Source organism: Chroicocephalus ridibundus, chromosome 1 (genome assembly GCF_963924245.1).
Source record: "Chroicocephalus ridibundus chromosome 1, bChrRid1.1, whole genome shotgun sequence".
Taxonomy (NCBI): domain Eukaryota; kingdom Metazoa; phylum Chordata; class Aves; order Charadriiformes; family Laridae; genus Chroicocephalus; species Chroicocephalus ridibundus.
Genome location: NC_086284.1, coordinates 136,272,667 through 136,416,845, shown reverse-complemented (window position 1 = coordinate 136,416,845; position 144,179 = coordinate 136,272,667). Strand labels below are relative to the sequence as shown.

The window sequence follows — 144,179 nt, the reverse complement described above, 5'->3', positions numbered from 1 at the left end:
ATAGCTGCTGGGAGAGGGATGCAATAGGTAATATTAGAATTTCAGCTATGCTGGTACAAGTTTCTCTGCAGTCAATAGATTTAAACCTACAGCCCTGTAAAGGGAGATAAAAATGCAAGGAGTAAATGCAATTATATTTATCATAAAAAGATCATATGAAAAAAGTAAGCATTGCTGTGACAATGTCTAAATGGGGAAACTGATGCCTGGTAAAGTGCAATGACTTGACCGGAGTGTTACGGTAATAAAGAAAGCCCACATCTCAACTCTCATGACACCTAGTCCAGCATCTAACGGACTGAGCTGACTCTATTGTAAACTTATTTCAGGGGACTTCACGAATAGATATTTTTACTTAACCTGGTAGGCAGAAACTTGTTTGTTCTTATATAAAGCTATTTAAACCTTCTCTTTCTCCTCTCAATACACTTTTACTGGGACTCAGTGAGAGATATTTTGTTGAAATCTGTTTTCTAAGCAGCTTCAGTTCCAATCTTATCCTTGTCTCCAGCCTGCCTACCACTGCAGTGCACTTGGCTCTGCTCTCGGTTGTTAGTTACTTGCTTAAGGAAGAGTTGTTTTGTGATTAGGACCTCGGATGATGATGCAAAAGATTATGCATAGTTAGTGGCTTCCTCTGAAAGCAACCTATTTAATTGCTGTTTTTCAGCTGCCCACTTGTAAAATAGGAATAAAAATTATTCAGCTTTTGGTGTTTTCTATTCAGACTATGTGTGTTTGGGGAAAGATTATTCTTTATTAACTACATAGGTGTATTGGTTATTTTAGCCTTTAAAAGAAGAATTGTGTAATACAATTCACTGGTCAATTTTGGGCAGACATAGAATACAACCCTCAAACTCACTTTCAATTTCCAAGCATTCATGCACAGAACCTCTGGAAAGAGAGTCCTCACTATAGAGCTTGCCATATGTACAAGCTGTTGAATTGATTTAAATACATTTGGCTTCCAAGAGTGAATTTCATATGAACACAGTCTAAACAGATATTCCTGCTCAGGAGCTGAGACCCAGCTGTGTGTTTTATCATACACACAGCATTTTGTTGCATGACAGGGCTTGATTCTTGAGCAATTTGTTTGCAGTATCAGCACATTCCAAGGGCTTAAACTCTGAAACTCAAAGTTTAAGCTATGTGTATATGGATATGCACATCCTCATAGTCAAGCTGATGAGGACCAGACCAGATAAGTAGACAGCAAGGTGGACTGAATAGCTGGGCTGAGAGATTTGTGATCGGCAGCACCAAGTCCAGCTGGAGGCCAGTCAGTAATGGGGTACCCCAGGAGCCAATACTAGGATCAATACTGTCTAACATCTGCGTTAATGACCTAGGTGGTGGACCAGAGTGCACCCTAAGGAATTTTGCAGATGATAAAAAACTGGGAGGCATGGCTGATACACCAGAGACTTGTGCTGCCATTCAGAGGGACCTGGGCACGGTGGAGAATGGACCAACCAGAATCTGATGAAGTTGAACAAAGGTAAATGCAAAGTCCTGCACCTAGGAAGGAATAAACTTATAGACCAGTACACAATGGGGCCAGCTGGCTGGAAAGCAGCTTTACAGAAGAGGAGCTGGGCTCCTGGTGAACAAAATGTTAACCAGGAGCCAACAATGTGCCCTTGCGGCAAAGGCAGCCAACAGGACACAGGGCTGCATGAAGATCATTGCCAGCAGGTCGAGGAAGGTGATTCATCCCCCCTGTTCAGCCCTGGTGAGACCACAATTGGAGTGCTGTGTTCAGTTCTGGGGTCCCCAGTATAGGAGAGAGATGGACCTACTGGCACTGCTTCAGGAAAGGGCAACTAAGATGAATAAAGGATTGGAGCACCTGACATAATAAAGCAGTGGGGTTTTTAGCCTTGAAAAGGGAAAGTTCAGAGGGGACCTAATCAATGCATGTAAATACCTGATGGGAGGGAGCCTGTAACAAGAAGGTAGCCAAAGAAAGAAGCACACGGAAAAACAGGACCAAATGGAGTTACTGGACTCTGTATAAAGGGATGCCCATTAGCAGTATAAACTAATTAAGCAGTATAAACTAATTAAGAAGAAAAGGCTTTCTGTAAAAGTCATTCAAATGATTTAGAAATGTTTTGTCAGGAAGGCTACAATGCAGCATGATGTGAATTTATTTTTAAGTATACTGCAGTCAGGATAATCAAACAAGGCTGATTAGAAAATACCAATGTGAAGCTATGTGAGCCAAAAACTGCTGTAATCTAGACCAGAGACCAAGCAGACTACCTGATTCATAAAATCATCAATAGAGCATGGACAATTTTATTTGAGAATACATCTTTGCTCCTCTTTGTCCCTCCTGCGAAGACAAGAATGAAGGCAGATTCTTTGTGATCCTTTTGGTGATAAAACAAAAGCAGATGAATTCTGCACCTCATTTGCTATGCTGGTTTTGTGATTAACAGCAAACATGCAAACGCAGTGCCTGCTAAAGCATATAATTGGTGCAAAAGTCCTGAAAAAGAGAATGAAAAGGTTTTAAATAGACTTTGTCAAACACAGAAGAGCTTTTCACCCTCTTTCAGTCTAGCTGTAATTCTTGTTCTACCAGACAGGCCAGAATGGTTCATTGCTGTTTTCTGCGTTTTACATTTTTAAGATATTTTCCCCTGTCTGTTGTTAAACATTCAAGAGAAAAGCACAGGTACAAGAGGACATTCCTGTTTGGTGGAATTACTAAATTTCAGCAGAGGTAATTCTAGACGTCCAACATCCCAGGTCATTATAAACATTAAGGAATGATGTGGTATTCCAGCCTCAAATATTCTTAAAACCGGGAATGAAATAGACCCAACCGGTAAGTTTCTGTGATTTACCAGCTTCCAGCTTGTCAGCTGAGCCATGTTAGCTGGATGTATGTGATCTCCAAGGCCTTTGCAATTGTGGAGTAAAATGAGTTAACTTAAACCACTTAACCTGTCATGTTTCATTACACAGCTGCAGCAGTGTAAGAGCACATTACACTGCCAATTACTGTGTATGATTTGATGAATAGTAGAGCATTAAAATGGGGAAATTTGATCATTTGCAACTATCTATACATATGGATCACACATCAATCCCACAGGTTGCCTGAAGTAAAAAGTTTGAGCAAACTTAGTTCATTTCCTAGTTCTTCTAGCTTAAAAAAGGATTACATTTAGTTTAGCACTCATCCAACCTGACAACTTCCTATCAATATTTCAGTGCCCTGTCTAGTAGTGGCAAGACTTAGGCAGCTACAAAAAAAACGAAGAAAAGCTCCAAACTTGTACTCAGATCTCGATCAGGCAAAGCTTAATTTATGTCCTGATGCTTATCTCACATGGCAATCCTTTTATTTGCTCACCTACTAGAGGGCTGCATTTTGGCTGCTGTTATTTACACATTTTTTGCTCTACGTTCCATTAATCTCAATAGTTCTGTTAACAAAGAATTGTACATGCCAAGGAAGATTGCTTATTATAGATCTTTATTCCATCAAGTTTTCTGTAAGTGCATTTACAGCTCCCGTAGGCCTAAAGTCTCCTCTTTAGAATCAGTTCCCCTAAATACAATGGATGTATGGGACACAATATAGATATTTAATGAGAACCACCCAGCAGCTCAGGTATTTACAGCTGCATTACAGCCATAGTCTTGCTTGGTCAAAGCAATTTTTCTGCTAAAAGCTGACTAGCGATATTGACACTGACATGCCGGAATTTGGAGAACATTTGTAACACAGGCCTAATGTTATCATGCGTGGCTTTCTACATTAAATAGTAAAGTACCTCACTAATCAGGGCAGCAAAAATACATTTTAAAGTGTACAATCTATCCATTTTTATAACAAGTCATTGCCACCATCCCAGCTGCACTATCACATAGCAATACACATCTATCATCCAGGAGGATAGCATCATAAATCCAACATCATTTATGCAAATTTCACTTACAAAGCCAAAATGAGCTGAACCCAATGGAGCTACATAGATTTATACCAAGTATTATATCTGTAGTCTCCTCCAAGCAGTAATCCCTCTTAATTGTAGTCTCTCTTAAGTGTTCTGCAAACAATGAGAGGGAAAGACACAGGGAAGGGGAAGGCAAAGCTGTATTTCCTCTAAGGAGAAAGGCTTGATGGAAGACATGATACAGCACATGAGGGAGACAGATTTCTCAGCCTGCATAATAGAATTCTATGAAAACTAACGATAGTCAGAAAATGAACCTCCTTCCATCCAAGAACACAGCATATATAGCATCATAATATATGAAATGCAAGCAAAGCCTCCTGAAATAAAGCTTTACTCTGCATGCACAAACCTTTCCTTGGGGAAAGGGTGAAAAAGTGAGTGAACTGCACATGCCAGATGCTGCACATATTCCTTGAGCTGTCAGGAATTCTTTAAAAAGGGCTGTTGAATAGGAGAGGAGAGTTGCTGAAGAGAACTGGATGGAACAAAGATTTTGAAAACACAAAGATGAGACCCAAAGCAAAAAGCTCCATGATGTTAAAAGCAAAAGAGAGACAAAGCTCTCCATGACCAACATGAAAAGAAAGCCAGCACATACCAAGTCAAACAGTTTTTCTCTACCGATTTTTCAGCAAAGTACCTTACACACCCCAAACACAGGGACTTGCTCCTGAAGCAACAAGTAGAAAACAGAAGAGCAGCAGAGACCTCCTGAGCCACATGCCTGTTCCCCCGTGTCCCTTTCTACTGTCAGGGATCAGACAGCGGGTAACACTAGAGCAGTGCTGAGCCTTTAGCCAGGCTGTGGGAACGTGACACATCTCGGGTGGTGTTAAATAAAAACAGTGCTGCTGTAGGAAGCATTTCAAACTTACAAGCTGGTAAGATCGTAAAGGAGAAAGGGCTTTCTTGAAAAAGAAAAAAAAAAAAACAGGAGAAAGTCAGAGTGGTAATCCACACAGAAGTACTGAGTTATAGAAAATATTCCATCTCACAGCAAAGCAAGTTGTAAGTGCATTCGTAGCCAAGGACAAGAGTTTGGAATTGCATAAACTTTTAGCTTGAAAGCACCATCAGTAATAGAATGGAAACAAAAATCTTAAAAGTTGTTGGGAATTTTATTCTCTGTGCAGTGTTCCCAAATGTTGTACGTCATCCAGAGACATTGTCTGCCCCCTCCATCTGCCACACAGTTCAGAGATGACTTCTAGGTGCCTCACAGCTATCCCCTCAGCCATCTGCCTGTCCTCACAGCATCTCGGCTTTTACCCACCAGCTGCCACTACAAGTCTGAAGCTCAGGTGTGTCCAAAGGCTTCAGTAGGAATGCACTGGAGGTAGGGCAAGGACAATGCTCATGCTTCTTGCCAAGTCCTCAGCTTTCAGATTGGCTTTGGTTCATTTTAAGTGGAGTAATTTGTGAAACAAGTAATCAATTTTCCAGAGAAAAATCTAGGGTTAAAATGGGTTAAAAAAGCACTGATCTCTGTCTTAAGTACAAATGGTGGCAGCATCCCATAATGGTGACAGGAGGGAATGGAACAGTCTTTTCTGCTGGCTGCAAACGATGTTACAATGAATATGTAACGATAGGGAATTCAAACTATGTTGTTAATAGTTGAGAAGTGATACTACACAATGCTTAACAGAATAGTTTGCTAATGATGAGTAAGTGCTTTGTGGGTGCTATTTATCGTTACTATTATAGATCCAGAACTTTTTTCCCCCCAACTTAATCTTACCACAAGCTAAACTACAGTTGACTTCAGGGAGACATTTTTTTGAGCAAAAGCTAAGGAAGAACGGAGGGCTCTGTTGTGTTGTCCATCTGTTAAGCAACGCTTCCCTTATTCCACACAATACGCATAGAGACATTAAGATGTGCTAATAAAACATATTCAAAGTAATATTAAATCCTAAGGCAGCGTGCAATAATTTAAATTTTTATTCCAACACCTAAATAATTTCATGGAATAATGAGTGCTATACAAATTATTTCATTACATTAGAGATCACTTAAATGTCAAGAAAAAGCGTCTAGCAATATTACTCTAATGAGTTGCATTACATTATCTGTAAACAGAATTCAACTGGCTTTGAATATCTTTATAAAATTATTTCCTCTCCAGCCATCCCCACCCCCCTTGCCTTTATGGCTGTTTGGGAATGCTGGGTTAGATGCATGTGTTTAAGAACTACAAGTTATCTGAAATAGGGTATTGGTTTGTAGCTCTTAAATTCATCATCTTTTGAAATGAACCCGCAGAAATCCACAGGTCATCAGAATGTCTTCTGAAGTCTAGTTTTTATGTATAGCTTAGTTTGCCTAGTTTCCCTAACAGTTCCCCAAAGAGTCTTGCATTATATGTCTTTGTGACTTTGTATTGCTGTTCTTCGCTGACATTTGTACATGAATGTACCGAGCTCTGGGGTCCAGTGATCTGAGCAGCAGTCTGAAAGTCAGGATTTAGAGAGAATCTCTTTGACATTATTTAGCTGATAACCAAAGAATATAATTTTTAGGCAGTTTGTACTTACAGTTTCATCAGTGTAAGGGTGAATTCAACATTGTCAGGAATGTAAACATACATTTTGAGAAGGTATATATCAAAATTTGACCTTTTGCTTCCGCATCGCAGTCTGCTGAGAAATGGCCCTTGTTTGATACTCTTCCGTCTTACAGGCATCAAGGGATATAAAACTAATGAAGCATTTCACGTTGGAATTTACTGTACACTGTAGCTGCAGAGTGGGATAGCATCTCCCAGGAAAAAGCACATATTTTCTTCCAAAAGTCTTTTTTTTGGTTGAAGTAGTGACATCTGATCCAAAGCCTGCTAAAATGAAGAGTCATGCATCTTTAAAGAGATTAAAGTCTATAATGATTTGAAAAAGTGTACTATAAAAGGTGAACTGTAATTCATTTTACCAGCATTACAAAAAGCCTCATCTAAAGAAAAAAATAGTCCAAGGAAGCATATATTTTTTGTTTTTATAGAGCATTTTAGCTGCACTGACCCTTCTTTAAACATTTTTTCATCTACTGAAATATTTATGAGTGAAGTTAACATCTCCATTAACATTTAATGTTCTTTTTCCCCCCTTGCACCAAAATGGTGGATGATAGATTAAGTGATAGTTGAGGCCTGAAGACACAGGGCTTAGTGATAGCAATCTCTCACCTTTATAGAGCACTTTCTCATCCAGATGAAACTGGGCACTAAAGCCAGTTTGCTTTACAAGCTAGTTCAGAGCTTGTGAAAGTGGTCAAGGTTACAATGACAAAGCGAATGGTTTCTGTCAGTCCTAATTTAAGTGCATATTTGTGTGTGATCAGGTGTACACACACTTATTTGCTCTTATAATTCAACCTGACCTGCAAGAACAGATTTTTACTGGGTGGCTGTCTAGCTCCTTTCAATCTTCCAGCTCTTTGACTGAGACCTAAAGTCATTGAAACCTGGGCTTCTAAATCTGTATTTACACTATTTAAATGAAATATAATTATAATGTTTGCACCGTGACTTAAATGGGTAAAATAATTCACTTCACATATAAGGCTTAGTTATCTAAGCCAGAGAATTTTTAACCTGTCTTTACTAGAATTCTATTTTGGACGTTGAATGAGAGTCAGACAAGCCTTGAATTTTAGGATTAAAGTCTTCCTGGAATGAAATAGTGTTTGTGATATAGACATATGGCACAGAACACACATACCCCCCAAGTAATGTGGAGGCAAAACCCACACATTGAATAAAATAAACTGCATGCACTTCTCCACTGTGTATATTTACCTTTCTATTCTATTTCAGATGGACATAGAAATCCCAGGAGAGATGCTGTCTTCACTGTGCAAGTCTCTATGCAAAGACAGAAGAACAGCCTCTACCTTGAAAATCTTGCAGTATAAACAGGTAAGTGAGGAAGGAGAGGGACATGCACAGAGTGTAGTTGCTACCAACAAGAATGTCGTTCTTTTAAATACCGCTGTCCTATTAATGACATTACCAGAAAAGCCCTGGATGTCACAACATGAAATTTGTTTTCCAGATGACCCCTCAAATTTATAATTTGCGTTACATACTGATTTCTGAACAGTTTGACCCCATGCTCCTCCTTCCCCATAGTAGTATGTTCTGTGTCTGTGGGAGAACTACGCAAGCAGCATGCTTCTCCTTTCATGCAGTCCAACTGCATTATGCCCCATGGGAAGACAAGGTATTTTCTCCTTTTCCCTGGAAATGCTTTCACTCCAGCTCAAGCTTATGAGTTACTCGGATTAGCAAAGAATGGCTTTACACCATGCATGGAGAGAAACATGCAGGGTTCATAATCTCCTTTTTATGCACAAGAAAGCTATTTTCTTGATCCAACCTCCAATTTTAGGCCTGACCTTATTAATCTCTGTCTTCCTGAGGACCCATCTCTCCTGTCCTTCTGAATAAACCTTGCATATGGCAAAGATCAAGCTTAAAAGGTAGTACTTGCAATTGCTGTTATTGCCAAGATAAAAAACAAGCAGCAGAGGAGATTAATTACGGTGCCAGGATTCTGAGAACTGGTGTTTCTAAATTGTCATTTTTCTGTCAGTAGTGTCCTTTCAGTCCACAGGTGCGTACTTAAAGCCATACACAGTGACTATGCGGTCACAGCTAATGAATGGTCTGCTTGTTAAAGTTGCAGTTGTGGAAAGAAAGCACTTCAAGCTTCTTAGTGTTCCTTACAGAGTTTCAGACATAATACATTTGAGATCTGGAGCAAAAACGTGGAAGGGGAATTGTCTTCAGATAATGAATATCTATTTAAAAGCTAGAAAGTGGGGTGCTAAAAAACATAAATCAGAAGATCCTAACAACCAGGGATGTTTCAGCATTGCCTGATCACTGCTCTTAAATGTCTTATAGTTCTGTCTCTAACTAAATGTAAGTCCTGATATAGTACTATCTTACTAATTATTATTCTGCTGTAACTACTGTTATATCTGTGCAATATTTTGTATTATATGATTTATGCCCACTGAAGTCAATGTGTAATTTTTCCATGGCTGATTGATTTGGCCTATGTAAACATCTTTCAAGATACCATACAGGGAAAAAAAAAAAAAGCCATTGAACTTACTTATGGTTAAAGGGAAGTGAGAAATGCAGCACATGCTCACTCACCAGGTCAGAGAGCTGGGAGTGCAACCAATAAAATGTTTACTGACATTATAAGCACTTTGCGAGCAGGATGTCCATAACAATAATAGCACTAGCAATTCTAGAAAGGGAGGACTAAAAATTTATCTAGTGAAGATAAAGAAGAAATATAGATAAGGAGCACTGTTACTACCCAAGAATGAACCCATCTTTCTCTGGCTTAGATTTAATCTAGCATGGGATGCCTACCTGTACTGTATTTGCACTTCTAAATTGCAATGCCATTGCTGAGTCCATGGTAAAGGAAGCTGACGTTTTACAGTGGGGTTAGGAATGGTTGGCTAAATAAACATTGTGTACAGATCCACATCTGAAAAGGAGATTTTGGCACACAGTTTCCAGTATCACTCATGGAAAGAACCCAGCTGCTGATACACTCAGCTACACAGTCCGCAGACAATATTGCCTGGAATTCCCAGAGCCAGGGGTGGGTTTGTACCCCAGCTGTCTGAGGCTGAGAAGTGCTGTTCCCATTTTACAGCTGTAGAGCTGGAGCAAAGTAAGTTGACAGGTGTATGGGATGAACAGGAAGGAGGGGGATGGCACAGGAACTGAACACGACTCTCTTCCGTCCTTCATCAGTTGTGCATTGAGAAGGCTGACAGCTTGGTGAGGGTGACATGCCAGAGTGTATCTTTCTGCCTTGGATAAGTGGCTGGCATGCTGCGAGAAGCCCAGAGGGGCTCTGAGATGCTCCCAAGCTGTGCGGATGAGAGGTGACAGCTTGCCTCTGTAGCAGGCAGTAACTTCAGCAGAGTTGGAAACTCAAGGGGAAGCAGGAGGTCGCACCCACTAACTTGCACTGGTACCTCTTTCAAGACATTGCAGGTACCTGGTCCTAGGCCTGCAATGTACACGTTGTGACATCCAAAAGTCACCCATGTGCCAAGTTTGGCATTGAGGCCAGAGGATCCCAAGCCCTTCACCAGAAAGGTGGCACCCTTTCCTGGTTTGAATCTGCATAACTGAGACAGCTGGAGAGAAGGCTGTAAGGTCCATGAGAGAGCTGATGTTTGGAGCAGACTGCCATCAGCAGCAGATTTCAAAGGGACTTCTGCCCCTCATCTCTGCCTGCTCAACAGGGGCAGGATGAGTTGCAACTTGCATAGAGGCTGTGGGTACTCCCACACCCAACTACCTTTTCTCACTTGCTTTCACAGCAGCAAACTTTGCGCTGTCTCTAACTCCAGACCTCACACCAGGGCACAGCCCAGGCCACCTGCTCCCTTGGGTCAGAAGCCAAAGGGGTGCCACAGCCAGCAAGGCAGGGTCCTCATCGGGCAGGGCCCATCTCGTAGCCCCAGGTGAGCATGGCAGGCCTGTGGGAGCAGGGGAAGCAGCCAGGGCCCAGGCCATTGGGCAAGGTTGTAGTGATGAAGCAGGTCCAGCACCAGGACAGGAAATTGATCCACAAGTCAGGATCAGGTCCGGTGATGGTAACCAGGGTCAGACAGATCCCAGTGACCACCAGGCAGACCCATGACGAAAAGACAGGCTCAAGGTCAGGCCAGAACATCAGCCCCCAGGCCCAGATCAACAGGGTCCATAGTTGACAAGGGCACAGCTACAGCTAGGCTAAAGATCAGCACTCCTACCACACCACTCAGGCAGAGGCCATAGCATAAGGCTGGGCTTAAATAGACCGCTTGGCCCCAGGTGCCCTCGGGGCTTTGACACCTCAGTAGAGTTGCCTCCACTTACAAGGAAATGAAAAAGCAGGCTTACTTTAGAGGTTTACATAGCAGAAGAGAAAACCCATACATGTTAACTGAAAGAAAAATTATACATTTTAATTGTGTGCCACTTTGTTTACTGGCTTAAAGCTGCCATTACTCTAGGAGAACAAGGGAAGAGAAAGCCCATGTCTCCTTTGGAAACCCATATTCAGTAAAGTGGGAACATTTCAACACATGTAATTGATTTACACTTCAAGAAAATGAATTATTTTTTTTCCTCGCCACTCCTAAGCTGCTTGACTGGAAAGTAATTGCTCTGCTTTCAGGAGGCAAAGAGAGTTACAGATCCAAGGCTTACGTCAAAGCTGGTAGCCTCAATGCCACATCAAAGCCACACAAAGGTGGCTATGAGTGAAACCAGATAAATGCGGCGATAGTCAGTCAGCGTGAGTACTGGCCAACTGAGACAAGATTTATACATATGCAGGGAGAGTATTTTATTTAGTGTTTAGAAGGTGGTCATTTGAGTTTCTTTGGTGGGGAAGAAGGGGCGGGGGGGCTGTGAAGGTCCAACCAGATGTTCTGGTTGAAGACTCTACGGCCGATTTCTTACTCTGTGTTGCCACCTAGTGAATTCAAAGGTGATTTCACACCTGCTCTGCATTTGGAATTGGGGTGGTGGTGGTGTTTGTTTGTTGTTTGTTTTCCTCGTTTGAGATTTTTGGTTATTTTGTTTTCTGAGGCAAAAAGAAAATAAAAGGGAAGCCCAGAAAATATAACCGTTGCAGGGAAGGAGTGAAGAGAGCCTTTTCTAGCACATTTTCGGAACTGATATTCTGCTATATGGCCAAACACAGGCAAACTCGGGAAAGCTCTCATAAGCTCCCAGCTCATAGATTCCTACTCATGTTCCTCTAAGTCCAGATTGGTTGCCTGGTACTTCACAATTACAGTAGGATATGTTGTTGCTTCTTATTCTTCCACTGCAACAAGAAGCTTCTCCCTCATCAGCCCCTGCCCCTTGCTCATTTTGGCTTCTTTCTTCTTCCTTTCTGCTTCTATTCCCCCTGTCCTCGCAAATCTTGGTTTTCATGCTGCTTCCCTCCCACTATCCCTTACTATGAGCAAGATACCTTCTCCATGTTGTGTTTGGGAAGTAAATATCTCCTTCAGTTGCTGCCATAAGTTTTGGCAGTAAAAATTAAATTCTCTTCTGATTGGTTCTAATTCTGGCCCCTGTCCTGGCCCCTGAAACATCATAAAAGGGGTGATACAAGAGGAACGTCTGACTAAGATGCTAAATTGGGCCTTGGAAACTCCAATTCCTTAATATCTTTTAGCTTTTTCTGTGACTTTGGCAAGTCACTTAATTGTCATGTGCCTCAACTGCTCTACCCTGAGAATGCCCCTGGTCTTTATGCTTTGCATTGTGAGTCTGATTTTATTATTAAAAATGTGGCAACATGACAGAGACATCACAGAACTTGTCAACAGATAGAGAGTATCATAGTATCTGATATATAACATTCACCCCTCTGCACTAAAACAGAGCTTGGTTGATTTCTCTGTGTCTTTGTTGCCACCTGGCTGGCCCTCCCTCAAGGGAATATTGCCCTCAAGGGCAATGTGGAGTACTGGGTAAGTAAAAAACCCTGCATTTCTGCTCCGTAGTAAAATAAGACTTAATAGACTCATCATAGTTTGACAACATTGCTGTTGTAAATAGAAACCTTATTGATTTGCATCAGGCCCTAGGAGATTATTTGAGAGACATTGCATTTTACACATTAGTAATCTGATAAACAAAAGAAAGATCTCAACAAGGTAATGCCTCAAATAAACGTCTCTTGTTCGATTTAATACTAAATGAAGCAATAAATTACAGGAGTGAAACACCTGAAAATCCCAGAAGCAGAAATAATCAGCCCTTGGAAACGGCAAACATTGATTTAACTGTATATTTGGAGGGGAAAGGTTTGGCTGCAGAGGTCCTTAATTTATAAATTGCAAAAGAACTGCTGATTAGAAAAGTTGGTAGAATTAAAAGATCATTTTCCTCCAAGAAACTACACATTTATTTTTGGAGTATAGACTTTCTGGAATAGCATCTTAAAACCAAGAGAATTTATTAGCTGAGGTCAGAAAATTAATAGGTGTTTTCATACTTTGCAGTTCCAAGGCCTTTTAAAGCTAAAGATTTCCATACTCAATACTTATGGTTGAGTTGCTGCTACATATAAAAACATCCTAGAACATATTCAGCTTCCAAAAAAGGTCTGTAAGATAAGAACTTAATGTATCTTTGAGGCACACCAAGGACATCCTATATATAGGCGCATTCCGGTTATGTGTAGGCAGTTATTATCAAGAAGTATATAACAATTCTGTAATTTCTTTTGTACATAAGAATTTCTTCCCCAGTGGCACCTAAGTACTGCTGACAGTAGCAAAAATGAAAGTAGCAGAAAACTGTCATTTGTGACAGGGAATGGACACTGATGATAAAATTGCAGCTGACATTAAAATTGGCAAAAAAGGTGTATAATGGTAGAGGTAAAGCAACATAAACTGACCTTGAGAGCCTAGCAAAGTGCATAGCCAGATGCAAATATGACACATCTGGACAAGGAAGGTAAACCTTCTTTATGGACAGGGAAACACTAAGCTTCTAACCAGTCACTCTGAGAAGGACTGAAAAATCACAAGGAGGAACGAACTGAGAAAACTGCCATTGGGATGCCAAGATAAAAATTACTCATGTCATTCTTTGTGAGTGGAAATTGGGAGATATTTTTACTAAAACGCGAAGACAACATGATGAAGATCACTAGAAGAAATGACATCTGTGCAAAATTACATAATTTTTTAATGACAAAGATTTCAGTTTATCCAAAAATAATGCATGAACAGAGAACTTGGATACAGTACATAAGAGCCCCTGCAGAAAGAAAAGACGAGGTACTCTAATCTCCTACTTTCATCTAAGGGAAAGGCAGGAAGAAGCAAGGAAGGAAAATGAAGCCTGGCAAACACAAAGCCTGGCAAAGCCTTGTCCATGAAAAACTGAGAGTAACTTTTTAAACATAAACATGAACTAACTGAACAAGCCATGACAAATGATCCACCAATGACTCGTTGGTGAATTCAAATCATTATTGGGTAACTGTAAGGCAGAAAGCAGAAGTTACACAGATAATGCAGCAGCAGTTCAAAAGGCATGTTCCGTGACATGGAGGCATGAGACTGAATCATTTAGTGCTTCCTTTAAATTGCACATTCTGAACAAGAATAATTTTCAGATTTCCTGAGAACAGTAGCATCTAAACCAATGTCATCTCTTTTCCAGCCATTTCCCTGTTGGAAAGAGTTGTTGGAAGAGTTACAAAAGTAGACTTTATACTAGTATAGATATTATTCTTCAGGCTTTAAACTTTAATATTCAGAATTTATTCTCTCATAATACAGGATCTGATTCTGGGTTTACTTAGGAGATTTATTTCACTTTATTTCACGTCATTACTATAACTGGGTTACTTCTGAGGTAGGAAATAGTTGCCCTTTAACTACAGTCATTTTTATTTTCCATTAATTAAGAATTTTTGGAGGTTTATATATTGCCTAACAAAATAAATTAAGATTCATCTCAGTTTTCAAGAGATACCACCTTTGACCGTAGGAGAGTTCTTCTAGACAAGTTTGTAATGTATTTTTTATAGGAAGAAAGGGAATACTCTGCATCTTGAATGCATTACATGTAAAAATGGACTTAATTAGATGGAAAGAGAATAAAAGAGTCAAAGTCTCAAACGGGAGTGAGGTGAACAATGTAATTACAGAAGAGCCTAGATCTTACTCTTGTATCCAGTTTTCAACTGACTGCTGGCCTCTCAGAAAAACTTTCTGCCTTTTATCCTAACTTTCTTTCAAAAGCAGAGCAACTTTATCACATGTAGAAGAAAATCCATGACTGGGAGGACATCAGAAGACAGCTAGTATTCTGTTCTGAAATTTTCTGTCTCCTCTACGTGGTTTTGGTGAAGGAACTGATAACTGATACGAAATGACAATGGCTCCCTCTAGTGAATTGCACTCCCACAGACACGCAGGTGTGCAACCATTGGGACTCACGTTTTTTCTACCAGAACATTCTCAAAACCCTTTTTCAGATTCAGTACTATCACATACTAATTGCAAAACAAAACACTCGGATTTAAACCACTGGGATTTTAGAAAAGCTTAAAATGCATCTGTATCTAACTGTATGAAGCCATAGTCCATACTCTGTGCCAGGACAGTCAACCAAGCTGTTCTCCTACCGCCAAGATGAGAAACCATCCGGCTTCTTAGACTTACACTGATAAGAACGGGCTTGAGAAGGAGTCTGCAGGTGCTCCAGTTAAGCTCCTATTTTGCCCTCCCTCACAAACAACAGAGGCTCAGGCCCAAGGGGCCCCAGTTTCCATTTCTCCTTCTCTGGCAAGAAGATGGAGAAACAGGAGTTCTAAGAAGTGTGGAGGAAAAGGTTTTCAGCAGAGGCTGTCAAACTGTCATGCGTAACCATCAGCATCTTAAATACTCCTCTGCCTTCAAGATTGCTCATTTCAAGTGCAAAACCTGTTCTCTTTTCTGATGCCAAATAACATCGCATCTTTTTTCCCCCCCGCTTTCCAAGTCCTGAGCCTCACCTCTCTCCTTTCACTCCATTTCTGTAAGTGAGAGGTACAACAGTAACAAAAGAGAACTGGTGTTTCTGTTTGTCCTTCAAGATAAAACAAACTCCAGAAAGGAATCACCAGTTATTCTGAACATCAAGATATGAACTGTGTCTTCATGGCTATTGCTACTTGTGCTGCATAAACCCCTTGCAAAAGCTTCTAGTGCAGCTATAAATACAGAAATGCTTTCTTGTCACCTAGTAATTTTATTGCTTTTCCCTTATGAATTGATATTAATTAATCAAGTTTGCAGCCTGAAAGGGGCTAAATGACACACTCCACGTAAAGCAGTCATGGAAAACAAGTTTTCCCTGACTGTGGAACAGAATGAGACAGTAGCTGAACTGGAAACTATTCCTCCAACTTAATCCCTGTAATGTCTTCATTTAACAATGTAATTCTGAGCTTCCTCCAAAAGAGAGGTACCAATGTCTTTACTGGCAACAAGCACTGTTCAACCAATGATTTTACAGCCATCTTTCATAAGTGTTGCACAATTTGGAGTGTGAATGTGACTACGGGCACATAGCAAGATTCACATATCCTTCCTGTGTGGCATTGGATAGAATTATGCAGCCTGAAAATTAGTTTCCTGGCCTGCCTTATCCACTGTGGGATGGGGAAGACATCTGGGAGTGGTGGAAGGGAGTCTGAGAGCTGATATTCCAGACAGTGTTGGTCTAGATCACATAGTTAATGCTAAAGTCGGAGTGAATTAAATCCACCATAAGCTTGGTCACATTCTTAGTGCATGTACAAAGCAACATCTTTTCCCTCAAATTGGTTAATAAACTAGCTTGCATTAAAGCTAGTGAGGAAGGAAATAAATCATTTTACGAGCAGGCAAAGCAAGGGGTGCTGTCATCAACTTCAAAAAGACTAAAGTCTGCAAAGGAAAAAACGTATTATAAATCTTCAACTCAGATGTTATTTTGCCCTTTATCTTTGTCTATGAAACCTGGAAATACACCAATGTTCTGAAAAATCTCAGAATGCTTTTTGAAGGCAAGTACCTCAGGAAAACATTTGTTAATGTATATAATGAATTCTTAGTAGGTGTTGAGATTGTCACATAACCTTTCAGCTTTATCCAGAGAAGATGGATAACTACATGAGACACAAAGGATGTGAAACCAAAGTATCTACTGTGACAAACATGCCTTTGGGCAGACCAAGAATAAAAGGAAAGGGGTCAATCAAGAGAATCCCTCTGCTGAACAATACTGAGGAAGGGAAAGTGTATTGTTTTTAATCTAGAAAATATGTAAAGCATGGCCCAGGATTAACATGGATAGAAGAACCTTGTTCATGACCTCAGCAATGTTCATCAGGCTGGAAAGAAGTGAACTAGTAACATTCTAGTTTTACTGGCCACATTTCAACAAGTGGAGATCTTCAATAGCTTTGATTTTGAATTAAGGCAGCGTTATCTGGGGAAATTATTTCTGGTAGGAATGATTAGAGGTTACATTGTTTGAGAGAAACTCCTTCGTCATTCAGATTCAGATTCAAAGTAATTTTGAATGCTTTCTGTAGAGCTTCCTGTAGTAGTCCATCCTGCCTCCAGCAGTATCTCAAACCATTTCCACAACTGGCAATACAAGAGGAAATTCATAATGGCTATTCTTGTTTTCACAAATAGCCAGGCACAGCAAAATTGCTCCTGGATGTTTAGTTATGGATATGGGTGCTTTGCAAATCATAACAACTTCACATATATTCTTCTTATGCAACCTAATCAGTTAGTAGTTTTTGACTGGTACTTTAGCTTATATTTCTATATTGTCAACTTTTACACCTTAAAATTGTGTGTAATATGGATGAGTTATAAGGGAAACCATCTTGAAAAGAGTGAGTTTGTAGTCATTGCTGTATTACTTTACCTTTTATTTGTGATTTAAAAAAAAATCAAGTATTTTTTTTTTTTTAGTTTTCTTCCTGTCCTGCTTTATTTTTATCCCTTTGTTTTCACATGTTCTTACTCAGCTCTGACGCTTCCCAAGCTGTTGCTCCCAGAAGTCACTTGATAACGTGAAGCATCTGGGTTAGGACAAATCATCCATTTTACTGTAATTTGTCCTATTAAAATGATCAGGAGTGTTTCAGGGAAACGCAAAAGGATTTTGTAACAGAAGTCTGAAGAGCAGCAGTCTGATTTCTGCCATGGAGAAATCTTTTAATAGCAAAACACAGAAGGAACTAGCAGAAATTAATATGGTGTCCAGATTTTCCAAAGGACAAGCAAATTTATTAATGCAAGTCAAACTTCATTGGATTGCCAAATAAAATTAAACCATCTATTTCTACATGCCTCAGGACCCTGTGAGGGGGGGAAGAAGGAACAGAGTAGTCAGATTTCATATGGTGGTGTTGTGTAGTACTGGTTGCATTCTGCTGTCTTTCAGTGTATGTAAAGCATGCAAAGGTCTTTTTTGCTCATCACTTATTGAGGACCTATTTTCAATCATCATGTATGCACAGATTAAGAGTCTGTTTTAACGTACAGTCTGAGCTGAGATCACAGAGAAAAGGTGTGAAAAGAAGGTGACTCAGAAAGACCTAAAAAAGAAAAATAACCCAACAGACAAAGGAAGTCAGTAGAAGAGTCAGACACCAGTTTCAGGACTACAAGCCCTCCAGCAAAGTGTTCTCTGCACTGCACTGGATATCTCTTCAAAACGGGATATTTTATCCTTAATAGAGAAAGTAAACGTAATTAAATGAAAAAACAGGAAATGGCTTTTGATAAGGGATTTGCTTTAGGGAATAGTACTCTGGCAGACAGAGGGAAACTTCATCTTACATTTTGTACCTGACACTTGATAGTTTAAAGAGAATTTAGGAAGATACACTGGAGAAAAATCAGATAACATAGAATGAAAGGTACTTGATATATGTTTGATAGTATTGGGCAATACCACAGGGATATTGCTCATGGATTTGAAACCTCGAAACGAATACATAAATGAATATGTAAATGAAAATATCAGCAGTAATATAATAGCTAGTGCTTTGCACGTTTCCAAAAAATGATATATATAATTCTTAAAATAGCTCTAACAGCGTCTATAGCAAGCAGACCATTGCCACAGCATGACACGATTTCAGATGAGTGAAGATAGCTGTTGAGGAATTGAACAATAAATTAACGTATGGCACCTTTAATTATTTCTCAAAGCTTAATCAGGCTGTATACCAATAAACATGAAATATTTCTCAACCATAATGGCACATTCGAAAGATTCAGTTCATTTCTATAAAACATTGATTGGTTGAAAAAGTAAACACAGATGCTAACCACAGGAAGATGTCAAAGATATTACTGAGAACACAATACATGTTCTCTTAACGTACAAACCATCTGTAGTAAGCAGTTAAGGGATATTTTGAAGAGAAGAAGTTTTATTATTTTAAGTATAAAGAGACTGTTTTGTCAGCCTGCAAATTTTATTCTTTTTTTCCCCTCTTTGCCTATAAACTGCTCAATGAAACAGCAGCAACTGAATTGGGAGGTGAAAGACACAAAGCAGTCACTAACTAGTTGGTCTGTGTTCTGACAGACAGATTATTTTGTCATGTTTCTCAATGGGATTTTTCCCCTTTTCTTCAGACTGGTTCTATAAAGCCAGACTAAATGACTACGGAGACTAGTGATACGAGCTGAGTGCACAATTCCTGCTCTGTGTGCTGACTGTCTGAGGTGCTCCAAGTGCCTCACACTCAAATGTAAAGAGTGGGAAATATTGTGTTCAGAACAAGGATATTGCCTGTGTTCAACAAATGACTAATATCCAAAGAAGTTTCTGTTAATGCAGTGCTGAGTTTAAGGTTTTGCAGAGAACCAGGCAGATGAGCTCAGGCACAGTGTCATGTTAATGCCGTGAATTGGCTGCCAGACAGGAGCTGGCTCATCTTCTGGGTGACTTGGAGAGGTTAAAAAACACACAGCTATATACATTCACAACCACAGGGAGCTGGCTACACAAACTAGAAGAGAGGCCACATGCCTAGATTTCTCGTACCCTACCAAAATGAAAATAAAAAGGGTTTGCTATTGGTATATAAGAGATTTATATATCTTTATGTGTGTTAATGGTAGCTAGTCAGTGCTTTGATGGGTATATCACTGTAAATTCTCAACACAAAAATGATTGACTCAATAGAGAGCAGCCAAAATAGAAATCAAATGATGTGTGTCAACCAGCTCTTGATAAGCTTCACTGGATGCATCTTCTGAATTGGTTCATCCTCAGGCTGTCACGATCGCGTGGCTGAGAACATGCTTGAAATGATTACTATTCTGGCTTTTAAATTTAAAGACGGCTGATTGAATCAGCTTAAGTATTAACCAATTTTATCCCCATTTTATCTAATTGGAATCTGAGTAATGGAACATCCCAGCCCTTTCACATCTTGTTATGGAGACACGTTTTTCTGGCACAGCTGGATGACTGAACTGTTGCTCAAAACAGCCGTTATGATATTTCTGTCAGCTTCTCCCAAAGAATTCACAGAGGGAGTTTTTGCCATGTTTTCATGCCTGAATCAGCATTTGGTAATTATTTTGTGTACGTGCCTCGCCAAACTGTTCTTGTCCTCTAATCCCTGAAGTGGCTGACAAAATGTGTTGTCATTGCAGGTAGGTATATCTGCCACGGAAGCTGCCTTCTTCACTTACTCAATATACCACGGTGTCAACAGTAATGACTGGGTTTGGTTTGTAAGGAGGTTTCAGCCACTCGTACTACCACTACACACCTTTTCCTGGTCAGTGTTTTCCTGAGCAGACTCTTGCTTATGATTTTGTCCATAGCTAAATAGCTAAGGACAACAAATTCCTCTGAAAAGGCCTGAGGGAAGAGGCCCACGTTGCCCCAAAGAGCAGGTTGCTCTTTAGGGATATTCTCATCTCAAGCTATATATAGCTATACAAAGCTATACAGTAGCTTATTGTTTTATGCAGCATATAAAGGTTCACTATGGAAATCAGAGTACTTCGGTTTCAAAAACTGCCATAAACGGCCCTTTCTTGAAGTTTTTCAGTGTACTGTAACTCCAGACTAACTACTTCTACTGTGTTTCCGTATTTTGTGTATGAGATCAGCCTCTTTAATGCCAGGAGGGACAGGAGGGCATTATACGGTCTTCTAAACTAAGCCTTACTGCCTCCTTTCTACTTTCTGAAGCAGTACAATTGTCAAGGTAAAGTAAAGATCTCTCCTAAGGAGGAAGAGTCCTGCACTGCTCCCTTGTCCTCTGCTGCCTTCTCTTTGCATTCTGTGCTCTGAACAGGGTGGTAGCAGACTCCCATGCCAGCATGCAGCAGATGAGGCAGTGGGCAGAAGGTGGGAGTTGTAGCAAGAGAGTCACTTGCCTACACAAAGGCTGCTGAACGTTTCCTGTCAAAATTGGGGTGGGTTTTTTTTGTGGAAAAGGATTTGTTCGGTGTATTTTTTGTTTAAGATAAGGTACTGTTTTGTTGACAACTTACAGAGCTTCTTAGATTTTCTGTGGTCAGGGCTGATGGAAAGTAATTTTTCTCCAAAAGACTTCCCAAATCATTTTTACAAGCAGCTCTAATTTTCATATTTTATAAGGAATTTGTCTGAGCTTGCTGTACGAATTAAGTGTATACATTTTCTAGGAAGGAACTGTGAGAAAGTTTGTATTATGTTGGAAGTTAGATACTGTAGAATATGTCACTGACTCTGGGAAGAGAAAGTGGGACATAGCTGGAGGTGGGCTAACCTACACAAATATGTATAATACTTCCAGTATCTTTCAGCAGATCTGGGTCTGACTTGTCAAGCCTAACAGGTGTTTTGTAAGCTTGCCCAAACTCTCTCTACTAATTAAAAAAAGGAAATTATAAGAATTTAAATTTTGTTCCTTTACACCAAACAGCAGGGACAGAGTGCTAGAAAAGGGCTGTAACCTTCCTATTTCCTTCTAGGAGAAGAGTCATACTGCTCAAGACATACTATTCCTTCTTTGGAATATGTGTACGCGCTATCACGGTGAAAATGTTTACCGGTTTCTGTGCTAGCAGGACATTTAGCTTGGACAGAGTCATACGAAGTGGATAATTTGAGACTAGGGACCACAAATGCAGTGGCTGTCAAGGTCATAAGCTCAATCATAAACTCACAGACTATCCCAGTAGAAACAAATTAAGATGCAGGAATACAATAAGATAGCCATTCTGGCAAGCAGCCTGCTAAAATAATGGGTTTTCTCTTGGCAGGCTTGATAAGCCTGCAAAAGCTACTAGGTAACTGCAGTGTGGAGAATCCTTCCTTTTAAAGACAAAGCAAAGTAGATTTGAGGCATTTAGAAAACTGGCTGCAACAGCAAAAGTTATGAGGTGGCAAAAAATGTACAAATGTAATTTCAAGACTGTTGGAGGAAGCTAACATCAGTGTTCAGGAGGTGATAAATCATTAGCAGCTGACGATAAAGTTGTACATTTTAAGAGAAGCGAAACTCAGTAGGACTAGCATTAATTACAACTTTCAGAACAGGTAAGCGTTCCTGATCCAGAAGCCAGCTAGCAGCCGATCAGATCCGCATGAAACACTGGCCATGACACATACGAGATGACTTGTGAATTACTGAGCACTTGCAGAGGGTACAGCTGCGGTAAATGCTCAGGTGTACAGTTGCCTTCAAATCCTGACTGACCATGCTGCTGAGAGGATCATCTCCTCATGCTGAAGCTCCACTAGCAGTTCAAGCTTGCCTAAACCAGTGTTGTATCTCAAAAAGGTGTTCCCACCCTACATGCTATCTGTTCCTGTCACTGCGTGCCCATCATCTCTTGTGACTGCACAAATATTTGTGAAGGTGAACAGTGAATTGGTTCTTGTTAAAATCAACCCCTGGAAAACAAAAGGCTGTAGTTAATCCAGAGAACTTCCCTGAAAATGTTCATTGGAAAATCCCTCCAGGAACGTCTGAGCTTATACAGGTGCTGACATGGAAAGCAAAAGTAGTTCATGTATGGTAAAATTTGAGATTACATTAAAAAAAAAATATATATATATATAAGTCTTCACAGCTCTACCATTTTACAGAGGGCAAAAATTTAACATACAAGCATAACAAAAAGAAGATCAAATTGAACCAAAGAATGAGATAGGCTTTGAGATGGTTAGATCAATACAAGAAATTGGCATGGCATCTTTGCTGTGCCAATACTGAGGAAACCTTAACAATTGCCATTGTTTTCTAGACAAGCAAATCTGAAGCTTGATGAATGAAGACACATAAAGCTAGCATCCATGTCTCAAAAATGCCTCCAGAAAAAGAAGCGGCAAAAAACCCCTGCATAACATACATTGAGAAAAAGCAGCGCTAGGAGAAATGTGCAGATATGTGAATTAACATTGTCACAAAAGCTGAAAAAAGCTTCCAAAAAGCAACAATGTAAATCACTTAATTAAGGAAAGCAGAGTTCTGACTGGCAAGCTGATACCAACTGGAAGACCTGTTACAAATAAACAGGGAAATTTTAGAAACAGAAAAAAAACAAGCCTATGGAAAAATCATACTTAAGAGATGGAACACTGGCAAGCCGCACAGAAAATCGATGATGTTGACAGAGAGATTAAACAGTCAGAGCCAAAACCCGAATCATTTCACACCACAAACAAAGCTGTATAAAAGCTACATAAAATGTAAACCCAATGCGGCTTCAGGTAAAGATGAAAAACTTTAAAAGAAACCAGGCACAAAAAGCTGCAATTGGTAAGGTTATCGGTAAAATCACCAAAATCTTAAAAAACCTATGAGATCAGGAGAAGCTTTTACATCAATGTGAAAACGGCATTTCATTCAAAATGTCACAGATGGCCTAAGTGTATGCAACAATAACGCAGGCTCCAGGGTCCCTTCAGTCTTCCGCAGGCAAAGACAGTACTGACTTAAACAAAATTAAAGAACTAAGGCAGAAATAAAGAAAGAGCACGACATGTTTCTTTCCAGAAAACCATGTGCCCACCAGATTTTTACCCCAAGAATAGTCAGAGAGATAACTGAATAGCAAAAGCCACTCGCAAACTTCACATATTTTAAGAAAGCTTTTTACAGGCTTCAGCATCAATGTCATTCTGGAACATCTTGAAATGTGATGATATCTGATGAAAATAATAGACCTCAAAACTTTTATAGCAAGTCTTAGCTTTATATTTTAAGTAAACGTAGCTTCAGAGAACAGTTTAACATAGAACTCAGTGTCAAATGAAAATGTCTTCTCTTGTTTCATCTTTATGGAATTGCTTGCTTCATTATGAGAATGAGTAATTATATGAGAAAGTATTTAACATTTGTTTTATATAGCCCCAGCTAGCTTAACGACAGTAAACTTGATTTAGATTTTGCTGATGATACTGTGGTCACCCTACAAACATAGTTATAAAAGAACTTGTCCAACATTAAGCAAAAAGATAGCCTTAATAATTAACAACAACAAAAGTCTAGGGAGAACTCACCAACTTTCAGCTCAAATTTTCTGAAAGATGTCATCAACTGTGATAAAGGTGTTACCAGAAGAGGTTTAATTAGGCAAGACAACAGCAGCTTTCCCCAGCTTGAACACTTACAGCTTAATGCTGCTTGGACCTGCAGGCATATCAAAAGCAGTACCCATTCAAAGCTCTATCTGCTCAATAAAACCTGTTCCCCCCTGGGTAACACTTACGATATGTACATTGCATACTGAATTATGAACTTGTATTTCATATTCATCCCAGCAAAATATATTTAGAGGCTTAAGAAATACATTCCACCCGAAGAGTCACACATTCCGAAATAATCTGAGCTAAATGAAATTGAAAAAGGGTAAGAGAGGGAGGCAAGATACTTTTGCATCTGATTATTTTAAGCATGCCTCTTAATTCAGTGAGCAAATAATTCTTTATTTGTTTAATAATGCATTGTATATGCATTCCCATAGCTAGATCTACCATACACTTTCAAAACAAAACATCATCTGTTTCCTTGGTATTTGCGAGAACATATGAACACAACTCTTGAGACTACACGAAGGAGAGATTAGGCCTTCGGTAGGTGCTAAACATACTTGGACTCCTCCATGCAAACAGTGTGGAGAGTTGGACTAAGAACAGCCTTGGACCTCATGCTTAAGTGTCAGACTAGGGTACTCATGGTAGTCCTTACTGCTTTTAATTTTAACAGAAGAGAAATCAAGCCTTGTATGTGAAATGAAAGAGGACTAATATTTTTTCTAAGTTAACATCACTATGTGATGAGTGTAGACTTCAATTTTGCAGTGGTAGAAAATAAGCAAAGTCTTGATTTCATCTTTTGAGAAAGGGTTGCCCCATAGTTTCTCCGTAGAAGACAAACATGGAGCAGCTTCTTCTAGTTCTGTTGGCTATCCAAAATAAACTCAGCCAGCTCATGAACAGGGAATCAGTTCTGGGATTAACGGGATTAATCATTACCAATCAATTGGCTTGAAATGTGAAAGTGGTTTGTGTTTTGTTTTTTTTTTAAACTTTCTGCCCAACATTAACACAGAACGGTTGAGATCACCAGGGACCTCTGGAGATCATCTTGCTGCTGAAGCAGGACCATCTAGAGCTAGTTACCCAGGACCATGCCCAGATATTTCTTTTTTTTTTTTTTTTTTTTTTTTTTTTTAATATCTCCACGGATGGAGACTCCACAACCCCTCTGGGCAACCAGTGCTCAGTCACCTTCACAGTAAAATGTGTTTCCTTATGTTCAGAGGGAATGTCCTGGGTTTCAGTTTTTGCCCATTGCTTCCAGTCTGAGCTCTGGGCATCACTGAAAAGACCCTGGCTTCCTCCTCTTTGCACTCTCCCTTCAGGTATTCATATATATTGATAAGATCCCCCTGACCCATCTCTTCTCCGTGCTAAACAGTCCTAACTCTTTCAGACTTTCCACACATGAGGTGCTCCAGTTCCTTCATCATCCTTGTGGCCCTTCATTGGGCTCTGTCCAGTATGTCCATATCTCTCTTGTACTGAGGAGTCCAGAACTGGACACAGCACTCCAGGTGTGACCTCACCAGCACTGAATAAAGGGGAAGGATGACCTCCCTCTACCTGCTGGTAATACTTTGTCTAATGCAACCCAGGATGCCATTCACCTTCTTTGCAGCAAGGGAACATTGCTGTCCTTTTCTGCCAAGCTGCTTTCCAGTTGGGTGGTCCCCAGCATATACTGGTGCCTGGGGTTTTTCCTCCCCAGGTGCAGGACTTCGCACTTCTTGTTGAACTTCATGAGGTTCCTGTTGTCCCATTTCTCCAGCTTGTCAAGGTCCCTCTGGATGGCAGCATGACCCTGTAGTGTATCAGTTATTGCTCCCAGTTCTGTGTCTATGGAATTTGGATAATGAGGTGAAGTCTCTGTGTTCAAAGAGCAATTAAGACTGGCTTTGCTATCACTTGTGCAACCCAGGTGCATGAAGCTTGTCTGGCTATCATGGGCTATATAGATAAGAAGGCAGTCTTGTGGAGACAGGACAGCCCCGCTTTTCATCAGTAAAGACAGTAAAATCAAGATAACAGGAACTTGTGTAGTTCTTTATTTCTTCAAAAGGCTACCACGCCCGATGACTGGCCTTTGCCTCATTACCTGTGAAATGCATATAAAAGCTGACACCCCTGTGTATACTAATTAAGATTACAGAGATCATGCTAAACATATATGACTATAGCACTCATCTGTCCACCCAAATCATACTACACGTCACCTAGGGGAGGGAAACCTTGTAATTTTGGGGATGAAAAGATGGAGAAAATGACTGTTAAATTGGGAGAGAAGAAACTCAATACCTGACGGACCAGTCAGACTGTTCTGTTCCTCCTCCCCAGGCAGGGATGCCTTTCTGGGTAAGTGCTGTGCCTTTCACCCTCTGGTGAATATTACTCCCAGGTTGTTGTGTTATTATAATTTTTGCTATCGATATTAACCTTAATTAGTAGTGCTATTGCAGTTAGTGAATTTATCAACAGCAATCTTGAACCTGTTCTGTCACTCTCAATAAAATAACTAATTTTGATTTTTGTGAATCTGACTCAGTGAAAGTCCTTTGCTGGGACCATGATGGACAAATCAGTGAAAGTTCTGGGACTCTGACAGACAAATATCAAAACTACATTCATTTTAATGTGACAGTGTCATCAGCAAACTTGCCAAGGGTTCACTCTGTCCCATTATCCAGATCATCAATGGAGACATTACCCACAGAAATGCTACACTTACTACTATGCTAAATATATTATACTATATATTTTATACTATAATATATATACTAAATATATTATTTTACCCATCACATTTCTGATGATAGTCTTCTCTCATGAAATCAAAACAAAGTAAATATTTGCAAATGTTTTTATAATGGATTACTTTTTAATCAGAACTAGATGACTAAGAACTAATTCTCAGAAGTGTGGGGTAGCTGTATTTTCAGTTAATATAAGTGAGAGCTCATGCCTACTTAAAACTCTACTTCTCATGAAGCTAAAGGGTTTTTTTCTCTTCAAAATCCAGATGTATTTCGTGCCATTTCATGCTCTCTATTCAGTTGGCAATAGAACAGACTCATCATATACTCAGATTTTTATGGCGTGACTCACAATTATTTAAAAAAAATCATTATTCAGGTAATGTAGCATAACGTATTCTAGAGGTTCTGCAATTAGAGAAAACTGCTACCACTAAAATGTCATTTGAATAACTCTGTATTAGTGTCTCTCACTTTAGTTCATTGATCCTTAGGCTGCTTCCTTCCAACAGTCTTATCTCATCTGGGGATTCTAGCTCACAAGATAATGAGTTTCAAAAATGCATCATTAATGTCATTCATTCTTTGTGATAAAGGAGAAAAATCTCGGAAGGAGGGGAAAAAAGCACCTATTTTTTTTTTTTCTTTTGTTCATGACAAACAAAATACTGTTGATAATAATACTGCTGATTCAGGGTCAACTGCAACCTGCATTAAATAATCAGATTTTCTGAAGCTGTTGATTGTCTTTCACCTAGTTCAAGGGGAAGACTTTGCCCTTCTAGCCCCTGAACTACTTGCCTCACATTAGCATTTCAGCTTTGGTGAAGATATACCTCAGTTCCTCAAACACCCACTTGGTTTACCTGCAGCACTGCTTTGGCTTCGTTTGAAAACATACCTCTAGAGAAATCAAAAGCATCCCTAACTTGTTGGGCTCAGTGGAATTAATTTTAAAAGGCAAGAAAACTCAAAACTAAAACAATGAGGTTTATTTAAACAAGACACAGTTAAATTTTCATTTAAAACTGGAAATAAAAGCAAGAAACACAGCCCAAGTATAACTAGCCTTAGGCTTTGGTCTGGGGTTGTTCAAGGCACCTCTTGGCTGCAGTCACCAGGGCTTGACTCAACAGAACTTGGCCTCAAGGGTACTGCCCAAGGCTGCCTTCCCATTTCCATTTATATCCCAGGTTTCCTGATTGCTCTTGAATGTCAATGATACTTCAAAGTCCACCACAAAAATCCTCTATTTTCAGAGTACCTTGCCTGAGGTGCTGCCTTAGGCATCTGAGAGGTTCCTGCCAGAATGCTCTTAAGCTTACCTGAGAACAGCTGCCTCTGAAGGGTAGAGGAATAATTTAGGAAGCCCATTCCTCTTCTCATGTTTATCTTTTCTTTTAGGAAGTCTTTTCAGTAATAGACTTGCTCTAATATATTTTAGAAGTCATATGATAAACGTGTGGGGGGGTTATCGTGTAATAGTTTCAGTTGCTTTCTGCTTTACTGACATTTCAGGGGCCCACATTTGCACAGTAAAATGAGACTATTTTTAAGGGGCATCCTGTCCCAAGGTATATCTGTCTAGATTTTTAGCAGTCCATAAATGGGAAGCGGTCTGACCAAAGTTTTTGGCTTTAGTATAAAAGGAGAAGATACATTTGCAAATGAAGTCACAATTCTTCATAGGTCCAAGCACCTCTCAACAAAACATTCAATGAGTGCTATTTAAGTAATAGGGCATTCTAATTTGGACAGCTAACTGCAAATTCAACTTTTGACTACTCTTTGGGGTTTTTCACTTTTTTCTGTATCTTTTTTCAAACTTGAACAAAGTTTGCTGCTTCAAAGTTTATTCCTTAGCAAGTTTTTTGCCAGCTACCCACCCCCCACCAAAGCAAACTTCCTAGGATGCACGTCAGGGAAGATTCTACTTTTAATTTGGATTTTGGTGTTTGTAGCAAAAGTCATGTAAAAATTGAAACATCTACTTTTCAAGCCCAAAAGTAGTCAGTCAGAAATGCTTATGGTCAAACGATAGGTTTATTCTCTGTAAACATATTTTTTTGATGCAAAAGGATCTTTTTTAGCTATATTTTAATAAAGGATCTGTTCTCTTCTGGTGATAGTATCGTCGTTGGAAAGGGTTCACTAGAATCCCCTTACTCAGAACCTGAAGAAATCTATTGTTTCATCATAGTGTTAGCAATGTCCCAGTTAGGCTGTAACACAGAACAAGACTCCTGCCTGCTCACTGTTGTCAGTCACTGAAGACCTCACAGCACTGTAATTTCTGGAGCTCTGGCCAGCTTTCATCTGAATTTCATTCTGTATTTTACCCCTAGTAATTCAGCCTATGTTTTCAGTTGCAGCATCCTTACACCTCCCTCTCTGAACTGTAATGTTACAGTTATTACATAGCTGGTTTCTTCACACCCTGACAGCAGCTGTATTTTACCAATAAACCACACGCTGGTGATACAGTTTTCATCTTCCTTTAAGAGATATTCAAGACTTCATTAATGCTAAAAAAAAAGCTTTTTTGATAGGTCTTGTTGAAAGACAATACAAATGCAAAATATTTTTACTCATAATAGTTATTATTTGAGTCCCTTTTTATTGCTCTATGTATTTCTCTAGTAGGTGGAATTCAATCATTTGTAGAGCGCTTGGAAAGCTTCTGAACTCTGTGACAGGACTGAGGAATGGGTAATGAGAAACCTCAGGGAAAACAGGCTTTGTGCAAGAGCAATCCACAGCTTCTCTCTTTCCCCTCCAAACAAAATCATAACATCAGCACATCTACTACTCACGGTATAAAATAATTTCTTTTGAAATCACCCTTTTCTACAGTGCTTCCATGTGAGCTGTCCCTCTTGTTGTAATAAATTAACAGTGATACCCCTAATGAGAAGTGCTGCACATGGCAGCAAGATCTGAGCCTTGGCTTGAAGGCAGTGGAAAATGAATTTTGATATAGAGCAACCTCTCCGAGCATGGTGCTGGCTGAGGTAAATTGCGATGACTAAACTGTATTGATTAGAACCAGTCTGAAAGATTGATGTTTTTCAGGGGAAAAACAAATTTTAAAAGTCACTTTGGGATATTGGAAACTTTTTTCTTGTTAGTACACTTATTGCATTCAGGACAATTCGGCATCTGTTTTGGCACTTTTTAAAAATACTGGATGAAGTTATTGAGGATTTTCTTGAAGTAGTAATGCAATAGAAGGAATTGAAATTTAAACATAGGGCTGGATTGCAGTCTGAGGTATGCACTGTCAGTAGTAGCCAGGAATAAAGTAGTGGTAAGATCTGAAAAGTTGAATATTTAGCTAGGAAATGCAATACAGCACTGTTGACCATTTCTGCATTACAGTCCACCTCCTCTTGCACCTTGCCTTCATGGGAAACCACTGTGGAACGCACAAAGGTTTGAATGTTGGATGCAAGAGGTGTTCTGTGCAAAACTTTTTCTCAACACACTTATATGTCCCTTCCTCTTTTTGTAATTAAACTAAGTTTACTAAATGACCCTGCAAAAAAGCACCCTTGTGTTATGAAAATACAAGCAGGTAGCTAAGGTGAAAGGCCTACTCTGCCATCAGCCTCACTGCATACACATGGGCAAAAAAAAAAATAAAACCACCCCTCAGGCCAAAGTGTTTTGTGTTAGGTTCATAAATCCTCAGTTTAAATTTAGCATCAAGAGGTTTCTGGAGCCTGAAGACCTTTTAACAACTGGCCCCTAAATTAATAGCTTGGTCCTTGAAAGCCTAAGCACCTTAAGCGTTTCTGACTCACTTAAATATGTGCCATAGGTCTTTTGAAAATCAAATCATAGTGGGCGTGCCAAAATATGGCTTCAGGGTTCAAACTGTATGTCCCTGTTTTTGAAAATATTGATAAATACCTGTAATATAGAATATCTCTCTTCTGGGAGGCTACCAGTACTCTCACAGTCCATCCAGGGAATGCGCTGGGCAGTCTTATCTGATCTCTCTAGAGCTGAGCACGCTACACGCTGCCTGTACCCAGGTCTGTGATTCTGTAGCTCAGAGGGAGCAATGCTGTCTGCAATGGAGCAATGCAGCATCTCTGCAGCCACCGTACGAACCTTGCAGGAACCTCAATTCCCATCTGTTCTTCCTGCTAGGACACAAGCATGTACAGGCTGGAAGCAGGGAAGGGGTTAAAGCTAATGCCTTTCTATCATTCAGGTCAATACTTTTATAGTCACACTAGCCTTCATAAATTCAAATTCCCCTTCGTGCTGGGCAAGGGGGAAAGATAGGGTGGATACATCTTTAAGTACTGAAGATGAGATCATCGTCTTTTTATAGAAACTGAAATCATCCAAAAGCTGCACAGCAGCAGGCTGAGTACATTTCTCAAGCTGCATGGAAAGAGCACTATCTGGGAATTTCCTTCCAAATGAAAAGGAAGCACATACCCAGACAGATCTTATCTTGAAATATGACTCCTAGACACTGCTTTTATTTCTTGGAGAGAACTGAGGGTTTGACTGACATTATGTTATTATTTCTCCAGTCATTTCAATTCCATCCTTAGAGTCAAGAAAGTAAAAACCAAATCTTTCTTTTTTCCACTGAGTATGACTGAGAAATCATTATGACACTTTGTTTCTCATCTCAGAAAGGTAAAAATCCGTTGCAGTTATGGAGCTATTACTGGCCATCAAGATAAAGCAATAAAGCCTGCATAGAAAAATATCCCATCCTAATACTGTTCGTTATCAGATAGGCACATAAGAGTGAATAGTGCTCAAAAAACACTCCACCCTCCATGCAAGCACACATGTAAACTCTTGTATAGACACAAATACAGACGTGCTCATATAGTCTGTGTCATTAGTGGGTCAGGCAAGGTCTGGCGGAGGCCAGAACTGGGATTCCTGCAATGGCAATGATAATGTCATAAGGCATGTTTGCAGTCATGGTTTGCCTCCTATAAAAACTCCAAGAATGTATTCTAAAATTAGAGCACCACAGGTGTACCCATAAATCAAAGTAATGCCTTCATTTAACAACACATTTTGAAAGCTGAGTGACATCATTTTTTCTGACTGTTCTGTACTTTGCATTCCCTTCGTGTAAATCAAGCTAGAATCAGCTCTCCTTGTGGTTCCTAATTTTGGCAAAGGTTTAATAGTTTCATGCAAGAACTGAATATGTTGTGAGGTTTGTCTTTGACTGGTTTCATACACTGTAGCTTTGCCTGGCAGAGGAGAAACAGTCCTTAAAGCTTAGTGAAAGCTCACAGAGAAGTGCAGTTATTTGACCAACAATATAAGTTGCATCAGTGGCAGCCAGAGGTCAGGTATAGCTCCCCAAGACGGGCAGGCTGGTATCTTGTTCACCAAACCCTGGTGCTTCCCCACACCAGTTCAGAGGGTAGGGTTCAAACAGGATTTTAATACTTGGTGGAAGTGGGACTGGAGGGGGTGGTGAGTGAGATGTGTTGAAAGTCTGTGAAGGTCTTTACTTGCAGTAAAGACACAAGGAGATGAAGCACTTCTCTGCTTTTCCATGGCTTAAGTCTGGATCCCACCTCTCTAACACAGATTCCCCAAGGCAAAAAGAAAATAAAATGGCTATGTAGCACAATTATAATGAAGTATTTCTCTTAGTCATTAATGAGCCTAAACTGTAACAATAAAAAACACCACAGTATGAGGATACATACTGAGCTGCTGGATCCTTGTACCAAAGGAGTCTGGTGCAGCTCCCTAACCACATGCATTTCAGGCAATCTCAAACTGCTTCACAGCTTAGAAGCCCTGTTTTGCTGTGACCTGTGAACGAGTAACCAGTGGGAGAAGCTGCACCAGGAGACCTGGCTGTCCTTAGCCATCCTGCAGCGACATCGGCTCTGAGCCAACAGGGAGGGGAGAGCTTCCCACACTGAGTGCATCAGCTAGTGGGAAGGCAAAATTATACAAACTACTTTGCTAATTGGGAAGCACTTCAAAAGCAAAGTCCTTAATGATCTTTTTAGGGAAGTGTAAAGCAAGGAACTGGCTGAGAGAAGTGACCTCACCTAGTTTTCAAAAACAGTATGTTTGTGAATGTACATGTGCGCTCCTCAGGAGACATTACTTTGATTTATGAGTATATTTGCTGAGTTTTACTATGGTACAGGCAGACCACTGCAGTATAGTGTTACAGAGTAGGGAGTCCTACTAGGAATGACATAGATCAGAAAGCCACAAAAAGAAAAAGCAATTACAGTAGAAAGTGAGCTTCATTTATGAAATAGCATATTGTTTTACAGCTGTCCTTTCAGTTTTGACTTTCATAAGCCTCTTATAAAGATCATCTGTGAAATTTCACTCCACCTTCATTAACAACCAAAACCCAAGTAAAACCACATGTTATGAAAAGCAGATAATCTATCCAAGAGTAGTATTAAAGATTTATGCTATTTACTCTAACACATGGCCATATCCTTAGTACTTATAGACTGGCACAGCTCCATTTGTACACAGGCAATACATGCCAGCTGAGAAGCCAACCTTAAAAAAATATCTTATCCCAAGCACAGTCATAAAACAGTTGCTATCCACTGAAAGCAGGTTTGTTTCTTCCTGTCTTTTTTTTGTATATTTTTATCAAAGAGAAAGCCCTCTTTTTATGTGTTTTTGTATGAAACAAAATGTATGTGATGGATGTATGTGATGGGTTTACATTTGATGAGTTTATAAACTTTGAGAAAGCAGCTATAAATTTTATGTATAAATTATATCCTATAAATTATGTATTTTAATTGCAAAAATATACAGAAGTGTTCAGATTTCAAAGTCAGTCTTTCATCATATCTTATTTTCATTTTAACTTGGGCCCCAAATTAATTCATAGAAGATAGATCATGACCAGTAAATGGAATGATTACTGATACCTTGTTGTATCTTCAGAAATCATTGCCTGACCCACTGTCTTACTATGATGAATTCTAACTCATTTACCAGGGAAGAATGAATAACTCACAGACATTCCTACAGCTTTCATCATAACTGTAACTGATTATTTCAGAACCAATAACTGCATTGTCATACAATTTTTTTTAATGCAAGTGAGAAATACTCATTTAATATTGGAAGATCAAGGCACAGAAAGAATTGAGTAAAATAAGAAAAACCCTACACTCACATGGAATACTCCATATGGGAAAGCAAGAACTATGTATTTTTCACCCCTATTGCAATTGTGTGTCATTTATTCCAGGCACAAAAAGCATGGACTTCAGTTTCAACAAAGTTGACCTTCAGGAGATCATATTTACTAGATGCATTCTTAGTTTCTGCAACATCTGAAGCAGAGATATTGTAGACCAGCTAGATCTTTACACAAACCTAAATCAAGCTAAGAGCAGTGACAGGTTGGGGTTCAAATGTTAGAAATAGATGCCTAAAGCAACAAAGGCTGCTTTCAGGTTGCACAAATTGTGTTAACCCAGGCATTGTGGAAATTTTGAGCATTTGAGTTGTGCTACTTTGTTTTTTCCCCCCCATTATTTTTTTTATGACATCCCCAACATTTTAAAAGTGTTGACCAAAATGAATTAAAATGATGATCAATACCCACCAATATAACTATGTAGTTTTTATACTCAGAAGTCATCATCAGATTTAGAACATCTTGATGGGCTGCAAAGTGCTCTGCCACTTCACTTGGAAGGAGATCACCACTGCAGTCAGTGACCGCCCCTTATTCAGACCTGCAGTTGGCAGGACAATACTGCTTTTTGACAGTGGGTTCAACAATATTTGTGACAGACAGTGGAACAAAATGGCTCAAAGGAATGGGAAGCCCATGGAAGACAGTATGCCCTTGCAATCAGACAGCCCTTCTGTTTGTATTCATTCAGGAATCCTGGTATTTCTCATTTTGTTCCCCCAATTGCCCAGCACAAACAGAAAGATATTCCTTATAATTTGTTAACAAAGACAATGACAATTCCTACATCTGTGCGATTTCTGCACCTTCCAGTCCATTTTCGTACTTAGGTGGAACCCTGCTCAGCCTGAAGTCTGTCACTACTCAAACTGCAGCCCACTTTCCAAGGCTTAGGAAAATTGATGTAGCCTTTAAATGAAAGTATCATCCCAACTCTAGGGTTATCAGCCAATTGAACAGTTAAGTTTTTGAGAGTCATTTACTACTAACAAAATGCATATATAACCAGGAAACCAAGCAGAAGTAGGATAGAAACCTTAGGTTGGATAACAAAGGCAAGGAATGAGTATGCATGTGTGAGTATGTTTAAAAGATTTTTGTATATTTTCACTGACTTTTCCTAAAAAAATCAGTCGTCCTACAAGTTAGATTATAACTTTAAAGCAATCATTAAAAAGACATTGCATTAAGTAATTTAACTTTTTTCTGCTGTCCAGCTAAGATATTGACTGTTCTAAAATTAAAACCAATGTCAATAAAAAGAAGGTCCAGGAATATGTATGGCACCTTGCCACTGAACAATTTTAATACCTCTAAAATGAAAAGCTCTGGCTTTTTTGTTAAGGTTCATTGTGTTGCACAGAAAGAAGTTAAAAAAAAACAACACAAAAACAAAGCCTAGCATGACTAATTTTCTGCCTTAATTGTGTCAGGCTAGTAATAGCTGAACTGCTGCAGAGCTATGTGCTGTAATTCCTTTAAAGCCATCCTTAGAGTGCAGTATGCATGTCATTAGGCAATTATATACTGCTTTGGGCTGCTTATCATATCTGTGATATCAGAGCAGGAAGAGGCACTTCCTGTGCTGCCCACAGGCTAAGCTTATAATATCCTGTTAAGATGAGACAAATGCTGAACCATCACTGGAAGGCAGCCACAAGTTGAAGCTGGATACAGATGACAGTGGAAGAGTTAGCGTTCTGACTTCAACTTCAGTGCCAAGACAGCACATTAACTCCCGTTTTCTTTGACTGACACACAGTAGGAAAAGATGAAAATTATCCCTTTAAAATGTACTTATCCAGGGAATAAGTCTGGTCAAGTCCTGATCTCAATTCTTGTTAATCTTGCCATGTTGTAAATTCCGATTTTATAAGCAACTAGTATGAGAAAACATGCAGAGCAGAACATGATTTTATAAGCAACTAGTATGAGAAAACATGCAGAGCCATTGTCCCCTTGAGCGAAATAAATGCTGTCCCAGTTTAGTTAAACAGGTCTGGCTAGGTTTTTCAGTGAAACATGTGGCAGCAGCTTCTAAGCTAGCATAAAGTTTGGGTGAACTTGCCTAGGCAGAGTTTTCTACTAATGCCATCAAGTCTGAACTAGCTCATTTCAAGCTACTTGTGGTATTTCTACACATTATACATTGTAGACGTATGGAATTTTTGGAGATAGAATTATAAGCCAGATGCAGCCCTGTTCTTGTATAGTTACTTGACCACTACAGAATAAATAATTCAGCCATTTTGATTTGTTGCTATTTTCTGTCAACCTTCCATAACAAAAAATGTGCCCAGAGATGATAAGTTATGTCTTTGTTTATTTCAGTTGTTTGGAAACCACAAACGGTTATACATTGGTCTGTCAACATACAGGAAATTACTGTTTCCCAAAATTCAGAACTGTAGATTTATTTCCATTTGAATCAAATGCTGATGTCATAAGGAATGTATATTTTTTGTGGAATTTTGTTTATCCACAAAAGTTCATCTAAAAGTCTGTGAAAGTAAACACTAATTAACCATTTCTTTGATCAGGAAGAATGTGAAACGTGCTTCTCTGTGTTTCCTAATGCGCTTGTCATTTTCTTCCCAAGCTTTCTTCTGATTTCTGCTAACTTGCATAGCCTATTTTAGATACATTCTGCTATGAAATATCTTAACATTTTCTACAATCCATATAATACTGTCTGTACACACAGACCTCCCATTGTGTGCAAATATATCGCAGCAAAGGAATTATTTTTTTTTCTTTTTGCCTTAGTATTTTGATTACTTTGATTAGGTTTGCTATAATCTTTACTTCAGATTTATCTAATGGCAGCTATGATCATCTTGCTAATTTATTTCATTACTGTAATGAAATACATGAGTATATTATAGCATAGAGACTCAGGAAAAACATACCTACTGTACCATTTCACTGAAGAAAGCCTCCTACTCCATAATTTTGCTCACAGGATATTTACTTCTCTGCAGAAAGGTTCTTATGTCTATGAATTAGCAGAAGTCTCAGTAAATCCTTCAAAATTTAACCAGATTTTCAAAAATGCTGAAAGATCCAAGTTTTATCTGACCAACACCAGCAACTCCTTACATTTTTTGGAGTTCAGCAACCACAATTAACACTTATGATAAATATCATCATTTTTTCTAAACAAATCACTGACAGATGTATGGAATACTTTTGAAAACAGTGTAATTGATAACTGCCAGAGTTCCTCTTAATGAGCTGGTTTGATGTCATGCTTTATTACAGTGGCTTACTTGCACCTTTGTAGATAAGCTTAGGTCAGGACTGAAATACTTGAACATCCTGGCCAAACAATGGTTTGAGTAGTGTGCTGTGTGATGGCTGGCTGTACTGGTGTGAACTTCATGTACAATTCACAGCCAGTCAGAAACTTGATTTCATCCCTGGATTTAGGATGTTGATTTTCCTACCCAATTCTTACTTCTTCTACACCTCATATTCCCACAGCAACATACTGAACAGGCACAGAAATCCATAGCCTGCACTGGCTAGGAATAACAGTAACATTTATATGGACAATAAGTATATAGGGTGAGGATATAGCCCTCAGCACTAGCATGGAATTGTCCATACAATTAAATTGTTCGTATGATCATTTGCATGTTTTCAGCCCAGACCAAAAGCAATTAAATTAATGCAGCTCAGAGACCATTCCTAGTTAGGAAATTCAGAAGTGCCCATATATGAATGACAAGAGTAATATTTCACGATACATTCTGTTTCTTTTTCTTGATAGAAGCATTTGAAGTTAGAAGCACAGGAGGATTTTTGCTCACTTTCAGGAGTCATTGCGGTATTGCATATATTTTCTGGCCCTTTTCATGAGGAAACCATGACACCAATGTCCTTAAACACCACTAAATTCAAAGGTGTTGGAATGGTAACTTTGTGTGGTTGCACTTTAGAGGGTCTATTCCGACTATCACCATCATTAACAAGGGACTTCATGTTGGATCTTTGAAGGACACAAAAGGAGCTGCTTCACTTTTCCTTGGTCAGTCAGGTGAACTCTAGTCCTTGCTATTTTTTCCATAAGGGAAAAATAAATGACTGCTCTTTGGTGGGTTTTCCTACTACTTCCCTCTAATTTCTGTCATCCTATTGACAGATTAAAGTCCCTCAGCTCTTCTGATTTCATATTTGCATAGTCAAACTCTCCTGTTCTTAGCCTCTTCCTATCCTTTGTACTGTTAGGATTTGCGACAGGTTCAATCACTCATTTAAAACACTGAAGCACATAGTTGAAAATGCCACAATGTCTGTTAAAAGGTCTACATCATTCTACTTAGGCCCAGTTGATTATAGTAACGTACATTTGGCGAGGCAAGGGTTGAGGACAGTTTCTGCTATCTATAGAACTTCACGTGCTCAGGAGACACACGAAATTCTTTGTTGCTTAATCTCACCTTTAAAGTAGTCCTATGACTAGCTTGATTTCTTAAATAGAGTAGGTGCTATGGGTTAAAGATGCTGTATCTTCACAGGCCTGTTAGGACAAATTAATTCTACTACCACACTGTTTCCCAAATATAACCACACTAGAATTATCAGTACTTTCTTTGCTCTCAAATATTATGTGTCATGTCATGGGCCAGCATGGGAAGCCTAAATAGTTACGCGTCATGGGTTGCTCCTGAATACCCAAGACGTTTCAATAAAATTAACATCACAACTGCTGTGCTGACTGCTTCTATTTCTAAGGTCTTCCTCACTACAAAATTGGATACTAATGAATGATAAGTAACTCCAAGGTCTTCTGCCTCAAAACAGCACTTCTGTCAACTGTTTTGGAAACAAGTGTAAATATCATTAATGGTATCCATTCTTGACTGTAGAAATGGAATGAAACATCCGGATGCAGTTGCCTAATATCATTAGCATCACTTATCATTTTGACCAGATCATAAAGATCTAATATGAGGCAAAGCTTCCCCCCCCCGCCCCCCCCAGTACACTTTTGACAGTGCAGTTCTAATTCACATTCTTATTGACAATGGAAAGAGCCAAGTCCTACTCTGCTGCTGGGCTAAAAAGCTACGTTATTTTCTGTCACTAGATTTGTTCTTCCACACCGAGATACCGATATATTAGTAGGAGGAGTGTGGGAAATCTTGTATTGAAGTATATATATACACATATATATCTAATTCACTGCTTAAATGAGGGGCTTCCTCCTTTTTAGTATTACTGTTATGGCACTGCCTAAAGGATCCATCATGCTAAATGATACACCATGCCAGGCCCCATACAGATATTAGTCTCCTGAAGGGGTGAAAAAATAAATCACTGCTTACTGTCTACACAAGTTTGACACAAAAGAGGTTGGCCAGGGAACAGAAGCACACTGGTCTGAACTGACTCATTCAGGGCTGACCAACATGTCAGCGGCACAGCCAAGGGTGGAATCCAGATTTCCCACATTCCTACCTCACAAAGGTATTTCTGATCTTTGACGTGTATAGATTACAGAGCCTCATTACCTTGCTGTAATGCAAAGTAGCAATCATAAAATGCCCAGCAGAACAGCACATGCTGCCCCGTAGCCAGCAATCCCTTCGAAGACTAGAAAATTCTCTATTGCTGCAACTAATGCCAGCATCACATACAGTTGCGTGGAAGGTGGAGTTTCTGCAGATTTATCAAAGAACAATCTGCAAATTCATCTGCCCTGAATGTTTGTTTTTCAGCCTATGCTAGTGAGCAGAGGCTACTTGATAGCAACTGCAAACTCTAGTGTAGACACTTTTGAGTACATTGGAGCTCAGGTTATGTCCTACCTATTTTTTTCAGGAATTGTCTCAATTTGTAAGAGGAGGACAGTCTGTGAGATGAAGACACATGTTTTCAGAGTGATCCTTAATATCTGATGCACTTTCAGAATGTGTCAAAGGCCTTGCAATAGAGCTATCACCATGGCAGAAAAATGTTGACTGGTTTTCTGATAAAAAGTTGTTTACCTGATTCTCCCTTTTCCCGAAAAGAGATGAAAGAAGGGAGTTTTGTGATGTGTCAGCTGTCCTAAACAGTCCAGCTGTATTGTTTTTGAACAAGGATTGCTTGATAATTAAACAGGAATATTTTTAATTTGAAAACAAAACCTTCTATGGAATTGGTAAGAAATCTTTCAATTAGCCCACACTGTCATGGCACCCCCTTGATGCTGGACTATTTGAGCAGACCCACCCTACTTTACAACAGTGTTAGTTCCAAACAAAGTGTCCTACTTTCAGGCTGATGTATTTTAGTGTCAAAAAAAAGTCAACAGTTACTGTGGCAACCTGCTGTCATTGTCCAACCAGCAATGTTAGATTGTTACATACACCTACCACATGCAATAATAGCTATTATAATGCAAGATAATGACATCAGACCTTTGTGCTCCTGAGGGCTAAGGCAACATTGCATCAAAACTTCTTTACATTGGCATGTATTCCTCATGATTTAAAACCTCTCCAGGGTCACACACTGGCAAACTACTACCAAAAGTAGCTCTTGTCAGGGTGCTGAGACAGCTGGTTGCTCTGCAAGAGGAGAGCCATGAGCTGCCAGGGATTCTCACAGGGCTGACAGTGCAGGGTCCTCACCAGCTAGAACCTATCTGACCACCCCTAGCCAGGGAGCAGAGCAGATTTTGGGGTGCCCAGGGCAGCCTCTAACCCAGAGCATCAGGCAACAGGCTGGAAAGTCAAGACCACGAGTCTGGGCCAGTGTCCAGATCAGCAGGGTACATCACCAGGCATGGGCATGGCTGCAGCAAAACTCAAGCTACTAAAGTTGTGAGCCTCAGCTTGAAAGAAGCTCACAGAATTAGTGCGAGGTGCTCCCACTGAGGCTTCTCAGCAGACACGTTCAGGTGGAGCCTCTACAGAGGCTCTTTTTCTTTCTTTCAAGGCTACCAGCTACTTCAACTCTGGGTTGGCCTTGAGCCCAGGCACCCAAAGCCCCAGGGCTCTGACAGCAATCAAGCAGCTTTTCAACATTTTTATGCCATGTCAGCTTTCTGCCTCTTTTCAAGGCTCTGCTTAGTCATATTTTTTTTCCTTTTTGAACTGTTAAATCTGTTTACATTTTTATTATACCTCTAACATTTGAGGATGTCATACATGGTGCTTCAATTCAACTACAGCAAGTTCCCCAGACTGAAGATGCGATCCCCTGGTATTTTCCCGATTGAGTACTGATTTCAGCAAAGAGCCTTGGGAGACACATTCAGTAGGTCTTATTGCTCACTAGCTTGAACTTCTGCTACGGAATTTATTTTTACCCTGAATTCTTTCTGAACTCTTCTACAGATTCAGGGGCTAGCATATGAAAGAGGACAAACCAGCTCAACTGACATTCAGACCGGTAAACTCCCTTATCCAGGACAAGGTGTCACCGCCACCAAGTCACTGTCCTGTGCAAGCCCCCAAACCACAGCTGGGAATCATTTCCCCAGCCCAAAGCTGCACTGGACTCTTTCCGGTGTAGAGGAGTTGTGTGCCATGGTTCAGGGCCAGTCTCATGTCTGCTTGGTTTGCTAGTAAAAATGTGGTAAAGCATTTCAAGAGTGAGCAGACTGAGTTGTAAACAGGTTTTCTTTCTCTCATGGGTTGCAGAATTCATCTAGGTTTGACAAAAAGGCTGGAAAATGTGGAAAAAAAACAACCACTAAAGAAGAAATGGGAGTGAGTGGTGTAGCCAGCTATATGGAAGGCAGATTTTTACAGATGAAATGTCAAGTGACACCCAAGTTATTAGCAGAGACCTGACACTTTGGGATGCTTTTGTTATGACAATTTCCTTATCTTGATTGCTGCCATGTCTGATTTTTGAAAGACTCCTAACATCTGATTTCTAAAGCTTTATGCATAAGAAATAGCTAGTCTGTTTAATCTCTTCAGGACAGGGACTATCTCCTCCTTTATGCATGCATAATAATAAGAGCCAGCATAACGTAGAGTTTTAGATATCGCATGGCAAACTGGAGCATTCAAAGCTGTATACATGGCATTTTTCATTTAGTTTAATTTGAAAATATTACCCTTATTCTTTTCTTGCTGCCCAACAAATGAATATGATCTTCCTAAGTGCAACTGTCCCTTTCTACCTATTGCAAGCACTTAAGGCTGTGTTTACACCTCAGAACATATGGGCCTTACAACGGGAGTCGTGACCCAAGCTATCTGCAAAGGTGCAAGCAAGCCACTGTAATAAAGCATGACATCAAACCAGCTCATTAAGAGAAACTCTGGCAGTTATCAATTACACTGTTGAATGAAAGCATTTGTCAGAGATAATATACAGCCAGGCATCCATGAACAGACAATGTAACACCAGCTAATTAATCACCAAGCCTTTCCATTTACTTGATTGAGTTTGGCAAGTAGATACAGCATGTGAAGCCACCATGCTACAGGGACTTAATGCTTGCACTTAGAGACATTAGCTCTTCCTGACAGGAAATGGCTTTTCTCCCCTAATGTTTCCACAAAGAGCTAGTAAGACACAGGAAACACTTCTGTGCATTTGGCATCTGATATCCATAAAAAAAAAACTTCAGCAGTCCCTGTAAGCAGCTAGGACTAGATGTCAGAGTTGGCACACACAGTAAAGTCTTTGACTCAAAGCAGCACCCCTTGGCACCCCTGACATGCAACACTTATTAGATAAAGAATTTTCCAGGAGAGAAGCTGACAACCACACTTCGGGTGGATTGAAAGAGACATCTGTGAAAAAGGAAGAGATATTTGCAATACACTTGCTTTTGGCCTTGGGAATCAAATTTCATGTTTCAAGAGTGAAAAGTTCCTCTGACTAAATTCATGACATCATGTAATCACTCAATGCTCTACAAGCAATTAGAACTATGAAATTCAAATTTATGTTCTTCAGCTTATTTATGTTAAATATGCTAAGAAAAGCCTTTTTTCAGTGGAAAGAAGCATCTTGCCTCCTGAAGCTCCTTAACTGCCTGTTTTTCCACTACACTCCATCAGGAAAAGAAATCCCACAGCTTTCTGCCCAAGATAAGCCCATAAACTCCCTAAGTCTAGCAGATGTCTCTACCTTTTAAACTGATCTGAGGAAAACTTTTTAAACCTAGAATATTTGGCTAAGGAAAACACCACTACATGAAGGAGTGCTGTGCTGGGGAAACCCAGAAACCATGGGGTCTGACTTTCCTGATGATGTAAATCATCTCTTCCTGTTCTGACTGCTCCAGTCTGACATCCGCCTTGCTCCTCAGAGCTAGTAGCAGAGATGGACAGAAGCTGTTAAAGTTCAACAACGGCTGTGGGAAAGCAGGGCATTTCACCTCTGATAGCAAAAACAAATGCCTACAAGTTAGTTGTTATTAATGCTGGCAAAAAAAGTAACCTTAACATAATTCCTAGAATAGGATAACTTGTTTAAGTCCAGCATTCCCTAGGAAAGCATGGGAGCGTACAGCCAGTGAACACCCTGCCACTAACACAGAAAGAGCACTAGACGCCTCAAGTCTTCAAATGTTTCTACTCTTTACTCCTGGTGTCACTCGGATGCCTTACAGCAGAGAGTAAGCTTGCCTACAAACACTAAAGAATTTTAAGACACGCAACCCCTCCAAAATACCATTTGGTGAATCCTTTATGCATTGTGAAGCCCATTTCAGATTTATACATATATATAAATTGCCTTTAACAGGAGACAATGTCTAAACAATGTAAGAACAGATATACACCCTTTAGAAGTAAAGCCATAATGTCCAACCACAGAAAGCTCTATTGTATTACAAATAACTTCTGGTTTATGTAAAGTACCAACACACCTATAGGGAAATGGAAAACTAAACTAATTTCATTTCAGTTCAGATTGGTGGACCCTTGATAAGACAGTATACAGGCCAGACTTATGCTTTTGTCAATATGCTTTGTCTATTGAAAGTCTATTGAAATTAATATCCTCACAACATTCATTGCACAACATTAGTGCAAGGCTTATTGCATGAAGTGTAATGGCCTATGACATATAGACAATTAAATGATACGAACTATTGCCTCCTTTTGTCCTTAAACCTCTGTATGTTACTAAATCTGTAACTATAGAAAAACAAGGTGAACAAGAGCAGCAAGTTCTCTGCTTGTTCAGCAGATAACAGTTACTTCTATCTCCAGTTTTAGCCTTTATCATTCCCATCAATGCATCCTTGTGGTAAACATGTTTACCAATCAAATGACCATGCTCACGTGCAGCATAAGTAGATGAAATAAGCCAAAGTTACTCAAAATTAGTCAGTTTAGCCTGGTCATTGTTTATTACTTGATTAAAGTTAAGCACCTGGGGAAGTGTATGCAGAACAGGAGCCCTAGGGCAAAGGGACCCAAGACAGTAGTGTTCAAGAAAAGGGAGTGAGAAAAGAACAGTGTCTTGGAACGAAAGAAATGATGCACTGATAGAACATGTGGGGTTTGAGGAGTTGGAAGCATGTGGCTTTCAAAAGAAGCAATATTACTAAAGACTAAAAGGAAATGATAGGGTAAAAAGTAGTAAAATTGAGACCGTAAGGAAGACTGATTTCAGTGATGGCCTGAGAGGCACAGGGAGCAAGATGAAGAAATGAAACCAAAGACGTTACTTTTAAACACAAAGATACTTTCCTATAGATTCCTCTGGAACATCAGTAGACAGAGAATGGCGACAAAGGTATAAGCCAGCTATCAATTTAATTACTCTAACTCTCATGATTTAGGATAGCAATGTTGAAAACCAGACATTTTAATAAATCCTGAAAGCATTAGTTCCACTCCAACTCCACTGAGTAGTTTGGCTGCATATGCAGCATACGCTTAAAGACAAACTTGCAGAAAATCTTATCTTAGTGTTGCCCCCAGCTGTAAATACCAGGCTGATAGGAAATACCAGGAACTTAGCTTAGATCTGTTTGTATCAGTAGGCTGGGAAGAGTTAACAGCTCAGAACAGGTCATTGAAGTCTAGTTCAATTGAATTAACTGCTTGCTTCTGCTAAGTTGAGAATTTTATTTTTTTTTTTAATATTTTCTTTCCCTCAATAGCCTGCTTCTGCTAAAAATGTCAAAGCACCAGCAACTGTTAATGAAGTATTCAATTAGTAATGCCACACACTTACATGGATGGGGAACCTGGAGCTCCAGAAGAGATGCATGGCACTAAATACTTGTCGTTAGGATTTGTTTAGACATGTAGTATGTCAGTGACAAAATGCAAGAGGCCTTATACTTTTTGCCTCCCAGTCCACTGTTCTAGCTTTTTCATAAAGTTTATGTCCTTCATTGTCACTAATTACATCTGTGTAAATAACCAAGTCTGTGCTGCTGACTCTGCTACTCTTCAGATTCCTTTTACTACATGCAGGCAGTCTTCATACAGGCTGACTTAACTTTTAGTCTAGGTTTCTTTTATAGCAATTACTGGAATTTCAGATTTCTGCCCTTCAAAATAAGTTCTCTTTCTGCCTCAGAATAAACCCATCAAACTGATTTGTGACACTGAGGTCAGCATAAATCTTCTTGCACTTTCACACCTTATGGATTTAGTGACAATCACTGAGGCAAAATTAGTCTAAAGTAATCCAGACAAATATGATAGTTTAAGTGACATACCAATTCCTGTGTCCGTGTGAAGAAACCCAGAATTGTACCAGCTAGAGGCTTGGCTAAACAAGAATTTGAGAACAGTGCATGGTATCATTAGAGACACATTTGTCAAACGTACTGGTTTGGCAGGCTAGGTGCTGGCCTTCTGGCAAAGCAAGTTCTTAGTTTCAGACCTTTCCCGACCTCAAAAGTCATTGTCCTTCCCTCTGCTGCAGTTTCCCCTCTTGCTCTGTTAAATACTGTGCTCAGTAAGGGCCAGCTTTTTGCAGGTGTGTACTCTGCTTGGATTAGTAAGGTCTAAGGCTTCCTAAAATACCCAGCCCTTACCAGGAATTTAAGTCTTATTTATCCGTTTTCTCATGTTTCACCTTGTGAGGATGACCTTGCTTAATTTCATTAAATGTATGTTCACTTTCAGTGTTACAGTTTTAAATACAAGGCACAACTTTCCAGGCATTGCTGTACATAAAGGTTACTATACAAAACACTAAAAGCACAATGTGACTGTCAAGATATATAGTCTGAAACTTAGGAAGTAATTGTTTGTAATTAACTGGATGAACAAAAATTAGGATGATTTGAAGTGATAATAAATTGTTGTGAAGTCACTAATGGGTGCCAGTCTAAAACATACAGGAGTAATTTCTATGATTTTCTGCAAGAATAATAGATCACATCATTTATACAAACATTTATTGAAAGAAGTATGGCTAAGAGTTCTCAGAAATAACAATCACTCTAAGCACTAAGAAATGCTTTACAAGCCACTAAACAATTGAGATCATTTTCACAGCTTAAGGTTATAGCTACTCTAGCTAACTCCACTTTCTCAGTTCACCACTGGTGAATCATTAGCACTGGTGGAAAAGGAAGATCTCACAGAGACAACCTTAGCATCTCACCTTGAACTAGTGTTGAGAAAAATGCATGATGCCATCATGACTAAGACACTCAAAATCACCAACATATCGTAACAGTTTGAGACCATCTTCAAAAATAAAATTCCGGTTTTCACAGGTTTTCTTCCCCCATCTCTGAACAACACAAAGATTATGTTTTGACTCTTGAGGAAAAAAAGGAGACATTTCATATACTTTCCTTTAAGCATTAACAGTACCTTGAGCATTCACCTTCTTTGTTTTGCTTTACAACTCAAACAACTCCTCCATCACAAAATCAGAGATCGAGCTCCTTGCACACATGACTTGATGCCTTTATGAGAAACATTTACTATCTATATTGTACAGAGGCAGCGAGAAAGAGCATTGGGAAAGTTTAAAAAAAAAATAAATCACAAGATGAAGTCCTGACCTCACTGATACCCACTGGCATTGTCCTTTTACAAATTCGAAACTGTAAGGCCAAATTTCACCCGAGATATTCCTGACAATAAAATTGGGGTTTGGGCAGGGAAGAATTGCTCTACTAAACCCGATTGCCCTAGTTCATGTATTATATAATATTTTATGTAATTATATGAGTACCAGAATATTTTGCAAAGGTAAAGAAATACTCTGATTAGATGTCAGTGAAAGAAGAGTCTGAGCAGAGTTCAGCCAAGTGATCTTTAGAGAAAAACGCCTTTGTCCTACAGAAAGTGTTGAAAATTACCTGAATTGTCCTGAATGTAGTTGACTCGCTCTGAACGTTTGCCTAAGTAACTACGAATCCAAAGAAAGCCCACCATACCAAGCTCTTTATCTAGAGCTGCTGCTTGTGCATTTATCATAGCAACCCAGCCTATCAAAGCAGATGTTCTTGAGTACCATTTCTTTGCTCTCTGCTCATAGGTTCTTTCTTATTTTGCCTGTTATTTAAAATATTAACTAATGCTCATTAAAATCAATACTAAAACACTAACATAACTATGCAAAGTAGCATAATCAACATAACGTTAAAATCAGTAAAATAAAAATACTGTTTATTACAAAAATCATAGGCTTTTTAAATACCCTTTTGGTTAGGTAGTTCTAAAAATAAAAGGTTGAATCAATGCTGGTTGCATTCATACAGTTGTTACTCATTCTCAAACTTGATTTTGCCCCTACCTTTTTAGAAATGTACACAAACTTACAGGAGTTTAAAGTCTCATTTCCAAATTCCAATATAATTATTTAGAAATTGCTGCTGCAAATTCAGTTTATGGGAAGTTATCCCACATGTTCTCCCAAAAGAATTAAGAAGTGAATCACTACATTCTTTATAAACTGTGCATGATTTGATCACTTCTCTGAACAACTAATTTCTTTTATACCCTCTATGACTGCTTAACTTTACCCTTAAGGCAGGCTGAAACCTGTTCTTTGTGGTTACAAACAGGTCTTGCGTATGCCTTCAGCATCATCTGAAGTGGACGGCAAACATGCAAGATCCCAGTAGCAGCAGCCGCCAGATCAGTGCAGCTTGGTGTTACACAACGCTCAGTTCACAACTCTTGACTCATCTTGCCGAGCCACTGCAGGCTCACCGCCCAGTTCTCTTCACCCAGGCTTGTCATCTCAGAGGATATAGGTAATACTTGAGCTCTCTTACACATTCACAGTTCAGAAATTCTGTGTCCCTAGGAAGGGGACATTTCCTTATCTGTCACTGCTTACACACTCAAAGATTGCAGACATGCCTATATAGGCTAAAGAGCACAGATTCACAGAGGCAAGACAGAGAGCAGAAGGTGAACACTTCAGGGAGCTCAGCAATATGTAAGCATCAAGTAACACTCTCCAGTGAAGAGCAACGTTAAGTTTGTCACTGCTTTGGACAGAGTTCTCAGCAGGTATTTGGCCTGTGCAAGCTCCATGTTCCCTCTGCTGTCTCAGGCAGCTTCCTGGCCAGTCCATTTTTTTCAGGAAAAGTCCTGTACCCTGAATGCAAATCCATACCCAGACTGGCAGGGGCTGCCTTGCTGCAAGGGGCTTGCCTTTATCAAGGAACTGCCCAGATTCCCTAAGTTTTTAAGGAAAGAGCTTATCTATGTAATAAAAAAATAACGAATTCCTACTTGGACTTCAAATTTGCCAAGCTGATAGAGAGCTTGGTGTGGGTTCATAAGTGGCAAGGTGTTTCTACTGACAATACAAGTACAGTTCAAGGAAAACAATGAAACACGGATTCTGTGTGAGTGGCTTATAAAACCCAGGAGCCTGTTATCACAAAGGCTACAGTTCACCTCTCAATCCTGTTAAGGGAATTGCCCTCTCAGGAACAGCACGGGAGCAACCTAGGATAAAAGGCTCAGGGGTTTCTGCTGCAGAAGAGTAGGATCAGGCTGGACGGAAAGCTCCTCATACAAATTCAGACATATGTTTCTACTCCTACAATGCAAGACTAAGCATCTCTGGCTGCCATTTAGCACAATATCCTGTGGCCATTAAGTGATGAAAGTAGTGACAGGGATGACAAAATTAGTACAAAGAAAGGGGGAAGGACAAAAGAAGGCTGAACAGGTACAACAGTTCTAACTTCAGAAATACATGACCTTAAGGACTCTGCTGTGCATTCAGACGAGAAACTACAAGGGATAGTTGGAGCTGAAAAGGACTTGTAACATTCTCTAGATAGAATTTTTCAGGAGCTTTAATTGTAGGTTTAATCTTGGGAGCAGAATTGGTCCTCTGATGAACACTGGAAAGTTCCAGTAGTAACTAAATTATCTGTAAAGCTGACCGATTTAACACAGTTTATAATGGGAAGACCAAAACTACTGTGTCCTAAGTCAAAATGCCTTGATGCAGTTAGGGAGGCAATTAAGTAAAAACTGCAGAATTAGTTTTTACGTATAAACTCACCAGACAGCCTGCCTTCATCAGAAAGCAGCAGGCTATTGAAGATAGAGATACCCCAATTTATGACTGATATGCGACTAGAATTTTTAAGCAAACGGCTAAATCTCTTCAGCACAAGACCGCATTTCACACCCTGTGTCTTTAAAGCAGAAATAACATCCATTTGCCACAAGCAGCTGTCATAAATCCGCATTAGTAATTATCAGTAAAGAAAAACATTTAGAAAAATGAAGGTACTTCACATGCTTGTAATGGGTTGAATAGGGCTTTCAGAATTACAAAGTCTATTTCTGCAAAAGTTTATGCACAGAGTTTGAAGCACATAAGAAGCGCTGGTCTCTTTGACAGGCTATAAGTAGCTACATGAGTTTTGACAGGGTCCACGCTCTAAGGCATATATAGTATAGGACTCATCCACTAGAAATACATTCAAATGCATTAAATAAGCACATATCTGTAACTTGCAAGCTCATCTTAATTGTTAGATATTCACAAACCATGTGGTCTTATTAACATGCACCACAGACTGTCACTATTAGCTGCCACTAAAATAAACATAGTAAGGGAAATATGACTTTATATAAATAACTTGCTTGACTTTCGTGTAAGCGTAGCAAAGCTTGACTATTATTGACTAATCCAAAAGACATACTTCACAATGTTAAGTCAGCTGGTTACTTACTGTGAATTTGAGGTTTTATATTTCTGCTTTATGTTTCTGTTATACAGTTAAGTTAAAGAGATGCATCCAGCCTACCCTCTGACCCATAGCCTATCCATCTTGCTGATTAATGCACATATTTTACATCAGGACAAAAAGAGCATTATTGTATAAGTACAGGAATCTATTGTCAGGTCACTGTACAGGCTAGAAGCTCCCTAGGGACCAGGGAACTGGGGGACACTCCCATGTGGGCAGTGCCCTTTGGGGGCACAGCCCAGCATTGCAGAGCCTAAGCAAAGGGACAGCATAAACCAGAGCCTAAGTCAAAAGGTACCTCCACGGTGATAGGACAGGTCCATGGCCAAACTGAGAAGCCAGCCCAGAGGTCAGGGTCAACAGCCAGACATAGACACAGCTGCAGTACAACCAAAGACAAACACTCCTTCACCATAGCTCAGACAAAACCTCAGGGATGAGATTAAATAGAGTCTCCAGCCTGTGGGTGTGTGTGGAGGCCCCAGGTGAGGCTGGTCAGGGCCATTAAGGCCTATTAGTGCCCCCAGGGCCCTAACACCCATTACCCCTTTGCAAGGTGGAGAATTTATTATTTTGTGTGCAGCTGAGTTCAGTGAGAGCATGCGGGGTAAGATAGGGCTCCTGATGCCCATTATAGTGATAACATTGTGCTAAGTGTCGGTGAAGATGATGTTTAGGAGCAATATGTAAAGAGAGAATACAATCCCCCCTCAAGAGTTTGGCTAGACAGAGGGGTCTGTTGTTTTAAAATGTACCATGGGATCTTTAAAAACCAAAATCAATTAGCATTTCAGATTTCTAACTGTTCCTAAGGGTACATAATCAATAGCCCCTTTAAGAAAATAGACTTCATCCCTCTATCTTCTGATCAAGAGCTGTGAGCTTGGCTGGGGAGACCTATGAGAAGAAAAACAACAGAGGATTTTGTCTGTGGGCCTGTTTTGGTAGAAGCCAGAGAAAGCTGAAGGTAGGGCTAGGAACTGAATAAGGCTAGGAATCCCATTCCAGGATACAGAAGGCCTGGGTGGGGTCGCAGCAGGTTTGCTTAATTGCATTTCTTAAGCAGGTGTGCTGGAACTGTAGGGTGAGGGTTAAGGGCTCAGCAGAAGGACTGAACTGCTGGAGGCTCTGGAGAAACAGCTGCAGGGATATCTACTGGCTGGTGACACAAGAAGTATCAAGTATTTCCATGTACACCTAACATGATAGCGGCATTGGGATCAAACAGTAATCTACTAGGGAAAAATGCCTGATCCTTATCTAGTACAGCACGGCACAAGGTAAATGAGACCATGAGCTCCTCTGGCAGCAGATTTTTCCTTCCTTCTGTCTCAGGTGTCATATCCTGGCAATGTCAGGAACAACTTGGAGGCTAACAGTACAGGAGAGTCCTCTGCTTTTCCCCTTTGTAAGCCCATGGGATAAATAACTCTACAGCATGCATTTATAGGGCCAGCATGTGACTACAAACCTGCATTCTCTCCGAGAAACGGAACTATCAGGTTTAATAATGAAAGAGGTGCTTAAGTCCCATGATTGTATGTCCACGCTTTCCATTGCTTTGTAAAAAAGTAGGCATTTCACTAGCAAAATGTTGCGTCAACTTCAGATTTCTCTCACGTGTCCAATTCGGCATAAGGGCTTTCCACAGAAAATACTCTTGTTTATACCCCTGTAATTGGAAATCAGCATATGGTTGTAAATAGCATTCAGCAGGTGTCTGACTGTTAGTGTATTGGTGTCAGAAGTTGACATGAAACTGAAACTGGAAACATGGCATAAACGTATGCTATTTTGGACAACGGTCATACAGCATTTGGAAACTTTTCTTACTAAGCCATAGCAAAAAGCCCAGGTCTCAAATGATGTCCATCTCAAGTCTTAAGTCCTCTGTCCCCTTCCCACCACTGTCTTCAAGGCCTGCTAAGTTTCAAATAGGACTTGACAGAGAAGAAAAGGCTGCATAAGCCTTACAATATTTTTAGGAACTGAGGAGGGTGTAAAGTAATATTATAAATAAAAAATGTTGAGTGAATTGTTTGCAGAAGAATGGGACAGGCAGTTGTATTGCTCTCCATCTGTGGCTTAACAAATCCTTAATTTATGAGCTGAGGAAGGTCTGGCCATTGTTGGTATCTGCTGGGGACAACCAGCAGCAGCAGCAGGACTTGGGGTCCAGTCACTGCAGCACAAGCTGGCTTTTTCCCTGAAATCACCCATTCCTGATTTACATTACACCTCACTGGCAAGATGTGCTAATACTAAGGGAGAGGAGACCCAGCTCTTGGTAGACACTTCAGGGGATGCCTCAGGTTGGGTTTTGTCCCCATAGCACTGTACGTGTATGGTTACAGCTGGCGGAGGACAGGAGAGCAAGAAGGAAGCAGCAGCTCAGGAGATTTGGTGTCAGTGGGGCAGGCAGGAGAACTCCGCTTGCAGTGGCAAGAGTCTGGGGGCAAACCTATGGGACACAACGAGAGGGGAGGATAGGGAGGAAGGTGTCCAGAAAGCCTGACTCGAAACAAAAGGTCTTGAGATGGGAGGGACTGAGGACTGTGTGGGCTGCCCTGGATGATGGCCAAACACCTGGCCCTGCTCTCCTCGCAGAGCCTGCCTGCAGGTGCATTTTCTTATCTTTCTTCTTGTCGGGTTACAGGCCACCTGAAATACTGTTTTGCATTTTCTGCTTGGACAGATCATAGAATGATTTGGGTTGGAAGGGACCTTAAAGATCATCTAGTTCCAACCCCCCTGCCCTGGGCAGGGACACCTCCCACTAGACCAGGCTGCTCAAAGCCCCATCCAGCCTGGCCTTGAACACTTCCAGGGAAGGCGCATCCACGGCCTCTCTGGGCAACCTGTTCCAGTGTCTCACCACCCTCATAGTGAAAAATTTCTTCCTGATATCTAATCAAAATCTACTCTCTTCCAGTTTGAAGCCATTACCCCTCATCCTGTCACTACATGCCCTTGCAAACAGCCCCTCCCCAGCTTTCCTGTAGGCCCCCTTCAGGTGCAGGAAGGCCGCTATAAGGTCTCCCCGGAGCCTTCTCTTCTCCAGGCTGAACAACCCCAAGGTTTTCCGTCGCCAAAAGGCCCCGCTCGAGTATTTTAGGTTTAGATCCAATCATTGCCTGGAAAACCCTCCGTGGGGACAACGACGCGCCCGCAACGGCCACGGGGGCGGGGCCGCCGGCTCCTGGCCCCGCCCCCGCCACGCCCTAAGGGCGTGGCGGGGGCGGGGCCAGGAGCCGGCGGCCCCCGCCCCCGTGGCTGCTGTAGCAGGAAGCGACGGAGCGCGGCCGGGCAGCGCCGGTGGAAGCGATCGCGGCGTCCCGGGTGGCGGGCTGCTGTCGACGCCCGGTTGAAACTTTCTGAGGGGTTGAACCGGGGAGGGTCTTCGCCCCCTCCCCTGCCGCAGCCCGGAGGAGGAGGAGGAAGAGGAAGAAGCAGCAGCAGCGTTGTCGGGAGGGTTTTCTGTTCGTTGCCAGCGGGCGGCCCCCGGCTCCGCCCGCCGCTGCCGGGAGAGGCGTGCGGGCGGCGGGGGCGGCAGCGCCGGGTGCCGCGGCCGCCTCCGCGGGGCGGCCTGACATGAGATCATCGCCGGCGGCGGCAGCGGCAGCATGGCCTCTGCCAGGAGCGGCGGCCGCGTCGGGCCGAGGGACGAGGAGGCCAACGGCGACCTGGACCGCTCCCTGCAGCAGATGCTGCGGGCGATAGCGGAGGAGCGGAGCCGCGCCGGCCTCCGTCAGGAGATCAGCGGCCTCGGTGAGTCGGCGGCCGGGGCCTCCCCGCCGGCTGGGCGGGAGACGGGAGGGGCAGCGGAGGGGCGGGCGCGGCGCCCCGGGGTCCCGCTCCGGGCGGGAACGGGGAGCCCCCGCCTCCGCGGGGCTGCGGGATGGGTCGGTCGCCTGCTCCGGCCGGTGCTGCCGGCGGCGGTGGCCCGGAAACCTGTTGTGTGTGTGCTGCCGGGCTGTCACGGGGATGGGCCCTTTTCCCTTCCGAAGTCCCCGAGAAACCGGAGAGAGCAGCTGGCTGCTCCATTGTCTGAAATGCCCTTGGAGGAAAATGGTCAGAAGGCACCACGCACATCAGCCAATGTTATTTTTATATATATATATATATATATATTTAAGTATAAGCTATGTGTCATGCGTTTTGGAATACAAACAGAACAAATTTTTCGTTACTTTTGCCAGTGCATGCGGTCGTATGGCTTCTCAACTGATCTCTGTAGATTAATTTATTTTTTTTTCCCCCCTTCTGAGTCAGACACCTCCCTTTGCTGAGTAAATGACTTCACGCTGCTTGCCGTGGTCTAGTAAGCACATAACGTTGTGGCTCTTGGTGGTCAGTTAATTGTTTAAATCCTGGAGGTTTTCTTCAGCTTTTGGGCTATCTTGTTTACTAACATCTCGATCTATGCAAATTTTATGTGGCACGTCTTTATTTAGCCCTTGGCAAAGCCTACGCATTGCAAAATAAAAGTTTGAAGTTGAAATTCAGTTGACTTTAGGCGACAGAGTGGTATGACAGCTCCCTTAACCAAAACCCTTCGCATCAGGAAGCTCTTCTGGCTAGGCTAATGCATAGAAATCATTTGTTTTTATGTGCAACAATAGAGATCATAGACAGAAGTTTTTGATGTGAGGAATGGTTTCTACCTACTTTAAGGGGATGAATGCCCAGAAGTCCTTGCGGGGTCAGGGCTTTGAATTATGAACACTGATGTTCCATATTTCTCTTGTTTCTTCCATGTGGCCTTTATTAAGGGCTCCTTCTTCCTCATCTCATTTATAATGTCCCAACATTCTCTGTTTCTTAGTCTTCCTTAAAAACCCAGAATGAGTTTTTGTTTGAGTTTTGCTGGCTTTGTGATGTGGATTGGCATGGGAAATCTCTCTGGTTCTCCATCTGACCTTTACGCACCAGTTTGTCTGCCAGTGCTTACTGTGGTCTCCCCAGGGAGGGATGGGCTCTCCCTCCTTTATTTTTGCCTTGCATATAATGAAAGCTTGTGCAAACAGAGAGAAATGAGGAGTCTGTCTTGTTTCTTTTTTGTTTTTTTTTTCAAATTAAATTGGATCTCATGGCTTAACTGTAGTATAAAAACATTACAGGGCCAAATAAAGTGTTGTGGCAAAGATACTGTAACCAAAACAGGAAAAAAAAACCCAAACCAAAATGCCTGTGAGATTGCATTCATTGAAAAGCTGTTGTCAGCTCATGTTTGGCTATAACATGTTTGAGTGAAAATAAAGACTCATAGGAATAGAAATGTCACCATCGCTTTCTTTGACTGAAATTGGAAAAGGGAAAAACTGTGGTGGCTGGTAAGTACGTAGAAACACCTCCTCTCCGCTTGTGTTTGAATGCACAACCACAGTAGTTCATCGTGAGAAGTCCAGCTGTGTAACTTTGGAATAATCAGACAAGTAATAGACAGTATTGCACCTCTCTTCTACCAGAAGATGACTTGAAAGGAAAACCTCAGCAGAACTGCTCAGCTTGTTGCACTGAGGGGCTGATCCTGGCTGTGGAGATTTGCCTGTGTATGTCCATACCTTTGTGGAAAGAGGTTACGTCTCACCACAGGAGTGCCTTGGACATTCAGTTTTTATTTCTAGGGAACTCTTAGCTGAAAACACTGCAATTTGCCAAGCTATTATGCCTTTCCCACAAGTGCAGTATCCTGCAGGTGGAGGAGTGCCTTATGTCTCCCTGCCCTCAGCAGCTGCAGGTGTGATGGACCTTCAGCTTTTTTTTTAATGCAGGGAGAATCCTGTGGTGGCTATTTCTGGGCAGAGTTGCTGAATATTAGTTCCTGCTGGCACTCCCCTTGCTAATTCCTGAGCACTGCGGAGTCACAAAGTGGGACCCCTCTCAAGATTAGAGGTTGCAGATTCAGATTACTATAGGAACATGTAAATCATCACAGCATCTGACCAGCTTTTTTAAACACATACATAGTATTACTTCAAGTTTGGGAGGAATGTACTGGGAAGCTTTCTTAAGGCCTAGGAGACAGAGAATCTCTCTCTGCTATAAATCTCCACTTTTCTGTATTGAAGGATGTTCCGAGATTTTAATTTCATTGTGTGCTGCATGTTACCTGATATATAATCTTGTCACTCACAGTGAATGACTGCTTTCTCCCCTCCCCCTCCCCCCCTTCTGTGATTTATTACTATGGAAGTAAATAGTTTAAATACTTCTCTTAGGAAGAAGACTAAGCTTTCGGGGTGGTGCTTAATAGAAATTGTAGATGAACAGAAGGTTATCAGGTGTAATCCCATGGCTTAAATTTATACACGTCTGGACTGCCCTAGCAAATTCTGCTGCAGGCCACGCACCATAGTCAAAATAACCTGGGCTATTCCCGCATATGCCGGGCACAAGCAGCACAGCAGATGTAGAGGCTTTTCCTTGAGTTCAGTACTCATAAAAGTAGTCACCATCCCGTATGGGTTCAGGTAGCTAACACAGAGGTTTTGTTTGCTCTTCGTGCCTGGGTGCTATTATTTAAAACAGTCCCCATGATCCAGCCTGGAGCTGGATGTCACCTGTTTGGCTGCAGAATGAGCACCCCCAGAGCTGATTTTTATATTAGTGATGTTTCTTTTCCAATGGCCAAATCCTTTTCAGCTGTGTCAGTAGGTCAAACATGTTGTGAGTTTTTTCTGAGTTCTCTCGAAATCAGCTGACAAAGACTTTGACTGTGTTAAATTCTGGGTTTTTCCTGAGTGCTGTTAACGTCCCAACAATAAAATGGGACTTACTGGGTCATAATTTGGGCGGCCTCTCTCCTTTTGTGTATTTCCTTTAAGTGAGCCCCTACTCCCCAGCCTAAGGAGGAAATTGCTGGTTTTGCTGACACTGGATTTTGGTGAGAGGAATTGCTTTATTTCAGGATTATCACATGAGCATTTGGACAAGTATTGTCAAAAAATGTAAATCCCCTTGCATGGGATTTTTTTTGTGTTGTCCTGTTTGTGTAATGTAGAAAATATAGCAAATCTGACATCACACTTCAAAATAATGACTCACGTGTGACTCCTTACCAAGCTGCTTAGGGGGAAGGATGATGCCTCTCTGAGAAGCCTCGGCTGGATGTTAGTGTCATTGTGTGCAATACTGGCTCTGAAATGCCATTTTTTAGAACACTTCTCTGGCAAAATAATTCTCTTTCTGGGGGAATGACAGAATTGCTGTATGTCTCCTCAGCCAGGCTGCGTGTAAGGCTCTGAAGTTACCTTTTTGGCCAAAGCCCTGAACTGGGAGGGTTTTATTTTTGTTTGTGCCTGAAACTACTGTGTAATGTTGTCAGATGCTTAATTTACCTGCGTCCTTCTGTCCTCCAGTGACAAATTGCCCTGCCTTTGGTGTAGCACAGTGTGCTTGGGTGCAGGTGGGACTTCGTACATACGTACTGGAACTTATGATGAGTAAGAAAAATAAACAGGGAGATCTGAATAATGTCTCGAATTGTGGCTGATCAGTAATGGAGATGAGTAGCCAGGCAAAAGGTGGAGGAGTCATAAGGATCCTGACAAGTAGGTGGCTGCCCCGTGGGCTGCAGTAAATGAGGAGTAAATAAGCAGTTGAAAACTGCTGCCACCAGGCACTGAAGGTCTGTGATGGTGGTGGCCACAGGTGTTGGCAGAGAGGCCAGACCCTGCAGGCAGCCTCATAGTCTTGTCAGTAATGAAGTGTTTCTTCTGTATGGTTTCCTGGTGATAGAGGAGGTCTTCTCATATTTGGCCGGCTGTTGACAAGAGGAGGGCAGAGGAGAGTGTACTTGGTGTAGGCTCAGCAGAAGGAGGAACGTTCTTCCTCAAAGTCTCAGGATTGCTTGGACTTGTTTGCGCAGCAGTGCACCTCGGGGCCTGTCATGTGAGTACAGACAGGGGAGTGATTCATGTACCAAATTATCCTGATGAATAAATCCTGGAAATAAATACGTCTCTAGCCTTCCTGAGAGAAGAAAAGGTGAGGTGGCATACAGTAAGTGCTTGCAAGTGTTGTGGAAAATATGATGGAAACATAAAGACCCAAGTGGGAAAATATGGGTAGAAGAATGAAGAACGGTGGAAGAAATTTTTGGAAAGCAAAAGAGGTTAAAAGGAAGAATTAGAAGAATGAATAATTTGAATTTGACAGTACTAGATTCAGGCCTTAACTCTATCATAGTGTAATAACTTTTAATTAAATTATAATATTCAAGAAAGACATATTTGCTTCTGAAGCTTTGAAGAAAGTGTAGCCACTGAGTAGGTAGAAGTGTCTGCTGAGAATTTGCTGCAGTACAGAACTGGTTTGACAGGAGTAGCTTTCATGCAGAAACAAAACATATTCTTCATTCGTGGTTCTTCTTGGAGTTAATTCAGAGAGTTGTCCAGTCAAAGGTGAGAAACTACAAAAGCCTGGGAAGCTTTGTTTTCTTTTGATCTGTGAATAACGAGAAGGTACAAAAATCACCTCTGTCCTAATGAAAGCTTGAAGGACGTATACAACCAAATTTGCTAACTACAGGTAAAGTCCCCTGTAATGAGTTAGTTTAATATACAAATATGTTGATGAATTTACTATCTCTTCATTCAATGCATTTAGAAGGATTTGAGTTTAAAATACAGTTTTTATTACTTGAACCTTAGTATTTGTACAAGTTCTTTTGTCCTGTTTATAAAACATTTTGCAGCTAATGAATATGAAATGTTCAATAAAAAATGAATAGTCAAATACTGAAAAGAAAAAGATACTAATGTAATAACTTATAAATAATAAAATAAAAAATATTTATAGAGTAGCTTCGTAATCACTAAAATAAAAAATAGAAAAAAATCAGAGCATTCCAGCCAAGAATAATCTGTATTTCTTTCTAGGAAAAGTTCTAGAAAGTACAAATGCAAAGCAAGATCAGAACAGATTATTTAAATCAGAGTTAAAGTAAGTACTTTAAAGTCAAAGTGATTTAACCAGCTCACCCTGGGTACTGAACCTCAGATTTGTGTTGGAGAAAGATGAGCAAATAGCCAAGAAATTCCAGTGTGGTTTTTCCTTTTTTTTATTTTTTTTCTTAGAGGTAGAAGGGGAAGATTATTTTAAAGGTGCTTTTTTTTTTTTTTTTTTTGCCTGGCATGGAAAACTGGGAGAAGTTTCTGAAATCAAGCATGCGTGTAGGCATTTGATGCATAGTTGAGTGCTTGGATAGGGTGGTGTAGGAGAAACCACAAGTGTAGGAGAAACTACAGCTGGAGCCAATTCTGGTCATGGGATGGGAACGTGTTTCTGCTTGTCCAGCAGCCTTGCATGCACCACCGATGGGGTGCGGGATGTGCTTGCTAGGTCCTCTGAGAGATCTGCCTTGCTTCCTATCCCAGCAAGGCCCAGGGGCACGGAGCAGGGCTGGCCGTGCTGGAGAACAGAGGGTGGGAGAGAGGAGCTTGTGGTGCCGGTCTGGGATGGGCCTCAGCAAATTGTACTCGTGCGAGGGGTACTGTTTGTACTCCAAGGACATCAGACTCGGGCAAGTCTGATGGAAGGTGATTTTTTTGAATGCTTGTATCAGGGCTGGAGTGGGTAATTTTAAAACCAGGGTGCAGTGCCAATTTTTTAAGTTAATGTCTCTTGCTGTAATGCATCAGTGAGAACAAAGTAGTTGAAGGTGGCTGCTGGGAAATTTGCATTCTGGCAGGGCTGTGCTAGGTGGCATGCTTTTTGCAGATGAGATTTCTTGGTATCACAGAGCAGGTGAGAGGCTGTAATTTTGCTGTGGTGTGTTTCTGTGCTGTGGGGACTGAGAGGGGGACAAAGGAGGATCTCTCACTGGGACTGGGAGACCTTGTGATGTTGGCGTAGGATGACAGCCGGAGGCAAATAATGATCTTTTAATATCAAGGCTGATGTGAATATAACTGGTGTCAGAAGGAGTATTGAGACCTTGTGCCCTAGGATCCCATCCTGCCACTTCTACAGTCAAGCACAGGATATTTAGGAATATCCGTGTAGGATCAAGTCATGGAGATCAGCAGTCTGGGATAAACTAGGTCTGCAGCCCTCCAGGGTAAATACCCTTTTTTCTTTTTTTTCTTTTTTAATGGTGGTTCATTTAAAATTCCATTTTCGTTGTTTATTAGAACCTTGTTCATGCTGTTGTCACTAATGGCCTGTCAGGCTTTCCATTACACACCAGTGTTTTCAGGGGATTTGTAATTTGGCTATGAAGGTTAGCTTCTGTCAGGAGCTTGACAGACATCATCCCAGATCAATAATATAATGTGGTCTTTCTTCTATTACAGCTTTTACATATTTTTTGAGCAGAAAATGGATATGAATCTTTATGGGATTTTCATGTCGTGCTCAAGAGTATACTTTTTCAAATTATAAGTCAGACTGGAGAAGAAGGCAAGATTTAAAAAACCAAAACAAACAAACAAAACAAACAAAAACAATCCACAAAACCCCCCCCCAAACAACCCAAATCCCACGCCAACAAAAAAAACAAAATACCCTTCAGAACAGTGATGCCCCAACTAAATAAGCAGTTTAGTTTTTTTAAAACAAGGCATGCTGCTGTTCATTTTTGGATGCTAGCAGAAGTTGCTGGATACCCAGTTCTTTGAAAATGATAGTCCTTCGGGACTGAATTATGAATCTGTAAGCCTGAAAATGGGAATGGTCAGGGTATTTTGAAACATCCTTTTCTTATGTATGTAATACTGTAGTTCTAGTTGATACCTTAACTGTTTGGTTTTGTTGTTCTAGCAGTATACTCTCTAAATCTTTGATAGGTTACTAGTTGCAGATCCATTTTGAAGTCTGGGTTCTGTTTTGAGCTTTAAGATGGATGGGACATGTGTCTTAAGGATTAAAATACAGCTTACCATTACAGTTCAGGATGGATCTTGTAAGGATTTAACAGTATATCTCGTTGGATTCTTCCAAAGGAATGAAAAATTGGATTTCCTGAAGGATGAAGCATGTTGGTGTCCCCTCTGGTTGTCTGTGCTCAGGATGCTGATTGATAGAAAAAGCTCAGAGGATGCAGACTTTTCAACAGTTGAAATACACTGTGTCTTATGTTCCAGCTACGTTTTGGGGGGAAAAACAAAGCCTTGCAACTGAATAGTTAGTAATGACTGTTGCATCCACTTATCCTTGTAAATGGGCTAAGTAGGATCAGGGGAGCAGCTCACTGACACTGAAAGTATTACCATGAAGTGAATGATGAGATGTAAGGGGAAAGTCTGTACAAAATCAATTCATGGTCTTAGGAGCCCACTCAATAGGGAAGCTGCTTTCTTCCAGTCGATATTCAAAAGAATGTCAAACAAGCTGGTTTTGGTTTACTTGCAGCTCCTTGGGCTAAACAGGGTGGATGTCAGAGAATCAAGGTTACTCTTTTGTGCGTGTGTGGTCCCTGGTTACTTTTCTTGATGCAGGAAATAAAATACAGTCAGGATATACAGAAAAAACAGATAGAGAAAAACCTGTTAGAGGAGTTGCAGTAGCCTGGGCACACTTTGATAGCAGTTCTGTTGACTGAAGATAATCAGATGCAGCAACAGTCCTAAGTAGTTTTCTTCCCTGAGTTCTTACTGTTTAAGGCGTGAATACTACAGGTAAGAATTCATGGGGTTTTCTGCAACCCCATTTTAGAAACAAGGTTTTGAAACTGAAGGTCTTGTCATTTTGGTTTGCCTGGTCACTAGTACTACGCGAAGTTGAACCCTGAAAACAACAGTATTCTTTATCTTCTTTCTCTGGGGTTTCCTTAAACCTATTTCATCAAGGGTCTCAAATCCCTTTGAGGCAGATGTATTCTTTTGCAGGCAGATAGGGTGTTGTGCCATGAAGAGCAATTCCTTTTGGGGCCATGTCCTTCCTGCCACTGTGGAATGAGGAAACGACTACTGGTTGGGGGTATTTAGGCGGTATCTGGTGTTTCAAAATATTCTTTGCATAATTTTCTTTCCTACTGCTGGATCTGTCAAAGCGTAGCACATGGCAGGCAATGAATACTCTTTCACATTAGGACCAATTTTAAAGCGTTCCAGAGTGTTTCTAGGTGCAATGGTGTGCTCAACGTTCAGAAGTGCATTTGAGGCCGCCTAATCTGTTGTACTGTGTCTGGTTTCCCGTGTGGGAAATTACATTGTTGGACTCCGTGTCTCCCCTTTAACCAGGATGTGCCAGTGAGTCAGGCTGAGGCTGCCCCTGGTTTTGATGTTAGTGTTGGGGCGATGAAAATCTTCATGGCTCAATAACAACCTAGCTTTTTGTAAGCTACCACGCAGAGGAGAGAGGCCCTATATTGAGTAAATGCCAGAGGCTGCCCCATGCCTGGATTCTCACTTTCAGGAAATTTGCATCAGTTGTTGCTGCCACTTCATCAGTCCATTGGGGCTGCAGCATGTAGGGTCTTCTGTAGGGAGACTGTCAACACTTAGCCTTTGAACGCTTGGATGGTGTTTCCCTTGATCAAATGGATGTGGAAGATGTATTACTTCTGATTGTCTCTATCTGGAAGTAATATAGGTAGTTTTAGCTCCAGTCTCTGTTTGCATGTCTAAATACCAAGCTTGGATAAAAGGAAGTGAGTTGGGAGTTCTTGGTCCCTTCTCACAGGGCTCCATGTGATCATCGGGAACTCGAGAGATGGAATAAAATGCCAGTGAAGCCTGAGCTGTCTTTCCGCTATGAACAGTTTGATTTAATTGCCTTGAGATCCTGAAACATCATCAAGGTGAGGGAAGTGTTTTGAAATGGATTTTTAGTATTCTGCTAAGAGCCGTGAAAGATTTCACCAGAAATTTATTCCTCTGCTTTTTCAGAGAACAAATACAGGAGTTCTTGAATGTCTAGCAATGTTATATTTTCCGTAAGGAGTACGTTTACTAACCTGCCTTAAAGGATATTGAGAGATGGATTTTAAATTTCCATAAAACCCAGTGCTCCATAATAATACACAGGATGCTTAGTGTGATTTAAGTAATCAGTCCTGAGGAGATGTGTTTATAGCCTCATAAGGGTGACTTCTCCTCAGTTATTGCCTGAGCTCATCTTTTCAGAAACAAAGCAGCAAGCTTATCGCTTGGAGATAAAGCTCTGTGTAAGCCCAGTGGCTTATGATCTAGCTTTTCTATACTTCATAGGAATGCCTAAATATTTTTTTTCTTGGTTTTAATAAGAAGTTTAATTCTGCCTAAATAATGAAGATGTGAATGGATGACCCATGTTTTTCATAACAAAGGTGACTAAACTCTAGTCAAAGCATCATGTGAATTGTTAGTAGGCCATGTTTTACGTGAATAAAGGGGAACTAATTTCATCCTCTTTGATCTTCGATATTACAAGCATAGATTACACTATGCTGTGTTCTTTAGTCTGACTCATCAGATTCATACTCGATTGTGTTTCCTAAGTGACTTTTTTTTCCTTTCAGTTAAAAAAGAAATAAAGATGTAAAGGTGTACATAAGGCCCTTCAGGGATGCAAGTGCTTTAAAAATGTTCCAGGATCAGAATAATTATTGTGAAATTTTTTCACTTTCTTCTGTTCAACAATGTCAGGCTAACTCATTTGATTATATCTATGTACATGCACACAGGTGTATATATATTTAATTCAATGCATTGATCCAAATACAAGATAAAACTATTTTTTTTAATGCAAGAATAATGCCTTTAGTACTTGTTCCATATTTGACTGTACCTAGTTGCTCTTAGAAGCCGATAGGGAAAAAGTAATTGTGAGCGTACCATGAAAAAGTAAAAAAGCAGGCAAAGTGTAAGATCCAAAGTATGCTGATTGCTATTTTCAAGCTGGTTTACATTTATTTCTAAAATAACATTTCTACAATCTCCAATATAAAGAGATTAAAAAGTTTGGACTTGCTTGGAATCCTGTCTTGAAGCTCACGCTAATGTCTTGCTCTGAGGCTTTATGATTCCGCTTTTGTAGATGGTGCTAACGATGTAGGCATTGCACTCTGAGTGGGCTGGTGTCCTTGTGAGGGACAGACTGTAAATTCCCTGACGAGGGGCAGAAGGCCCTCCAAGCCTTCAATGGAATGCCTCCAACACTCACAAGGAAATAAATAATGCAGGCCTGGCCTTCAAAGAACTGATAAGACTAACACTTCTGGTGCCTGAAAGTGTGGGAGAACTGTCTTGTGAAGACAGGATAGTTCTGCCACTCGTGTGGTGAGCTTGCTAGTTCTCAGTTCTCAAGGCCGTTGTGTCTGACAAGTGACCTTTGCTTCATTATCTACGAAATGCGTATGAAAGCACACACCCCCGCATATGCTAATGAAGATTATAGAGATCATGCTAAACATGTATGACTGTGGCACTCCTCTCTCCACCCAAATCAAGCTACACGTCACCTGGGAGAAGGGAGAAACCTGAGACAGCCTTGGCAAGGGGGGTGGACCATGCTAATTCAGCAAACATAAAAGGGGAAAATAAGTGCCCCTAGGGGGAAACAAAGAAGAAACAATAAAAGAAGATTGTGCCTGGGAAGATTCTTCCCAAGAACGAAGACCATGCCTGGAAAGGTTTTTCCAAGAAAGAGGAAGATTATGCCTGGGAACATTCCCTGAAAAAGACGCTGGAACCAGGACCGGTGATCTCTTTATCTCTGTCTTTTTCTCCGTCTTTTCCTTTCTCTATCCCTCAGTTTCTCTTCTCTTAGAATTGTTAAGTAACAGTTAGAGTTGTTAAGTAATGACCTTAAGTACCGCTTGTCATAAGTTGTCCTATACCTGTTGTTAAGCAACACAATGCATACCTCACCATTTGCCATCACTTGTTATATACCTAACCAATTATCATGGACTTGTTAAGACCTATACTAACCATTTTGGGAAGCTAATAAATGTTTGTATACGGACCTTGAGATTTATCTCACCTTAGTCTGCACTGTTGAGAATTTACGAATCTGAAGTCACTTACCCTCCCTCTTTACTGGGAGTGGGATGCGACAGTCCTGTTTCTGGAAGGTGTGCAATCCTCTTCACAAGAGGCGGTCTGCCTTACGTCCTTACTGTAGCATGTCCAGGAGCACCACCTTCAGCTAGTGATATTTTACCATCAAGAAAATTCTCAGGTGTTGCCAGAGTATAGAAGACACTCATCCGTCTGATGCTTGCTTGACACTTTGAGTCCTTAGTCAACCTGAGGCTTTATCATTCATAGTTCTTTTTACTGGATGTCTCTGGCACTACAGGAGGAGGAATGAGTCACTCTCTAAACTGGAACACCGTTGAAGTCTATAACCCTGCATGCACGTGCAGAGGAGGGGTATACAAACCATTAATGCTGAACTTCAGAGATCTGGATTTAGTGTCTCCTCTTCTGTGGATTTCTTTTTGTGATTCTGGGCAAGTTGCAGCACTCTTTGCAACTGTGTTCCCCATCTGGTATTGGGAAATAATAAACCATTACCTCAGAGGGAAAACTGTACTATAGTTGACAAGTCAGCTCCCTCCATAAGCAGCATCCCAGAGCAGTGGAATAGCACAGCCACAGTGGAGTGCACCAGGGAAAGCGTGGACTGTCCTCTTCAGTCCTGAGCTCGTTGGTTTAGCAGAAACATTGAGCAGATGATAACAGCAAGGAAAATGGAAGACTAACAGTTCATATAGAATCACAGACTGGTTAGACTTGGAAGGGACCTCGAAGATCATCTAGTTCCAACCCCCCTGCCATGGGCAGGGACACCTCCCACTAGACCAGGCTGCTCAAAGCCCCATCCAGCCTGGCCTTGAACACTTCCAGGGATGGGGCATCCACAGCTTCCCTGGGCAAACTGTTCCAGTGTCTCACCACCCTCACAGTAAAGTGATTTAATGGCTTTGTCCCCCTTCTGAACAAAAACAATGCCTGTAAAGAACATAATTTTTGCTTTATTAACAAAAACCATAAACACAGAGTTGTCTGTGGGGTTTTTGGGTCAAAACTCGAACTTTCGAACCTGAATTCTTCTATGTATCTATGGACCTGACAGAGATGAAGAAAGCACCAGGTTCAAGTTTTTCTTCCTGTGGTGTTTTGAATGGGGCAAAAAGGGGAAATCAAGCATAGGCATGTCCTTCCTCTTTCTACTTTGCTGGCAAGAAACTTCAAAAGGAATCACAAATGTTTCTTCTTCATCAAAATGCTGTGAAAAATGCAGCAATTAAAATTGTAATGCTTACCTTGTACTTTGTCACTGTCTCTTAAACCTGAGGTTGAGGGCATTTTCTAAAATTTACAGAAAACAAAAGGACAGGGGGGAAAGGGAGTTTCTGTGACTGCATCTGAAGCCTTTATGTGTCTCTTCAAATGTCAGTTCTATGCTTCAGTGCTTTGATGATTGAATGGAAGAATGTTAAGATTTATATTCTTTACTTCAAAACTCTAGTGGCAACATCAAAAGGTAGTAAACTGTGTAATCAAAATCACAGGGGAGGGTGTTCATAAGCCCGATGGTGGGAAAAAGCAGAAAAAGAAATTGCTGCCTTGTGCTTTTGCTGAGGAATTTTCTAAATAAGACCTTTCTTTTTCAACTCATGTGTTCCTGCTTGAGACCTTGTAACTGTCATGAGACAGAGGTAGCGATTTCTCAACAGATAAAGGCTGTGACTGTTGCTGACCTTATCAGCCATGTTTTGTAATGATTTTTTTGGTCTGGAGAGAGTGACTGGTTGAGGATGATGTGGTGGGTGGGAGAGAGACCCAGGGAGGGAGAGAGGGCAGAAGAAACAGAGCTCAAGTGTCAAACCATAGTCATGTTGCAGGTTGAAGGCAAAAAGCTAGGAAGTCTCTTAAATATGTTGTCCAATATCATATTCCCTGGGCCACTTCGCTGTAGTGCACCCATGTGCAAGGCTTCTGGATCTGTAGGGATTTGTAGCTGTGCAAGCCTCTTCTTTGGAGGAGAAATTGGAGTAGTGATGCTGGTTACAAATGGAAAGGGATGGCATGTATTCAGCAGCTAACATGTTAATGGTAGGCTAAAACTCCATTTATTATACTGAACAGTAGCTTTGCAGTAGTTGCTCTCTGTCTTAAGGAGTAGGTGCTGCTGGCTTTAGAGCAGTCGGTTTGGGTTCTTTCTGACTGAAGTTAGTATGTCATGGATGTTACTAAAATTCCTCCTTTTCTCCTTTCTCTCTTCTAACCAATAATGACCACTTCCCCAAGAGAGACAGTTTTTCTTATTTTCAGTTATTCTGTTGTGGACTAAATTAAAATCCTGTGCTTTACTTGGGGCTGACAAGGAACGATATCTTTCCTTGCCTGTATAAGGTGCCTGCAGCCCAAAAGGCTGGTGTGCTGTCAAGGGGATTGAGGGTCTCCAGATCTGCAGTTCAGCAAGCTACGTGCAGTGCCTACAGGCCAGCCTTGGGCTGGTTTCTTGCCCCTGTGATGGCTTCACAGTGAAGTCATAAGCTGTTAGAGGAAACATATTTCTTCCTTGTATGAATGCGATTTGTTTAAAGGGGGCTGCTTTTGCAGTAAGAGGAGGTTTCACTGGGATGTATGTGAGTGGGCAGACACTCTTCATTTTTATTTTTAGCTAAACAGCTATATTTGTTGTTTTAGAAGCCTGTGTTGTTAATAATGGAAATGCTAAAGGAAGTGCTGCCTAATTAACTGAAATTTCTAGGCACTGGCAAAGACACTCAATTTGTTGTTCATAACACTAAGTACCACTTTGCTTTAGCCTGAAGACTTTAGAAAGAAACCCAAAGTGGGATTTCTAAAGAGCTTGTTTTTGTTTAAGTAGTACCTCCTTCTGTAGATTAGTTGTCTTACGTATGTGTGCAAGTTGGCCACAAGATGGATGAAAGTGTTGGTTGGCAGCTTCTAAAAGCGAGTGGGTTTGTGGTCTAGAAGGTAAGTGAGAATTACGGCTTCCAGCGCGAAGTTGCCAAGTGCTCACTTGGAAAACTGCTGCCAATGTTTCCACTTAAAACAAAGAAACTGAATTTGGAAAATACCAGTGTGTGATAGTGGGCATGTGTAGGAAATAGCTCCGCTTCGCTGCAAGCTGCTGTTGTAATAATTATTCCTTCCTTCTGCCGTGACAGCATGATACTAACTAGCAGCCCCCAGCAAAGATAAGGTGCTAGGGGAGGTACGTACATGAAAACCTCAGTAACAACCACACTGTAGGTAGTTTTGTAAGTTCTTTCAAAATGCAATTTGCTGGTTTTGCCTGGCCTGCCACAATAGTCTCTCAAGTAGCGTTTTGACAGTTTCACAAGTGTGAAAATAGAGACATTGGATGTCATAAATTTACAGGCCTAGCAGTCTTTGATCAGAGTGATTGCTTTGGCAGAGAACAAAAATAGCATCTCTACATGCCGAATGCACGTTGAAAATGCACATCTGTCCTGTTACAGGAAAGTTTCTGCACTCCAGCAGTGCCGGCATGGTTCATAAGTTACCAGGCGGTCTTCCCAGATTGGATTTAGGTCTTGAAAAGTTTGGGACTGTTGCTGGTAGATCCTGGAAGCAGCAGTAGGGAACATGTGAGCCTTTGTCTCTGTTCCCCTGGGTTTGAAGTGATGGCATTTACTGGAATCGAGGTTGCCTCTGTTAAGGGAGGACGGTTACACCTGCGCTAAATTCCCACAGCTATGTCAGTTAGGAAACACAGAAGCTTCCTGCATTAGTTTCTTATGTGAAGGGCATAAGTAGGTGATTCCTCTGGTGTTATCCTAATGAATAAATTAAATCTGTGGAAGTGATGCTTCAGTCCCTCGTGGAATTGTACATGGGTTTGAGCAAGGTTTGGATGCAGCTTCTGGGGAACTACCAACTGTTATGAGAGGCTGAAGTACAGCAAAGTAGCTGATGACTGTTAGATGAAAATAAGTTTATTGTTTCTGTGCACTAAAATTCAGTAGCAGACAATTGTGTTGACCCTTGCTATGATTAGATATTTAAAATAAACTGGCAGATGTCTGTAAGATGCCGCCTCGATGTGGTATTTCATACTGACATATGATATTTAATTATTTCTCTCTAAATTTAACATTTAGGATTGCTGTGTCTCAAAACATATTTCTCAAATTATTTATGGTTCAGTTTGAATTCCACTTTTTCAAACTGGGTATCTGTAGATGGTGCACAATAGTTTATGCTTTTATATCCCGTGGGCTTTGATTCAGTGTTAAGTGTTAACCAAAATGATGGTTTCCACAGTGTAGTTACAGAAGAAAGAAGACTGACAGGAACTTTAAGAATGCAATTTTTTTCAAGAGAAGGTTGTGTTTGTGTTCTTAGCCATGATGATATGCAGCAATATTCTGCAGTGGGAAAAGAACAAGTGCAAGTGGAAATGGAGAATTGAAACAAACGTGGATGAGAGGAAGTAATGTCTCCCTCACCTTTCCCTCTGAGTAATACAGAAACCATCCCAAGGAAAATGAAGGAGAGAACCATAGTGTCCAGGGTCCAAGCACTGAGACTTCTTGATGCTTTTGTGTGAGCGAATGGTTGTTTTCCTTCAATATTCACATTACCTGTATGAAATGAAGTAACAAATAAGCAAGGTATTATTTTATTTTTTTTTCAGGATGGGAGGAATCAAGAGGGTCCAAATCTGAGGAAGCTTTAAATCCCCAGCCAAACTTTGTGGCTTGTGTTCAAACTCAGGCGTGTTCAGTTATACCTTTCTCTGTCACTTTTAGTGGTGTTTCAAAATACTGCACAAAGATTTGTATGTCTATTGCATTTTTTCAGCCAGCATCAAATGTATTTCAACACTGTAATATATAATATTGCATGGCTGTAGTGTAAAAATAAGCATTCCCCTTAATGTTTGTGTTGCTAAGTGCAGGTACTCATATGCTTAGAATGTACTGTAGCATGAGTTGCAGGGTCAGCTGAATTGTTCTCTTCACATGACTTCCACAACAATGTTTGAGGAGTTGGACTTAAATAGTACATGAACTTGTGCTAGACCTCTACAAAGGTAATTCCGTGTTCCTCTCAGTGGGAGAAAACAATGTGAAAACAAATATAATTAAGGTGATCAAAGTGGCAGGTGGTATGCGAAGTTTAGAAAGAAGAAATCAAAGTTTTCCAGAAACTGAAGTTTTCTGAGGTGACCAGAAGTACTTTAGAAAGCAGTTGAGGACATAGATAAGATGTGTTATTGGTATCTAGAAAAATAGTAAGGAAGAAAAAATAAAACCCCCAAACTACAAGAGGATGCTTACCAAATCTAGTATTTGAACTACAGTGTCCTTACTCTCACAAGGTAACAGCTCTTCATGGGAGTTGTTCTGCTGGTTTTTAGCTATTTTCTGTGCTCAATTTGACCTACAAAAAGCAATTCAGTCTGTGAAAGAACTTCTCTGTGTTGTGTATTGTTCTCCTTTCATTGTACATTACAGATGTGCCTAAAGCCACACTCAGGATAACTTCTGAGAATCACTTCTCTCTCGGGTGAAATTCAATAAAACAGAAAATAGCAGAAAAGAATGGTTTGAATTCAGAAACAGGTGTACAAGATCTTAAGAGTAAGGAGGTAGCTGAGAAATGTTTTGTGTTGGTTCATTGCTCTTCAGTTCTAAGGGTGTTCCTCGGATGGGTGGAGTTGTTTCATGGAATTGTTCCATTGCTGATGCAGTGGACTTACATGAATTTAATATTGGAAAATTAGAACATCCTGAGCTTTCCTTTTTGTTAGGGCTCTCTTCCTGTGTTACATATTGTTGATAAAGAGGAGCTTAAATTAAAGAGCTCTGGGCTGAATTTCCTTAATACAAAGCTGTGCAATTCCATACTATGGTTGTATTTTAAGTATTGTCTGTGAGGGCTCTATTGTACCCTCTTCTAGGCCTGTTAATATGTCCTCTTGTACAAGAGCACATTTGAAATCTTGATCATTGTTCTTGGCTGTGCCTGAGGGTAGATCCTTTCTTCTAGTCGTGCTAGAACTCTCCAATGAGAAGATTTGAAGAGCAGGGAAGAGGAGATGGCTTTGTGGAAAGGCATGCATGTGCCCAAAACCTGGTTGCATTAGAAACTCTGCCACTGGGTTTACCTGATTTACAAACATAGTGTTCACAGAACAGGTTGGTATTACCTGGTTTTGGAACTGTGATGGTTCCATAATAGTTCCTCTGTTCAGTGCAGTCAAAAGAGGAAGTCAAGTGTTAGAAGTTATGAGGGAAGATGATTCATGGCACGTGCTCATCTTTAATACTAGAGTCTTGAAAAGGTTCAAAGAAGGGCAGCAGAGGTGCTGTGAGGGATGGCTTCCATACAGGGGACGTTTAACTGGTAGGGTAGGACTTCTCAACCTGGAAAAAAGATGCTTCAGGTCTTGTGCGTGACGGAGACTTGTAAAGCAGGTGCTGTGAGTACAGTGTATAAGCAGTAATTCCTCACTGTGTCGTCTTGTAAAGAAAGCCATTGCATAAAATTGGAAATAGGTAGGTGTGGTAAAAAACCAAAACAAACCAAAAACAAACAAACCCAAAAACAAACCAAACCACACAATGTATGGTAAAAGCTGTGGGGTTTATCTGTGGGGTTTATGGTCACAGACAATTGTAGGTTGTAAAAGCTTACATGGGTCCAAGGCGAGCATGAGCAGGTGAGTAGAAGAGCGATCCAGTGGGAGCTGCCATGTACAGAGGTCTCTGGCACAGAAGGTCACTGACCTGCGATTCACTGTTGGCTGTGAGGGTACTGAGGAGAAAGGTAATGTACTCCTGCCCTTGTTGTCTACTCCTCCCTGTCCACCTACGTTGCCTGCTGTTTAAGGCATGATAGTGGGCTAAACAACCTTTGGCCTTGACTCAAAGTTCTTACATTCTGGTTTTGTATTCCTTGGAATTGAAAGGAAAATGTTATCCAAGGGATTTCCTCATCAGGAATGCCCTGTAATAGTATTTCACTAGGTAATGGCTTAATACAGGAAGAATCTGAAGTATTTCTTCTTTAATTTTGTACTTTACAGTTCTCAGTTACCTGAATTTAGCTTCTTTGTGCTATTTCTACGCTGTTCTTGTAGTGATTTTGTAGAGTTACTGGATATATAACTTTGATCATTAAACCCAATGTAGAAATTGTGCCACTGAATAATACCCAAGTGGTAATCCCAAGCAGCTAATAAGAGATAAGAAAAATACTCTTTTGTGTTGCTGTTTCATTAACCAAGGCAGATCAAGGTACTGGTATAGAGCTGGTTTAGGAAGAGGTTAACCTGCAATTTTGTGGTGTCTTGTCAATACACCCAAAGTGGTAGTTCTAGACAGTTGATGACAATTATATTGATAACCAGCGTCTAAATAGATCTTCAGTATCTTTTCCGTTGATGCTCTTGGTCTCATCTATGCTTGTGCTAGTTTGGAGTCATAATCTACAAAACTGAGAGCGTTTTTGACAAAGAATAGCTTAAAGCATGTTTTTCTTTAACTACAAATGAAATATTAGGAGGATTTATTTTTCTTTTTAATGAATTGATCTGTCTCTGTGACAGGATGAAAATGTCGCTTCATCCTGACAGATGGAATAGAGTCAAGCAGGGCTGCTAAGTAACTTACTCAAACCAAAAGAGTTGGTGACAGCTTCTGGTGGCTTTTGACTTGAGTTTTTTTCTGGAATGGTAACTTTTTCAGTAAAATCTTGGATTCATATAAAGGGCAGTATACATTCAGTCCCTCCATTTATGTGTCTGTGAGGTTTGTTTGAGGTCCATGGAGATTTTCTTTTTCTTTTTTTTTTTTTTTTTGGTCAATTTTGCAAAAGTTTAATCTTCAGCAATGTTATGCAGGCAATCCTGAAAGTGAAGACATCTAAGTTTTCATGCCTCCTGTCCAGAACGGGATTGTTTGGGAATGCTTCTTTTTGAACTTAGTGTCTAAATATGTGAAAGAGCTCCTCCAAAATGGTCAGGTGCTACAGTTCTAGCTATCTGACTCTGCTCCTTATCTGCTCTTTTATCTCTTCCTGATTAGACTCTCTTTCTTATGATTTCATAGAATCATAGAATTGATGAGGTTGGAAGGGACCTTTAAGATCATCGAGTCCAACCTTTAACCTACCCTGACAAAAGCCACTTCTAAACCATGTCCCTAAGTGCCCCATCTACCCTTTTTTTAAACACCTCCAGGGATGGTGAATCCACCACCTCCCTGGGCAGCCTATTCCAATGTTTAATAACCCTTTCAGTGAAAAAATGTTTCCTAATATCCAATCTAAACCTCCCCTGATGTAACTTGAATCCGTTTCCCCTCGTCCTATCACTTGTCACCAGGGACAAGAGGTCAGCCCCCATCTCTCTACAACCTCCTTTCAGGTAGTTGTAGAGGGCAATGAGGTCTCCCCTCAGCCTCCTCTTCTCCAAGCTAAACAACCCCAGCTCCCTCAGTCGTTCTTCATAAGGTTTGTCCTCCAGACCCCTCACCAGCTTTGTAGCCCTTTTCTGGACACGCTCCAACACCTCAATGTCCCTCTTGTAGCAAGGGGCCCAAAACTGAACGCAGTACTCGAGGTGGGGCCTCACCAGTGCCGAGTACAGGGGGATGATCACTTCCCTAGTCCGGCTCACCACACTATTCCTGATACAGGCTAGGATGCTGTTGGCCTTCTTGGCCACCTGGGCACACTGCTGGCTCACGTTAAGGTGGCCGTCCACCAGCACCCCCAGGTCCTTTTCTGCTGAGCAGCTTTCCGGCCTCTCTTCCCCAAGCCTGTAGCGTTGCTTGGGGTTGTTGTGACCGCAATGCAGGACCCAGCACTTGGCCATATTAATTGGCCTCATACAGTTGGCCTTGTCCCATGGATCCAGCCTGTGCAGGTCCCTCTCTAGAGCCTTCCTACCCTCAAGCATATCAACACTCCCACCTACTTTGGTGTCATCTGCAAACTTACTGAGGGTGCACTCAATCCCCTCATCCAGATCATTGATAAAGATATTAAACAAAAGTGGCCCCAGAACTGAGCCCTGAGGGACACCACTGGTGACCGGCCGCCAAGAGGATTTCACCCCATTAATCACAACTCTCTGGGCACGGCCATCCAGCCAGTTTTTTACCCAGCGAAGAGTACACCTGTCCAGGCCATGAGCAGCCAGTTTCTCCAGGAGAATGCTGTGGGAAATGGTGTCAAAAGCTTTGCAAAAATCCAAGTAGATAACATCCGCAGCTTTTCCCTCATCCACTGAGTGGGTCGCCTTATCATAGAAGGATATTAGGTTTGATAGGCATGACCTGCCCTTCACAAACCCATGCTGACTGGGCCTGATCACCCTGTTCTCCTGCACATGCCGTGTAATGGCACTGAGGAGGATCTGTTCCATGACCTTCCCAGGCACTGAGGTCAGACTGACTGGCCTGTAGTTCCCTGGATCCTCCTTCCGGCCCTTCTTGTGGATGGGTGTCACATTTGCTAACCTCCAGTCAGCTGGGACCTCCCTGGTTGTCCAGGACTGCTCATAAATGATGCAAAGTGGCCTGGCGAGCACTTCCGCCAGCTCTTTCAATACCCTTGGGTGGATCCCATCCGGCCCCATAGATTTGTGCACCTCCAGGTGCTGAAGCAGGTCCCTCACCGTTTCCCTTTGGATTACGGGGGCTTCATTCTGCTCCCCATCCCTGTCTTCTAGCTCAGGGGTCTGGGTACTCAGGGAACAACTGGTCCTACTGCTGAAGACTGAGGCAAAGACTTCATTAAGTACCTCAGCCTTTTCCTCATCCTTGGTCACTATGTTGCCGGCCCCATCTACTAGAGGACAGAGATAATCCTTAGTCCTCTTCTTATTGCTAATATATTTATAGAAACTTTTTTTGTTGTCCTTGACAACAGAAGCCAGGTTTAGTTCTAGCTGGGCTTTGGCCCTCCTGATTTTTTTCCCTACATAGCTTCACTACCTCTTTGTAGTCCTCTTGAGTGGCCTGCCCTTCCTTCCAGAGGCCATAGATCCTCTTTTTTTCCCTAAGTTGCAACCCTAGCTCCCTGTTTAGCCAGGCCGGCCTTTTTCCCCGACGGCTTGTCTTCTGGCACATGGGGACAGCCTGCTCCTGCACCTTTAAGACTTCCTTCTTGAAAATCATCCAGGCTTCCTGGGCTCCTTTCGCCCTGGAGGACTGCCTCCCAGGGGACTTTGTCAACCAGGCTCCTGAAAAGCTCAAAGTCCGCCCTCCGGAAGTCCAAGGTAGCAGTTCTGCTGACCCCTCTCCTTGCTTCTCGCAGAATTGAAAACTCTATCATTTCATGGTCACTGTTCCCAAGACAGCCTCCAACCTTCACATCCCCCACAAGACCTTCCCTGTTTACAAACAACAGATCCAGCAGGGCACCTTCCCTAGTTGGCTCTCTCACTAGCTGTGTCAGGAAGTTATCCCCAGCACATTCCAGGAACCTTCTAGACTGTTCCCTCCCTGCTGTATTGCATTCCCAGCAGATGTCCGGCAAATTGAAGTCCCCCACAAGGACAAGAGCTCGCGATCTTGAGACTTCTCCCAGCCGTTTATAGAATATTTCATCTGCCTCCTCATCCTGATTGGGCGGTCTATAACAGACTCCTACTACGATATCCGCCTTGTTAGCCCTGCCCCTGATTCTTACCCATAAACACTCAGTCTCGTTATCACCATCATTTAGTTCAAAGCATTCATAACACTCCCTGACATACAGGGCCACACCCCCGCCTCTCCTTGCTTGCCTATCCTTCCTGAAGAGCCTATAGGCATCCATGGCAGCACTATAGCTATGTGAGTCATCCCACCACGTTTCTGTGATGGCAACTACATCATAATTATCCTGCTGCACAATGGCTTCCAGCTCCTCCTGTTTGTTGCCCATGCTACGTGCATTAGTGTATAAGCACTTCAGCTGGGCTACAGGTCCTTTCTCCTTTTTACTGGCGGGAGCCGAAATTCTGCCACCCCCAGACTTATTCCTGAGGAGCCTGGTTACGCCCCCTATCTTTTCCAAGTCTGGTACCAGCATGCCACCTTCAGGCTTTTTGCTAGCAAGCTTGGATCTATCCCCATCCCCCTTCGAATCTAGTTTAAAGCCCTGTCAATGAGCCCCGCCAACTCCTGCCCTAAAACCCTTTTTCCCCCTCTGAGACAGGCTTTTGCCGTCTGTTGCCAGCAGGCCTGGTGTCCTGAAAAGCAGCCCATAATCAAAGAACCCAAAGTCCTGCCAATGACTTTGGGCGTGTGGAAGTGTTGTGCCTTTTTTCCCCTCACTTTGCTACTGAGGAAGTACTTAAACTTTTGGGCCCTAAAATAAATGTTGAAAAGGACCCTTCGGTTGCTGAGTTGTTAAGCCCTGCTCTCTGCTTTGCCCTCTACTTTGTATTCGTTCCCTAGGGGGATTTGCAAGGTCAGAACCTCCTTTGGTTGCTTTTTTTCTTCCTTGGGGCCTTTCCTATGTGAGCTAGAGCCACCTCTTAAAGTTTTGGGTTGTTTTTGGGGTTTTTTACCCCAAATTACTGTATTTTGTTATTGAAAACCTGCTGAGACCTTCCCTTTCCCAAACTGAGTGCTGCAAATGGTCGAATTGGTACTTGTGGCTGAGGATTTTCTTTGCCCTGCACCCTCCTCTTACCTTTCCAAAAGTCTTTGAGCCTAGTAGTAACACCGGGGCTGAATTAAGTCCTTAAATGCATTAGACATGCGGTCACTGTGTCTGACTAGAAGTGCTGTCACTGTGTTTTTATGCACAGTATTAATGTACAGTATCTAGAAAGACTGCAAGGTGTTATATTAATGAATCTAGAAGCTGTGGTCTGGTATCGTTTCTGTGTAGGTGCATGGAAAGGAGGCAGCTTCTGTTAGCAGGAGAAGAACAGGTTAAAATAGTAGGAGACACAGGAAAAGGTAGGTAACCAGATTGTAGGTTTTGGAGATGGTTGTAGGATAGCAAGACCAACTTCTTTAACTGCAGTAAAAACATAAAAGCCAAAGTAATTCAAAAGACAGCAACTGACATAAAAGATTAATGTATGAATTACTTGTCTAGTGATAAACATTTAACAGAATAATTCTGGCAACCTCTAAAAAAAAATTTCCTGTAGAAGTCAGGGTAATAGCTGATTATATCCGGTAGTAATCGTGTATAATTAGGTGCCTGAACTATATTTAAGCACTTTTATACCAAGTGAGCAGAAAGTGGTGGAGTAGATGTACTACCACTTCTTCTGTTCTGTGTACAAAGTATTTCTTCTGCAAAAGTCCGCAAAGAGGAGGAGGGCAGTGCGTTCTGTGTATCTTGTAGATCATTGACAATACCATTAATGAATCAGAAATAACTGATACATCAACAACCTAAATGTCTACTTTCTGATAATGTGGTACTGAGTCAGATGAAAGCAGCTTCACGGAGGAACTGTGCTCCAGTCTCTTGGCATTGATTGTGTTTGCACTCCTCTTCCTGTTGCCAGTGGCTAATTAGGAGGTAGAAAGACAGACCCAAAATGTGTTACAGAAATATTATAATTACATTTTTTAGGAAGTCTGTGTACATGTGTTAGATTAGCACCAGCTATCCCTGTCTTTAATTATTTGATTTTGGTATTCAGTTCTGCAGCCAAGCTTCTTGTTAATCAAGGCAGACTGACACAAACCTCTTGTGTAAGGCCTGAGGAAGAGAAGGCAACCGGGGCTGAGGGTTTTGCTGTTCCAGCCTGCGTGCCTGTCGCTGTGTCAGGAAGGGGACGGGGAGGAGCAGGTTGTGTGGTGGTTGAGCTGTCGGGCAGCAATGCCTTGGCAGTCCCCCCGCGGAGCCTGCAGAAGAGTCCCTTGTCGTGCTTGGGTAGCTGGGCTGGTTGTCGTGATCCCCCGGTCGCTTGCGAGGCCTTTTCCAAGGGCTTATAGCGAGAGCTGGGAACATCTCTGAAACAGCCCAAGGGATGGGACGGAGGTTGGCAGCGCCGGGAAATTGGTGGGATGAACCTCAGTGTGACATCAAACAGAAGGGGACGGCGCTGCCGCTTTACCAAATCTTTTGTTAGATTTGACCCAATTTACCAAATTTTTTGTTTGGTTCATGCACTCGTGTGTTAGGCTCCCGTGGCCAGTGGCACTGAGGCTGAGGCAACTTGTGTGTGACACAGAGGAGAAGGGATGCCACCTGCCAGGTGCTGCCCTTGTCTTGTGCCTGGTGGCGATGGACCAGCTTTTGGGCAGTTTGGGCTTGGGGGGTACTTTGTGTGTGTTCTTCCAGGTGGGTTCTGTGGTTTGTAGAGGGGAGTTCAAGCTTCATCCTTGCCCTGCACCAGAGGCCTTGAACAGAGAGTTTCTCCCTCACGCCTCTGTTTCCCTGGCATGTCTGGGTAGACATTGTCCCATGTCACCATGCTCATTAGCATGCGGAAGCCCATTGTCTGTGGCGTTTCCCAGCAGCCTTTGCTCCCTGGTGCATCACAGTGGGCCTGGGCTGGCAGTTGCCCGCGCTCCTGGAGTGACCGCGGAGGTGGGAGGAGGCGAGAGAGGTGGCTCTCCAGTTGCCCAACCCAGGAGCTGCAGCTGCACTTCCACACCTTCCGCGTGTCCTGGGGCATCACCAGTGCGGCGTCGGCATCTCCACGTGGCCTTGGTAGCCTTGCTGCGTAGGGAAGGGCAGAGAAGAACAGCTGGGGAAGGGGAAGAACAGCTGCCCCAAGCAAGTTTGAGTCCGGCTCCCCACCAGGGACTGGCAAGTGGCAGAGGAGAGAGGCTGCAGCCGCTGAGCTCTCAGCCCCAGAGGGTCCATCAACTGGTTCTCCGTGTGCCTTGGGGGAGCGTGAGCGGAAGGCTGGCAGGGATGGCCAGCCACCCCTCCGGTGGAGACGGAAGAGGAGGAGGCCTCCTGCTCGTCTCTGCGTACGGGACAAGCCCTGGAGAGCAAAGGCAGATGCCCCTGCGCAGACAGATGCCCCGGCACAGATGGATGCCCTGGCGCACGCAGAATCCCTGGGAGAGAGGGATCCGACGGCGCAGGCAGATCTCCCGTCGAAGGAAACGCCTTTTGCGCCGCCTGTTAATGTTAACTTCATCTTGACCTGTGTTTGCCTAGTTCTCTCATGTTTGTAATTTCCCTTTTAAAAAAACCTGTTAGTTCTCTTGCTGTCGTCTTCCACACAAGAATTTTGCAAGTCCTCTCTGTCGTGTTTTTTGAAAGTAAATGGCAAGTCTACCTACCACTTGGCTATTGCTTTGTGTTTTGGTGATGAAACCAGATGCTCGCCAGTCTTACTCAGTTTTGGTTGGTAATGGGTGGGTAGAAGGGGGGGTAGAAGGGCAACCTTCAGAGAATGCCCCTTTGTCCACACTGCTTCTGCGTTGAGGAAAGCAGCCCATGCTTTCCAGTGTTGGAAGTTGGAAGGAGACAACGCGCTTTCCAATAGATTAGTCCTCCAAGTCTGTAGCTGCTTGGTGTTGAATTGGAAAGAAACCAGGGTATCCAAAGGAAAAAGCTCAGAGATGTTTTTAAGCTGGCTTAGAAACAAGGAGAGTCCGGTAGGTTCCATTTCTCATGTTATCTGGTAGGATGTGACGCTGCCCTTTCTCCCTGTGCCCAGAGGTTGAGCTTTCAAGAGCATCTTCCTCTGCTCTCCTTTTCCACTGCTTCTGCTTGCCAGAGCAGTAGCAGGGTTTTGTGTGTTGCCCGAGGACAGAGAAGGACTTCCTTTGAACCTTCTGTGGAGTGTGGCTTGTGTTTGGAGTTGGTGGAGTTTCACTAAGGACATTTTTCCGGCACCTGCAAGGAAAATTAAAGAAAAGAGGTGACTTTGAGAGACAAGGATTAGCTAGTGTGGGGAAGGAGAACTCTGTCTGCAGTTCCAGTGCCGATGGAGTCATTTTGTAAGGAGCTCTGAAGGGCAATGAACTTGTGCATGGCTGACAGCACATGCCCAGGGACTGGACTTGGTTTTCACTTTCACGGCTGGTTGCCATGATCCCCCAGTCACTTGCAAGGGCTTTTCCAAAAGCTTATAGCAAGAGCCAGGAACGTCTCTTAAACAGTCCAAGGGATCCGATGGAGGTTGGCAGCACGGGGAAATTTGTGTGATAAACCTCAGTGTGACATCAAACAGAAGGGGATGGTGATGCCACTTTACCAAATCTTTTGTTAGATTTGGTTTATGCACTCGTGTGTTAGGCTCCCGTGGCCAGTGGCACTGAGGCTGAGGCAACTTGTGTGTGACACAGAGGAGAAGGGATGCCACCTGCCAGGTGCTGCCCTTGTCTTGTGCCCGGTGGCAATGGACCAGCTTTTGGGCAGTTTGGGCTTGGGGGTACTTTGTGTGTGTTTTTCCAGGTGGGTTCTGTGGTTTGTAGAGGGGATTCAAGCTTCATCCTTGCCCTGCACCAGAGGCCTTGAACAGAGAGTTTCTCCCTCACGCCTCTGCTTCCCTGGCACGTCTGCTGCTGCAGCAGCACTTCCACGCCTTCCACGTGTCCTGTGGCATCACCAGCATGGCCTCTGCATCTTCACATGGCCTTGGTAGCCTTGCTGCGTAGGGAAGGGCAGAGGAACAGCAAGTCTGATTCCAGCTCCCCACCAGCGACTGACGGGAGGAGCACGAATGGGAGAGAGCCTGCTGCCAAGGTCTCAGCCCCAGAGGGTCCATCAACTTGTTCTCCCTGTGCCTTGGTGGAGCATGGGCAGATTGACAAGGGTGGCCAACCACCCCTCAGGCAGAATTTGTGAAGGAGACTTCTTGCTGATCTGTGAATGATTAAGCCCTGTAGAATGAAGGCAACCGCCTCCGTCCTGCTGGCGAAGGAAATGCCTTTTTATTCTAGCTTCAATTTGTTTTATTTATGTCTAGTTTATGAACGTATCTAATTTCACCTTTAAAAGAAAGAAAAAGACAAGAGTGCATTTTATTTGTTATGTGACATGAGTAGAGAAACCCTTCTTTGCTACTGTCGTAATGTTGTTGTTGTACCTGTTACATTAGGTTGTTTGTTAAAGAACCAATAGAAAAAAACTTCTCGGCCAAAAAGCCTGTCCAAATAAATCTTTAAGATCAGCATGGTGGGAGGAAGGTGTCAGCCCATCTACTGAGAGCAGAGCAGAGGTTTCACAGATGCACTTTAAGGGAGGAGCTGTAAGAACAAAGTGGTGGCAATCACCCTAGTTTGGTTTTGAAGGGAATTGTTTTGTGAAAATCAGTCTTCAGGAAAGTCTGATCTTATTTGTGGTAATTCAGTCACTGTCGTATTCAAAACAAGACTTTTAAACCAGCAGTGTGTTGTTTTTTAAATAATTTGCAGGTCTACCATTAGGCAACACTTTGGGCAACTTATCATTTTAAGTGGTGGTTCTTAGTTGATGTATACTGCCACAGTAGTGGAGAAATGGCTGTTCAATGATTAACTGATAAAAACAATGAGTGATGAGTTGATGGTGGTGGGCTGAAGAGAAGGATGACAGGCCAAATAGGGACTAGCAGTGTGTTAGCTGTGCCTTGTGCTCTTGGACATGTCCTGTGCTGCAGCAGCAGGAAGGAGGAGGGGAGCGTTCCTGTGTTGGGTCCCACTGGTGATTGGGGGAGGTCCTGATTCTGTTGGGGTTGGACAAGTGGGACTGTCCTATGGTTCTGGACCTGAGCGCCCCCCACATGCATGTCATCTGCTTCAGGCACTCGGTGAAGGCACGGGCTTCCTGAACTTGGGCACTTGGGTTGACCAGTGGGTTTCCTCTGGTGTCTTTGGAGAACCTTCCTGCAGCCTGACTTGCCACAGCTTTTGCTTATATTGGAGGTCTCTGGCTTAGATGTCACATTGGTCATCTCACCCCATGGACCCGTGTACTGGATCTGGCTCGGGTGTAGTTAACTTTCTTCATAGCAGCCTGGATGGTGCTGTGTTTCAGATCTGGGACTAAAATAGAGTTTCCAATGTGCGTTTCTATTTTGAAAGGTTTGTAAAATTTCATGGATCAATAAAGTGCAGTATCCCCGATAACCCAGTTTGCTTATACAGCTATTGATTGAAATTAATGTATATGGGTTAAAATCAACATGTGTGTGTTGAAATTCTTATGTTTACTTGTGGCAATGTATGGTGCTTTCATGCTTTGTGGTAACTTAACGATGCCGCATAAGCAGCATCCTTGGGATGTTACGTCCAGCTCGGTGCGCTTCGCCTGGTTACTTTTGAGTTCAGCCCAGGACGCTTGGAAGTTTCCCTAACCCGGGGATTTATCCCAGGTGCTGGGAGCAGTCGAGGCCGTTTCCCTGATCCTGGGGTTATCCCAGGCGCCGGGAGCAGCCGGGGCGGTTTCGCCGATCCCGGGAGCCGCCGGGGCCGCGGGTGGTTGCGATGCCGCCGGGCCGCTGTCCATGGTGCTGGCGGGGACGGGCCGTGGCCGTCTCCCTGCAGGGGAGGCTCCGCGGGCACCTGACCAGGTTTCAAGCAAATTATTTATTTATTTATTTAAGTGCTTGGCTTTCCTACACCCCTTTTGTACCTGAGGATAAAGTGTTCTGTGGGAATTGGGTGGCAAAGGGGAGATGATACATTTTCTGAACTGTTTTGTTCAAGTGCAGATGGTGATGGTAAATTTACTTTAAGACTCTTTTATAGATCTCTCCTCACTGCTGTGTGATCTGTGTTTTCTACAGTGATTTCATGCAGGTTTTTTTTAAGCTTTCAATGCAACTTATCTCAGGTTTTGAAACAGTTTTGTCATTATCATTGAGAACCTAAGTGCCTATGATACTTTGAACCACAGGGATGGAGAGGATTAGTAGCAGGAAAAGATGCAGGTGGCATCATATGACACCGTATCATTCCTGTCTGGTGGAGCAGAGCACTGGAAAATCTGCGGTGACAGACAGATGCATAGACCTGAGAGGAATATGTGTGCTCAAACATTCCAGTTCATGGCTGTTCTTTATGGAGTTTTGGGAGGCTGGAGGGACCTGTCAGGGCTTCTGATGGGATGTTTAGAGGATGAGTAAAAGAATCTGATCTCAAAGAGGAAGAGGTGGGGGGACACTGAAAAGACAGCTGATACACTTTCTTGATTAGGCAGTTTCTACTTTTTCATACACTTAGTCTTATTGCTGCTGGGTGAAGCAACATAAGAAAACCCTTTGAGTTCTTCAGTATCTGCTTCTCTACAGCAGTACTTTCTGCTGATGTCCTTTCTGTTTACCTCCATGAGATTCTTTAGTCTCTGTAGCTAATGAAAAAGAGGAAGAGAGCTTATCTTCCCAGATTCAAGTGGAGGAAGGGAGGCTGACTGCTTTCTCTTGTTAGGAGAGAGGAGACAACTTCTTCCCATTTTAATTCTCTCCAGATAATTTGATTGTTATCAAGCCACAGGCTTGGTAAGAGGCCACTGATGCTGTGGGATGACTTCCTGAATTTGTAACTACATGGCTCTATAGCACAGTGTAGGCATGGATTTCCTTGAAATCAATACTTGCTTGACCGCAGCCAGGTTACACACCCTTTTATGGATTTGCTGACTCATCTACAGCTGTTTTCTGGATAAGTATTAAGCTAGAGATCTCAGTTTTTCTTGCTGGGATAATATTGAGTCTAATTATTTTATTAGCTTAGTGCCTTTAATTTGCTGTCTTTTCTGTGAGCTCTAGAAGGCAGTTCTCCCCTGTAAGCATGACTTATCTGTGAGATTACTGGCTCAGGCTTCTAGAGAACAAATACCTGAAATTAATGTGAAAAGACGTGTGGTAGATGATCAGCAGACTCATGCTGAGAGGATTTGAGAGGCTGCCTGCCCCAGCTGTGTCCACCCCGCTGTCTGCTGGAGATGATTGCCTCCATAGCAGAGGTTGCAGAATGGTCATGGGGTCTGTTCCTCAAGTGCTCACAGCCTGGCAGACTGGAAAAAAAAAATCAATGTTAGTACGTTAATACTCTGAACTACAGCTGTTGAGGTGCAAATTCAGCACCTGTTCTGCTGTCCCCATTCCAAGGGCAGTAATTTACAGTGGAAAAAGGAACCATTAGCCACAAATGACAACCTTTGAATTTTTTCCAGCAGAAATTGTGTATGTTTATTTGGAGTTGCCTTGTGCTCATCCGTGGTGGAAAGGTGATATTTTCATAGTTCCCTCCTATCCCCGTGATGCTTGTGCTAGTGTTCAGGATTTCAACTTTAGTTCATCCCGGGAGAAAATCTGTGATCCAAACAGTGCACTAGGCTATTTTCAGTAAGTACTGTGCTAGAGGAACGCAGTGTTTTTCTTCCTCCTTTCTTAGTTACACATTTTAGTCAAGAGATTTATCTAACTGTACAAAACTCTAACATATGGAAGTGTCTTCCTCCTGCAATCTATCACCCTGACACATCAGGTTTAGGAATAACACTTTTTCTTTATTCTAGCTATAACAATCATCCATGTTAATATTTGGAGGAGAGATAATTTCGTAATTAACTTGTGATTTATTTTTATTTTTCTTTCTCCAGCTGGGAATCATCTTTTACAATGGTTTCTGCTATTTTATTTTCCATATTTTAATTTGACAGAAAATTTCTGACAAATGCTTTTAGTGCTTAAACAGGACAACAATAATGATGTGGCAGTGATGAGACTGTTAGTCAGCTTGACAACTGATACACTGTGAAGAAAGCTCAGTTTTTTTCCTGCAGAAAGAAACGCACATGTCAAAGGTATCAAGATGTCAGATTTCCTACACAAAAGAAAACTGGATGGGAGAGCAGATAAGAATTGAGGTTTTTAATTTGTGAAGCACAAGTGCTGGGTCTCAGCAGTAACTCATTTTTCCTCCTCTTTTCCCTTTAGCAAGTCGGAAGTAGTTTATCCCTACTCTGTCATACTGCCTTTCTTTCTTCCAATTAACTGCCTTACCTGCCCAAAACCCCAGCCACTCACTCAGCTGCATTTGCCTAGGTGTATTTTCTAATGGAATGAAGTCCTCGTTTCACCAGGAGCAAGAAAGTTTGGGATCCTCGTTAGTAAAACCAGAAATACTTCATTTATCTTGTCTGCTCAGCATATGCCTTTCAGGGGAATGCCTGGCATTTCTAAGTTACGTCAAAAGACTGTAGGGTAATTGTTATGTATTTATGGTATTTAATACTAAATTCCTCCCCTTATTTTTTTTTTTCTTGCTCTGATCTTTCAGATATTCTGAATCTTAGTGGTGTTTGGCTAAGAACAATTGAATCAATAAATGCATTCCTTGCACGTGGCAAGAAGTATTTGTGTCAAAATGGCATTTAAAGCCTGATGGTAAATTCGATATTTTCCCCAAAACATGCAGGAACATCTGTGGTTTGGTCCATGGTCTTAGGTGGTACAAATATGATGAATACAGTTTTTACTTTATGATGGTGCTATAAGTCTGGGCTTTATGGGAAGAATAACAACAAAATTAGGTTAGAAGATGTAAGTTGAATTGTGTTCCCCTTCCTTTCTATAGTTTCTGTTGTATCCTATCTTGCTTCTTTCACTGACGATAAGTTACACTGGCTCTAGGGCGACTTATAGGTGCACCGTGTAGTCTACGTTGGCTGCTTGGCAAACTGCCTTCTGTTGAGGGCTCTCCCCTCTCAGTTCTCTGCTTGTTGATGTCACCGCATTTTTTACTTTATTCATACTCTGCTTCATTTATTTCCTCAAAGTTAGCCCAGGTAACATGCAAGCACTCTTCAATAAAATCTCAATAGGGTTTAGATACCAGAGCAGTTATGCATGCTAAGTTTGGAAAAGGAATTTTGTTCTGGCCCAGACTCACAGCTAGAAGGCTAAAAAGAAAAAGGGAAAGAAAAAAAAAAGTCTGGAAGAATATCCTTTTGTATCATTTGCAGCCTCAGTGTAAGGAATTTTAAGGTATTGAGATTGTGAAGAGCTGGCACGTAATTCTGGTATCACTGTTATGCTGCGAATGTGAAACAGCATTAGCAGGTCCCAGCAGCCAGTGGCAGAGCATGCAAGCTTCCCCACGTACGCGTGCCTTACCATGGCATATTCTGCAGTTACGGACGCCTATGCAAGTGTCAAGTAGAAAGAGATGGATAAGACCTTGAAATAGTATCTTAAAGCTTACAGAATGGGACTAAAGTAGGTAGGGATGGGGCACGTTTCGGTTTCATCTTGGTTTTGTTTTTTTTTTTTTTTTAGTAAGCATAGCTTTCATTGTATGTATTGTTATACTAGTGGAGAATTCAGAGACTGCTCAGGAAGTACAAAAACTTGAAAAGGAAAAACAAAATCAAAAAACCACCTGTATGTGTTTTTACAACTTACAGAAGCAAAGTAGACCACAAGAGAAAGCATCCCTTACTCTGTTTTCCTGAGAGGAAAACTGGGCAGCTTCCCAGGGTGGCCAAAATAGCCTGCAACAGAAGCCAAAGCAAAGCGTCGGTGAGCAGTGGGGTCCTGGCCATGATGGCAGCCCTCTTTTGTGCCTCCTATTGCTTTGAAGTGCTCTTGCTTCTTCCCTTCTGCATGGTTGGTTTTAATGAGAAAGTAAGATTTGAAGGTTAGCATCTGAAAGTAGATTGGTGTGGTCCTTTGTTAGCATTGGAAAGCAAAATTATAACTGCGACCTTCAGTTAGCTGTTTGCTTCAAAACTAACTTTATTTTTTTTTTTTCCTCCTAAACTGTATGGGTGTAAGGATTTGTAAGACATAATCCTATTCTACCTGGATGTTTATATCTCTCTCTCTCTTTTACTGCTTGCTATCTGCGAGTGCTTTTTTTAAAAGAAATACTCCTGTTTACTGAAAGAGCTATTTCATGCGTGTCTCTTGCATTACATTTTCTAAAACATTCAAGACTTCTTAACTATAGTTTGAGCTTGCGATGTAGGATTTACCATTCATTCATCACTCACAGTCTCTGTGTGCACTTGCAACAAATCACAGTCCATTTGAAATTCCTGTTTTGTAGCCAGGGGACGTGCATTAAATGTAATACATTCAAAAGGTTATTTTTTTGCTATATTGGTAATAATTGTATGTTGTTATCTTGTGTTCTTAAGTGACATATATTTTAAGTACGTAGTTACTAGAACAGGGCTAGAATTTACGCCAATTCTGGTAACGATGGCAGCTTGCGAAATCTGGCATGATGTCTGGTAGGCTTTGTCTTGGCTCAGTAGATCTGTTAGCATTTCCAGTAACCTTTCCCTTCTCTTGATTTAGTCCTTCATTTTCATCCCAGATGCTTTTGTTTGCATTTTTAAAAAGAAAAAAATCTGTTAATTTCTTTTTATGGAAAAAAGCTTAAAATAAATCATATTTTATGGAGAAATTCAGGGCTTTGGAAGGGGAGAAAGTATTAAATTCCAGATTCCATGCATGAATATATTCAGGTTTTAAAAGATTCTATGCAATTATCTACTGTCTCTTAGCTGCTTTGATAACCTGATTTTATTCTATTTGTTGTGTGTATTCTCAGGGAAAAGGAGACATACAATAGGAATTTTGAAACAAAGCCAGGGGCTAGAGTAGAGGGAAGTGTGTACAATATTAATAACAATGTCACATAATAAAGTGGCACTTAGAAACCCAAGTCCTTTGACTTTCCATGAAACTTACGCTTGACGTGCTTGCAGTTGCTTGGAAATGGGATCTGTATTTCTAAGTTAGATGTGTTTTTAAAATATTAGCATTTCCTGTGATAAATGCGTTTTGTTGTCTTTCAGAAACCTAGTATGTGCTTGGACTGGACTTGCTTGTGTCAATAGGGAAATGACTATCTGTAGCAAAACCAACTGGAGAATATTTTGGCTGTACAATAAAATTTGTTGTGTTTGTCCATGGTCATTGCCCTGGAAAGTATATGTTTATCACCTGCTAATAGTAACCAGGAGCTAGTATTGCTAATCTATTCCTATGGAATACACTAGTTTCCTGTAAGCTGCAAGAGGAATTTTTACTTTCCTCTAGGAATGCGCTAGCTGACTGTGTTTCCAATGTGTTTTTTCCAGAAGTGGCAAAGTTAAGTTTTGACATGATCCATACCGCTTTTTCTATTATTCCCCTCATCAAAATTAGTTCTGCATGTTATGAAATATTTAAAACAAACAAACAAAAAACCAAAATGAAACAAAAACCCCAAACCACAATAAAATACCACCAGTATCCCCCCCAAAAAACCCAACCCCAAAACTACATTGCTCTTTTATATCAAAATTAATCCAGTTTGAGAACCTCCTGAGTTTGAGAGGAATTTCTATATTCATAAGATTATAATTTTACCCAAGTTACTGAGGAAAATTAGGGTAATTCCAAGGTTCTAGAAAGGACAAAAATCTCCATGTTTTAAGGTGCAGCACAAGCTCCAGCTGCTAAGTTTTCGGGTGAGACTTGGGTATGCAGGTGGTTATCCCGTACCTACCTGTTGTGAAATGATTCTCACTCTTTCTGAGGCTCCCGGTCCCTGTTAGAAACAAGATGTGGCGCTCCGTGGTCTTCAGGCATGAGCTGGAATGGCAGTTCTCATCTTTTATCCTTCCCATGTTTCCTTAACAGTATTTCCCTATGATCTCTTCAGGTTTCAGATACCTCCACCCTGCCCTCCCCGGCTTCGTTGTCAAGTATTTTTGGTCCTCACTAAGCAAATGCCCCACATGGAGAGCTGGTGGTTTATGTTATTGATTATGGTAACAGATACTATTTTTACACTGCTGGCAAGAGGGCAAACACTTTTTAATGCTAGTATGAAAAAACAGTATCTTTGATTTCAGTGGAAGGAGTGCAATATTACATGATATTTGTCTTGAAACATTTGAATTTCTTGAGAATATTTTGTAATGCAAGAGAAGTTGGTCACTGTCATCTTCAAGTGATTTAATGGGACCTGTAGGTCCTTATCCATAAAGTAATCACTCTTCATCATGTAACTTCAATATTTATATCCTGTCTCTGCTGCTAAATTCATCAGTGTAATATTTGACCTGAAAAGCTCCAAAAGTACCACTTTGAAGCCTAATTTCAGTAAGTGTTTCTTGCCAAAAAGTGTAGAATATCTGCTGATTGTTGATATATATAATGTTAACTGTTCCTTTTTACAATCGGGGGTAATTAGTAGCATTAGAGCACTGAGAACTGATCAAGTTTGCACCCTTACAAGCTTAGTGGCCAATTTCAGTGAACTCAGGATTTGGCCTTCAATTTATAGCTATTAAAAAGCAGGTTTCTCTAGACCCTTTCCAGAAACATGATGATGGTGGAACTTTCCCTAAGAAAATAAATTAGGAAAAGGAAGGAAACTAATTCTTTTTTTTTTCTTATGGGGAGGTTGTTTCTCTAAATTTTAGGGCAAAATATGTGTAATTCTTGGGAGAGATTATTTCTCTGGAAACTGTTATCCTTGTCTTTCCTTGCTGTTGGAATGCAAGCAAACACAGTCAATATCAGAAACGTCTTCTGTGTATAATACACCTTGTACTATTTTCTGCCAGCCCTTCACAAAAGAAGGAACTTTTAACTAAATAATAGATGGATGTAAATTTTGTTGTCCGAGTCTCATCTATCTCCATTCTATTCGATATTTTGATAAGGTACATTTTGTGGCATCATAGTTATTTGTGGATGATTCTTAGTTGGGAGTAATATGCGCTCCTGACAACTTTGGAAGGCATTGGGAAGGTTTAATTTGCATGAATTATTTTCTCTCCTAGGCAGAAAGGAGAAGGTTGTTTATGATACCCAAAGTGATGCTGCAGTATAAACGAACTATTTAATATTTTCCAGGGAGACAGGAAACTGGTTGTAATTGACATGTATGCTATGTTGACGGCAGTAAATCGTGGTGACAAGATAAACTCTGAGGTGTCTGCTGATTAGATATTTGGAAATTGTGCTATATTGAAACCAAAGCCTTCTGTCTTAACATTTATGGCACAAATCTATCCCATCCAGTGAAAGAGAAAGCGACTAGGTAGAGGTATGGTTATCGTGCAGGGATTCTGCACCTCCTAAAAGACACCTCTGCGACAGATGTCCCTTGACACATCAGCCTTGACCTTGATTGTATAGCCTCTTTGGATAAAAGAGAAAACTTTGTAATCTAGGCAAAGTCTGTATGTAATTATACAAATGAAAATGAATTGTATTAGCGTTAGGGACAGTCTGAGGGGTCAGGAGGAGCATGGGGCAGTGGAGAGCCATCGCTAGTGAATATACTTGAGATAGATATATATGTATATGTATGTATCTTGATATAATTAATATATATACTTGATATAAATATACTTGAAGGTTATACTTCAGTCCTCAGAATCAAAAGTTTTTACATTATGGCATTTTCCTTCTTTTTTTCGAGAGTGATAATCATTTTGCAAGTAGAGGATAGGTATGTGATGTGATTGACAGGTACTTGACAAGTGTGGACCGTGAGGTTGCACTGCTAGAGCTATGGCTTGACTTTTATATAGAGTTTCAAAGTTAAAGTTCTGTGGTATAGGAGGGAAACTATTACTGGGTAGGGTACTGTGATCTTTAGAACAGAATTAAATTTTATGTGCTATTGTTTAGTGCAGCGTAAGGCTGAAGCACGACTTAGCTCTGAGTCATTTCTGTGTTTCAGGAAGTAGAAGTCATCAGTTGAAAATTAACTCAGTTTCTCTGAATCTCGAGTGTTTTGGACCTGTTATTTCATGGAATTGTTCACAGGCCTTCATGGAAGACTTTATATAGTCTATTCCTAAACATAGAAATGTGTTTTATCTTTCCCTCTCCATGCAGAGGACCACAGTTGTTTGATCCAAGTGTGAGCTTCTGGCTCATGTTATTTTGGTCCTTTGAATCAATTATCTGGTGAGAACAGGCTTTAAATTTAAGGTGTGTACTGAAACTGCGTATTGATTCTGGGGACCTCAGTGATGTCTACAGTTTAGTTGTGCTTAGAAAAGGTAATAAATATGGGCGGTGATATCAACTACTGGCAAATGAATAAATACAGCACAGCAGCTGTAAGAGTAATTGACCTCATGTTTTTCTCAGCCTTTTAACGTTGATGACTCAATGCTTGAAGCTCAAATTTTGTCAACTCCCCTGTAGATATGCTATGAAGCCAAGGTTGAAATCAATTATATTGCTTTTAAAAAGCCTAATATGTGTGTGCAAGTTTGAAAGCACAATAGAGGTTATATTCTTAAAATGCCCACAGAAAGAAAGGGAAGAGCAGCAACATTTCTGTTTGCTTTAGGCTGTTCTTCTTCATTCAGCTTCAAATGAGCTTCTCTCCATCCTCCTTGTTAATTACTGTCTGTTACAGAGAAGTGTGTGCTGTATTTGTTATAAAATTATTCTCTCATCTCTAATTATATTCTGCTTATCCTCTTCATATTACGTTAATGGCTGTGTGCATGCGATACATGATGGGGTAGGAGAACAGTTACCCTCCATTTTAAGGTGAGGAAAAGAGGAGGGTTGTGTCAGTGGCAGAGCAGGACATTTAATCTGCGGCATCTGTCTTGTCCCTGTCACTGCTGTCACCATGATGCCTTCCTTTTCTAGCTAGAGTTCTGCCAGAAAAAACTTATGTTGAAAGTCTGTTGTCTTTTCTGACAGATTTAGGACTTGCATGCTTGCAAAAGCAAACTTCTCACTGTGCTATGTCACTACAGCTGGCATCAGTGGTGGTGCTCCTTTCCTACCCTGGTATTTCAGAGAGGAATGTGCTGCAAGGATGTGCTCTGGGGGCCTCTCCTTTGGTGACACGTTCCCTCTGTGTTGCCTGCTCTTGAATCATTTGCCAGTGAACTTCTGAAAGTTTGGTGAAGTCCTGCGTTTGTATAAGGTCAAACTGAAGGGATTAAATGATGTCCTTTTATGCAGGCGTGGGAAGAAGACTGAACTTTAGATTTCTAATGATCTGGCTAGCTGGCAACTATCACTGGACAGGGAACATCCATTCTGATTTTATGTAGTCATAATTATAACTTTATAGTATCAAAGGTAGCTTTAATCTATGTGATGCACTTCTCATATTGTCCTTGAAGAAATACTTGGCTAAACTCAAAACAAAAGTTAAATATAGTGTGAATCACTTAGAAGTCTAGTTTGCTTTCCATGCTGTGGGTGTAAAAATCTTCATAAGCATTTAATTAACCCCTAAACATCTAAGGATGCCCATTTTACAGATGATAGCACTGTGGCAGAATTGGATGAAATGAGTTTTATGATGTTTCACAGTTAAGAGTAGCTCATGGCAGGCTAGAGGAATAGGGGGAAAAAAAAAAGCATAGGCAGAAACACTGTCTGAAATTATTGTTCCTCTAAGCTCCGAGTGGTACATGCTGAAAAAATGATTATCCACCAAATGGGAAATCTTTTCTTCTATTCCTTTGAAGCAAAATAATATGCTGACACTCCTCTTTATCCACTGATTTTTTGGAAAGCATTAATTTAAAAAAAAAATAAAAAAATCACAACTTCTTATGTGGATCTGGAGTCAGTTCCCTGAAGTGAATGCTCAATATAAAAGTCTAATAGGTAAAAAGAAAGACACTTATTACATAGCAGCTGGCATAAATCTTGCCTCTAATGAGGATAAAATCCATGTAAATGAATCATTACAGTAAATTGTTGTAATTAGGATTTATTCATGACAAAGGTCTCATAATTATATAATCAACTTCTAGTGTATTAAGATTTATAGTCTGAACTCTTAATACCATTTTATTCATTTAGAAGCAGAATTTGCTGGGGGAGGAGTGTTTTCAGGAAGCTGTCTTGCTGCATGCTCTCAACTATAGATGGAATTCAATTCCTTTGCAAATATCATCTAATTCTGGTGTTGCAGAAGGCTCAGATTCTCCTCTGACAAAAATCAAACGGTTAGCATTTTAAAAGGTCTGCCCAAATACTGAATTCAAAGCTTCAAGGGCTTCTAAGTGCTAGGTGTTTTATTAAGTGCCGTCCAACTTAATGGTAGCGTATGTGCGTGCACGCACGTCTTCTGGGTGTTGTGCAAACAGCAATGGACCAACGTGATAGAAAGCTGCTGCCAACTCATGATTGTCTGGCCAATGAAAAATTGGCATCTGTTTTTGATCTCAGTCCTCGCCAGGTGGATAGAAGCAGTATCGGGTATAATAGCAAGTGGGTTAAGGTCATCAGCAATCCAACCGCGAGCTGGGTCCATCCAGTTCTTCCATGGGTGGTGTGTGATGGGGACAGAGCTGCTCTCTAAGCCGTACCATCTCAAGTGCAGCTGAGGTCCCGCAACAAGGTGCTGCGGCAAAGGCTGAGAGATTGAGACTTTGTGCTCTCTTCGGTCTATGGAAAAGAGTAATTTTGTCTGCTGGGCTGTCAGCCTGACAGTTTCAAAACCATCCCCCAAAACAATTCTAAAAGCAGTTTCCAATTTTCTTCTCGGCAAAGCTGGAAGGCTTCCAGTGAGATGCTGTAAACCACCAACATAATAACTGTAAGGGTACAGCGTGCTTTTTGGGGATGCAATCGTTGAAGGCAAGCTTGAGGGGACATATTGGATCTGACAGTTTCTGGCTTTAAACAGTGATAGATTTTTTCCCCTCTCTCAAGTTTTAAGAAGTATGGATTACAATTACAAATTTTCTTGTCTCCATTCCAAGTTAATGCTATTTAATAGTAGATTTTAAAGGCTAATTCTTCTGTGTGCTGTTCCCCATCCTTCCTGCTTCCACTAAAATTTAATAAAAACAGCTGTGTTGCAGTGATTTGGCTCTTTTTGGCTTCAAGAAAAGTCCTTTACCACTGCAGTCAGAACAGTTAGAACATCCTCAGGCTGGTTTTAATTGCAGCAGTGTCTGCCAGTATCCCTGAAGCTTGGAGGACGATTTTACATCTAATCTGTTGCAGGTAGGGTTTTGAATTGACAGCCTTCCAACATTGCCATAAAGGTTTTCAGGGTTCTTTTCCCCTGCATTATGCTGCAGTGCTGCAGTAGCTTCACTGCCACAGCACTTCTGTCCCCTGGTTTTCTGTTTAGACTGATGTTAAACATTGAATCAGTTTGTCCTGCATTCTCCAGAAAGCATAAAAGCACGCACAAAGTCCTGGTACCTTACCTGGTTCTGCCGTTCGCCTGCATGTATTAATGCTCTGTTATAACCACCCGTAAATTGTTCAGAAGAGCATATTAACTCCTGTGCTTTATTGCGTAAAACGTATCTGGTGGTGTAAGCAGCTCATGTGACAGCTTCTCAGATTTTCGCAGGTACTGCCAGAATTTAGAAGTTGTTTAACCCTTGTTTATAATGCTGGGTTTAGATAGCTTGATGATTTTGCTTTATAATGGAAAAATATTTCCCCCCTGATAGAAAAACATTCTTATATAAATTTATCAGTGGCTTGGCTAGGGTTATTTTGTTTCCTCATTTATGAAGTAAACTCAAAGTGGTGTACTTCTGAACACTAGAACATTTTCAGAGATGATTCTTACAGAATGTAGATTCTTTTTTCTTTTTCCTTTGATTTTCCTAGAACTCCAGATGAACTCGGGGCAATCCTCTGTCCCCTTTTCTCCCCCATCTCCATTTAATTAAGGCTGGGAATTCAGGTACTCAAAGCCAATGAGATCTAATAAGTTTCTTGGAGACCATGAATGAATCACAATGAATGCGTGCCCTGTTTTCTACTTTTTGCTAAATATAGAGGCGGGACTGGGTCATGGTATCCTCGACTGTCATTGGTAACACATGAACCTTCTTAACCAAGTTGAGCTCTATCTTTACAGCTGTAGGGATTTTTGCCATCACTATTCCAGTTGAGGGGGCTGCTCCGGTACTTCATGGCTTGATTGCTTAGGAATCTGCTTCAAATTTACGGCCCACATATGTGTTAGCGGGTAGTTTAGAGCCATTTGTCCCTGTGTTGGCAATGTATCCTTAAACCTTTTTTTTTTTTTCTTCTTGGTGTTTATCTGTAAATATATTGACCAATGGTAACCCTGTCCTTCCTCAGCCTGGTTTTGATAGTCTGAACACATTTGGATCCACTCTTCTGTGGTAGGCTCTCAGATATAGCTGTTTGTCATACAGTCCTGTTCACCTGTGCCCAAGGAGGGGTGCAGGTGCCCAGCATCCCATATCTGAGCTTTCCAGTGCGTATTCCCTTTCTCTGCTGGAAAAACTGGATAGTACTTAAGTGCATTGCAGATTTTATTCACGATTGCACATTATGTTCTATGCCGCCTTAAGTAATTGAAATGACTTCACAGCAGCCATGCAAATAAAGCAATTGCAGCATGGCCTGGAATTAACCTGCACTGGGAACTAACTGCCTTAGCCTTTTTCTGTTCTCTCTCAGCCTTTTCATTATTATTTTTTTTAAATATAATCAATTTATATACGTATTTTCAAATACCACCCTACTTGATGATGATTAACGTATTCTGTGCACGGTCAATCAGTGGAATTTCATTTTGTTTCAGTATTACTTTTGGATTTAGTTGGAGAGACCTAAGATTCTGATTTCAATCACCCATTTGTCTGCTAAAAAATTTGAAAGTCTAATCTCCTGCTCACCACAATAATTAAAGATTGGAAGAAAGATTTCTCTTCCAAATATTGCACACACAATGAAGTAGGAAAATGTGCTGAGTTATGCTTGTGGATTAAAAGATTGATTGATTGCTTTATGAAGCTCTGAGGTTAGCCACCAGTGTCTAAGAAAAATCATGTTCTTTGTTATGGTATGTGTCAGCTTTCTTGGCAATTGACTGGAAAAATCTTCTAAAGCTTAATCCAGGTATCGTTGTAAATAAATGTCACTTCTGTCTTACACGCGATTCTTCTCTGCAGAACTATTTCATGCGTGCAGTGTACTGCTGAGAGGGAAATACACCAACCTGAATGGCAGCCGAGGGCTGGGGAGCAACGTGTGTACCAACCTGGCAGCCAATCTGTAACTTTTAGGGAAATAAACCACTGTAAAAGATAGATATTCTGGAGGACAGGTTGTCAGCTGCATGTGTGTACATAAACACACCCCTGCCAGTCTTGCTGTTTTATACGTAACACTACCATCCATCACCCATTTCAGGTTTTTGCTGTTTCTCAGCAATGTAATTTATTTTTTAGTGTTTCTCTCTTCACAAGTTTTAAAACAGCTAGGCTCTGGCTAACAGCCGCAGTTATCTTTCAGCAGGGCTTCGGGGAGGGGATGCGATTACTCCATCAAGGAGCCTCCAGTAGGACTGAGGAGCAGTGGAGAAATTCAGCTCCTTTATCACCAGGCACAGTAGTGCCTTCTCTCCTTGTCTGTATAAATTGTGGTCTTTAACAGCGTGCGAGCATTACGGCACAGAAGATGCAGCACCTTTTGCTGTTTTTTACAGTTAAGTGCTTTGAAGAGTTTTTCAAAATGTGATGTCACCTCTGCTGTGCCTCCTTTTCCTGGTGAGAAGCCAACTGCCTTGCTATTGCTGATGCTGATGTAATTTGTCTCCTTGAACAAAACTTTGTTGCACCTTCCTCCTCTCATTTTTCCCCTTCTCCCCCTGCTTTTTCTTGTTTAATTGGGATTTGGGACTTCAACATTCCTCATTTCCTTCAGGGAGAGCTGGGTTTTGTTCCTTGACAGAGAAAGGGTGAACTACAGTCACCCCTGCACGGGTACGTTTTTGTTCCTGTGTATTGATTTAAGGAAGGTATCAGCTGCTTGTTTCTGAAGGATTGGCTATACTCCTTGAGAGCATATAATAAACCTTTTGGCAGCTGGTGGCTTGATGTCATTAGCTGGAGCATATATTGGCACTGCATGCCTTTGAAATTACTCCTTGAGTGCTTCTTTGGTGTACTGTTGCTCAGTGCACCAGTGCTGTCCTTCTCCATGGCACAGGCATAGCCAGGGTGTACTCATGGGCCCTGATTTGCATTTCTTTTGCACAGGGGCAGATTGGTTGCCAGAAGGTGGTTTCGTTTGATGATGGCCAAAGATGGGCTGTGGGTTTGTGTGGAATGGTGGCTGTGCTGTACACAGTAGAAAAACTTACTCTGAGCTGTGCAGGAATATTTCTGCTGCCATTGGGCTCGACTGCACCATATGTAGCAAAGACTTCAGATGTCATGTTAAGCGCAATCAAATGTGACATGATAATTCCACAACTCTTATTTCTCCTTTTTTTAATGCCTCTTAGGGTGTTTCAAAGATGACCGTATTGTGTTCTGGACTTGGATGTTTTCAACGTATTTTATGGAGAAATGGGCCCCCCGGCAAGATGATATGCTCTTCTATGTCCGTCGAAAACTGTCCTATGTCAGTGGTGATAGTACTGAGGGGAAAAAGGTGAGTAATGATATATTTTAACTGGGGAAATTTAAGGTAACATGGGATTTGGTGTTCTGGAGTACCTGACACATCTGAAGAACTACAAACCAAGGATAAGGAGTCTCCAGCTCTGCCCACCACAAGAAGTTATGCAAAATTGGCCCATAGAGAAATACTGTAGTTGACACTGTGAACATCAATGGTAGCATAAGTGAGCTTCACTGTCACAGGAAGGAGATCGGAGAGTTTGCATGCTTTTTTGGGTAGCTTTTATGTTGGTCAGCCTGCATTTAGGAGGAAGGAGAGGATATCATGATGATTTTTGGTTTGCTTTTCAATTATGATACTTTATAAATTGAAAGTTTAAATCTATAGAAAGGGAGAAATAAAAGAGGAGGAAGATGGTCATGCTGGTATTTCTAGAAGAACCCTTCCTGAGATACCAGAGGATCAGGAATGAACACCTATTGGGTACTCCATAGCAGAGCACGTGCAGTCTCCAGGAGCTGGGATACAGCAGTGACAAGCACTGGAGAAACGCCTGTATTTTCATCATCTACATCTAAGACAATATGCCCTCCTATAGAAGTACTGTTTCTTGGAAACACATAATCAGGTAGCCTAGCGCTGCTGCACAGGTATTTTCCCATCAGAGACTGGAGAAACTTCTCAGCATTTCATGGCCGTTTTTATCTTAGTTGGTGGAAACAGAAGCAAGAGAAATGCTGGTTTTATTGGGAACTAAGGAGATGGCTGCAGAGGATCAAAAGCAGGAAGATAAATGGAGGAAGAAAAGACTGGGATTAACTTCCTAACACACATAAATAATTTACACTGTTGTTGAATCACAGATATATGCACATGGTGTATATGGGAGTATTTTCAACCAGGTATACCAGAGTTCTCTGGGTTTAAATATGGTGACATAAAGAACCATAGTTGTCAAGTCCCTTGAGAAAAGGATACCAGAAGATTTTCCTACGTTTTTCTTGGAGATACAGGAAATGGGCAGAATTATCTTCTCTCTTCTCTTGAGCCCTCCAAGTTCCATCCTGAAAGCCACTACAGAGAAAGATGGCAAAATATTGTTCTTTCTCTGTCAGGTTAGTGGTTTAGTAGTCTTTGGCCAGTGCACTTGGAGCTTTAAGACTTTTGAAGGAAACTTTCATCTTAATCGTTGTTTAAATGACTGTAAATGCATTACTGTTCCACATCAAACAGTATCGTGGCTTTGTTTAGCCTAATAAAAGCAAGGGTTGTTTAACCTCTTGTCCTTCCCAACAAGGAAGGTGAACCTCAGAGGAAGCCTGGTCACTTAGATTTATTCACAGACCTCTGATCAATCTCTGTTTAACTTACCGGTTTAAAGTGTTTGAATGTCTCATGGAGAGGAGACAGTGAAATAAGCCCTTGCATTTGCTCTCAGAGCTTTATTTAAGCTTCCTAAAAGCATCATAAATAATTTTTATTTGTGAGTGGTTTTCGTAAGTGGTAGTTATTAGAAAATCAGCATTAGGGAATTGCTTGCTGTAACAACTAAGATGGGGAGTGTGCCTTATAGCACACACAGTATTTTATAACTCCCCCTTGACTGTTTTGCTCAGCCTTCGAGAAATGAACCTTTCTTGTGACTTTGAAGTACTTCAGATGCTTTGCAAGACTTCATAGTTTGATGGTTCTTTGGTATCTGTGCGGCTCTCCTCCTGTTTGATTTTAGCTGACTTCTCTGCAGTTCCAACTCCTTTTGTATCTAATTTTGAGCCTGTCCTGTGCAGTGAGACACCGAACAACTACTCCTACTCTTTGAATTATGACTAGACAAGTTTTTATTTTCCCATGTAGTTTTGACCATTCTTTCTTGAAATATGGATGTCAAATTATCAAAGTCATATCATTAAAAGTGGAAAAAGCTAGAGATTGATATTTATAGAAGTCAAATGTAACTTCAGATGTCCCTGCCGCACACCAAACTGTGTGCTCTCATTTACATCCCCAGAGGTAGACTGAAAAGGCAGATGAAGTGGAGGGGACCATGGGATATGAAGGGCTAGAACTGGATCTGCATTGTTGAATCCTGCCTTGTGCCCAGGCTGTCCCGAATGGTCTGGTGATGATTTTCCCTATGGACCACGCAGAAGTTGACTGTTAAGTAACCGTAGAACCATGGAATCATCAAATGGTTAGAGTTGGAAGGGACCTTAAAGATCATGTAGTTCCACCCGCCCTGCCATGGGCAGGGACACCTTCCACTAGACCAGGCTGCTCAAAGCCCCATCCAGCCTGGCCTTGAACACCTCCGGGGATGGGCCATCCACAACCTCCCTGGGCAACCTGTTCCATGTTCCAGTGCCTCACCACTCCCAGAGTAAAGAATTTCTTCGTGATATCTAATATAAATCTCCCCTCTTTCAGTTTAAAACCATTACCCCTCGTCCTATTGCTACACTCCCTGATAGGCTCCCTCGCCACTTTTCTGTAAGCACCCTTTTGGTCATGGAAGGCTGCTCTAAGGTCTCCCTGGTGCCTTTTTCAGGCTGAACAACCCCAACTCTCTCAGCCTGTTGTCATAGGAGAGTTGCTCCAGCCCTCTGACCATCTTCATGGCCCTCCTGTCGACTTGTTCCAACAGGTCCATGTCCTTCTTTTGTTGAGGACTCCAGAGCTGGACGCAGTACTCCAGGTGGGGTCTCACAAGAGTGGAGTAGAGGGGAAGAATCACCTCCCTTGACCTGCTGGCCGCGCTACTTTTGATGCAGCCCAGGATGGAGTTGGCCTTCTGGGCTGCAAGTGCACATTGATGACTCATGTTGAGCTTCTCATCTGTCAACACCCGCAAGCTCTTCTCCTCAGGGCTGCTCTCAATCCATTCTCTGCCCAGCCTGTATTTGTGCTTGGGATTACCCCAACCCATCTGTAGGACCTTGTACTTGACCTGGTTCAACTTCATGAGGTTTGCATGGGCCCACCTCAAGTTTTTCAAGGTCCCTGTGGACGGCATCTCTTCCCTCCGGTGTGTTGAGCACGCCGCACAGCTTGGTGCTGCTGTCAAAGTTGCTGAGGGTGCGCTCAATCCCACTGTCCATGTCAAGATGCTAAACACTACCAGTTCCAGTACTGACCCCTGAGGAATGCTACTCATCACTGGTTGCCACTTGGGCATCAAGCCATTGACCACAACTCTTTGAGTGCGGCCATCCAGCCAGTTCCTTATCCACCAAGTGGTCCATCCATCAAATCCATGCCTTTCCAATTTAGAGACTGGGATGTCATGCCAGACAGCGTCAAATCCTTTGCACAAGTCCAGGTAGATGATGTCAGCTGCACTTCCCTTATCCATCAATGCTGTAACACCGTTGTAGAAGGCCACCAGATTTGTCAGGCACAATTTGCCCTTAGTGAAGCCATGTTGGCTGTCACCCATCACCTCCTTATTTTCCATGGGCCTCAGCATAGTTTCCAGGAGGATCTGTTCCATGATCTTGCCTGTCACAGAGGTGAGACTGACTGGCCTGTAGTTCCATGGGTCTTCCTTTTTCCCTTTTTAAAAATGGGCATTATGTTTCCCCTTTTCTAGTCAGCGGGAACTTTACCAGACTGCCACGACTTCTCAAACGTGATGGATAGCAGCTTAGCAACTTCATCTGCCAAGTTCCTTCAGGACCTGTGGGTGTATCTCATCAGATCCCGTGGACTTGCGCACCTTCAGGTTCCTTAGATGGTCTGCAACCTGGTCTTTTCCTACAGTGGGCAGTTCCTCATTCTCTCAGTCCCTGCCTTTGCCTTCTGCAACTTGGGCAGTGTGGCTAGAGCACTTGTCAGTGAAGATCGAGGCAAAAAAAAAGTCTTTGAGTACCTCAGCCTTCTCCATATCCCAGGTGACCAGGTCTCCTGTTTCCTTCTGCAGAGGGTGTGTGTTTTCCCTAGTCTTCCTTTTAGCACTGACATACCTATACAAGCTTTTCTTGTTATCTTTGACGTTCCTGACCAGATTTAATTCTATCAGGGCTTTAGCTTTCCTAACCTGATCCCTGGCTGCTCAGACAATTTCTCTGTGTTCTTCCCAGGCTGCCTGACTGTGCCTCCACCCTCTGTAGGCTTCCTTTTTGAGTTTGAGTTTGCCCAGGAGCTCCTTGTTCATCCATGCAGGCCTCCTGGTATTTTTGTCTGACTCCCTCTTAGTTGCGATGCATCACTCCTGAGCTTGGAGGAGCTGATCCATGAATTTTAACCAGCTTTCTTGGTCCCCTCTTCCCTCTAGGGCTTTATCCCACAGTACTCTACTGAGCAGGTCCCTGAAGAGGCCAAAGTCTGCTCTCCTGAAGTCCAGGGTAGTGAGCTTACTGTGTGCCCTCCTTGCCATCCCAAGGATCTTGAACTCCACCATTTCATGGTCACTACAGCCAAGGCTGCCTTTAAGTTTCACATTCCCCACCAGTCCCTCCTTGTTGGCGATAACAAGGTCTAGCATGGCACTTCTTGTTGGCTCCTCAATCACTTGGAAAAGGAGGTTGTCATCAGTGCATTCCAGGAATATCTTGGATTGACTATGCCCTGCTGTGCTGTCCCTCCAACAGATATGAGGGTGGTTGAAGTCCCCCATGAAGACCAGGGCTTGTGAATGTGAGGCTGTTCCTATCTCTCTATAGAGAGCCTCATGTACTTGGTCTTCCTGGTCAGGTGACCTGTAGCAAACCCAAACTGTAACATCACCTGTCCCTTCCTCTGCTTTAATCCTGACCCATAAGCTCTCAGTCAACTCCTCATCCATCCCCATCTCCATGCACTCCAGCTGATCATTGACATAGAGGATGACACCCCCTCCTTGTCTCCTCTGCCTGTCCTTCCTGAAGAGCCTGTATCCTTCACTCCAACACTCCTGTCACAGGGACCATCCCACCATGTCTCTGTGATGCCAATAAGATCATATCTCCGCAGGTGTCTGCACGTCTCTAGCTCCTCCTGTTTATTCCCTGATATACGTGTGTTTGCATAGAGGCATTTGAGTTGGGCCCCCAGTGAAGCTATCTGAGTGGCTGGTATTCCTTTGTGCTGCACTCCAGGCGCTCTCCGGTTGACCCGCAACCCTTCCCCAGGCTCTGGGTGTCTGTTACTGGCATTGGCATCACCCTGGTAGGAATGGGATGAATTGAGGTTCCCCTTCTCCGGCAACTCTAGTTTAAAGCCCTCTTCATGAGCTTGGTAAGCCTCTGGCTAAAGATACTCTTCCCCTTCTCTGACAGTGGACCCCATCGGGCTTCTGTTTCTCAAGTTTCTCAAAGTGAGTCCCATGGTCTAAGTAGCCAAACCCTGGGCTGTGGCAGCAGTCCTGTAGCAATTTGTTGATTTGCCAGATTCGGTTGGCCCTATCAAGCCCCCTCCCTTTGGCTGGGAGGGTTGATGAAAAAACTACCTGTGCCTCAGAGTTCCTGACTGCTGCTCCCAGGGCTCTATAATCCTTCTTGGTATTCTACAGGCTGCTGAAGAATTTGGTCTCTTTGTAGCTTGGGTATATAGTGAAGATACACACTATGTTGTACATAGTGTGTAAATACATATACACACTATATATTTGCTCTGCAATTGCCTGGCTGTTGTAGGTTGTGACTGAAGAATGCTGGCTGAGATGCGTGAGGTGAACTGTTGTCCTATGACATCTCAGAGCACTCGTTTATATTCATGAAAATAAGATCTGCACAGCTTTGAGCACAGTAATCTCCTGTGGGACTGATGAAAATGTCAACAAAACTGGACTGAGAGGGGAGGGGCTGTTTGTCTGAACGCTAACAACGGTGATGTTTGTTTTCTGAGATGATGAGCTCACACGGCATGTTCGCATCATTTGCGTGCCATGGTGTGATGATTCGTGTCAAGGAGAAACAAGTGTTGAGTTGTCAAACAGTTCTCAGGTTTTGATGGCTATCCTGTGTGATTAAAAGTCATTGTGGGGTTTTTCTGTGCTTAGTGGTGCTGAAAAGTGTCAGCAGTAACATTTGATTTTAAGTTCATGTGTAATAGAGGATAAGCAGAAAAAAACCAATAGAATTAAGAGTAGAGGTTCTACTCAATTTTAAGGCTGTATGAGAAGAACTTTGGATATAGCTTAGTCACAACAGCTTGAAGTAATAAATGTCACAGTTTGGTGTATCAGTAGGTGATGATGGTAAACTTCTCTACCATCACAAACCTTATTTTAAAAGGCCCTATAAATGATCTACTTTGTAGATCCCCTGGTTTAGCCAATTTTCCATTTGCTTCTCTTTTCCACCCGACCGATTTCTAAACTGCGCATGTATGAGTGAAACACCAATTCAGCTCTTAAAATGGTCTGTGTCAGGGTAGAGCTGCCATATCGAATTCTGGGCTATATCCATTACATGGACTCTGATTCCAGAGAAGTGCCTTCAACTCTACGTTTCCTTGACATGACGCAATAATACTCTTGCAGTTCTTGCCAAGTTTTGAAGACGCAACTTCTCTCGGTGTCTTTAAGCAAAACCACAGACCCCATCCGTCAGCATCTGTGCAGGCAGGGCACTGTGGAGCATAGCTCTTCTCAAAGTTAAGGGATTTAGTAGGCTTTTTTTAAGGTAAAATCCCTTTTACTTGTTGCTCTTTATGCACCATTAAGTCAAGACTCAAAAAACCGCCTTCGCTGCTGCCTCATACACCATCTGATGTGACCTACTGGAAAACATAAGCCCTGATCCTCACTTGCAAAGGGTCTTGTACGTTGCTAAAACCTACGGCTTTAAATGGTTAAAATGGTTGGACTTGGGATTCTGATTTTAAAATGGTATTAGATGTAATATCTCTGGCTCTTTCCAGTGCAAAAGGCATTTATAAAGGGTTATGCTTTGTTACAGCTGCCAGCTTCTGGTCTTTCTATAGAGAGAAGCTTTACTTTCTCGTGGGACTATGGAAGATGCTAGTATGGTGTTGACGGAGACAACTGCTGAGTAGGGAAGCTAAGGTGAAACCTCAGTGATAGACCAGTAGAGCTAGGTTGTATTAACCCCTTCAGCCTTGCCATCATGCTTTGTCACCTGAAAAAGGTGATGTATTTATAGGGCAAAGCAATCAAAAAGATACATTTAAGACACTGTTGGTATATGTTCTGAGCTTGCCTGGATTTTTGGAGTGGGTCCTGTTTTCTTCAGCATCCTATAAATGTGGAGGAGTACAGCTGCTGCCAAATGCATGGGGTAGTCATTCAGGCTGTTAAGTCTTCAGAAAGCTTAAGCTACTGATGTTGTGGCTGCAGCTTCAGAAGCAGAACTGAGCAGGAGCCATGGTTTACACGTTTATGTGCATCTGGACGTATGACACAACAAATATTGGCTGTGTTGGGAGGCCAGTTAGTTTCCAAGGCTAAATGACTTCAGGCTCATGACTCCCACTGAAAATCACAGGATTTTCATAGCTGAATCTCTAATTCACTGTCACCATCTGTCTGGCTGGAATATTTGACAACCTGAAGTCAGCATCTCGCAGAAAGGCAAGTTTTACGTTGCTGTCTCTGTTGTACCTTTCAGAGCAGTGGGGTGTTTTTTGATTGTTTTTGAACATTGTAAGTGAACAGGATGTCTCCAGAAGAGCTGTTTGGTATACTTCATGGCAGTTCCACATCATTGTCTGAATGCAACAAAGAAACAAATGCCCCAAAAAATGCATCTTTTTTGCCAAATAAATTCTCTCCTTGTACATAGATAGTATGTGGGAACAAACAACGATTGCAACGTGTCAAGTCAGTACAGACAGCTGTTCTGCCTCAACTTCTCCCTTGTGCTAAGTTTGTGGAGGTGTTGCAGCAAGTAGGAACAGTGGCTTCTGCAGAAGAGGACAGCATCAACACATTGCTGTCATTTTGAAACGTGAAAAAGGAACACTGGCGTTATTTGGTTGTTGTTAATGATTTTCTGTAACGCACTCAATGTCTTAAATGCGAAGGTTTGGCTTTTCTTTTACGGTTATCCTTCTCAGAAATTCCTGGGCTTTCTCATGGTACTTGCTGATGTTTGGTTGCATGCATATAAAGGAGCTGCTACTTGGTAGCCTCTGCTCGTGCTGCATTTTTTTTGCAAGACCATCTCCATTTCCTATGTGTGCTGGGACGGACTGCTTGCTGCTTGGCAAAAACGAAGAGAAGAATACTGCCACAGGTGTGACAAAAACGTCTCTTTCCCGCACAGAACTGGATCCGGCCGCCTGTGACCTGGAATATGCTTGTGACATACCTGGCAGCCTAACGAGCCTTTGGGATGGAGATGCTTACCTATTCTGCCCTATTTCCAGAGGAAATTTGTGTCTGAGGCAAAGCGAGCATGCAGCCAAAACATCCTCGGAGCGTCACAGCCAGTAAACTCCTGACTCAGGAAGGGGGTGTGGGCTGCGGGGGCATTTTTAATGAACTGCTTTATATTGCTTCCAGTCTCTGAAGAACTCTCCTTAAACAGCCAAATGGGCTGACAAGAAATCCAGCATCAGAAGTGAATTTAATATGCATTGCACTGAAACATGGCAGCCCTGAGTCATGTGGCTGAGATGGTGCTCTGTTTGCTGCAGCAGAGAGCAACTTCATTGGGAAGAAAAGGCGCCCAGACCCAGTTCCCCCCTCTGATAGAACTGTAATGAATAATTCAGTATTGCAAATGCAGCATATCTGAGTCACTGGGGGGGTGAGGGACAGAAGAGCACCGCTAGGCTAGGCTTCGCGCCCTGGAAAAGGTAAAAGTGCCTGCTTGGAGCTCCCTGAAAGCCTCATCAGGCTACTAGTTCAGCAGAATGCTTAGTGCGTTTGATCTATGGGTTACACGGTGCCAGCTTGCTCATTAGAGGTATGAAAATATCTATTTTCAGTGTTGAACTTAATATGCAATTGAATTGAAGCACTGGATTATCATAACCAAGTCTCTAATAACACCAGTAATTAGAACTTAAACATCTAATCTATCCACCAGGGGTTCCCCCCTCTATGTTTTTTGGTCAAGTAACTCAGTTTATGCATTTCCACGTCCAACAGAGATGGTTTGAAATACAATGATTTAGTAACATTCTGTAATCTTATTTCTCCCATGTCTTTGTCTGCTGCCTTTGTCACTGATGTAGCGTGCCTTCCCTTGTTTTGCTGACTGTATTCTGGAGGAGGCACGCTACGTGCTGCTTCCGGCACTCATGCTTTTCTGGGGAGGAATTCGGGAAGGCAGGTAAATAACATTGCAGGAATATGCGAACAGTGGGCAACCTGTTACATCTGAAAATACTGGTTACTCTGTGGTCTGGAGCCATGTTTGATAGTGCTGAAATAGTCACTTGTTTATCTATGCTTTTAACTTTTGAAAGCTGATTTAGCAGATTTGTGGAGCATTCGAATTGGGGAATGAAAGTTGATGTAATTCACGGAGTATGAGTGTCAGGTAGCAGCTAGGATTACTTTGTCAGTGTCTCAAATACAGTGATTTCTTGCCTTGCTGGTAATGATCAGCATGTTTTAACTCACAGTCTTGTCTTGCTTAGCCACAGTCACAATCGCTTTCTTTGTGCCAGAGCTATGCTGGCGGAAAAACAGTTTCCACACCCTGTGTGTCCAGTGCTTTCCAAGTTATTGATTTTCCCTCTTTTGTTTGATGAGCATCATCAATCATTGTCTGTTCCAGTAATTTGAACGACTTGCACTTTTCTTATTTTTAATCTTTTATACCTCTTCTGCTATTGTTAGAATTGTAAAGACAGAACTAGGCTTTTTGGTTTCTTTTCACATAAGTAATTTCAATTAGGGTTGGTTTAAGCCAGCTTTTAAGTCTGTGGGTCCCGTTAGTTTTTTCTCAGTTTTATAATTTACTCGTTCTTCTTGCCGCTTCAGATTCTGCTTCCTCGTGTACAATATGCAGATACTGAAAACACTTAGATGTGTAGGCTTGTTAAATCTTTTGTTTTCTATGACTGTGACTTGCTGATGCAGAAGGAATGTCTTGTGCTTGTTGAAAAGAAGAAAACTGAATATGTTTGGTAGGAATTCCTTGCGATTAAGAATTACTTTTGCAAGAGCTGCAGTTAATTTTAATGTGATTTCTAATATTCAGCTATAAACTTATGTAATAATGAAGAAAGAAAATGAGAATTCAGTGAAATGAGAATTTCAGGATATGAAAAACTAGAATTTGGCGTGTGCCTTCAAATGAGGGGGGGCAAACAGTATTTTTTGCTACAGATTGGTGAAGTGCAAAGGTTACAGGAGGATGTCTTCTGTCTTTGAAGAGGGAGGAAGCTGCTGTTTCTAGCTGCCAACTGATGCTGTAGATTGCCCTGCATGCCTTTTACTCTTGTCTCATTAGAGATATACGGGGTCTGACTTCTTAAAGTTTACCATTCAGTTCAGACCTAGTCATAGACCTCAGTCTGTTCTTCCCCGAAAAGCACACTTGCGTGGAAGGAGAGAATGCCGAAGGAGAGGTTGGGTGATGTTTGCAGTGATGCGTCACCCTGTCTGGAGGGGGTTGGAATAATGAGCAGTGTAACTAACCTTGAATTTCAGGGGCTGGACTTCACAAATTGGAGCACTTCTTGCTCTAAGGCAAACTAAAATGTTGACTTCAGGGCAGTTTTATGCCATTAAGCCGCCATCTGCAACCAGATCAATAAATGACAGGAGAAAGATTAGGTTGTAAGGAATTACAGTAGCACTGAAACCCATGTGAGTAGTGAGACTAGCTTTGCAGAACTGACTATCAAGAAGAAAGGAACTGGGAGAGAATAGAGGTTATGTGTGAGTTGACTTCGCTGTTTTCAAGATTAAACTGCAACTGCGGCCGCTCAGTGGACGGGCGATGAGTCAACTGGTTTGTGGGTACAGCCTCCTCTGTTCTCCCCAGCCTGAGCCTTTGAGCATTACTGCGCTTTAGTCTGTGGAAGGTACAACAAGACTGTTGTGTTATGAAGCGGTGCAAGATTAGGATTTTAGCGTATCTTGCTCAGAGCTCTGTTCAAGGAACAATCTTGAGCAGGAATGCTGGAAATCTCATTCTTCAGAATCCTTAAAAGGGACGAAACAGGGCACAGACAAATACGTGGCAGGAGAATTCTCTTTAGGAATTAAGATAAATAATCCATGATGGTTTTTCTATCCTACCTTCCCTTTATCTAGTGTCTCACAAAGCACTTCAGCACTGCAATCAATACACCCATGTGGCAAGGCACAGCAGAGCCCTGCTTTGCTCTCTTTCACCGGTGTATGGGGCTTTCTCCCTAAAAGCTCTTGGTTAGCACAAGAAAAAGTTACCAAACCATCTAGTTCATGATCATCTTATTCCTTTAAGGATTTAGGTTCTGTTTGATTGTTAGAAGGCAGAACAATCAGCCTACTCAGCTTAATAATCATAGATTCATTTTGGTTGTAAGAGACCTTTAAGATAATCAAGTCCAATTGTTAACCTAGCGCTGCCAAAACCACCAATAAACAATGTCCATCAGCATTACACCTACATGGCTTTTAAATACCCTTGGGGATGGTGACTCAGCCACTTCCCTGGGCAGCCTAGGAATGCTTGATAACCCTTTCAGTGAAGAAATTCTTCCTAATATCCAGTCTAAACCTCCTCTGGCGCAACTCAAGGCCATTTTGTCCTATTGCTTGTTACCTGGGAGAAGAGACCAACCCCCACCTCCCTACAACCTCCTTTCAAGTAGCTGTAGAGAGCGATAAGGTCTCCCCTCAGCCTCCTTTTCTCCAGGCTGAACAACCCCAGTTCCCTCAGCTGCTCCTCATAAGACTTATTCTCCAGACCCCTCACCAGCTTTGTTGCCCTTCTCTGGACCCGCTCCAGCACCTCAATGTCCCTCCTGTAGTGCGTACTGAACACGGTACTCGAGGTGGGGCCTTACCAGTGCTGAGTACAGGTACAATTACCAGAGGTACAATCACTTCCCTAGTCCTGCTGGCCACACTATTTTAGTACAAGCCAGCATGCTATTGGTTTTCTTAGCCACCTGGGCATACTGCTGGCTCATATTCAGCTGGCTATCAACCAATACCCCCAGGTCCTTCTCTCTTTAAAATCCCGAAGTAACTATGAAAAGAAAACATACTTCTAGCTTTTTGCCTGATAAAAGCTGAACTTAAGTGTTTGGGAACCGTGATGAACCTTATCAAATATGGTGAAATCGCTGCCTGTTTTAAACTTTTTAACTGTTATCAATTCTCAGGAATAAAAAAATAATAGTATGTATCATGCAAATCATGCTAATGATTCTTCTTGTAACCTCTGTCTTACCCAAACATATCTGTCCAGTTTCATAATTGCAATTGGAGCCTTTAAGTGACAGAAAATATAAATTAATTTTTTATAATGCAATATTTTAATTCCTTTTATATTTTTGTACCAAATAGGAATGTTTTATACAATCAAATGTTTTCTTTTTAGCTTTCCCAGCACTCATTGCCTTATTTATAATCATTAGTGTTGCTTTATATATTTCATACGTGAAGACTAATAAACCGTATTAGGTTTGTGGCTTTTAATGATAGGACTGCAAATAGGTCTATAATCCAGCAAATTATTTTGATCCAAAAGAAAAGGTCCTGTGTGGGGAATCTTCATATTAATGAATATTATATGTAATTATTCCTCTTTGGAATCTGATTATAGTTGCAGTGGTTTGCCTCGTTTTTAAACATTTTTATCTAGACTATTGTAGATACACTAGTGTCAAATTTACCTTGAGGTGTGTGTTTACAAGTAACAAATACTTGGAAAATCTTGAGGTGAAATCCCAGCTCCTCTGAAGTTGCTAAGAATTTTGCCATTCACTTCAGTGGGCAAGTATTTCATTCCCATTAAATATATAGCGTAAAATAAACTGTTCAGTGAGATGTAGAATAATATAGCCAGGCCTATGGATATGTCTGATCTCTTGTAAAAATCCACCTCTACTAATCTTGCTTCTCTTCTCGTCTGTTGTGACTCCATTCCTGCAGTATTGCCTGGGCCCCTCCAAAGTGCAGCCTCTCATCTCTCTGCTCTGTCCCCTGTGTCCCTCCAGCAATGTCCTATGCCTTTTACCCTGTGTGATCTTTTTCTGTCCTTTTTTCTTTTTTTTTTTTTTCCCCCCCCCTTCCCTGGTTGCTACCAATGCAAAACGTAGCTGGTGCTGTGGGTGGCTGAGAAGTGAGAAAAAGACTGAGCTTCCCTGGGCCTTCTTCAGCAGCAGTAGTAATGTGAGGGTATCTCATTGCTGATTGTCATAATGATATGATCCACGAGACCTCTGTCAGGTTTGCCTGAAGTTCACCAACACGTTTGAAAGATGACTGGGAGCAGGAAGGAACTCAGTTGTAGAAGTCCCATTTTCTTAAACCAGATGTGGGATTTTTTTCCCCCATTATATGCACCATTGTGTCAGTAACCCAACAACGTTCTATGCATATAGCTAGTTTGCTCTAAGATGACATCTGTCTGGTAATCCCACATTCACATGAGGTGATTGCTGCTGTTGTGAAGTCTTAAATAACACACAAGAGATGTGAGAGACAGGACAGAAAGAGAAAAGACATTTTATAAGAAGTTACGAAGCTTATTTAAACTAACACAGCTTCTTCAAGATAGGAAATAATTGCAGCTGTTTTTGCAAACTAGTCTGAAAGATTTTGGCTTGAATGGGTCTCCCATGTTAGGGATGAGCATAACAAAACAGAGTGAATCGTTTGTTTACGTTTCAGTTTAAAAAGCATGTTTGCTGGTAGCTGCCTCTGAACCGCCAGTGCCTGATTAGTACGGGCTGGGGTACGAATGGTGCCTGTTGCAGCAACACTTTTCATGTGTCGCCAGCCATCCTGCAACTTGAGTGATGAACGAGGATAATCCACTGCCATTCTCCAAGGCTCTTATTCCACCTGCAGACACCCTCCCATGTGCTTGCCTTATGAATACATCTAGCAGTTGCAGTAAGTCTTTTGGGTTCAATGTTGAAGCTAAATGTCAGCATGGTGTTGGCAGAGGTCGGGTGTAAATGCTGCCTTTCGGATGATCTGGGCTGCAAAGCTTCTCACCTGCAGGTCATGAATGAGTAGCAGAAGTTACAGTCACTCAGGATTTCTCATGCCAACAAGTGGGAATCCAAAGCCGTGAATAGATTCTCCTGGATAACTGCATCACAGAAAAGATGAGCAACTGCCATTGGGCACCAACTTGTCCCATTTGGACCTTTGAAGGAACCTCTGCAAGACACTGGAGTCTGAGATACATTCTTGCTGTCCTGATTTATGCAGAAACACTAGAAATTACAGTCAGCTTTTTAGGTCATTTACTGCTCTTTCTGTTGGTTTGGCTTTTGATTATACCAAACTAGTTGGGGGGAGAGAATTCTTAATAGCAAAGCAAATTTTTAGAAACAGGGTGGTTTTGTCTGTAGCTGAACTTTGCATCCTGCATAAAAGAGTTTACAGTCACTTTAATGCAGTGGGCTTTGTTTCAGCTTTGTAGCTAAAGTGGGTGTCAAGTTGCCATAGCTACTGGGCATTATTCTGCCTTTATGTGGGCTCCAGAGTGCATTCTGGGAGGATCAGGTGCAACTTCTGAATAATTAATAGCATCCAGGAAAAGGGAATTGGAATTTTGTTTTGGAGGTCCTTCTTCTCATTGTCCTTTACAGTTGCTGCCACTGAAAAATTACAGTAGCCATAAACCTAAGAAGAAAGCTCTATATAACATCTGAAAGAATCTTTCTTTTTCATTTCAGTACACTGTTACATTGTTAAATACAGTTGTCCCCTTTTAAATGTTATCTTGGATAGAAATATTCTAGGCAAGGCTTATAGCGTAATCTATTGTCAATGTCATTGTCCCTTCTGCAGCTTCTCTATGTGACAGGACTGGGGAGGCACCCTTCCCATAAGGTTTCTCTGCACGCTCCAGAAAATACCAGACTCCTTTGATTTTCTTCCCGTTTAACAGAGACGGGTCTGTCGATGCTGAGCGGATGAGTGAGCAGATGGATTTTCATGGGTGACTTGGTTGGATCAGTTCATATTGTTTTATTGGGTGTATATTCTACAGTGATGCTTGGCAGCCTATTACAAAACACAAAAACACTGCTTCGTATCCGGGGCTGTGTTATTCTGACATCTCCCAGCTTGTTAAATACATGTGAGGCCAAAGTCTTTGGAGATTATAGTAGTGACCTGCATGCCGTTCGTGGTGATTTCTTGTTCTGAGAAAATGCCCTATTTCTGTGCCAAAGAGTCCTGGCAGCTCCTGGGATATTGTCTTTTCCTTCTGAAATTGCATCATGTTGTTGATAATGTTCTAGACAAGGAAGCAAGGAGTAACCTGCGTCTTGGTGGTCTGGAGGTGGGGAGCTTTTGCCCAAAGAAGCAAACGCTGCTGTAATGGCAGCTGCATGCTGTAGGGAAAGTTTGGATACTTTCTGGCAGATCAGTCTCTGTGCAGCCAGCCTTACTCCAATGAGCTGGAGGAGGTGCTAAAGCCAAAGACATTGAAAAAATTACAGCATTTGTCACACAGATTTGGGTTTCAAGCAGCAGTCTTATTTTCCATGTTTCCTTTTTTTCATGAATAAGTTCCGCCCTCTCCCCAAGATGAACAGGAATCACTGCACACAAACCCCCTTCTGGTAGTGGGTAGCTTTGGCTGGAACTGAATCTACCTTGTAATATCTGCTAATCTCAGACCTGACACCTGCTGGTAAAAATACCATAAGGCGTTCAGACCAGGGTAGAATGCTCTGCAAATCAGGGTCATGAGGCTTATTGACTTTTATTTTTTTAGATGCAGAAATCAATATAACCCATACCATTACTATTATTACCATTACCAGTGTACTAAATCAGCTTGAAACATTTGTGAGGCTGATTCAAAACTTAGGGTTGCCACATCTTTAAATTAAATAATATTCTGAAAGTTTCAAGGGGGTGTGCATGTATTTTTTTCTTCTAGTTAACATTGTTAGGAGCAAGCCTACTGGGATTTGAAGTGTTTCAGAGCTACAGTGAAAGTAAAACACAGAAGGTGAAGCCTCTTATCATCTGCATTCTAATGGAGGTCCACTTCTACCAGAGGATCTGGATTTTCCTCTTAATGCCGTTTTTAGAACTCTTCTAAGCATTCCAGTGGCTTATCACAACTTGATTGCTGCTTCCAAAATGGATTTTTATCAATGATAGCCTTGGTGAGATTGGTCATGGACATGATGCAGAAGTCTAAGTATATTGGGTTTTGAGAATCCATTGAACATACTATATTTTCAGGTTACCGGAGACCTGATGTTTGGGATGGAGAATTGATGTCTTTGCATAGATTGGGTAAAAACAGGTTAGTTTCTGTGACGAAAGGAGTGAAAGATGATTGCTTACGGCCCAATGTTTGTTCCTGCTGTCTAAGCAGTTGGTTCTAGTAAAAAGCTGCTGTAGTCGTAAGTTCTGTCTCCTTCACATTATAAGCTGTCTTGCTGCGGTAGCACTATTGGTGCTGTATGAAGTGTTTCAAGTTACTTGTATGCGTTCAAAAGATCCAGAAAGAAGAGGGGTTTTAGTGTTCTGCCCAGCTTGGGAGTATAACTACAATTTACATAAATTATAGTTAACTATAACTGCAGTGTTAACTTTTGTCCTGGCGTTGTTTGATGGCTGGTTTTTAACATTTAGCACCACTTCTTTGTTGTACTTTAAATATTTTCTCTGACTTTTTTATTCCCCTAAGAGAAAAGTTTTATTCTGAGTGTTTGTGCTGGTAAAATGTATCTTCTTTCACCGTCTAAATTTTATAACCAAATCCCTCGTGCTGTGTGAAGCGTGGTAGGTATTGATTACATAGCTGCTTTCATCTCAGATTCCTGAGTATCACACCTGCACAGATGGGTTCTTCTGATGCCCTGTGTCCTGGAGAACCAATGCTTCTGCTTGGAGAGGGTCTGGATGGGGTACGTGTGTGCCTGCAGACTGTCAAACAACTTCATGCTGTGGTGGTGATGCTGCTGCATGTGAAGCTGCTTAAATGGAACAAGAAAGCCCAACAGCTTGAGTTGCTGACCGAGTGCTGTTGCAGCTACGTAGGTACCGATATCAAAGCTATCTGGTTTCCTACTGCTGTAGGTTTAGTTGCTAGGGTGAGGGAACAGGATGCCTCACAAAAATCCCAGCTATGTGATTAGGTGCTTAAATAAGTGCCTGTGGAATTACAAAACATTAGGTGTGCAAGAGTAAAGTGTCTAGAAAATACAGCCGTGCTATGCTGCTGGTAATAACAGTTTGCTCCATTAATGTCCATCTGGGTTACACCGTTTACTTAAAGGTACCTGAGTGCTGAAAAGAGATTGTTAAAGTGTGAGGAAGTAAAACAAGCGGCTGGCAGATAATGCCCAAGGAAAGAGCAGAACAAACTAGGACTGTGCTTGGGGGTGGATCTGAAGCATGGGAGAGAAGGACAGTAGCTCCTTTGGTCAGTGAATTTGGAAAGACCATTTAATTTGGTTAGTATTTAAGATACCATTTTGGAATTATACCTTTTTGCTACAAGGAAGACTAGTGAGAGGAAGTACTTGGATAAATGAGAAAGATGCTTCTAATGTTGAAAGCCACTAGGCTTTGTAATAGTTGGATGCAGTGCGTGATGGGGGCTTTTAAAACTGTGCGCTGGTGAGAACACACTAGGGGATAATTCTGCTTTTGTAGAAGATGGACCAATTTTTGAAATAAACTCTTTTCTTTTGCCAATTTTTCCTGATCTTTTGAACCAAACCTGTCAGTGTAAAAATCCTAAAAGTCAAATTTCAGTCTCCCTCTCACAGCTGCCTCTGGAGACAGTAGGAGCATTTCCTCACTGAACTTTTATTGTGGATAAAGTCTTGAATTTTGTTCACTGTATCTTCTTCCTCTCCCTTTTCGTGTTCAGCCCCCTCCCTTTTACTGTTTGTTAGTGAACGTGGTCTGAAAAAAAACTGAAAGTGGTGCTACTACTAGATAGACCTGTAATCGCGTTAGACTTCTTTTTAACAGAAAACGAGAATCTTCTTTTTTTGGATGGCTTCTGAATGCCAACAAAACAGTGCTCCTTGTAAACCCTGTTCTTGTTACCCCATTCTTTCCGTGCTGCCCAGCTTACAGCCTGTATTGATTTTGATTGTAGACTTCTTTTCAGGAGTTTTTCAAAGGCTTATGCGCTAAGCTTTGCAAACAAGGTGACTTTTCAGTTCACGCTGGTTTCATCAAACAGCTCTAATGCCTTGGGAACTATATAGAATTAATACTCCCCTGAGTGAGGTGGGTTGTTTTGTTTGGTTTTTTTTTTTTTAGAAAGGGTGCTAATGTCCTAGCATTCATATTGTTAATATCAATTTAAAAGGTAAAGCATATGTGGGAAGTTTTGGGGAGCAAATAGGCATGGTGGAAAAACTACCAAGTTGTGTCACAAAGATTTTAAACCTAGACTGGGATCTCAGATGTTTTTTTTTATTTCTGGGTTTTATGTTAAAAACATTCTAGCTCTCTGTAACTATACAACTAACGTGCTGTATTGTCTTCCAGTACAAGATCTGTGATTTTATATGACTGGAGTTCTGTAAAGGTGACCAGTCCACAATACATACATCTCCAAAAGGCATATTTCTATGAATAAAATACATTAATATTAATGGATACTTTGCTCTTAGGATGTTCCTCTTGTGCAGATGATAGGTCCTGCCAACAGTTTCAGTAATAATGTGTGTTGTGGGTGGGAGTAGCTGCGGGGCTCTACAGGACCTCTGGTGCCACTCCAGAGTAGGCACAGGCCCATGAAGTCCTAGAGATGGACCATAGCTTGATTAGTATGCGAGACCTTTGTCAGAAGGTATCCAGAACATTTCCCGTGCATGGAAAAGAAATGGGTTGAGGAAGAGCGCGATGATGGTGAGGGTCCTGGGTAGCAGAAGTGGCAAAAGGGAGGGGTCAAAAGGGGAAACAACGTTGGGTGGAGGTGTTGGTAAGGAGGCTCCGCAGGGACCAGCAACCGGGATTATAAAACTACAGTGGATTCAGATTTGCAGATGACACACACTGGTGCTGCATAAATTGCAATGAGGGCATGACCGTCGGACTACGCAGCCTATTCCCTGGGAAATGTGGATCCATTTATTAGCGTAGTTCAATACTTCGGTGCCAGCCATGCATGTGTGCAGGCTCTGAAAAGGACAGGCAAGGCACAGAGTGCAAGTTATTTAGCACGTGATCGTTTTACTGTGCAGAAAAATTGCAATCCTGAGGGAGCAGTAAGAATGTGTACGCCAGTGCTGTGCCAGTACCAGAAAACTCCAATACTGGCGAAATACTAGAAGGATGCGAAAGGAGCACAAGATCTGTAGAGCTGCCCTGCTATGAGACCTCCTAAAGGGATTCTGTCTAGTTTATCTGAGAGATTAAAAAGTTACAAAAAAACCCCAAACCTGAGTATTAAAGAGCTTCTTAATATAGTGGAAATAGGCATGAGAAGAACCAGAGGCTGGCAAAAGGAAAGCAGCTGAATTAAATGAAGCTGCACACTTTCAGCCAAGAGGGTGATTAATCATTGGAATGAGTTCTCAAAATAAAGTATTTTCCCAGGCACTGTCTAGTCAAATGTGCTTAACTGGGCTTTGTGAAGAAGTAACAGGGTAAAAATGTCTGTGACACGTAGGTGGTCAGCCTAGCTGATGTAATTCTCCTTTCTAGCCTTAGCTTGGCAACCCTGTGAAAACTTTATAAAGCTGAAATAATGGATTTCAGCTTGCTGAAACTGTAGAAGGGTCGTCATCATGACTCGAATGAAGAAATACCCAGGCTGGCTTTTTTATTTCATTGGGAATAAATAATTAGTATTTACGTAGCTCTTTCTATTAATAAATTTCACGCTTGCAGGAAGGCACATCTAATCTAAAGCCAGATAAACAAGCATAGAGGTGAGGTATGGCCAAGTGAATCAGCAGCAGACCTGGAAACAGACCCAGTGTCTCCTGGATCCCCAGCTGAGACAGACTTGTTTTCTTGGGAGGACTCAGCTGTCTGAAATCCAGCATTTTCTCCAGCCCATATCATTATTTAAGTCCTGAAGGCCAAATGTGACAACACGTATTAAGCCTAGAATATCACAAAACGGAGTTGTGATGAAAAGCGTGAGGTGTGCTATGAAATTGTATATATTTTTTTGTCTCTATATTATATATATTATTTTATAGATATAAAAAATCAGGCTCATAGTTACCATGTGATTTTTATATAAATATAAGGCAACACTTCTGTAAGGCAGGTGTTTCTCTTCATTTAGGAAGCACTGTGTTCTGCACTGGCAGCACTGACTTCCTTAAACTCATGTAATGTTCTTTATTACTGAGAACTCATTGAGGTTTTGACGACAATCCTATTTGTTGATGTCCGAGTACTTAGAGGTCAGAACAGCGAACACGTTGGTCTTCTGTTTCCCATGCTGTCAATCCCAAGTGCCTACATTCACTCGAAATTACTCACTTAAACGTAAAAAGTTAATACTTACCCCTTGATTTTTGGATTTGGAGTTCAGTGAAGAAAGTCCCTTGATGACAGTTAAAAGGTAGCTACTTCTATAGCGTTTATGGGATCTTAACAGCTGCAGTTCTTTTGCACGTCAGGAACCTGAGTCATGGGGCTTTCTGAGGCTTCAGGTTTTGATTTTATGTTCTTGGCGTATATGCTGTTTATACATAGTACCAGGAAGACAAGCGTACAGATGCTGAACAAGCTTCCTAGAGATGTGGACAAATTAGGTCAGCCTGCCAAGGAGTTTAGACTGCTGATTTTAAACAATAGTGATGAACAGGTATGAAACGGTGAAAATTTGTGTTTAAAGTTCTCTGTTATTAGGGCGGTTGGGGTCTTTTTATTATTTTTTAATGATTGATTTGGATGCCTCCTTCATTGTCAAATGCTGAGCAGGTGGCTGCAGGGTCTGAATGGAGTCAGCCCCTGTCTTTCTTACATCCTTGGCCCTGCCGGAGACTGCACAGTGTGCTGGTGACAACAGGATCGTTTGCTATGAGTTGAACTGAGCCTGTTGATTTATTTCCTGTAATACTGCATGGCCACCTTCACGTGTCCGGCACTGTCGCAGTAGAGGGTGGCTGGGATTAATTTGTGACGACACTTGCGTGGGAAACTGAGCCCCTGGAAAGTGCTGTTTGTTTTGTCCAACCCAGATTTAGCACTTTGCTTTATGTGTCAAGATGCTGTTTTACTACCTCTGGAAGAATTGTTTAGAAGTGAGTGAAGGAGCTGTTGCAGGTAGAGATGTTCATGCATTAAGGGGTGAGATTTTTATTTTTTTTTTGAAAGTGACTTGTAATTCGGGTGCCTGCACTGTGAAGCATATGACCAGTCAGACAGGGAGCAGTGGTGCTGCTTGTTACAGCACCCTGGTAAGGCCTCATTGCGTTTTACAAAAGCAGCTCCTTTTTTGGTCGTGCGGAAAGTAAGGCATCCAAAATTACTGGCTGCTGTAGCAAATGCTGGCTTCTCAGCGTAACTGCTGCCAGAGTGCTGGGTAGGGCCCATTTGTTCTCCTGATGCTCACCGGGGATGCTTACCCGGGCACGAGCAGGAGCTGCAAGACACGTCCAACAGATGTCAGCGCCGCAGAGAGCATTTGGAAGTCCATTTTCTGCATTTCTGGGGTCGGACGAGTGCTGCCTTTGTTGCTTCTGGCTGCTGATGGCTCCTTTCTCTCTGGGAAGGGGTCGCCCCTATCCTGCCCAATTGGACCTGTTGAACAGAGATCTGAACCCCATGCAGTTCATTGCCTGGCAAAAAAAATGAGTTCCCCAAATTCCCTAAATTAATTTCCTGTGTAATACAGTGTGGCTTAAGCACTTGGCTCAGGGAACAGCCGTGGCGGTGATTCACAGTGATCCACAGTGCCCTGTCCCACAGGTTGTACTGCCCAGGAATCCTACCCTAAATTAGTGGTTAGGGAAAAAGTGATTAGAGAGAGGCACTTTGTCTCTCACTATCTGTGACAAGGTTGGGGAGGGTTCCGTGAAAGAGCTGTTGTGCAATGGCTTTGTAATTGCTGAGGAGATGTAGTTCAGCATGTGAATTAATTTCACCAGCAGAAAACATTAGTGGCTGACTTCTGCAAAGGGAGGTTTAAACTTCATCATTAAGGAGATGGTTAAACTCTGCCTGGATTAAAATAAAGGCTCCATTGGTATGGGGGCAGAAGAGACTGAGGTGGTGTCTGCTGAGCACTCGGGCTCTCTTGCCCTGGCGTTACTTTAGAGCTGGAGTTTTACCCCACAACTACTTAGTCCTGCGTTTACCCGGTCCTCTCTCCGCGTCCTTCCTTTGGAGGCAGGATGGCTTTTGTTTCCTAGGGTATTTCAGGAATCTTGCGAATGTGATGTTTCTGTGCTTTCAGGTGTGAAAGTGTGCAAATCTCACCTTTGTTTATTTAAAGATGAATTTAAATTAGATTATTTCCTTCAGCTGCTCTTAGTTTTTTTCGCAGTGACCTCTCATTAGTTGGTGCGATTATATTGCCAATAGAAAAGTTCACGGCTAGGAGGTTTAGAAGAAAGAAAAACAAAACAAGGGAATGATGATGTATGAGTCTATAGGCGTTTTAAAAAGATATTTGTAAGTAAAAAAAAAAAAATTAATGATAGAAAACAGTGCATTTAGCTTTCATATTATCTAATGATGGTGTCAACCCTGAAATACTGTACTGTTTAACTCTTCTTCATGATATTTCGGTTTTGTAGCTTTAGAGCTAGAGGAGTTGAAATAAATACAGTTGCTACAGGGCTTAATCTCTACTCCATATGATTTCACTGGCATATTCTGACTTTTATGACAATCTGTTTTCTAACAAATGGGCTCAACCCTTCTTTGCCCCAAACAAAGCAAAGAAAGGTTCATGAATTGCTCTGTTTGCCGTGATGTCAGCTGGTCACAACATTCTAGATATTTCTTAAACATCTCTTAAAGCGTGTTACTGTGTTAACCAAAAAAGATACTGGACAAACAAAGAGAAAACAGATGTTTTTCCAGGTATTCTGTCAAGGTAGCGCATAGCTCTGACACCTGTGAAGTGTACTACTTGTCACCCTATCTTATATTACACAGCAGGTCAGAAATTAAGCCGTGCTGCAGATTGTTTTTGTAAAGTGTCAAACTACAGTTTAACTCTGTGTACTACATCAAGTTCTAAATTTATCTCAGTTGCTTCAATATGTTAGCATTGGTAGAGTCGTTTCTGCTTTCTGTGATTATTTGGAATTTTTCATTTGCTTAGTTTTAGTACGCTGAAAATCTCACATCTAGAGGGATCCAATCGGTACTGTCAGTGCGAAACATTTAGAAGACAGCTTGCCAAAACGTCTTCTGTGAAGCATTAATTAGTGGACTTTGTCTTCCTAGGGTCTCCCACTGCACCTGGGAAAGAGCAACAGCTACCCAGCTAGATGATATTGAGCATTAGTTTGGTGACATGTTTGGTTTCAAGGGATCGTGTTAAGAGAAGTATATACATATGCAATATTTTATTTATTTCAATTTTGCTAAAACACACCCATCATAAGGAATAAATGAAGCCGCTGTCCAAAACGAAGATTCCCCTGCAGAGACCTGCTTCTCTCACCTGTTCTCCCTCACGTCCCCTGTCCCCGCCCGCCTTCACTTCTTCCACGAGGGCTGAATTTCCATGGTCAACAAAATCTGATCCTGACAGAAAAATACAGCAGGAAGCTACACAATGTGCAGCTTCTGGTGTCAGTTTTGTGTATGCATATACATGTCTTTAGGTAATATTTTTTCAAGGAGATGTGATATTTTCTTAGCAGGTTGAAGTTGAAGTTTACCGGAGAGATTCTAAGAAGCTTCCTGGCCTGGGAGACCCTGACATTGACTGGGAAGAGAGTGTCTACTTGAACCTCATTCTACAGAAGGTAACAGTGATGCTTATCTAATTTTAGTGCCCTATTTATGCTAGAGAGATTTCAGGGAAGGCTCTGTTCTATACTTTTTCTTCCCTAGCTTGGGAGATTTGAACACTTCTGGAGGAGAGGAAGAAAACATGATTTTAATTTTCAGAGTCTGAACAACCATAAGCTGAGATGTTTATTAGTTTTCTGGTAGAGTCCTAATAGCTTTCCTCAAAAAAACCTTTAACTGTACCCATTGAAGCTGGGCTGAATTTTATGCTTTGTAACAAAGTTTTACAAAATAGAAGGCTTTATCAAGTTTAATAGCTTCTGAGAGTGAACGAGACTGTTAGACAAGCAACATTTCCGTTAGAGTTCACAACAGTGGTGCAGCCAAGAGAGGGAACTGCTAACTGGAAATGCAGTAAAGGTGTTAGGTGTTGCACTGGGAGTTTGCTGCTCTTGATATCAGAGCTTTAATAAAACTTTTGGTGTTTTGGTGGTGGAAACATGAAGCTAGCACAAATTATTTGTTTAATTAACTCATAGGTTGTTCAGTTGTTGCGTATGTTACATTGGCACTTAGGGAAGCTGAACATTACTATAGTCATTCAAGATCCCTTAAAAGTTCTGTGGATTATGATCTTGGAATGAGAGACCACTGGCTTATTGTACGCATCCTGGAAAATAAATTGTTTTCATTCTCTCTCCTTCCTCCCAAAAGTCTCGTTGCAGAACAACTCTGCAGAGAGCAGTTTCCACCTTTATTTGATGCTGAATAAAACTAGAATCTAATTGCTACAGTCAGAATTCAGAGATGCTGCTACAGCTGGGCATTGCTATCCAGAGCTACCACGCTTGCTCCTTACAAGTTTTTCCAGGTTGTTTGACAAGCTACGTTAAGGGTTTCTGACCTCTCTAATGTGTTGTTTGTATTCGTTAGTGTTTCTGTATTTCCCTTTTTGAACGGAGGGTATCTTTTCCATTTCTACCTTGAAGTGTGCTTGTGTGCATTTGTCTTGCTTATTCCTCCAGCTGACCAGTAAGCTAGCGTTAAACAGTATTGACAGGGGTTTCTTTACTCATAGGTTGTGCACCTCAGCAAACATCTGTGCAAAAGTATCATTGAGTTAATAAACAAACACAGGCTTGAAAATTGTAGGCGTTTCAGTATAATAAGCAGAATAAAGAAATCAACAATACCAAAACATCTTATTTTTTAGCCAGCCAGCTAAAAAAATCAAGACAAAATGCATTCTGCTTCATGCACGTGAACGCTTTGTTTTTCTAACTCTAAACCTTTATTTCTCTATCTGGTGTCCTCTTTTAGCTGGATTATGTGGTGACATGTGCTGTGTGCACACGCTCTGATGGAGGAGATATTCACATTCACAAAAAGAAGTCTCAGGTGAGATTACCCTGTTATTACTGTGGATATGAGGTTGGCATCCGGTATTACCTAATCATAAAAACTACCAAACCAGGGCAGTGATTCTCAGGCTGTCCTCTGACAGATGCATCCTTTTGAAGCATCTCGAGTCTTTGTCTAGTGACATTTCCTGCCAGTCAGCTAAATGTGAGATCTAAATGTCCTTTATAGCCTCTCTCAAAAAATTGTGAAGACCTCTGCGTGCTTTCAAGACTTATATCTTTGCCTCCTAGATTTGAGGGGAGTGCATTGGGAGGGAGCGCCCAACTGTTAACCAACCTGAGGGTAAACCTGAAATTGTATGAGACCTGAGTTAGGAAAAGCCTTTGGGGTAAATCTGTAACGTGGCGCTGTTAAATGGTAGACAACTGACCGATTGCCAATTTCTCTTTTTATTGTTTTAGGAGATTCTTGTTTTCTCTCTTAAACTGCTCGTTCCATCTCCATACGGAAGGTTTTTATCACTTGCTTGCGTGCAGCATACAGTTAATCCAGGGTTTAGCATAGTGGAGGAGACTGAATAATAAGCATGGAGGGGATAGGAACAAGAAACCCCAAACTTCTTCACTCAGTTTCCAGCAGATCTTGCCACAACTTCCCCTAGTTGACAGAAATTCTTCTTTAAAAGGCTCCTGTTGCCTTTAAAAGGCTGTTTCTCCTAGGCATTTCCACTCCTTTAGCTCATTCAGCTGTTTGCATAGCTTTACCTAAAATAAACCAATGCTCTTTAGTAATTTATTTTTGTTTTACCATTTCAAAACAATTGTTGCTTTGCCTACAAACAGAACTGGCAATGCTGATTATTTTATTTGTAATTTGCATTGGTTAGGCACATAATTCCCTTCTGGTGCTGTTGAGACACCACATTACACCACTGATGTAAGCCTTTTATTTCTCACTGCTTTTTCCACTGTTTACTAGCCATAATTTCACCCCAGGCTAACTTCTGCAAAATTCTTTTGAGAAAAATCTGTAAATATTGTGTGCAGGCTTGAAAACTAGGAAGATGAGATCGACCCTCAGTGCCTGCGTGCGGTGTTCAGAATAAGGAGAGGGTTTTCTGTTCCTCATTCCTAGAGGCTCATACTATAAATTTTTCTTTGTCTTCCCTTTTAAAATTTACCAGTACATACTAGTAACATTCCAACACCATGAAGTAGATCTGTGGAGAGAGAAAAGGCAATTCTATATACTGTGGAAAGCATGTTTCAGTCGGGCATTTCATTGTTATATGCACCATTGAGGCTTTTAGTTTTAAATGAAGAAAAGACAACTTTTGGGGATCTGTATTACTGCTCTGGTGGTTCTTTGTTTAGAAAGCGTGTATTACCCTGTCAGTGTGCAGCCACGTGCTGAACGGGTAGAAGCCCTATTCAGGCACAGGACTTGCTGTGCTACTCCAGACCGATGACAAAGCTACTGTGGTCATATCAGTAGAGTACCTAAGGTATAAAACCAGTGTAAAAAAAGTTGTCTTTCCCCTAAATTATTTTGCAGACTGCATAGTTTCTCTGCTGGCTTGACAATAAGATCTCTACAAACTGTATTTTCCTTAGGTGTGTCTGACTGGAGATAAGTTTGGGGGCTGTTTTTAGCTTTACATCGGATGGCATGAGAACAAGGATAGATGGAAGATGTCCTTGTTTCAGGCATTGGTGCAAGCGTCATCTTTGCAGAGTCTTGTTGCTTTGTAATGTTGTTTCTTGTCAAAGCGAGCTTTCTTTTTAATAATCTGTATTTAAATGTGCATGTAGGCTTCAAAAGTACAAATAAGGAAAAGCAACCCTCTCATGAATATCTAACATCCTACCCTTAGGCATATTTCATGTTGAATGGTTTGTGGCAAGAATATCACATGCCTGACAATCTGGGCAGATTCAAAGCTTTCAACACATTCACGGTGGGCTAAGATTTGACAGGTTTCTTGTAATTCAAAGCTTTGTTTGTAAACAGAGGTGGAAGCAAAGAAAGCTACTTGGTCTGAATTCTTCTCCCTGTTTACCTGCTTGCTGATCTTGTTGGAATGATAAAATCTAAAGCTTTTAGTTGTTTAAACATTGGTTGTTTTGAGGAGTGCAGTGACCAAAGGAGTTCAGGAACTGCTTCAGGGGGAGGAATGTGCAAGAACAACAACGGTGGATAGAGAAGGAAACAGAAGCGGAAAATGAAGATGAGAAATCAAGTGCTTGTCCTCCTGAGGGCCATGTACTGAGTGATGTTGATTTTTATTGTGGAACTAAGCAAACAATAACAATGAAATTAACTGTACAAACAAACACTGTTAGGTCAGCTACTCCACAATAACTTTCTTGCTGCGTGTGCTTTTTACTTTACAGCATGTTGCAGTAACTTAAAGGCAGCTCAAGGTGGTTTTCTCTGTTAACAAAAAGAATACCTTGGCTGTACCATAGGATGGTGAGTGGTCAGCTACGCACAGGGACACTTACAGTGGAGCAACTAGTATTTGGTGACTTGCTTGTGAAAAGGCAAGGATTTCACAAGCGTGGTCATTATTGCAAAACAGGCTGTAGTCAGAAACCAACTCAGCTTTGCCTGCAGGATGTCCAGCATCTATAGCATAGGTGAAAATGTTGGCTGACTGAGCGGTGTTGGACTGTGGTGTTTTGGTATTGCTTGCCTTGTATTCAGTGCATCCATTCCTGAGCACGTTTAACTGAGAAGATGGTTTGGGTTTTTTTCTGTATCTTCCTCAGCAAGTGTTTGCATCTCCTAGCAAACACCCAATGGACAGCAAAGGAGAGGAGTCAAAGATCAGCTACCCCAACATATTCTTCATGATTGACAGTTTTGAAGAGGTGAGTTCCTTGTTGCAGCAGCAGAGTTTTGTCCTGTTCTAGTCTTATGTCCCGATTAGCTGTTCTCTTGTACCTTTTGAGCAAATGGTCTTGGCTAATTGAGGGTTATCTTCCCATAGTTTTTATTTCATTTGATTTTGTTTTATTTGACCTTCCTCTTCCTTTAATGTTTGAACTCTGAGCTTAAAGCTGGATTTTGGCATCTGTCCTTATGATGGGCTAAAGCAAGGCAAGTTGATGTGATAGCTGCTTATCTCAACATGTGATTTGCAGTATGCACTGCCTGGAGTCTGGTTTTTTGAAAGTCTAGCGTGGAGCATGCAGCTCCCGTGCTTTCTTCCATTTACGTTGAAAGTGCCTTGGGCCTAAGGAGAATCATGGGAATCTGAATATATTTGAACTTTAACAGCTGCGGTTTGCCTTGAAGTGTTTCATCTTGCATCTTTGGCAGGTTTTCAGTGACATGACTGTGGGAGAAGGAGAAATGGTCTGTGTGGAGCTGGTGGCCAGTGACAAAAGCAACACCTTCCAAGGGGTGATTTTTCAGGGGTCCATCCGCTATGAAGCACTCAAGAAGGTCTATGATAACAGGGTAAGGCACTTCTGAAAGACAACATCCCTTGTACAATGATACTCTGACCACAGTTTTAATTTGCTGCTCAGGCTGTTAGCTTTTTGTCCTGTTAGATCATCTGCATTGTAGTCTGTCCTTTTTGGCTTTGAAAATTACCTGAAAGCTAATGCTTTTGGCACAGACAGCTGAGAGTCTTCAGATCAGGATGTATTTCCTGGGTGTTTGCCAAAAATAGTGAAGTTGATTAAGAAGCCAAGAGCATGACACAGGAATGGGTCTGAATAACAGAGTTCTAGGAGACACTTAATTTTCTTGAAAGGTCATAGATATTTCTAGTTACTTCAGAGAAGGCATGTTTTTCAGGGAGATCGTAAACTCTGATAACCTTGCTATATGTAAAATGTGTTTTTCTTTAGTTTGTTTTGTACTCACAGCATTTTCAACAGGCCGCTGTGGTTTCCTTGCCACAGAAGGAAGCTTTCTTTGCTTTCCTATAGAAACATGAAATACCAACACTCTCAGTTTCAAATTCAGTACTTAATGCTGAAGTTGAGAGAGTGTATGAGCCAATAAACTTCTCAGTTTGCTATGAAGACAGTCCCGAGGGTTTTTTTTAAAAAAAAAAAAAAAAAAAAAAAAAAAAAAAAACAAACCAAAACAAAACAAAAAAAAAAACCCAAACACAACAAGAATCTTAAAAAAATTTTCAAAAACAATTTTTCAAGAGAACACGAAACTGGAATTGTTTCTCTGTCCCACCCTCGTCTTATGGTGTCTCACAATCAGCAGGTGGGTTATTAAAATACGTAGGAATGCAGAATCACTAAAGTCAAAATAAGAAGAAAGCCTTGCAGTGGAAAGACAAAATTTGATGTGTTAATGTCACCTCATAGCCTAGGAATGTCCAGTTTGACCACGCTGCTACTTTACGTTGTTTTGTTAGATGAAATAAAATCGTTAGATCTTCAAATACTCAATTTCCAAAGGAAAAACTGGAAAAATTTGACCTTTCTTTTAACAGAACAGAAGCAAGCCCTCTATGCTTTTGAAGGTTACTTGATTTCAGTTGTGTCTGTTCATTCTTAGTATAGTACGAGCATCTTGGCCCTTTCAGGCGATAAGCTGCTGAAAGTAGTAATAAAGCACTTAAACTTATGGATAAGTCCTACTTATTTCACTTGGCAAAACCTTGACTGTTTTCATATTGGTCTGTTCCTTTTTTCAGTTCTCAGTTCAGGTTTCAGTTCAGTTGTGTTAACTGGAAATTGAGCCCTTCTGTCTGTTGAGAGGGTTCAAAAGCTGTCAGGGTTTTGCGGTGAGCAATGGGATGCAGGTTAGTTGTGCATGGGGGCTGGTTCTTTATGCTTTGGGCTTGGCAATGTGGACACAGAAATGTCTGAATTGACTTGCCACAAAGTAGTGCCAGAGTTGCGTGGTGCGCTTTGCTAGTTTGGGGCATCTTGTGTGCGTGTCTATTGCTTTTTTGGATTTAAACGAGTGTCGCTGCACAGGCTGGCTTGTGCACGTGCCTGCTTGTGCTGTGGTGTGCCACATTGTGTGGGTCTGGATAAAAACCTTGTATTCTGTCTCAGTGTGCCATTGGGTAATTCTGCTTTTTGGATTGCTGAAGGAGTTGATTCTTCTCTGAACTTCTGTTTTTGTATCTGTAATATTGCCTTCCTTCAGCTTGTGGCTTAAAATGCTTCTTGAGAATCAACAATAATGATCATTATCCACTATGTTTTTGACTTATTTTTAGATAACTGCTTTCAGTTTGAACGTTATTTTTGTCGAACACGGAGATGATATTACATGGGTTTTCTCCCCTGTCTTGATGTATTGTAGGTGAGTGTTGCAGCTAAGATGGCTCAAAGAATGTCTTTCGGCTTTTATAAATATAACAACATGGAGTTTGTCCGAATGAAAGGGCCGCAGGGGAAAGGACATGCAGAGATGGCAGTGAGTAGAGTTTCTACTGGTGACACTTCACCGTATGGGACAGAGGAAGATTCAAATCCAGACTCCCCAGTGCATGAGAGAGTAAGTAGCAGACAGAAATACTGACTTACGGTTAAGCATGAGCATGTTTTTGTTCTAAAGCCATAGGTGGACAGAAGCTGGGATTAACTCATATCAAGGTTCTAAATTTAGGTTTGCCTGTGTATATTTTTGAACGTACTCAGTATATGCAGATGGATTTTTATCAGTTTCCCTTGAGCAAATACTGAACACAAGAGATGACTGGATGATTCATACTTCTGGAGGAGTGTTTTGTTGGAACAACAGCGATGTTGATGCCAGGGAAAATGATGATTCTGCCTGTTTTCTATGAAAATTAATAGATTCCATTTCTGTACAAGATGGGATTTACCTAGAAACATGGAATTCATGTATTATGTAGGTTGCTTGCTAAACCTCACAGGAAACGGTACTGGTAGGAGATTTTGCCACTTATTAATGCTGCCAATAGGAAGCCTATATAATATTAAAGCAAAGATTACGGATCTAGATGCAGTACCATAATTACGCATATACTTAATTTTAAGGCACGTGCAGTAAAATACCAATAGAATTAGTCCATAGATGCTGATCTGGCCCTTATTCAAGTCCTGAGCTTTGTTTTCAATTAAGGCGTTTTACCCAGTTAATGGGGATTAGGCAACATGTCTTCAAAATACCCGCACAGATGCGTCCTGACCTGGGCTGGAAAGTTCCTGGTGGATTCTAGTCTGGTTTCCTGTGTAACATAGCTAACCCATGTAGTTTAAAGGTCTGCAGGACTGCTTCTAAAGTTCTCTATGCGAGCTGTGTGATTTTTTTTTAATTTTTTTTTTGGGGGGTTTCTGTGTTCCTAAAAGGCAAAATGAGCTGCCAGCACAGAGCTCGTTAACTGGATGTGCTTGCTCTCTACCACAGAGATACAGCCTGGAGAAATCAGGCCCGGAGGGACTTCTTGATCTTTTGGCTCCAAGACTTCCAGTGTCAACTGGAAAATGTCAAAATGCATGTGATAATGTATTATCTTTGCTTTTTGCTAATGGTTTTAATGGTGATTTGTCTGTTTCTGGTTTTCCCTCCAGGTGTGATATGAAACGGCATCAGAATTAAAAATAGAGACAAGCACAAATTAGAGATTAAGTGCACTAAAGAGAGGATTAGTTAGGTGGTAGAATACTTCTGAATTTTCAATTATTTTTTTTGCATTAATGATAGATGGACAGCGTAGAGTGTTTCAGCAGTGCAACACCAACCCAGCTTGTCTGTCATCCTCACTCACATGTCACCTCCCTCCTTGTTTATAGGGACAGATGTGAGCAATATCAGAGCTCATCTCAGGAAGAGTTATGGGATTATTAAATTAACTTTGTGAAGAAGGAAGGATGAGATAGAAGTTGTTCACCTCCATAAGCAAAGTAGTCATCCCTTTTTTTTTTTTTTAAATTAAACTATTAAACTATTAATAGCAAAAACAGTACATAAGCACTGCATTTCAATTCTTTCTGAAATAGATACGGTTGACTATAATTGTGGTTTACGCAAGAGGAGCTACTGCTCTGAAGGGCAGTTGTCTCTCCAGTTTCATCCATAACTTGTTTTTAACCATAGGCAATTATACCCTTCTGTTGACTAACCAAATCATGAGGTGTCTCTCAACTTGTTTTTCCCCATCCTATATTGAAATATGATATAAATATAATTTTACATTGACTTCACTTTTGCGTCAGCGTCTTGGGTTAATTAATTACCTTGTGACCCTGCTTCATAGAGACACCGTGACCTTTTACAGTAATTCCATGTGGCATTCTTCTAAGCAGGGAAACTACTACCTTGTGTTTGCCAAAGAAAAGAAGATGCACAATTTTAGTATGTCCAGTACAATACATTTTTAGTCTACTAAGTCTTCTGAATTTCACGATGCAAAAAATAAGATTGTCATTCCTTGTGCCTAAATTATTAATCTTTATTTTGTTCCTTTATGACTATAATTCCTTGTTAAGTGATCATCTGAGGGGAGAGGTTTTTCATATTCACATAACAGTTGAGAGTGATGATATATCAAAATATTTGCATCTTGGTGAGCATCTTGAAGCTGAGATGAGTGTTCAGTTGGTATTTTCTGGCCACTCTGATAAAACTTACAACAAGACTCCAGTCGTGATTCTGATTTTTTACACATGTGACTGCCTCATGGCACGTATTTAAGACCAATTATTTCTTACAAGAAGCATAGAACTTTTTAAACAACATTTTTTTCTAGTATTTCTTCTGTTTCCCTTTTAGGTCACTTCTTTCAGCACACCACCAACCCCAGAACGCAACAATCGCCCATCCTTTTTCTCTCCATCCCTCAAGAGAAAAGTGCCCCGAAATCGAATCGCTGAGATGAAAAAATCCCACTCAGCAAATGACAGTGAGGAGTTCTTCAGAGACGAAGATGGCGGAGGTGAGAGAAGTAACATCAGCTAGACAGACTTGTCTGGAGAGGGCACAGAGCTATGGAAAGGGATCCCAATGCTGGATTTTCCAAAAGGTTTGCAGTGTAATAAAACCTAGCTCCACAGAAAGTCCAATGCCAGTGTTACTCTGAAATTGTGGTTATTCACAGGCTTGGCATCTCTTTGAAGGCTGGAGACCAACAATTCCTACATGTGTTTAAAACTTATCTCCCCCTTTTATATAGGTGCATTTGAGAGAAGCTTGAGAATAAACAGGCAAGATCCTCCCCATTTCCCAGGTACCACGCTTTCAGGTGTCACTCTCCCAGATATCACAATGTAGTTGGGGAGAGCATACTCTCATGGACAGGTCCTTTGAATTCCCCGATTTGATCAAGAGTTGGTGAAAAGGCATTTACTTCAACTGGCTTTGGATCAGTTATGAACTCTGTAAAAAGGACACCTGATGAATTAATTTCTTTATATATATATATATATATATATATATATATAATGGTTTAACACATTGTGGAACTCTTCCGATGAAGTCTAGTTACTCAATATGAAACAATCAACAAGATACAAAACTGAATCTGATTCAGAATATAGCGTATAAATCCAATCATATTGTAGTTCTGTTAGGCAGGAAACTCACAAATATCGAAGTCCAGACTGCTTTTCATATGTTTAAAAACAATTCAGTAGAAAAGCCAGAAAATCTAACTACCTGTTGGCACGCTAACAGATAAACACAAAGGTATCTTCCAGTTCACAGATTCTGTTCGTAGTAGCAAAGGTGTTACCTATCAGTAACGGACCTATCAGTACTGGGCCAGCTTAGCTAATAAGGAATTGCACATTAAAAAACAGGCTGAAGTGATAACTTTTAATTCAAAATCTGTGCACCTTAAACTGGTTGTAACTAATTTAGGGTACCATCAATAGAAACACTTCCTAATCTCTTTTTCCTTAATTTGCCTAGTCAAAACATCTGTTATTTCAAATTAGATGTGTGTTAGCATGTTTAACTAGGCAAAGGCTAGGGCTTTGGTCAATTACTACGTAATGTGGGAGCTTTCCTAGATGGAGTCCTGCTTTTGATACCTTTCTCCTGGAAGTTGCACAGGATGGAATGGAGTTCAAAGCACTTATCCAGTGGCCTTCATAGGTGGTGGCAGTATCTGTTCAGTATTGTTTTGCAGCGTCTGATCCTGGCGTACATAATCATAACGATGAGCGTTCTTCTTATTTTCATTTTCTTTTTCTTCTAATATATTAATGGAAGTGAACAAATTTTAGGTTTTCCAAACACTTTATAGCATACACATAAAATACTGAATAGTGTCGTTTCGCTTAATTAGAAATGTTTTGACCTTATTGTTTCCAAGGATAAACAGAGGAGTATTTTAACAGGTTATGCTAGGAAGCTTAATTTATTTGGAGATGAGATTTCTACAAGGAAGAGTAACTAAATGAGATTCTTTACGGATTTCAGAAACGTGAGTGTCCTACCAGTTTTTGCTTGGGTGGTGAAATTATCTTGTTTTGGAGGGAAAAAGCTGACTTCAAAAAGCCCATCACTGCGTGAACTGTAGAAGTGGAGATATTTGGGTGCATCTTGGCTTTGTGGGTGGAGGAAAACTTGGCTGTCTAAAGATCAGCAGCGTCTGTGGTTTGGCCAGTGCTGCCACAGCCCTGCCCCCAGGGCAGACAGACCTCCTGTGGATAGGATCAGCCTGTGAGGGCCCACTTCACTCACTTTTGCTGTGTGCAAGCAATGCACAACAGGAGAATTGCATTTATTCCAGCTACCAGAGTCAGGTCCTTCTGACCTGATCACCACAGTGCCCTTGGCATAGTGGCAATGTGTGAGGGGAGGGAATAAACTGCTTGGTTATACATATTTATAGGGAAGGAGGGAAAACAAGTAGGTTTTTTTCCTCCCACCTTGTTATGCATCTTGCTAGAGTAGCTGCCACTATGTATTTCTCCTGTGCTAAGACCTCTTTGTGTGGATCAGGACCCACTTTTAAACAAATGAATCCCAGAGCTTGAATTGCTCCAGACCAGAATCGTTGTGTTCATTTCAACATCTGCTTTTAGCACTGTGGGACAGGGCTGAGTTTTACAGGGAACTGGAAGGAAAGTTTAGAAACACTCAAAGTATGTGGCATGTGGGCTCCTGGCTGTGGGAGAGACCTGCAGGTATAAAAACCGCCTCTAGCCTACAGTGGATTTGGCATCCCTTTGTTTTAGAAGTTATTTGTGGACCTTTAAACTTATTGTGGGAAGAATGGCACTGCTGAAGGGTCCCAGGTTTGGCTTGGGGGATGCAAGAAATCTGCAGTGAACCGCCTTATTAACACTGACTCTCTCCCTGTCCTGTAGATGTCAGTTGTCTTCTTAAGATATGATTTTACTGCTTTTACACTTGTGAATTTCTGCATGAGTAACTACTTAATTGTGGGGATATTCTATTATATTAAATATGAGAGAAGGCTGGGCGAGGATTCTGCTTGTGCAGTTTGGTAGCGAAGGCTTCATTCCTTCTCCTGGCTGGTCTGTTAGTGAATAATGGTTTACTACTGCTGCCAGCTGCTGATATAATTCATTAGCTTCAGTGCAAATGGTGAATTCTGCACTGGGCAAGAGCTGAGTGAGTTAAAAAAAATAAAAATAGTAACAATAGTGACCTATGTGTGATTTCTCTCTAGGCCATAAATAGTAGGCTCTCTTTTTTTTCTTTCAGAAGCTTTCATTGGACCTTCCAATAAAATGCAGAAAGTATAATCACTTAAGATTGCTGTCTTCTACCTTTACAGATCTGCACAATGCGACAAATCTGCGGTCGCGGTCCTTGTCTGGAACAGGACGGTCTCTGGTGGGCTCGTGGCTGAAGCTGAACAGAACAGATGAAAACTTTCTACTCTATGCACACTTAACTTACATCACTTTGCCATTGCATCGAATTTTAACAGGTGAGTTTTAAGATATATTATGCATGAGCAGAGAGTCCTCTGCTTCCCCAACAGCCTTCTGCGTTGTGGGATTTTGCTATTAAGACAGAGGAACAAATATTTCTGTGTAAGGGAACATCACTTTGTAGACCTCATTTGCTGACTGTAGCAGCAAATCAGCGTGAACACGTGGAATGGTGTCAGCCTGTTCTCTGGCTTTGAGACAGTTCTTGGTGATGTTTCGAACAAGTTGGAATTGTTCTAACAAACTTCCAGAGGAATGCTAGTTGCTTTAATACCGGAATTCAAACTTCATTCTTCTCATGAGTGCAAGGGAATTCATTGTGAGCGCATCCACTGAGAGCAGTAGTTGGAGCAGAGACCTGTGATTGTGAGAGTTACACAAAGGCAGCTCTGGAATTTGGAGCGACCTCCTTTGCCAATTTTGACTCTTAGATTTAGTTTCCATATAAATTGCTTGGACTTATCGAAGTGCCCACACTGATGCCGATAAATCTGTCAGGTATCCAATGTCTTTAAGTACACATAAATGATGTTTGTATGTCCTACCATGGGTCCCCCGTGTTGTTGGTCTAGCTGTGCCAGTCACTACATTGATGACAGCCAACTCTGCGTTTGTTCAGCTGGGCCAAGATAGCACAGTAAGTTGGGTTTTACAATCTGCAGGCAGTACCGAAGTTTTGATTTTCATCTGGATAACCATTGTCTACCTATAAATACAGGTGGGCTGGAGAAAACAACTGGTCTGTTTGAGCTGTGTCTGTCAGCAAGCCTGCCAGCCTTTCGGGGATACAGCTTGCAGTCAGTATGAGGGTGCCCACGTGACTCGAGATAAGTCTGAAAGCTGAGAAAGCAGTGGTGGTGAAGGGCTCTCTCTTCTAAATGCAGTGGCAGTTTCTTTCATATAGATGTCATAGCGTTACTGTCCACTCTCTTTGTTCTTCCTAAGTGAAGCCCTGAAATGCCTTCTCATTGACCCTCCTGGGCAGAAAGAAAGTTTGATCCAGCTGCATAGCAGTGTGTTCGGCAAAACTATTGCTCAACTCCAAAATCTAGACCAGAATACTGTTACGATCCCAGGGCAATGTAAAGTCCTGTCTCTAACCCTGGAAGCTCCTTATAACCGTTGCTTCCGCTAAGAACTTAATCTTTTTCCTTCTGTTGAAGGAAATTCCTTCCTATGACTTCTGAAGAGGTTTGTCTGGATTGTGGGCTTTTGATCGGCACTTGCTTTCTTCTGTCTGGGTCTAAAAAGGGAACACACCTGAAAACAAAAACAATCTATTACATAGTGGTTATTTCCAGACTGTTCCTGAAAGGCAGCTAAAAGAAAAGGAGTTAGGAAATATGTTGTTAAACAGGTTAATCTGCTGCTAAAAGAGATGAGAAGATAGTATTGGTATTAATATCATTGATTATATTGTGCTAGTGTAATAGTAATAGCTGCAGTCTTGTCCTCACTTGCAGGCTGAGCTCTCGGAGCCTGTTGCAAAAGTAGACTGGCTCTGGCTCTAGAGAGAAGAAAATTGTAGCTGATAAGGCAGAAGTGTGGAAATCATACTTAGCACAGAGGTGTTTCTACATTTGTCCTTTCACTGTATGTAAGGATTGATTTCAATTTAGAAGAAATTACAGATTTCCAGTAAAAATTGATCCTCTGAAATTGAGTGGATTTTGAACAATGTTTCAGCAAGATATGTAATTATTCTTTATGATAATTGTGTTGATTATCTTACAGCTAGTTAGCTGGAGTTGTCAAGCTCACTTAGTCTCTCACCACAGGCATTTTGGAGTTCACGGAAGGCGTATTGTTCCTGCTGGCATTTAATACTTGCTTAAGTGGGTGGCATAAATGCCTCCGTGCTCTCAAATATTTGCTTTGAGCTCAAACATCCTTTCTGAGACCTAATTTGTTTACCATACGGTTGCAGGAGTCAGTGTATGTATCAAGATGCACAGAAATAGGACATGAAATGTCTGGGCTGTAAGGCAGAATTTTAATCTGCAGTTTTTCACTACCCGCATTTGCTTTAGCTTGGCACATGGGGCAGGGTCCGTTTCCAGTGCCTTTTTGTAATTAATGCGTTTGCGCCAGTGGCAGCTTTCCAGCAAGCAGGAGCGTTACACATGGGACAGGGTGAAGTGGGAAAGATGCTCATCTCTCTTGGGTAATTTAGGAAGCCTGTACTAAGAAACTAAAGTCCCAGTAATAACAATCAAAGTACGTTTTAAAATGTCTGGAGTTTATACATATTGATAAGACTTCCTTTGCTCTGAGCCTTCTCTCCGTGCTAGATAATCCCAGTTCTCTCAGCCTCTCCTCCTATGTCAGGTGCTCCAATCCCTTAATCATCTTTGTGGCCCTTCACTGAGCTCGCTCCGCTGTGTTTCAGTCTTCACAAGCGTGGCTAGAGCCCTCAGGAGCTGTGGATCAATTTTTACTCACGTCATCTTCTCTGTGCAGCCGTATGTGATCAGCCTTTTAATTAAGCGTGTGCTCCTTTTTCCCATGTTCTTTATTCTCTGTGTAGCCTTGAAAAGGACGTAGCAGCCCAGTTTCCAGATAATTTCTACGTACTGCCATGCCAGCATGCTGGTTTTACCGTCTGCCTTTGGAAAGATACCCATGATTATGACCGATATTTTTATGGGTTCATATTCTGTCACATTTTGGACAAAAGGAGTGATTTTTGTGGCAACTTTTTTGAGTGCAGAAATGTAGACTTTGGGTTATAGTATGGATGAGACAGTCGAATTATTTGTAGCCACATCTTCAGAGCCGAAAGTCTGTTTAAGGATCTCGGGGATGGTGTGTTTCTCCCTTCAAGAAAGGGAAAACCTTTGGCATCTCCTGTCATGGCACTTTTGCTTGCTCCTCTGGAAGATTACACCACTCTGTGACTGACACATGTTGCTTCCTCCCACTATAAATGACACTTAGATTAGACATCATCTCTACATGATGGGATATATTTGTGGCTCACCGTCTCTCAACGAGGGTCCAGCTGGGCAGGAACCGAATTGGACTTTAATAGCCAAAGTGACATACTTGTCGTCTTTTAAATTCCTTAGCGGGCAGAGCAGGGGGGGCCGTGCTGCAGTCCACAATTGCATCTCCGGTTCTTTGTGCTTTCTGGTACTGTGGCTACTTTCAGGAGCCTCCTAAGTTTGCCGTATCTCTTGTTTCTCTCCCTTGCCCAGATATCCTGGAAGTGCGGCAGAAACCAATTCTGATGACATAGCAGAGAGCGGGCACTGCCTTGGAGCCTTGTTGCCAAGTGCCTCACCACAGCGGTTTTTCTGTGCTAACACTACCATCTAGTGTCAGGAACATAAACCTCCGCAGGAAAAAGGGAAGTCCAAGAATACCAGCCGATCAAAAGTGCCTCTTTCTTCCTTCCTCTGCTGTCATACACCGTATGCACACTTGCAGTACATCGCTTGAGTGTTTCTGACTGGAAGAGGACTTTCAGCGAGATAAAACGAGAAGGGGCTGTGTTTAAAACAAGTCGACGCTTTATGGACAGTTTGTTACTGTGTTTACTTTATAACTAAGAAACCAACAATATGTACAGAATGTGTTAAACTTTATATTCTTTGAGAGAAACAACCTGAGAATTTCATAATGATGTACTAATGAACGTCGTTCCCTAGACTCTGGCCCATACGCTCCCCTTGTCGGTTTGGCTTAGTGTGTGTGTGTGTGAGCGCGTGTGCGTGCGTGTGGGGACTGAAGGGATGAGAGAATAATTTCCTACTGAGGGAGGAAAAGGAAAAAGATGCTACAAAGGCACATCGCCACTTTGGTACGTGGAGCGGGTCAGGTCAGAGCTTAAAAGAGGCTGAAAGTGTTCCCATTTGTTCATGTGTCAGTTTTAGGACAGGTGAACTCTGCTGACAGATTTCCGTATCTACCAAAGAACAGCAACATTTTCATCCTCAAGAACTGGCTAAGACAATGAGCCAGTGAAAAGAAGGCTAAAATGTGCTGCTATAGTAAAGCCGAGGTTCATATCCAGTACTAATGCTGCTTATCTCTCTCTGTTAGCTGAGTCGACACAAGTTTGAGTCTAAAGTGGAAAAATAGGAGGCCGTAACTGGACTCCAAAGCCTAAAAACCTTACCAATAACCAACATCCTCCGGCATGCACTGGACTTCAGAGTATGTAGAGTCATCCTCGCGGTAGCGTTTGTAGCCGAGGAGGAGGTAAGACCTGATTAACGTCTGGGCAGCTTGCCTGGGTTCTTCATCTCCTGGTGGTGTTCTGCTGTACCGTTACCTGCTGAAGCGCAGAGAGTTTTCCTGAAAGACAAAAGACTGAAATGCAATTCTGCTCTGAAAAGTGACTAAAAATAGCGTAGTGGGAGGTCTGAAAATCGCGTCAGGAGCTCTCAGGAAAAAAAGCCTTATGTTTACAGGTAAAATGCAGCTTTCTTTAAATAGCAAAACTCTGCTGTCCTTGATGTTTGAAAGCTAAACGCTTGAATACCGAGACTATTGCAGTCTGGGCCGCTGTTTTGATATGGGACCCAGTCAATACCCAGTTTATTTACGACTGCATAACTGGCACATCAGAGGGCGGGGTAGCGTGTCTCTTTGGGCATGTGAGACTCCAATATATGCACAAATAGAGAGCGAAGAGGCCATTTTTGTCACTTTTCAGACTCTGAGCACCTAAACTTATGCCATTGCCACAGTTACCAAATGGCATGTGCTCTGAGCCTGGACCTTTGACTCCCTCATACCCAGCCTTTCCCCAAGTGCTTTGTTGTTACTCTTTCAATAGCATCTGATGACTTCACCTCTCAAATAGGACTTTCTGCTTTTTTTTCCTCAGGCCAGGTTCCGCGGGAGTAGCTCCACTTCAGCATAAAGGTAGACTAACTTTATCATTCAGCCCAGCATGATGAATCCAGCATGGTAAGGAGGTCTTCTTTTTGTTTGAGTCGAGGTCTGGAAGCAGCCACCTTAGCATAGAGCGGTGGCATTTCTAACACCGGCAGCACGAGTGCATGACAGGGACAGTTGACGGCTGACCGGTTTTTAGTTTGCTTCAAATGTGTCGCAGCAGCGTTAGAAAAAAAAGTTCACTTTTTCATTACCAGCACCGCCACTTTTCGCATTGCAGCCTTCGAACTTTGCTGTGTGGGAGTGCGCGCTCGTGGCGTGCGTGTGTGAAGGTGCTCACGCGGTCCAACCTGGGGCATGTAACTTGTGTGCCTGGGCTTCCTTCCTGAGCCGGGGGGAGAGGTGGAGTCCTAAATCAGCAGCTGAAGCGCCCTCTCAAGGAACTTGCTAGGCAGCTTACCTGAGGTCCCTAAGTAGTGTGCCTCATGGCAGTGGGTACGAATATTCTGCCCGTGTCAAGAGTTAAACACCTCTTCAGCCAGAAGACCGGTCCTACTCTGAAGCCTCTCAGAATGCTCCTTATTCTGCACTTTCATACTGCTGAGCTGGGCAAATCGATGCTCTGTTTTCCTTTACGTACTCATTGGGGAGGGAAGGGAGAGAGGGTTAGTATTTGTACTACTAGTAACAATTGATAGCTTTCAGTCAAACAGCCAGAGGAATAACACACGTGAAAAGGAAAGGTATCCAGATTGGAACCCAAGTGGTAGGTGCCTGAATACTGCTCAGTCGACAGTAATTTGTGATGTTTTTTTCGTATCGTATATGACGTTTAGGTAGCTTAATTTCACGTGGTCTGAAAGACTGAGCAAATCTTGCTGTGTAAGATTTCAGAGCAAATGAAGAATGTTTCTAAACTGGTACATCAGTATAAAGGTAATGTTACAGAAAGTACGGTTCAGATTCCCCATCTATTATGCAGGAGGTATCACCTGCTTTGTTACCTGTACTTGGGTGCATTTGGATGTCTAGTTTTTGAAGGGCTGCAGTGTAAGTGTCCTGAAATAAGTCAATTGTTTTATTGTATCCTGCTAGTGGATATGCTATAGGTACGTCGAAGACTCATCTTTTTTTATTAGAAAAGGGCTACAGGTATGCCCAGATGCATAGAAAACATAGGTCCAAAGGTCTACTGAATGTCAATAGTGCTTTTTGGAAACAAGTAGATGTGCCATATTCTCAGTTATTCCTTTTCTAAACAACTGACTTAGGCTTCTTATGTATATAGCCCTTGGTTCCTGCTTTCTGTTATCAAGTGGGGAAAACAAATTTTGCATTTTGTTTTGCTTTTAAACAAACCCTTAAAATCATAATTTATTGTCCTTACGTAGACAGATTGACAGGGAAGATGGTCAGAGTTTTGCTTGGGCCAAGATGGCACAGCTGGGCCCTTAACATGCTATTGTGCTATACCAAAAAAGAAAAGGGAATGTTAATAGGAACCCCTCACCTTTTTAATTTGGAGGGGGTTTTAATTCTGTAGGTCCTAAGCAGTAAACTGTTTTGAGCCTCTGCTGGCCATTTAAATAATTGCTGAGGAATGAACTGGTGTGTCCTGCGTGCCATAAAGGTATGGCTGTCCACGTCTTAACTGTTGGCGCACGTGGTTTTCATTAGGTACGTTGATGCTTGAGAAGGCGGCACGGTTAAAAAATTTGGGAAGCTTTGCAGAACAGCTTTATTTATTTACAGAATCCCACCATACCTCATTACTCAGTTAACTTGTTCCATCCTTCTGCCCATTCACTGCCTCTGGAGATCAAGGCTTACCCCTTGAAGTGTCCATAGGTGATGTATATTGATAGCTGTCAAATGCAAGGATGTAAACCGTTTCACCCTTAGCAGGTTTTTCACTGCTATCAATTTAACAGGTAAAAAGCTTTTGTTTTTTAAGAAAGCTCGTAAATCAGTTATTTTGTATTAGCAGATTATTGCTCTGCCTTAGAAACCACCACATATGGGAAATCACATTCTCTTATTGCCAGCCAGCACAGGGTGCGTTCCAAGTTTCCTTGTAAAAAATAAGCCATTCTTAGAAACGCCACAAATCTTTCAGCTGTCTTGGCTAATCCAGAGTGTGTGGGTTCATGTCCCATCTCTCTTTATTCTCCTGGTCTTCATTGTTTACAAGGATTGAGCACGTTGGGCTCTGGATCGCTGTTACTCAGTTTTCCATTTTTGGGCACGGTGTGCTTTCCTGAAAAAAGAATTGTTTGCACGGGTGACTTTCCACAGTAAAACGGTTTTTCCCAAAGTATATTCTTACAACAAGTTTTAATTTAAACAGTGAAGTCTTTGGCTCTGCAGACAAACTTCTTCCAGCAGACCCTCATGTACAGAATCCTGTCTGGTCACCGAGGTTCTGTATGGATGTGAGGTCCATGTAAATAGTCTACACTTTTAGACTATTGACTTGCTTCTTGCCAATCATTAATTTTCCCTTTCCGGCTGATTGCTTGTCCTATATTTTGTAGTCTAAAGCTTCCCCTTATTAAAGGTAGATATAAGATAAAATCTTCAGAAGTGCCTAAGACCTGTTGTTATCCAGTGCGGTTTAAGAACAAATTTTTATTTAGGAAATGAATAAAGTAGTCTTAAATTCTATATGTGTTGTGTGTAGCAGCGTCAAGAAATTACAAGTTAATAGTTCTCGGAAGAACTGGCCATCTCCTACAGACTCGCCCTTCGTGTTTGAAAGACTCTCATGGTCTCCAAAGGTCGTGGCTGAAAGTTCTGGAAAATGGGTTTCTTGTGATCACAGCAGTCGGATATCTGCGAATGCCTTATCTTGTTTTGTGAGGTATGACTGAAAGTGTGTGGTGCTGGTGTGTAGAAATTCTGTGTCAAGAATAGGTACGGTAGAATCCAGTCAAAGGCATTGTGAAATAAGTAGCTTTTACACCAAACCTTAAACAAAAGAGTATTTTACACTGGAATGTAGCTGTTTGGATGCTTGGTCAAGATAATACAAAGCTTAAAGGTTACGATGTTGAACGTTCTCTGTGTAAATATATAAATATTCTCAGCCTAATTTTATCAGACTATCACATGTTGCATGGTTTGTTTTGGGGTTTTTTTTTGCCTCATTGATCATCAGTGTTGATTAAAAGATGATGGGTTGAAAATGATGTTGGGGCAGTAATTACTGAGCCCTTTGAACAAAGAGCAAGGAGAACCTTTGTGCACCAAAAATGGAGTTGACTTTGCGAATGGCAGCAGTGCAGAAAGTGTTGGACCCTGCAGCCAATAAACAGACCTCTTAAACGACTGCGAATTGTGTTAAGAGTGTTTTCTCTCTACGGTGCCTAGTGGTGTTTGAGTTTCAACGTATTTCTTACTGGTGGCAAGCGTAAATGGTGGGGTAATGCTCTGCAGCACTCATGGTAAGCGTTGCCTCACAGACACTCGTGAGACACAGTAGCCTCTTTACTCTTCTTTCTCATTCCACTTTGAAGGAAGCACAACTTCTGACTCTGCTTGCTGAGTCTTGCAATGATGAACCGCTGACAGCTGGCAACTTGGCGTTGCATAAGAGGAAGAAGGTAAAAGCCAATGTGCTATTAGCATTAAACAACAACAACAAAAAAACCAAAACCAACAACAACAAAAAAACCCAAAAACCACTCAAACAGCTTTTCTAAACTGATCTGTGTTTTGTTTTAAACTTAACTATGTAGCCATTAACATTTAAGTTTGTGCAGTGTATAATATTGAGAGACTAAAAGCTGTAACGATTTCTTCCTGATAAATTCAGGAAAATCTTCGGTATGGGTTTGTGCAATGTTGTAAAAATGAGATTGTTCTTTAGCTCTTAACTGCTTATACTGCCTTTAATTGTGCATACCAATATTGAATCGGTTTCAGTTTAAAGACCCACAAGGCACTGCATCCTCCCTCTCCCACCTGATTTTTATGACTAGCATCCGCAGGAGGCTTCCTCTGGGGAATTTTCTAGCTAAATTAGTTAAAATGAAACACTCCTCAAACACATGTTACCAACCACAGGTAGGAGGTGACTTGCCGATGATTCCATTTCAAAGAATCCCAGAGCAGGACTGCTTTACGAACCCGCGTGTGGTGTAACAACACTTCTGCGAAGCCACGTGTCGTAGCTTGGAGCCGTGTGGTGCGTTAGGCAAAATTGAAAAACGGAGCTTAGGGAGGAGGACATGGGTGTGTTAGTTCTTTATATGGATGCCTGAGCAGATTGCTGGCAGTGGTGTTCTGTGCCTGCACGTGCAACTGGACAGGAGTCGTAACTGGTTGGGAAATACTAAAAAATGGCTTGGAAACAAACAGTGTGATTTTATTTTTTTTTTTCCCTTGAATGCTTTAAATTGAAAGCTTTTGAAAGCAGCCGTAGTGCAGAAAGCATTATTTAAAACTGAACAAAAAACAAAGAGCAGCCGAAGCTTACAAATCATGGTCATAAACCTCAGCTGTTTAGTTAGCCTTTCAACAAGATTTAGCGACAGGAAAAGGTGTGCTTGTTTTATTTTTGTTTTTTAATCCAAATGCTGCGACATACATCTTTGAAAAGCTTTCACAACTTTAATAAATTAAATCCATAAATACGCTAAAAGAAAAATATTGTTTTAACGGTGTGGCAGTATATCTTGTTCAACAGAGTCCTGGCTTTGTGGAGCCAACTTAACTCATGTCCTTTTGTCCTGGAGTGTTTTGTGTCTTGCCTGTCCTCATCTGGAGAGATTCTCCCAAGAAATACCGTAGTATTGCTTCGCATGCAAGTTTGTCATCAAGGTCTGATTTTACGAAATAAAACCACATTTTGGAGATAGAAGAAAAAATATGCATCTTTACTAGCCAATAGTTACTTGTGTACTCCTACCAGAAATGTTGCTCCTGAAACTTGTAATTAAAAGTTTGCAGAAAGCAAAGGAGTAAAATGCAGGAAGAACCTGGGCGTAGCAGATGCTTCTCGGAAAAGAAAACGTATTAAAATACAGCAAGGAAAATATTAGTTAATTTAAGTTCTGTCCCCAGCTTGGTTCCTCACAGGCATAAGTATGGGATCTAGTGATCTCATCACGGGAAATAAGTCATTTATCATTGGTTAAGCCAGAAAACTCCTCCCCAAGTCATATAAGCTAGTTGGCTTTTCCTAGTCGGGTTAATGTTGACGGAGGTGGTGGTGTGAAAACCAAAGTAGATGATCCATTTTCTTGTTCAGACAAGACAGAATTGTTTGTGTGCACAGGTTGGATTTACTTACGGGTGAGGAGCATGGACTTCTTCCCTCTACTGCAGCTCCACTGCAAAATATAAAATTGGCCAGCCACATAGCTGTCATTGTACCTGCATGCAATGTATACCCTGTGGCATTTACACAAACAGAATGATCTTCTGGCAGAACATCCTTGTTGGAGCATAGGATCAATGTGAGGTGAGGAGGCATCCTATTAAACAAACCAGATGATGCTGTGGAGATGTGAGGCGCTGCTGAAGATGCTGAACTTCAGGCGATAACATAAATGCGTGAATAATAAGTATGCGGGCAGTTAACTGGCATGGTTCTGAGTTCGCTTCAAAGAAATTGGTTACAGGAAGGTGGCAATAAAGGGTTGTCAAACCCTATTGAAATGAATTAACTGCTGGAGAGGGTGCAGCAAAGGGCTACCAAGATGATTAGGGGACTGGAACACCTCTCTTATGAAGAAAGGCTGAGGGATTTGGGTCTCTTCAGTCTGGAAAAAAGAGGACTGAGGGGGGATCTTATCAACACTTATAAATACTTAAAAGGTGGGTGTCAGGAGGATGGGGCCAGGCTCTTTTCAGTGGTGCCCAGCGA

At 41.6% G+C, this 144,179-nt stretch overlaps 1 protein-coding gene across 2 annotated transcripts; it reads left to right on the top strand.

Annotated features, from left to right (window-relative positions):
- Positions 1-53,411: 53,411 nt before the first annotated feature.
- KIAA0930 (KIAA0930 ortholog) lies at positions 53,412-141,632 on the top strand. 2 transcript variants are annotated; one of them, XM_063354994.1, is made up of 10 exons: positions 53,412-53,929; positions 97,188-97,336; positions 121,148-121,252; positions 122,559-122,636; positions 125,372-125,473; positions 125,925-126,065; positions 127,893-128,087; positions 130,329-130,491; positions 133,306-133,461; positions 136,663-141,632. In XM_063354994.1, exons 1-10 carry the CDS (start codon positions 53,785-53,787, stop codon positions 136,701-136,703), a joined length of 1,275 nt encoding a protein of 424 aa, XP_063211064.1. In that variant the 5' UTR covers positions 53,412-53,784; the 3' UTR covers positions 136,704-141,632. The 2 variants fall into 2 exon arrangements, with proteins under 2 accessions (XP_063211064.1, XP_063211056.1); XM_063354986.1 differs by having other exon boundaries at positions 121,145-121,252.
- Positions 141,633-144,179: the final 2,547 nt, after the last annotated feature.

What these genes read in the sequence shown, in the direction of transcription:
- KIAA0930 (XM_063354986.1), top strand. Translation starts at nt 53,785, where the DNA reads ATGGCCTCTGCCAGGAGCGGCGGCCGCGTCGGGCCGAGGGACGAGGAG. An exon ending in CAGAGACGAAGATGGCGGAG is followed by an intron (nt 130,492 to 133,305) that starts GTGAGAGAAGTA and finishes CTACCTTTACAG; the next exon opens with ATCTGCACAATGCGACAAAT. An exon ending in ATTGCATCGAATTTTAACAG is followed by an intron (nt 133,462 to 136,662) that starts GTGAGTTTTAAG and finishes TCCCTTGCCCAG; the next exon opens with ATATCCTGGAAGTGCGGCAG.